This window comes from Populus nigra, chromosome 17 (genome assembly GCF_951802175.1).
Source record: "Populus nigra chromosome 17, ddPopNigr1.1, whole genome shotgun sequence".
Taxonomy (NCBI): Eukaryota; Viridiplantae; Streptophyta; class Magnoliopsida; order Malpighiales; family Salicaceae; genus Populus; species Populus nigra.
The window spans coordinates 7,421,089-7,565,267 of NC_084868.1; the positions used below are offsets into that span (position 1 = coordinate 7,421,089).

The 144,179-nt window shown below is 32.2% G+C and overlaps 10 protein-coding genes and 1 pseudogene across 17 annotated transcripts; 7 read left to right on the forward strand and 4 right to left on the reverse strand.

Moving 5' to 3' along the window:
* Nucleotides 1–21,832: 21,832 nt before the first annotated feature.
* LOC133677548 (uncharacterized) lies at nucleotides 21,833–22,786 on the reverse strand. Its single transcript, XM_062099627.1, has one exon. It carries the CDS (start codon nucleotides 22,784–22,786, stop codon nucleotides 21,833–21,835), a length of 954 nt encoding a protein of 317 aa, XP_061955611.1.
* Nucleotides 22,787–44,278: 21,492 nt separating this feature from the next.
* LOC133676672 (lipid phosphate phosphatase gamma-like) lies at nucleotides 44,279–47,404 on the forward strand. Its single transcript, XM_062098388.1, has 2 exons — nucleotides 44,279–45,096; nucleotides 47,036–47,404. Exon 1 carries the CDS (start codon nucleotides 44,400–44,402, stop codon nucleotides 45,066–45,068), a length of 669 nt encoding a protein of 222 aa, XP_061954372.1. The 5' UTR covers nucleotides 44,279–44,399; the 3' UTR covers nucleotides 45,069–45,096; nucleotides 47,036–47,404.
* A 2,772-nt stretch (nucleotides 47,405–50,176) lies between these two features.
* Nucleotides 50,177–56,954, forward strand: LOC133676503 (importin subunit alpha-9). Its single transcript, XM_062098174.1, has 11 exons — nucleotides 50,177–50,355; nucleotides 50,570–50,792; nucleotides 51,596–51,749; nucleotides 52,097–52,199; nucleotides 52,526–52,710; nucleotides 53,648–53,727; nucleotides 54,709–54,859; nucleotides 55,474–55,555; nucleotides 55,635–55,693; nucleotides 55,772–56,077; nucleotides 56,398–56,954. The coding sequence occupies exons 1-11, from the start codon at nucleotides 50,304–50,306 to the stop codon at nucleotides 56,560–56,562; spliced, it is 1,560 nt and encodes a 519-aa protein (XP_061954158.1). The 5' UTR covers nucleotides 50,177–50,303; the 3' UTR covers nucleotides 56,563–56,954.
* Nucleotides 56,955–58,224: 1,270 nt separating this feature from the next.
* On the forward strand, nucleotides 58,225–61,033 carry LOC133676501 (elongation factor 1-alpha-like; annotated as a pseudogene).
* Nucleotides 61,034–64,105: 3,072 nt separating this feature from the next.
* LOC133677687 (beta-1,4-xylosyltransferase IRX9-like) lies at nucleotides 64,106–66,464 on the forward strand. 2 transcript variants are annotated; one of them, XM_062099810.1, is made up of 3 exons: nucleotides 64,106–65,022; nucleotides 65,616–65,871; nucleotides 66,181–66,464. In XM_062099810.1, exons 1-3 carry the CDS (start codon nucleotides 64,340–64,342, stop codon nucleotides 66,337–66,339), a joined length of 1,098 nt encoding a protein of 365 aa, XP_061955794.1. In that variant the 5' UTR covers nucleotides 64,106–64,339; the 3' UTR covers nucleotides 66,340–66,464. The 2 variants fall into 2 exon arrangements, with proteins under 2 accessions (XP_061955794.1, XP_061955795.1); XM_062099811.1 differs by having other exon boundaries at nucleotides 64,127–65,022; nucleotides 65,643–65,871.
* A 12,983-nt stretch (nucleotides 66,465–79,447) lies between these two features.
* LOC133677263 (protein IQ-DOMAIN 2-like) lies at nucleotides 79,448–83,363 on the forward strand. Of its 3 annotated transcripts, none has more exons than XM_062099186.1 (6): nucleotides 79,448–79,750; nucleotides 80,326–80,424; nucleotides 80,523–80,834; nucleotides 81,074–81,295; nucleotides 81,751–81,870; nucleotides 82,370–83,363. In XM_062099186.1, exons 2-6 carry the CDS (start codon nucleotides 80,350–80,352, stop codon nucleotides 83,075–83,077), a joined length of 1,437 nt encoding a protein of 478 aa, XP_061955170.1. In that variant the 5' UTR covers nucleotides 79,448–79,750; nucleotides 80,326–80,349; the 3' UTR covers nucleotides 83,078–83,363. The 3 variants fall into 3 exon arrangements, with proteins under 3 accessions (XP_061955170.1, XP_061955172.1, XP_061955171.1); XM_062099188.1 differs by having other exon boundaries at nucleotides 80,532–80,834; XM_062099187.1 differs by having other exon boundaries at nucleotides 80,347–80,424.
* Nucleotides 83,364–87,180: 3,817 nt separating this feature from the next.
* LOC133677413 (uncharacterized) lies at nucleotides 87,181–90,948 on the reverse strand. The gene is made up of 6 exons (XM_062099468.1): nucleotides 90,250–90,948; nucleotides 89,858–90,049; nucleotides 89,526–89,765; nucleotides 88,528–88,745; nucleotides 87,941–88,195; nucleotides 87,181–87,545 (listed from the first exon to the last, which is right to left on the reverse strand). The coding sequence occupies exons 1-6, from the start codon at nucleotides 90,659–90,661 to the stop codon at nucleotides 87,288–87,290; spliced, it is 1,575 nt and encodes a 524-aa protein (XP_061955452.1). The 5' UTR covers nucleotides 90,662–90,948; the 3' UTR covers nucleotides 87,181–87,287.
* Nucleotides 90,949–91,745: 797 nt separating this feature from the next.
* Nucleotides 91,746–95,715, reverse strand: LOC133676880 (putative pentatricopeptide repeat-containing protein At1g26500). 2 transcript variants are annotated; one of them, XM_062098660.1, is made up of 3 exons: nucleotides 95,464–95,715; nucleotides 93,714–95,364; nucleotides 91,746–92,349 (listed from the first exon to the last, which is right to left on the reverse strand). In XM_062098660.1, exon 2 carries the CDS (start codon nucleotides 95,281–95,283, stop codon nucleotides 93,751–93,753), a length of 1,533 nt encoding a protein of 510 aa, XP_061954644.1. In that variant the 5' UTR covers nucleotides 95,284–95,364; nucleotides 95,464–95,715; the 3' UTR covers nucleotides 91,746–92,349; nucleotides 93,714–93,750. The 2 variants fall into 2 exon arrangements, with proteins under 2 accessions (XP_061954644.1, XP_061954645.1); XM_062098661.1 differs by lacking the exon at nucleotides 95,464–95,715 and having other exon boundaries at nucleotides 93,714–95,452.
* A 22,402-nt stretch (nucleotides 95,716–118,117) lies between these two features.
* Nucleotides 118,118–123,570, forward strand: LOC133677271 (interactor of constitutive active ROPs 2, chloroplastic-like). Of its 3 annotated transcripts, none has more exons than XM_062099198.1 (6): nucleotides 118,118–118,314; nucleotides 118,587–118,826; nucleotides 119,809–119,916; nucleotides 120,956–121,130; nucleotides 121,395–123,081; nucleotides 123,168–123,570. In XM_062099198.1, exons 3-5 carry the CDS (start codon nucleotides 119,897–119,899, stop codon nucleotides 123,063–123,065), a joined length of 1,866 nt encoding a protein of 621 aa, XP_061955182.1. In that variant the 5' UTR covers nucleotides 118,118–118,314; nucleotides 118,587–118,826; nucleotides 119,809–119,896; the 3' UTR covers nucleotides 123,066–123,081; nucleotides 123,168–123,570. The 3 variants fall into 3 exon arrangements, with proteins under 3 accessions (XP_061955182.1, XP_061955181.1, XP_061955183.1); XM_062099197.1 differs by having other exon boundaries at nucleotides 118,751–118,826; XM_062099199.1 differs by lacking the exon at nucleotides 118,587–118,826.
* Nucleotides 123,571–124,959: 1,389 nt separating this feature from the next.
* Nucleotides 124,960–126,671, forward strand: LOC133676751 (small ribosomal subunit protein uS12). The gene is made up of 4 exons (XM_062098485.1): nucleotides 124,960–125,106; nucleotides 125,900–126,055; nucleotides 126,164–126,290; nucleotides 126,381–126,671. Exons 1-4 carry the CDS (start codon nucleotides 125,102–125,104, stop codon nucleotides 126,519–126,521), a joined length of 429 nt encoding a protein of 142 aa, XP_061954469.1. The 5' UTR covers nucleotides 124,960–125,101; the 3' UTR covers nucleotides 126,522–126,671.
* Nucleotides 126,672–136,174: 9,503 nt separating this feature from the next.
* On the reverse strand, nucleotides 136,175–142,726 carry LOC133676623 (uncharacterized). Of its 2 annotated transcripts, XM_062098334.1 has the most exons (9): nucleotides 142,342–142,726; nucleotides 141,792–141,974; nucleotides 141,460–141,714; nucleotides 140,591–140,625; nucleotides 140,433–140,501; nucleotides 139,225–139,390; nucleotides 138,488–139,143; nucleotides 136,593–138,256; nucleotides 136,175–136,423 (listed from the first exon to the last, which is right to left on the reverse strand). In XM_062098334.1, the coding sequence occupies exons 1-8, from the start codon at nucleotides 142,460–142,462 to the stop codon at nucleotides 136,604–136,606; spliced, it is 3,138 nt and encodes a 1,045-aa protein (XP_061954318.1). In that variant the 5' UTR covers nucleotides 142,463–142,726; the 3' UTR covers nucleotides 136,175–136,423; nucleotides 136,593–136,603. The 2 variants fall into 2 exon arrangements, with proteins under 2 accessions (XP_061954318.1, XP_061954317.1); XM_062098333.1 differs by having other exon boundaries at nucleotides 136,175–138,256.
* Between the last annotated feature and the right edge of the window lie 1,453 nt (nucleotides 142,727–144,179).

The window sequence follows — 144,179 nt, forward strand, 5'->3', positions numbered from 1 at the left end:
GTTTCCAACCACACTTTCATCTGGTGGAGAAAGTGCTCATCTAGTAGATAATTTAACCTCATTTTCTTATGACTAGGAACATAATGTCTACTAATCATCTTAGTACTTGATTTATCCATCTTTCCCATTAAAACATCCATCATCACTTCTAACTTATCATGTCTTTCTATAAGATCCTTCGCCTTTGATTGTGTCATATTTTTTGATGACATTGTGAATAATTGAAATAAAGGTTAGTAGCAAAGAAAGATTTCATCACACACTTCCTCATATGCTTACACTCGATTTAATGTCACTCCATTCGTGTTTCACACAATTCAATTAGGCTTTCACTCTAATAATCTCGCTATGTCCTTTTACCTCACTATTCCTTTACTTAAGTTCTTAAAGGTAACTTAACAACTTATCAAATAATCAATCAAAACAATGTAATGATTTTATAATAATGAAGACTCAAGAATCAAGAAATATATGAAACTAATCAAAATAAAACTTAAGGATAAATTTATAAATAACAATATAAATTCATGCGAAACATAATGACAAAAAGTAGACACAAAATAAAAGTAATGAAGTTTATGTTAAAGATTCAAAGAAAACTAACTAATTCAAGAAGTCAAGATTTAACTTCAAGAATTTCAAGAAAACAATTAAAATAAAGCAAGAAATAACTATACTAACCAAATTTTAATTAAACAAGACAATATAGTCCAAGAAAAAAACAAGTATTCAATTCTACAATACCAAGATTTGGTGTGTACCTATTAGAAAAAATCAAAAAAATATTCAAGAAACTTTTGTCCAACTCTACAATTCAAGGGCTTGTATTGAATTATTCCCTAACTTGTCAATTCAATCAATTCTTGCAATCTTTCCTTTTTTTTATCCATACAATTAAGCAAGAACAAGATTTGTTTTTTTTTTTTACTTTAGGTCATAATCAAGAAAGATAGAAGATAAAGATCAAGAACACAATTTTTCTTTAATATGTTCGAAACAAATCAAAAAACTACGAAAAATGATTTTTTTAATACAGGGTTTAACGCAAACTTTGAAATAATAAGAGAAGAATAAGCTCCTTTTTTAAAAAAAAAAACAAGACCCTAGCTGAAACTAGGAAGAAAGAAAATAAAGAAACAATACAAACTAAAAATTAAAGGGATATAACCTGATAAAAGAAAATCAAGAAACAAACTAAAAGTTAAAGGGACATAACCTGATAATAGAATAAGTTCTGATACCAATTGATGCGAACACCTCCCAAGATACACTAAAATCATATTTAAATGGTTTGCAACTTGACCCAACTAGAACTTAACTTGGAGAACAAAATTTAAACATAATGATCACTCTCACCCATCAATTATATAGAGACATGAATGAGTAGTATAAAATCACAATGAAGTTGATCAATCATTCAAAGAGTTTGTAAGTTCAATCAAGAACTTAATATACAAATTATTCAATAACACAAAAGACAATAAGAACGCCAAATTCTTTATAAAATATAGTCTTCTCTTAAAAAGTCTCTATAAAAAAGTATTTATACTATAAAAAATCATAAGTCTAATAGGATATTCCTAATGAATATGAATAAACCTAATAAATAATAATAATCCAAAGAACCCAAATTTAAAGAAAGGCCTTGATATCTATAAAATACCTAATACTAATTAAAAGATAAATAAAACAATAGCCTAACTAATTTAAATAAGAATAAAGTTATTTTCATAATCTGCTAGTAGAATCAAAGGTCAACTTTAAACGCATGGTTCCATCTCGTCTTAATAAATTAGAAGACTTTCCATATATCACTAGAAAGCTATGGATGTATATTTTTCAATGCAACTAAAATCACATTAAAAGCCATTATTTACCTCTGGTTATGACCAAAATAGTAGGTAAAGGTCAAGATTGACAAATTTGAACATTTTTATTCTAATATTTTTGTAACGTTTAAATGCCCATCTACAAGCCCTTATTGAATATGGATTAAATTAATCAAGGTTGTACTTTATTATTTAATATCTTCTTGAAGTCCATCTTAACCCTTGTATCTTGGAGAAGTCCAATGAAAGCTTCTTTGAACCTCTTAGAATTAAGTCTTGTTACTAGACCAATTAGAATCTCTAACGGATCTCTTAATATTTATTAGATTGCATCAGTTTTCCATCTCTAACTCAAGTCCTTTTTTTTTCAACTTCATTCTCTATTTATAGGAAATAAGGATAGTCCTGGAACTTTTCTAGATATAATGATTGTGTCTCATGATTTAGGTCATTTTTTGCCCTTCACCATTATTGTACATTTTAACCAAACATTTTTGGTTGGTCTCTTTGCACCAAGTTTTCAGTGATTTCACATCTTTTTTAACTTAACATAGAGTACATATATAGGGGAAGAGAATGGTCTATTTCTTGTCATTTTTAGGAGGTTTAGGAGAGAGTGAAAATTGGGCTAAAAGATATGTAAAACAAAGTTTGTAAAGGAAAAACTATTTTGGCATCCACCAAAACAACATCATTTTGATAAATGATACAAATGGGCATTAACCTATCTTAATTTACACCAATAAGAACTTTTCTAATTGGGATAAAGGGAAAAGTCAAACTAGAAGAAGATGCATTAGACCAACCAATCACCATAGTAAAAAGTTACAAATAGTCATTAACCCATCTAAATTGATGCATTGGACCGACCAATCACCATAGTAAAAACTTGTTGATATTTAAAAATGAAACTGACATGATTTTAAAGTGATTAAAAATGAGAGAATAGTGCCATACATGCAAAACCCTAGGGAGGTTATGGCTTATCTTAAGGATAGTTTTAGACGAGTGAATTTTTTTTTTCTCTTTGTATTTAATTTGGTTCTAGATGACCAATCACTATTTTCTTCTTTTTTTCAACAGCATATTTTTTGTAATATGATCTAGGAAATTTCAATTGTGAAACATTTTTCTTATGAAGTTTTTTTTTAGAGGGGAAATTGGGTTAAAAATCCCATTTGAAAATAAAAAGATGAGAGAAAAATATTAAAAGACCCACATTGAACACATGTCCTCCTCCATGTCTCACCCATAAACTAACGGGAAAGGAGAACTCAAAAGCAAGGTTCTTTTGAATGGGTTGAAGAAAAAGATTAAACAAAAGCTAAACAAGAGTAGTTGAACTCTATTTTTGTTGAATAAGGATAAAAATATTCAAGCAGTAATCATTGTAGGTTGATCTATTTAGTGGCGAGATCTAGTGACAATAATGCTTTGGACTTAATTTTGACAATGACCTTTTTAGGATTAATTTGCCATGCGGTATGCTATTTAACAATCACTTTTTTATATTTTAATTTTTGTTGTCTTATTGCACCTCATCAATGTTAACACACATTAGTTTCATGACTCATATATGCAATAATTACTGCTTGAATATTTTTATCCTTATTAAAAAAAAATGGAGTTTAACAAAAATGGAGTTCAACAAGTTAACTACTCATCACATTTTATTATTCTTATTGTTACCTATTATATATCAACATGCATATGTGAAAAGTTATTAAAAAGGCCAATACTCCTGATTATTTGGTGATTATTGAACTAAGGTATTTCTAAGACTTGTTTTATCATTTAAAATCAAAAGGTTAAGCTACTCCTTTTAATATCAAAGGTAATGGTCCATGTTGAATTCATTTACTCTAAATGCCAAGAGTGAATAGAAAAACATTTTATACATGATGTTTTTTGTTAGAAAAATGAATGGGTTTTGAAATATTTAGAATTTCAACCTAATGAGCCTTTTAATAAGAGCCAAATTTCAATGGTTTTTATAAACAAGTTATAAGAACTCAATATGAAAACATGCAATGCGATGCATATTTTTTCTCTTTTTTTTATAAATGAGAACATAGAAATAAAATGTTAATTACAAAACTTACATAAACATGATATGAAGACAACAAGCATAAAAAACCAAAGATAAAAATTTAATCTTAAGTATAAAAGATCTTAAGTCATATTATTCATTCATGTACCATCTAAGAAATAAAAAACACATGTCATCATTTTTTCATTCATAATCAAGGAAGCATGCAACATCAAAGAAACAAAGCACATCTCAAAACCCTAACTTTCATAGTTCCAAGTCTAGATTGCAAGTGAACCTAAAAAAATAAGCATTGATTTTTCTTTCATGCATTTGTTTTTTTATAACCAAAATCAACATATTTATATTTAAAATAAATGGCATGCAACACCTAAATTAAACACAAATAAAACATTAAAAAGACAAACTTTAAATTTTTATCCATGCATTTTTTACATATTTAGCCACTATATATATATATATATATATATTTAATAGTTTTGATAAAATCACACAATATCTATGCCTAAAAACACCATTGTTAATGTTATAACTCATTTTTGGGTTATTCCTCAAATTCATATTTTTTAAAATAAAAATAAAAAATAAAATAAAGACTGAAAATGTGGAGAAAGTAGGCCGAGGAGGATTTCAAAAATAAAAAAAATCAAGCTATAATTTTTGAGGAAATTTGAGCCTAATTGCACCCTATTATGCCCAAAAATGAAGAAGAAAAATGTAAATTTAAGGTCAAATCAAATGATTATGAGATGAATTTGCATAAAAATTAAGTCTAATGACATAATTAAATTTTTAATAGGCCAATTTGATTTAATCATGGGCTAAATTAAATTTTAATTATGTTTAAGAAATAATTTGGGTCCAATTGAAGGATTTAATTAAGTGCAAGGACTTTATTATACTTTAAAAGGGTCAAATTAATTTTATTATGGGCTTAATTTGTGAAAAATTAAGTTTGGGAGCCCAATTTGAGCTTAATTGAGACGATTGGAATTTTAAGAAATCAAAATTAATTTTTTACCAAGTCAATGATTGAAATCAGGGGTAAAATCGTAAGAAAATTAAAGTTTTGAGGTCAATTAATGGTCAAATTGAACACTTTCCCAGCTAAGAATCATTTAGCGAAAGGCGCCGAACTATAGATGCTTAATTGACAAAAACCAGGGATGAATTCAAGAAAATTGAAAGTTTGATGGTCAATTAGGGGTTAAATTGTGTAAATCTGAGACCAAGGACTAAAGTGAAAAAGGCGTCGAAATTCGGGGTTCAAATTGAACTTCGGCAGGGGCTAAATTGCACTAAATCAAAACTTTAAGGTCAAATAGGGGTGCAATTCAACACAATTACAAGCTGGAGGATGACATTAAACTTTGACCAAAAATCCTAATTTAAATCTAAAACGACACCGTTACTATTCATTATCTTCCCCGTTTTACCAAATCACTCTTGTTTGACCAGTTACCATGACCGAATAGCTCATATTCATTTAGAACTAATTGAATGTGAACATTCCATAGAGTTAAATGTTTACATTGGTAAACCCTGAGGGGTGTAGCTCAACTAGTTAGACTTTGAGTTTGCTCCTCAAAGGTCACTAGTTTGAGTGCCACAAACCTCAGGGCCACTGAAATCTTACATGATCGTTAACTTCAGGGCCTCGCAGAATTAGTCGAGGTACGTGTAAACTGACCCGAACATCCATAAAAAACTTGGGTAAATCCATATCATCCCTATGATCAGAGGTTGTATAAATACTCAAGGGTCACCGGATACAAAGCATAACTTTACCAAATCAACAAACATACAAAAAACTTTTCTAAACCTATCCTTCTACATTTTTTATCATTCTCCTCTTATAAACTACTCTCTTCCTTTATTTTACCAATTTAAATATTAAGGGATGAGAGTATGTCATATGCTTTTATACTTGCTTTAACCTTGAAAGTTATACATATTTATGAAGATCCAAAAGGAAATCAATAATAATTTTATGATGATGAGGTAATTTAATTTAGGATATGCAACATAAACCGTAAAAAAATTAGTGATTCTCCTATATATGGAACATGATTTGTTTGTGATCCTAAGGCAAAGATTATGATGCTCATGACTAAATATTTTTGGAATTATAAAATACAAGAAAGCACTAGGGTTTTGAATATCCACCCAAATCCCCTAAAGTGTGGAAAGAAAAATCCAAATAAAAAAGAAACATGAAATGAAATTTAGTAAAATCAAATGTACATATATGTTCTTGATGAAGTCTCAAGAGAACTTCAATGGGTTTGTAGGACTTTTCTACAAATCATAAATGGATTGAGTGGTTCTTTTCGTATAGTTACTTGCAAAACAAAGTCCATTTTATGTTTAGGAGATCATTCGTTGACTAAGTTAATTTTATGGTGGAGTTATTTGGTGCAGAAATGTAAGAACAAATATAGACTTTCTATTGGAGAGAGTTGGATTCTTCTTTATTTGTCTCGTTGGGTATAAAAATATCTCACCCTGAACTTACTTGCAAAGATAGAGGTATAGTTAGTTATCTGATGGCACCACTAGTCTAGCTCGTCTTCATAATAATAACTGCCAGTTTTAGCTTTCTATACGAGCAATTCATCAGGTAAAGAAACCTCATGCCCTTTGGCTGTAAAAAATAATTTTTTAATTAGTGGCAGTATGGAACAGTAAAAAGGAGTAATGCTAGAATATTTTATGAATAATTGTATACAACATTGTATTGATTCATGTGCCAAACCAGAGTGAGAAACTAAAAAGACATAATAAAAATAGTTTAATATGCTTGTAGTCAATTGGTTAGTTACACGTGATATTATTATATTCATATAAATACATGTTTATATTTAATATCCTTTCATCAATAATGTTCTAATTTAACATTAAAACATGAAGTATATCTATCATGTTTGTTCTCTACATTAAAACTCTTTTCAAATCTTATTCTATCTTGGCTAAGGATTTCTCAGTCAATACTATTTGAGAATAAATGAAATATTTTTTTAATTCACCTAGGGTGATGAATCCTCTTTTGATCAATTAAATACCTTTATATAGTTCATGTTATACCTAATGTTTTCCTTTTCATTACCTCGATTAAGATAACATGTAACAGGATCAAAGTATAACATTCTTTATATAAAATAAGTTAGTGATCTCAAGTCTAAGGATCACTTACACAACTATCACATGAACCTTTCTGTAGACATGAATGATCTCTTCATAAAAAAAATTCTCATGTAGGTCAATTTAGTGTACATATCTTATGACAAACACCTACATATTAGTTCTAGGTATCCCTTATACCTCAGCTTATGAGAACAATTACTTCCTTTCATAAAGAAAAGAACATAATATGTACTAGTCTTTACGGCTTTAATAAATATCCAGTATTTAAGAGAGCATCGACTAGGAATATTTTAGGAACAATTCTTTGATGCAATAAGAATCTCATAATTATAACAATTTTATAATTTTCTTTACAAAGAATTTTTATCTCATGGACTTTATCTTTACTCTAGATTCATTAATCTAATATTATATGAATATTAAATATAAATTAAGCCTTTATTTATAATAAATATGTATTTACATGAATATAATAATTCCACGTGTAACCAATTGATTGGCTACAGGGCATTTTAAACAAACAATCTCTCACTTGCACTTAAGCTAATCGTTCATGTATCCAATACCATATTGCTCTATGTAGCATTAATTTTTTTACATGGATAGTGACTTGGTAAGAGGTTTCTCTAGATTCTCTTCGGTGGGTACTCGTTCTATCTTTAAATCTTTTATTTCATTAATTTATAAAATCAAATGAAGTTTCTTAAATACTTGTTTGGATCACTGATGAGACCTTGGTTCCTTTGCTTATACAATGACTTTATTATTATCATAGTACATGGCAACTGGATCAACAATGCTAGGAACCAACATAGTTCATTGATGAATTTCATAATCTATACAACCTTTTCGCTGTGTACTCTTATTCAATTATAGAATAAGTTGTGCTCTCTTGTTTGGAACTCTTCCACCTCAAAGCATTATTATTTAGAGTAAAACATATATTAACTAGTATTTACTATTTTTCTAACATTTCATTGAGAAAATCTTAATCCAAACAATCTTGAACTTCTAGTTTATCTTCTCCATTAATGGATCTTATATCCAATAATAGGATACCATTTCCATCATATCTCTCTCAATTTATGTCTTAGAACACATGTCTTTGGAGGGAGGTGTTCCATGCAAAATAGATAAGAATCCAACCTTAGATTCTTCCATAGCTTAAGCATGGATTGTAACAATTTAAGCAACCTTTTAGATCTATCTCTTTAGATCTCTATATCCAATATATAGGTTGCTTCTCCCAATTTATTTATAGAGAAATTCTTGGACAACCAAAACCTTACTGATTAAAGTAAAGATATGTCGTTTTTTAACAATAATATGTCATCTAAATATAATATTAGAAAATAACACCACTTTCATTAACCTCTTGTAAACAAAAGGTTTATCCATATTTTTTATGAAATCAAATATGATGATTATACCATCAAAATTGAATATTCCTACTCCTTAAAGCTTGCATTGTAGATTTGTACTTTGCCTTTCATTTTAGTCTCTGTCTTAAAGACCCACTTAGATTCATTGGGTTTTATCCCTTCAAGTGGATCAACCAAGTTTCAAACTTGGTTAGTACATGAAGTCTATACCTTTAAGTAATTTCTTGGAATAAATATCATATATTACTTTTAAGTAATTGACAGGCTCATTGATTATGAACAACATGTCATTCATAGCTTTCATGAGAGATCCTTTTCTCATTGATGAATCATATATCCTACTAAATTTATAGAGATTTTGTATTTCTTAAGGTTCAGGCTAAACATCTAATGTTTTAGCCTTGGAAATATATTTCATCTGAATGTAGTGTTCTAACAGGTGTATAGAATCTCATTCTCTTTTAGATAATATTTGAAATATTTGGTAAAATATTAACCACCTTGATCCAATCAAAGTTTCTTAATACTTATTCCAATTTGTATTTCAATTTTTATACAATTTAAATTGAGATGCATAATCATAGTATGGGTATCCATATTCTATTGCCTTTGACGTTCAAGTGAAATACTAGTTAACATCAAACATGCAACCTATTCATCGTTATCAACATGACATTGATGTTCATTTCTTCTTCTTCTTCAACATCCTTAATAGGGGTATTTGGAATTGTTTTTTTAAGAACATACAACCTCTTTTCTCGCTTGAGAACAATTCTCACATTTCGATGCCAATCTAAGAAATTTGGTCCAGTAAATTTGTATTGAGTTAAATGTTGACTTGGTCATGCAGTAATTACCCAAATCTTTGCACAATTCATTATGAATTATCCCATGAACAAGTTGGATAGTACATTGCTAGAATTGCTTAATATGCTTAAGATTGTTGAAGAGGCCTTTAAGAAAGAAAAAAGGCCTAGTTCTTTTAGTTTGGTCTTCTAGAATATCTAAGAAGAATGATAAGAAGAATAATGGTGTTGTCTCTTAAGCAAACAAACCTACTGGGGGTATCAAGAAATCCAAGGGCATTTGTCATTATTGTGGTAAGGAAGGACATTGGAGGAGGAATTGCAAGGAATATTTTGCAATCATGAAGGGAAAAAAGTTTAATGAAACTTATACTTTAGGAATAAAAAAAAGTAGTAGATTAGTTGAAGTTAAAGAGAACCTACGACTCAGTATGAAGCAAGGGTTACTACATTAGCTATAGGAACTAGTTATTTTATTATTATTATCTAATGGGCTGATACTAGAAATTTATAATTTTTTTTAATTCCAATATTTTAAGACATTGTTTCGGATATGCATGCATCCTAATTAAATTTCTATTGTATTTTTTATAATTTAAAATATTAATTTAATTACATGCAAATACTTGTTATACCTTAAGAAAAAATTTAAAAACAAGGTGCATGTTGAGGCTTTGATAAATGAGGCATATATTGTTGAAGAGATCTCAATATTTATATTGTATTATTTTGAGCCTATTATACAGATGGTAGGGAGGTGATTGAATTGTAATATCATAGCGAGCATAAATATCTCTTTCACCAGTACTTGAACAATTTTTCTAGCTCAAAAGGCATTTGATTTAAATCTAAAAACATTCAAGTTTCATTCTTGTTTATTGTGGATGATAAAATATATTGGTGAGGAAGTCCATCAGCTTTTAGTTCCTAAAATTCCCTATACAAAAGGGTTGAAAAAAAGTGTTTAGGGTTGGAGAATTTTACATTATTTTGATAAGATTTGACACTTTTCTTCACCTTATTTTCCAACATTAGTTTTCTAGTTTTAAACATTTGTTTCTTATCAAAACTTTCTTCTAATCGAGAGGTTAGGTTTAATTATTATAGAGGGATAATTTAATATTATTTTATTGGTTCGTTGGACCTTGTTTAAAAGTGCACCTAAACTAAGTGGTATTAAGCTTGATCAATTTTAAAGTGCTTCAACAAATAAGTAATCTTTTGGTTTTGTTTTTTCTTATACATTATTATGTATGCTTGGATTGTACTTCTATAATTTATGCAAGATTATATATTTTTTTAGTAAGTATGCTAGTTTTTTTTGTTATGACTGCAAGTAGTCATATATTTATTAAGTATGCTAGTTTTTTTTTTTTTATGACTGCAAGTAGTCATATATTTATTGTATTGCATGTTTATAAACTAAACATATTTTTCTCACTTGTCTAATTTTATTTTTCAGTTTTGGACAACATTGCAAATGACTTGTAAGTAGTTATTATAAATATAGGATTTATGAAACATTTATTTTTACTTTTTTTAGTTTTTTAAGACTTAACCAAGAGATTAATTAGAGCTTGGTATAAAATTTGATAATTGAATTTGGGTTTCATTCTCAACTTTATATATTACTTTTTAAGATTTTATTTATTCAATATAAAAATATGTTTATTAACACTTCCCCTTAGTTGCATGTCATCTTTTAAGATTTGTTAATTGTTTTGAACTTCAAGATTTTTGTTGGATAATTAAGTTTGAGTTTTATCTAAAAAACTTGTTTTATAGTTTGTAGTTCATTCTCCACTTTATACATTATTCTTCCAAAGTTTATTAATTTAATAAGGGATGTGTTTATTAACACTCAGATCACGCAATGCAAGATTTATAACTCTTTTTTTAAGGGAGTTTTATAGTAACTAAATTGTATATATCTCTTTGTAATATTGAAATAATTTCATGATTTTATGTGATGAGGCTGAAAGAAATTCTCAAGAGAAAGGTTGAGAGCACTTTTCATAGGCTGATAAAACTAGACCTGAAAAACTTAGTGGGACACCTACAAGAAAAATATTTAGAAGCTTAAGTTAGTATAATGTTTGTATAGGTGATAGAGAGAATTAATATTCTCTTGACTTAAATGTTCCTTAAGTCTTGTGTTAGACTTATGTTATGTCAAACTTGAAGTCTAGAGAGATGAATTATGACCCTTTCTCATGCTGCTAGAGAGATGAGTTTATATAGACTTTCTTGAGATAAATATTTTAATAAATATCTAACATATTTAATACAAATATCTAGGATATTTATAAAGATATTTATGGAGATGTGTATATCATATAAAACACCATAGTTTTTTCATGTATCATCAATCATTATGTAAGCATAAGTATTAACTTCTATGATTTTTTTCTTAATCTTAACAACTGTCACTTTTATTATTTTGTAACAAAGTCACAAAATGTTCTGAATTTTGAATTACACACACACACACACACACACACACACACACACATATATATATATATATATATATATATATATAATGTATCATTTAAAATCTTTATCTCTTGAGTGGATTTCTCAAATCTTCACCATATATATTTTTGTGGTAATTGATGTGTGATAAGCCAAGACAATCCTTAGTCCATCTTCATCATGATGAAAATTCACGAAATGAATAGGCAAGATTCTATTATGTATTTGTTGGGACAACACCTCACATTCATTTCTATTTTTTAAACTTAATTTTTATTCTCCTTATCTTTTAATGCTAATTCTATCATAAATCAGGACGATGACATTTGATAGCTTGAATTAAAATGATTTAATTACTAGGTAAAAAAAAAGAAGCCAAGCTAGTCTAAAACTTTACACCATTAGTGTTTATTTTTCTATTCCTACCCTTCATAACTAAGTTGTTTGATAAAGTTTATTCACCATTTTAATATAAAGATTTAAATTCAGATCATAAGAAAAAAAAAAGAGTTTTCATAAATACATTGGTGAGCCTAATCTCAATAAGTGGTATGTGGTTGGAGGATATAATTAAAAAAAATAATAGAGCTTGATGTTTTATTATGGAGGGTCTCACATGATACAAATCAAGTCAAGTCCAAATGTGGCCTTAAAATGTTTGCTAACTAGTTTTGCTAAATCAAACATATATATCAAACCGTACATCAGAACGAGCTGAAATTTTACAGGGTGATACTAGACACATTGAATAATATTTTGGTAAATTTTTAGGTAAAATGAAGTTCAAAAATATATTATTTCAACTTAAAAGGATAACATAGTATCTTTTCAAGGTGGAATTTAAAGCCCTTTTATATATATACTCTATGTTTCCAAGAAAAAAGTTATACTTTTTCAATGTGGGATTTGAAACCCATTAGTATAAATACTCTATGTTCCCAAGAAAAAAAATCATGTTTTTTCAATGTAGGATAAAAAAAAACTTTTTGATTTAAATACTCCAACTTAAAAGGATAACATAATATCTTTTCAATGTGGGATTTGAAGCCCTTACTTATATATACTACATGTTCCCATGAAAGAAGTTATGTTTTTTCAATATGAGATTTGAAACCTATTAGTATATATACTATATGTTCCCATGAAAGAAGTTATGTTTTTTTAATGTGAGACTTGAAACCTATTAGTATATATACTCTATGTTCCAAAGAAAAAATTATGTTTTTTTAATGTGGGATAAAACACTTTTTTTGTTTAAATACTTCGACTTAAAAGTTTAACATAATATCTTTTTAATGTGGGATAAAAAACTTTTTAAAATGTTCTTTTAAAATTCATTGTTTACAATATGTATAACCTATATTTACATGGATTTTTTCATATGAAATATTAAAAATTTAATTTTTTTAATTTTTCAGGTTAATCCGGGTTGACCCGAGTTGACCTATGAAACTCGGACCCGGCCCTTTGGCGGGGTCAACCCCCAGGCTGAGTTTAATAACTATGCCTTTGAGTACTGTTTGGAACATATTTGAAACTATAAGTGTCTTCTACGATTCAAGTGTTTCTAGAAACTAGACATCTCAAGTGTTCCAACCATTTATGGTAGGCTCAATAATTCATCAAGACAAGAAAGAACGATATGTTTGAAGTCAGAATCAAAAATCTATCAAAAATATACAAAAATTAGATATTCAGGTTACATGGAGGAATTTTGGCATGAAAACTTTGTTTTAATTATCTTATTTTTTTTTATTTTTGAATAATTATTTTTAATTTAGGTTTGTTTTGACCCATTAGACATTGTTTAGGGGTTTATTTCATTACTGGACTTATGATAGTTGATTACTAGTTTAGGCTCATTACCTTGCAACCCAAAAGAGTTCCATTAAGGTTAGTTAAAGGATACTATATTCTGGTTTTTTAGCTACAAATTGCAGTAGCTAGTTAGAGAATAAACATGATTTTTTCTTTTATTTGTTTGTGACAAAACAACCTTTCTTTGCAGGGACAAAAATCGTACACTAACTTATCAAAGATTAACTGACTTTGTGTTATCATTCGTATAGAGTTCTTAAAAACAAAGTTATCTCTGGGTCCAAGTCTTTTTTTAATACCTTTTAGTCTTTCCAGTTTTGACCTATCTTCGGTTTTTCTTCCATATGTAGTGTTTGTTAACTCCAATTTAAGTGAGGTCAATTTCATTTGAAAGGGTTATCCATGTCTACAACTTTCATGTAGGATCTTAGCTCACATTCTGTCATCTTAGGGTTCAAATCTTAGTAAAACAATTGAGAGACAACCTGTCCAGTTTTGATTTTTAAGTTCAACAAGTATAAATTTGTTCCCCATGTATTTTTCCAACATTTCCAGCCATTATAAACACAAAATGCCTCCACCTAGCATTATTTAACAAAATTCTTAAACATATACTAAGGTATTCTAAAATATCAATTATTCAAGGAAAATACAAACAAATTCAAGTGACTTAATAAGAGGGCTTGTTACCTTCTATTATAAAGAAAATGAGTTAAGAGATTGAGAACAACCTCTTTTTTTTCTTCCCCTTCCTTCCTTCTTCTAACCCTTCCCTTCCCACTAGTAAATTCTCTAGGTTTTCTCAAAGTTTTATTCCTAAATCTTACTTGAAGCACTCTTAGCTCACTTGCTCTCAATTTTATTTGGATTCAAATGATGAATTTACAAGGTTTCCTCTCAAAACTTTTCTCCTCTTTCTTCCTCTCCTTAGTCGGCCATGACTCTAGGAATTTCTAGAGATTTCTTCTTATTTATAATTATGTTCTTTCCTTGTCTGCATCTTACCCCCTCATATTTACTTCTATTTTCACATTGACCCCACCATTCCTTTTATTAATACATTGACCCCACTACTTCTCTTTCTCTTTACTAAATCCTTATTTTTTTATTATTGTTTTCAATTTCACCCCTCTCATTAAATAATTTCTCTTTTAATCCAATTAATTTGTTCAATTTAATCCTTTCTCCACATACATTGTATTTTATTTTATTTTACTAAATCAAGATGAGATTATTTTATTTGAGGGTTTACATAAATTTTCTTATACCTCAGCCGCCACTCTCCCTCTCTTAGTCGGCCATCAACATACTTTCAGTCTTTTCAAGCTATCACCTTCTTCCTACCATAACTAGTCCTTCCCATCTTCCTCTCTACTAAACCGAGTCTCCCCACTTTCCTTATTTACACAAACCTTCAACTCCTCACCAGACCATCCCTCTCTGCCAAACTAGTCGCCACCTAAACCAACGTCTCCTCTCTCAGCTGACCCACAACTATCCCCATCTTCCCCTTTACTTTCATTTCCCTTCATTTCCTTCCTCCCTTGCAGCAACCTCCCCACATACACCATTTCTCTCTTTCCCCCTTAGCCAATAGATCTTCCCTCATCAGCACATACTGGCCTACACTAAAACCTCACAGCCCATAGACCTTCGTCTCTTCCCTCGTCGTCAACCATGAGCTATCCAACCGCCAGATATGCCACCTGCAAAAGAAGAAAAACAAAACAAATTGAGGAAAAGAGAAGGCAGAGAAACTAAACAGATCTAAGAAAGATTAAAATCAACAGTTGTTTGTGTTTCTTTGTTTTGCAGGTGACGGTGGCCCTCACTGCCAGCAGGGAAGGGAAAAGGGAAAAAAGTCAATCCATATCCCCCTTTGTTTCCTGTTTTTTTCACGGCGATGCGTGAATCCACACACTGCCAATGGCGGTAGGGAGTGGAGCAAACCCGCCGCCACTATTCCTGTGACTCGAAAATTTCCAACACTATTCCCGAGTCCAAGCCACTTTTTTTAGATAATTTTTTACCTTTGAAAGGTCTATTTTGTAATTTTTTGATGTTGAAATGTGTATTTAAATTGTTGTTGGATTACTTTGTAAACATGTAATTCTGAACATGTAATTGGTGTGTGAGTAAACATAGTGAAAAAAGAATGTGTGGGTGTGTGTTTGTTTTTTATGTATGTTTTTAAATGTTAAAACCCAAAAAAACAAAAAGATTAAATGTTTTAATTTGCATATGGCATGCTCTATCAAAACAAAATATAAAAAAATCACATTATATTTCACATGAAAATTTAAGAATATGTTTTTGTATATATTTTGTGATTTAATAATCAGTTTATTAAAACCTTGAGAATTTGACCTATATTTTAAAAAATACCAAAAAAATATTTTATTTTCTTTTAGTATCCAAGACTACGAACTTATACGTAAAACATATTTATGATTATCATATAAGAAGATAGACCGCTGATAAGACAAGCCGTCAAAATCTCAAAAACATTTTAAATCATAAAGTAGCTTACCTCAGGTGGGGTGTGTTAGGGGTCTTAATATCTTTCCTAGCCACAACCAGTCTCTTACTTGTGAATTTCTAACAAAGACCAATACACCCGGGTTCCCTAATAATCTTGAATCAAATACTAGATGACGACTCTCAAATCAACAAACAAAGACGAAATCGTCATCGGCGCCACGCGAGCACATGCGACAATCATGGTAGGGTTCAAATTATGTCTGAGCGAAGAGAATTTAATGTTAGGAGGGATATTATATGAGTTAACACTAATGTGGATAAGTTTGTAGCTGATAATACGAACATAAATGATGTTAATTTTGGAGATATGTCTGTGAGACTTTGGGAATATTTTGGACAACAGTAGAATTGTTAGTTTGTAAGGGAAAGATATGGTGATAATTTTGGTCAAATGGGTAATTATAGGTACCAGGACCATAATGTTAAGTTAAGTGGAGATTTAGATACAATTAAGATGAAAATACTGGCTTTTCAAGGGAAGAATAATCCTGAAGTTTATTTAGAATGAGAGAAGGAGGTAGAGTGGATTTTTTAGTGTTATAATTATTCAGAGCCCAAGAAAGTCAAGTTCATTATGATTGTTTCTACTAATTATACTATTGTGTGGTAGGATCAGTTAGTGACAACCAGTATAAGGAATTATAAGAGGCAAGTTGATACTTGGGATGAGATGAAATTTGTTATGAGAAGGAGATTTGTGCCTAGCTATTATTATAGATAATTATATTAAAGGTTGCAAAGTTTGAGTCAAGGTACAAAGAGTGTTGATAACTACTTTGAAGAGATGAAACTTGTTATGATTTGGGTTAATGTTGAGGAGGATAAGGAGGCTACTATGGCTAAATTCATGAATGGACTTAATCATGATATATCTCATATTGTGGAGTTGTATCATTATATGGAATTAGAGGAGAAGGTGCATATAGCCATGAAGGTGGAGAAACAACTTAAACAAAAGGGTACCATTCGGTATAGCTAACCATTAAGCCCTTCAAAACCTTGGAAACCCAATTGAAGGCTCACACACTAGGGGTGGTCCATCACATAAGAATGAGAAGGGCAAGGTCGAATACCCTAGAGAGAATAAAGACACCTCAGTTGTTGTTAAAGGTAACAATATTACTCCTACTTCTCGTAACCGTGACATTGAATGCTTTTATTGTCTGGGTTTTGGTAATATTGCTTCATAGTGTCTAAAAAAAAGTCATGGTTATGAAAGCTAATACTAAGGTTGAGACCGATGGGGAGGATGAAGAGAAGAAGATGCCACTATTAACGGATGCTAATGATGTTTGTCTTAAGTATTTGGTTGAGGAATAGGCACTTGTGGTGAGGAAAACACTGAATATACATGTCAAGGTGGATGATTTAGAAGGCCAAAAGAAAAACATATTCCACATAAGATTCCATGTTCATAATAAGACATGTAGCTTAATTATAGATGGTGGTAGTTACACTAATGTAGCTAATACTGAATTGGTGAGAAAGTTGAACTTACACATTGTCAAATATCTCACACCTTATAAATTACAGTGGTTAAATGATAATGGTTAAATGAAAGTGAATAAGCAGGTTTTGGTTGCTTTTTCTATTGGTAAATATTATGATTAAGTGTTATGTGATGTTGTGCCAATGCAAGTTAGTCACTTGCTGCTTGGTAGACCATGGCAGTATGATAGAAGAGTTGTGCATGATAAAGTGACAAATAGGTATTCCTGTAAGATGAATGAAAGACCTATAACTCTTGTATCTTTGACACCTAAGCAAATATATGAGGAGCAATTAAAATATAAGAAGAAGATGATGGTTGAAAAGGAGACTTTGTATATCAGTGAGACCTTCTTTGCTAACAAAGTTCTTCTTGGTTTTGATGATGATGTTATTCTTCAGCTTAGAACTGATTTGTTGGCCTTAGAAGATGTTTTCCATGTTACAGATTCGAAGTTGAATCTTTTAAAGAAAGAGAGGATGATGCAAACCAAGTCAGGTCCGAATTTGGCTTTAAAATATCTGCTGACAAGTTTTATGAGATCAAGTATATCTCTCAAACCGTACATCATAACGAGCTGGTATTTTATAGGGAGATACTAAACACATGGAAATATATTTTGGTAACTTTTCAAGTCAAATGAAGTTCAAGAACATATTCTTTCAGAGAGTCAAAGTTACTAGATAAATCTTGTCAAATCTGCAAAATTAGACCTTTATATACTGTTTGAGACATATTGGTAGTTACTAGTGGCATTTTTCTACGATTTAAGTTGTTCTCTAAACTAGGCATTTTAAGCTTTTCAGCCATATATAATAGGCCTAATAATTCATCCAGGCAAGAAAGAATGATGTGTTTTAAGTTAGGACTTAAAATTTGCCAAGAATGTGCGAAAATTAAAGATTCGGACTACATAAAGAAATTTTAGCAAAAACGATAATAATTAATTGATAACATATGTGGATTATATCAACCAATGACATTTAAGGAGATTGTGCATCCTTAAGTAACAACATCCCACCATTGATGTTGATGTTAACATTGATTAATATATGCATATATGCATCATTTTATCACATGTGAATGTGACCATATTTTGGGGCTTTCATGTATGTAGTATGAACTCCATGCATTGTAGTGTAATAAATTGGAATGTATTATTTCTTTTTTCAACATAACATAACATAACATAACATAACACACACACACACACACACACACACACACACACACACACACACACACTAGGTAGTGTTTTCTATATGGTATGGTCGCAAAGTTGTTATTGCGATTCATGATACCACCTATGATGTTGTGCGCTCCATTAAGGACATTTGGTTTGCATCTTGCTATTATAACACTATCTAAATGGTGTGCGGGAATCAGTGTTCCCCCACACCTAAATCACTGTGGATTACAACAGTAATCCACAGTGATTCTTCCCCCTTTTTTCTTTTTTTTTTCTTTTTTTGTTTCAAATTTTTTTCAAATTTTTTTTTCAAAATTACTTTTTTTTTTCAATTTTCCTATTTTTTTTTTTCATTTTTTTCCAAAATTATTTTTGTTGATTTTACTTTTTAAATATTGACCTGGTTAATATTTTTTCTTTGTAATTTTTTTTCTTTAAAATATTATGGATTGCTGCGATATTTTTTTCACATAGTTTTTTTATTTTATTTCTTTATTTTTTAAAATTATATTTGTAGATTTTTTTTAATATTGAGTTGATTGAGAATTTAGTTTTGTAATTTTTTTCTTTAAAACATTGTTGATTACTACAGTGTTTCTCCGAATGTTTTTTTTATGATTTTCTCTGAAATTATCTTTTTTTTATTTTATTTTTTAATATTGAGCTGGTTAAAAATTACAGTTACAATATGTGAGAAAAGCACTATAACTTTCCTTGAAAATTATTGTTGATTGCTACAATGTTTTTTCCCACATGGTTTTTTTCTATTTTTGTTATGTTTTTCCTTAAAATTATCTGTCAATTTTATGTTTTAAATATTAAGCTGGTTAAGAATTGCAATTACAAGTAAATACAAGTTTTTCCTCACAAAACACTATGGATTGATACAGTTTTTCCTCACATGGTTTTTTTCCAGTTTCTTTGTGTTTTCTTTTTTTATGATATTTTTTTCCAAAATTATCTTCGTCGATTTTATTTTTTGTAATATTGAGTTGATTAGAATTTAACTTTGTAATAAAGCTTAATCATGTGGGGAAAGCATTGTAACTATGCTCATAAAACATTGTGGATTGCTACAATGTCTCTCCGCATGGGTTTTTTTTTGTTATAATTTTTTTCAAATTATCTTTTTCAATTTTATTTTTTTAATATTGAGTTGTTTGTGAATTATAATTACAAGTCATTACAAATAAGGCTAAATCATGTGGGGAAGCACTGTAGATTTCATCACAAAACACTGTGAATTGCTACAGTGTTTCTAACATGATTTTTTTTCCCTTTTTTGGTGTTTGTTTTGTTTTTTTTTCTAAAATTTTCTCTATCAATTTTTTTTTTAATATTTAGCTGATTAAGAATTTACTTTGTAATTTTTTTTCTTTAAAACACTGTGAATTGTTGCAGTGTTTTTCCTTCTGATTTTTTTATGATTTTTTTCAAAATTATATTTGTCAATATTTTTTTGAATATTGAGTTGGTTAAGAATTATAATTACAATAAAGCTAAATCATATGAGGAAAGCGTTGTAGTTTTTCTCACAATACACTGTGGATTGCTACAATATTTCTCTAAATGGTTTTTTATTTTATTTTATTGGAAAAAGCGCTATAGTTTTCCTCACAAAACATTGTCAATTGCTACAACGTTTTTTCTCATGGGTTTTTTTCCTTCCAAAATTATCTTTGTTAGTATTTTTTTAATATTAAGTTGGTAGAGAATTTAGCTTTGTAATTTTTTTTCTTTTTATTAACTGAAAAGCTAAATCATGTGGCGAAAGCACTGTACTTTCCTCACAAAACACTGTAGATTGCTACAAATCTTTTTGTTCAGTTTCTAAGTTTTTTTTATCACCAATACAATTTTTTTTTCATCATGAAATATTTTACTCCATCATATCTTTAATTTGTATTATTTATCTAGTACTGATTTATAATTATAATACTATTAAATATATTTATTTTATAAACCCGCGTAGCTCACGCTACTTCATCTCATTTTGAACTATATGTGGTCAGGAGAGGCTTTACATCTTAGATATTGCAGTAGTCGAGGATGAGGTAGCTTTGTGAGGACAAGGATATACATGTTTTCCAAGACACCATTCGGATGATACGGACTCGCCTACAAGTAGCATGCAACAAACAACCATGAACTAATTATTAGATGTAGTTAGATATAATTAGACATAATATAATTGGATTAATGTGATTCTTCATTTATATTTTTCAATGATAAGTTTGTATTTTATTTTATTTTATTTTATTTATATAGGTAAAATTGGTTAAGTTTACACTTGAAAAGTTATAAACACTTAAATTATACCTTAAATAATGACCAAAATTGGTTGTTTGAAATATAAAAATAAGCATTTTCAAGAGCTAGATTTAAAGCAAAGATTATACGCCATGAGAGTAAAAGATCAAAAATAAAACCAATCGAATCTCAATTGATTGCGCTACTTCCATTTACGCAACAAACCAATTGAAATCCTGATTGTGTTGCTAGAACCAACATAATCAATAAATTTTTTTATTAATGTATTACTTTAAGTAATGCAACCATATATTTTAGATTCGGTATGGTTTAAGATTTGGGTTCTGGATTTTAAACGAGTTGTTCGGGTTAATTTTTTTAAAAAAATTAAAACGATGTTATTTTAGTAAAAAAAAGTCAACAGGTTGCAACCAGGTTTTTGACCGGGTCTTGCCCGGTCAAGTGGGTCGTCGGGTCAACCCGCCAAGTCAGTTAGGTCACACCAAGTTTTTTTTTATATGTTTTTTCTTCAACTCAGCCCAGTTGCAGTCTCGGGCCGACCCGCCGGACCAGACCGGGTTTTAAAACTACAAACACAACCAATAAAATTATTCTATATATATATATATAATCATGTTGGGCTAGTTTGCATTTTGCAAGATTATTTTGCCAAATATGATATTTTCCACAGAACTAATGAAGATTCTCCCGTACAGCCCCAGATGTCTGAATTTATAAAAATAACCATAATTATAGTTTACAAGTTTCAAAAAACTATCTTCATTTCATTTTCCAAGATAAAATAAACAAAAAGTAGTAATTAAAATATTTAATGTGGTGGTAACTAACAATTAATTAACTACGTGGAACCCAACCTTCTCTTCTTCCAGATACTCATTTCCGGATCAAGCTTCTCACCAGTTCTCGCCGGTTCAGATTTACTTCTTGTGAGTATCAAAGGTCGTACAGTGGAAACCACCTCTGTATTTGACTCTTTAATGTTTGCAGAATTTGCAATTCCCTCCCTGATTGAAGTGATAGAGCCTTCAAATTCTTTGAGAAAACTAATCTTTACTTCCGTTTCTGGATGCAAACTTGATTCTTTATCAGATTCTTCAGAAACAGGCTCTCTTAACGACGTGGGACTTCCATTTTCTATGTTTTCCTGCGGTGTACTACACTGTTTCTGCTTTGTTTTTCCAATCTCCGATGGTGACCCCCAAGATTTTCCCGCTAAAGAAGAACGGTACGGTGCAGATCTGCATCTAGTCAGTAAAAAAGCATTCCTTGGTGGTGTAATAGCTGTAGAGACATAAATTTTAGCTTCCATTTCTTTTTCTTGTTCGCTTTCTTGCTCAAAATCTTCACTTCTGACACCATAGTTTGGTTCAGCCTTTGAAGAATTACAATCCTCGCTAATTTTGCCTTTTCTCTTAAATCCGACACGAAAGAAATAAGCCCATTTAGGCCAAGAAGGTGTAAAAGACTTACGCTTGAGTTTTCTTCTACTTAAATGGTGATGACAAAGTAGGGTTTTTTGGATCCATTTGCATAGGCGTTTTTTGGGCTTTCCAGACCGGATATTGGCTTGTTTGAACCGCCTGACCCGGACTTGACCCATGCAGGTGACTTTCGGAGAGGAGGGTTCTTGAGTTTCGATTGTTGTAGTTTTCTTTCTAACAAACATTGGACTTGAACGTGACCTTCGTCTATTTCTGCTACCAACATTGCTTCTCAAGAACCTCATCAATGGTGGTGGGTAGTACTTCTCTGTCCGACCCGGACTCGATAATGGTTTTGTAGACAGCTTCATGTTTTTAACTATATTTGTGTGCGTGTGTTTAATTTTGTCTAGTTTGAGTTCTAGGGGTTTGTCTGGTTTGCTATGGCTTTTTGAGGTAGGGAAGAAGAAGATACGTGGAGAGAGTTATTGCTTTGGGCTGGTTGTTGAAGCTGGGAAACGAGGAGGAGAGGAGAAGAGAAGACAGTGGTCACCTTGTTGGAGCTTCCTGCTTCCCTTTGATTTTGTGCTGTTTTTTCTAAATAAAAAAATAATCTCTGCACGGATGGGTGAATCTGGCTGTAAGATTTTTCTATTTCGAGGTTGTAGGGCTTCTGTTCGGTTTTGTCCTTCGAGGTCAGCCAGTTATTTATTGCTAATTGATAAAATTACTTATTAGGAGTAATATCAACACAAACTTGTATATTTTTTCATATTTTATTGTGGGTTAATAATAATTTTTTTAAAATATAAAATTTTTTAAAAATATAAAAAATATATAGTAACTTATCTTGAGTATGGCAACAATCTAATTTTATTGGTCCTGCTGACAGCAAGGCTTAACACGAGTGAATCCTACTAGATTATAAAACTTAACATTATTGAATCAAGGTCCAATGTGTATTGAGTCATACTTGAGGCATGGTTCAATACTATTAGATTCTATTAGGCAGCAGGCCCAACTCCATTGGAAGAAAAATAATTCAATCAAGTTAACTCAAATGAAAAAAAAAATTATCATCACCTAACTTTTGTATAATATAAAAAAATCTAATTAATTTATTTTCTCTTTATCCTATGGAAAAAAATTGCATAAAAAAAAGAAAAAAATTCTAAAGAGATAAAAAAAAAAATTGGACATATCTGGGTCTTGCTGCCAGCCGGACCCAATATTGTTGGGTTGGGCTGCGAGCCAGACTCAATATCGTTGGGTCTGGCTACCAAGTAGCCAGATCCAGCACCTGTTGGAAGCGATTTGGGTTGCAGCCAGACCCACTAGCTTTTAGCACAGAAAAGATAATGTCCCCCAGTAGCATTTTTTAACTAAAAAACAGCAAAGACAACGCCTTTATAGCACTACAGTGTCGTCTACAATGCAAATACTTTATGTTTACAGTGTGGTTCACAATGCAAAAAGTCTATGTCCACAGTAAATATACAGTGTTTTTCACATGTCTGTCAAGTCAAACCCAACACCTGTTGGAAATGACTTGAGTCTTACTTGGCAATCAAACTCAATACCGTTGAATCTGGTTTGACACAGAAAATAGAAAAGATTACGTCCCTAATAGCACCTTTTAACTAAAAATTTATTGGGTTTAACTGTCAAGCCAGATCCACAAACTCTTAACACAAAAAATAAAAAAAAAACAACCTATCCCGCAGCAATTTTTCACTAAAAAATCATTCAGTCTGGATTGTTAAGAGATATATTCCCGTGATGGATCATTAACATATCTCTATACGAAAGCCTTAAATCTTTTTACATAAAAGTTTTCACAAGAGCGTGGAATAGAAGATTTGTAACCAAGAAAGGAATAAAGATAAACCATGAATGACAGTGCTGAGTTCTTCTAGTACAATGTTAATTTTTTTTAGGGTTTTCAAAGTTTTATAACTTTCTAACTCTAATTAACAAACCAGTGGATGAAGTATTTCCACTTCTAGAAAATTCAACTTGAAGCTCCCTTGTGTTCATGAAGAAACTTATATACAAAGAGAAAATGTCCAATAGACTTTTCCTCATGTATCCAAAAAAAAATAGAAACTAAGAAATCATCGAGGAGTGTGGAAGCCTATATTGTGATGAAAAACTATTTGCGGTCATAATCCTAATAATGAGCGTTTTTAAAACCAATACTTATTATTTATGTACAGCCTCATAATTTTTCCAATCAATGATTTTTTTGTTTTGTGAAAAAATATAAAGATCACCTCTAAAATTTTGTTGATCAAGATTTAAAGATTAGAATTTGATAGCAACCTGAGGCTCAAAAACCAAGATAAACCCATTAATCAAGATTATATCTTGATCCTCACCAATTGTATCAAGAAAATAAATTTTAAAGAGTATAAATCAACTAATTAGATCTTAAATTTGTTCCTTAAAGATCATTAATTTGAGTTTCATAAACTTCAGGATTACTGGAGATGTACATATATGATCATTAACTTCAAGACTCGTAAGATTAGTCGAGATACGCGCAAATTAACCCAAATATACATGTTAATAAAAAATAAATAAATAAATTTTAAATTGATGTTTATTAAACAAGAAAAACCCACACAAACCCCACCTCCCCTTTAATCCACCAAGAAAAGACTTTAGAACCCTAACCTCAAATTCAAATTGTTTAAAAAGATCAAAGAAACCTTTTGCATCCTAAAACCTTTAAGTTGTAAACAAATTGAAGGGGTGAGTTTTACCTATCATTTTAGCTTCCAAGTTACCGGTATGAGGAAGCGGAAACAAATGAGGATTTGGTCAATTAAGTGAGCAAATTGCATAAATAAATGGAAAAGAGAGACTATGATTTTTTTTTGGAGAGAGAAAATGGGACAAGAGAGAGTGTGGATGTGTGATATATCATTTCCATACTTTTCTCATAAATTATAAATGAGGGAATTTTTATCTTTTTTATCTTTTTTGAAATTCTTATTTAACCCAAGATGTAAAATGTAATTTCTCAAGGTACAATAGAAAAATTAAAAAACAATCAAACTATTGGAACGTTTTTTTTTTTTTGTAATTATCCCAAGAAAAAAATAGCAAATTATCATGGGTAAAAAATAAATAAAAATAGCACAATTTGGTAAAATTCATGATTAGGAACAATAACATTTTAAAGAAATAGTTAAAATTGACTCAAAGTTAAAATTGACTTAAACAAATTTTAAGGAAGAAAAAGAAGAGAAAAACAAAAGAAAAGAAAAGAAAATGAATGAATGAGCCTAGCATGTTGAAGCTTTAATGATGACCGCCTCGGTATCATTAAAAATATTTTGTGAGATGAATCCAATAATATCAAGAAAAGTTACCAACAGTGACCGAAGTAGGACTTATATAATGTTACATATAAGATGTAACGACATAAATTTCTTAAGTGTGTTTTATCTTTCAATTAATTAGATTATTGCAAAATGGACTATAAATTATTATTTTCTTGAGTTTTAGTTGAGTTTTCCCTATATAGAAGCTCTACCATCAAAACTCAATAATACCAAGGAAGGTTACTAATAGTAACTGGAATTGGACACACATATTGTAACAACCCAAATTTTCTAAGCATGTTTTATCTTTTAATTAATTAGAATATTGCAAAATGAACTGTAAATTATTTTTATTTCTTGAATTTCAACGGAGTTTCTCCTATATAAAAGGCTTATCATTTAAACTCAAATCACAACATGTCATCTCAAAGGTTTCATCATGCTCACCAACCATCAAATTCATCAAAAACATGTGTATATATATGTATATATATATATATATATATATATATATATAACAACCATATCATTTACTTCAAAGCATACAATATCATCAACACATGATAATTCATCATTTCTCTTCTTCTTTTTTAGTTATCATAAAATCCATATGTAATAGATTTATTTATATAACATAATTTAATTTATACAAAAATCTACCTAATAAGAAAAATTATGTTAACCAGAGCTGGGTATCAAGGTTGTTATGATGGACGGGATATACCTTTAAAACGCATGAAAATATAGAATATATTTTAAATATGTAAATAATAATTTCAACTAGTATCTTTATAAATATGAATTAATTTTCCTTTTACAAGCATGTACAAATTATGCTACATTTCTAGTGTAATTCATTCTCTTAATCAAAAGTTAAGCCTCTCCTCCTTCTATTACTTATTATACCACCATTTAAATATATAATTTATGATTACATCAAACATGCATCCATTTAATTATTTCAATAACCATGTCTGTATTTTAAGCCATTTCTTAACTCTCGATATTTCATTTGGTTCATTTTTTTATTAACACCCCCACCATTCCAGCCAGCTTGATTTTCACATATTAGCCCTCGTCATTTATGGCCAATTTAATCTTTTAAAATAACTCTTGTTCATATGGTCAACTTATTTTTCAAAATAGCCCCACACATGCGAGTGGTTTAATTTTTACATATTAGCACTCACCATTATGGCTGGCTTAATCATTCAAAATAGCTGTCATTCAAGTAGCTGACTTAATTTTTACATATTATCCATTGCCATTATATCTAACTTAATCATTCAAAATAGCTCCTGCTCATGCAATCCGCTTTGTTTTTTAAAATAACCCCCGTAGATGCGACCAACTAAATTTTACATAATAACCCTTACCATTATGGTCAGCTTAATCATTGAAAATGATCCCCGCTCATGTGGCCAGCTTAGTTTTTACATATTAGCCATTGTTATTATAACTAGCTTAATCATTCAAAAATCCATTACTCGTATGGTCAGCTTAGTTTTTTTCATTTATTTATATTTTGTGCTTCTAGTTGGCTTCATGATCTATATTTTGCATTGAATCTATGTAAAAATAAATATACAAAACATTTCCTTAACTAGATGAGGCATGGTATTTGATACATATCCGATGCTCTTGCTATATGAGTTTTTTTAGTATCAGGTCTCACTCTAAATGCCCATCCTAATATTCAAAAAGATATTTATGTCAATACCCAATTATTTCTAACTTATTATCACAACTACTCATTCACATCATTTATCCATTTTCATAATAACATTCATGGATATGCTACTTTTGTTTACCAAGTTCATTCTTTCACACTAGCATGCATCATGTCACTCTTGCATGCTAATTCATTTTTTCATACTAAGATTCATTATATCACTCTTGCTTACCAATACATTCATTTCATAATAGCATTCATTCATAATCTTATTTAATGCCTACATTTTTTATCATCTATTTTTGTAATCTGTTTTAATATCCTAACCTTTCATCATCCATTTCCATAACTCATTTTAATGTCTTAACTTTTCTTCAACCAAACTCAATGTCTAACATTTCATTAATCAAGTTCAATGTCTAGCCTTTCATAAAACACGTTGTAATCATTTAATTTAAATAATCTTTTACATAGAAATTAAACTTACCCAACCTTACCAAACACATCAACAATGACCCAAACACATCATAAACTAATTTTACAATGATCATAATCAAATTTAAACCTATAAATCATCATCATATGCAATTTACACAAATTCAAACTCAAAGTTTGGAATTCCCAAAATTTTCCTAGCCATGTTCAACCATTTATGGCTTGGAAATCCATTGATGACCTCCAACATACCTACTTATCTCATCTAACACAATATCAAGAACAATTCACCCCAAAAATCCAATCAAACAAACTTTCCAACTAACCTTAACATACCTTTTTTTTCTTTACAACAACCATAACATTTAAACATCATTTTCTCTTTAATTACAAAGTATAATAATAAATTCAAATGAAAATAAAGCTTTTTACCGCCTTCTAATTAACTTAATTTGGTGGTTTTGAATTATGGAGCTCAAGAACATCACTCTTTCTCCAATAAGAAACCTCCATATCTCTCTTTAAATCTTCTAGTTTATAGTGATATAAAGAATTTAAAACACACTAGTTACACTCATTCCACTAATTTTTCAAGAGAAAACAACAATTTTCTAAGCTTTCTTTCTCTTCCAAAACTATCAGCTTTAATTGTAGGAAAAATGAGATTTTTGCTCTTCAATTTACCTCTTTAACCTTAGGTTCACACCACTCATATTTAATTTCTCCATTTACAAATTTACCCTTTTAGTTTTATACCACACATGTTTAATTTTCAATCGTAATTATTTTTGTATAACTATTTATTATTATTGTTGTTGGTGGTGGTGGTGGTTAAGGTTTTACACTATTAGATATGGGTGTAGCCCACTTGTCTTTAAAGGATGTTTGTAGGCCACTCCAACCACCATTGTTGAATTTTTTTGGTGTTGTTATATTTTTCTCTTCAAAATATTTTTTATGGTACTGGATATATTGTCATCTATATTGTCATCAAAGCTTCAATGTGCCTCCAAGATATTTTTTCTTTCATTCTTTCCTTTCCTTTTCTCTCTCCTCTCTTCTTTTTGAATTAATGTTAGCCCATTTCAACCATTTCTTTAAAATGTTGTTATTCCTAAGACTTTTCAAAATGGAATAATTGTGAATTTTACCAAACTGTGCTACTTTTTAAAAAACTTTGATCAATACTAGTTTGCTAAAAAAATTTCCAAATTGTACTAATTTTGTTTCTTAAAAAAAATCATCTAGAGTTAGAAAGTTGTAGTGGTGATAATATATGTTAGATGTTAGAAAAAAAAAACAACTAAAACAAAGGCAAATTCTTTGTATCCATACAAACATTTTTCTATTCACCGCTATAATAAAATGAAACTTTTACCCTTAGCCAAAAAATAATAATAAGCCTTGGATTTAGGGTTATTTTGGTCTTTTTATACAATACATTGATCATTAATTGTATGGGGGTATTTATGTCTTTTACACAATTTTTAAATAGATAAATTACTTAATTACCCCTAATTTCAAAAAGTTTAAAACGGTTAGCTAAAGATATTTTTGCCTTTTTCTTTTTCTTTGTACAGTTAAAAGTCATCTTTTCCCTTCCACTCAAGGAAAGATTGACCATTGAGCAAAGATTATTTGGGTCTTTTCAAATAGGTGTGATGGTGAATATCATATGCATTGGGAGTAATTTGGTTTTTTTTCTCTTGAGATATTATATTTTTTATTCAATAAAGTTGTTAGCGTGTGGTAGAAAGCGTCATGCCTTTTAGGCGGTGCGTGTAGCACCTTATGATGATCGAACAAGTCCTTCCATCATCTCATTGGATGCACCACCACGTTCTCTTCTTCTTTTCTTTTTTTTTATTTTTTCTCTTTCCTCCCTAAAAAATGCAAATTTGTTCTCTTTTAGTCTGCTTTTAAATTTCAGTTCTTATTCTTTTGATTTTTTATTTTTCTTTTTAACCTTTATATAAAAGTTTTATTTGTCTTCAATTTATTCCTTCAATTCCAATTTGGCATATTTAATTTTTTTCTCATATGGTCCTTATTGTTTTGATTTTTTACTTTTTTCCTTGGCCCTTATGTAAAAAAAAATTCAATTTAGTCTTTAATTCTAATTCATCCTATATAATATTTTTTTGATTTGGTCCTTCTTCTTTTAATTTATTTTTTTTCATTTGCCCCTTTGTCAAGATTTTGGTAGTTTTTAATTTCATCATTCAATCCAAGTTTTTTTTCAAATTTTGTCCTCGTATTTTTAATTCTTTTTTAATTTTGTTATTTTTTTTTGTTTTCAACTTAACCCTTTGATCAAAGAATTGTTTGTGCCTTCTAATTATTATTTTTTTTTAATTTTTACCCTCATTATTTTAATTGTTATATTTTATTTTAAATCCTTTTTGTGTAATTGATTTTTTTCTCATGATTTCACCATTCAATATTTGATTTGTTGAGGGTTTGACTTCTTTGTTTTCTCATTTATAGTGCTTTAGGTGTGATGGCTCATGTCATGAGTTTTGAAAGTTATTTATAGCATAGCTTTCAAACCCGACTCGGGGGTCAACCCGGGGCAAGACATACGTCATGAATTAAGTGAGTTAACCCGAGTTAAGTTGTTTGACCTAAGTCAATTCTTTTTGTTTTATAACCCGAGTTAAGTTGTTTGACCTAAGTCAATCCTTTTTTTATAAACACATAAAAAAAATCATTTAAAAAATAAAATAAAAAGATCAAAGGGTTTTTAGTAAGTTTGTCTAGGGCTAAATAGATTTGGGTTAACCCTTTTTTTTTACTAGATCAGACCAGGTCAATTGTCACCCTATTGTTTTTTGGAACTCGGCACGATCTAATCCTCAAATCACCTGGGTCATGAGTCAAAATATTGAGTTAAGTTTTAAATAAGTTATTTATCAGGTTATCTCAATCTCATTATTAGGATCATAGATTTCAAGTGTTAACTCAAGTTTGCTCACACCTTATTACCCAATTTATATATTTATCACGCAGCCTCAGGTTTGCTCGAGTCAAGAAAAAATTGGCTCTTTTTTACCCAATCACTTGCTTCCTAAGGTTTTTATTCTGAGGTTATCATTGTCATTTTATTTAAAAAACCCATTTACCATTGTTGCCAATTTTATTTATCATCTTATTAAAATAAAGTCGGCTTATTCGACTCGTTCAAGACTATAATTTGGTGCTCATTCTTCTTATTTTTTGTCCTTTTATTAATTTTTTTTTCAATTTAACCCTCTGATCAAAAATTTATTCTCGACCTATAATTTATTTTTTATTTTGATTTTCACCCTTATTCTTTTAATTACTTTTTTATATATAATTTTAAATCTTTTCATGTAATTGATTTTTTTTTCAATTTCATCTTTCGGCATTTGATTTATTGAGAATTGGACTTCTCTGTTTTTCCATATATAGTGCTTTCATTCTAATGAATTATGTAATAGGTTTTAAAAGTTATCTAGCGCACAATTTTTAAGCCAAACCCAAGGATCAACTCGCAGGTCCTGAGTCACAAATTAGGTTAGTGAACTTAGATTAACCCAAATCAACCCTTTTTTAATTTTATAAAATGTAAGAATGACCATTTTTAAAAAATAAAAATTATCAACGAGTTTTGACTAGGTTTTTTCATAGTTAATTAATATTAATATTATAACTCGAGTTATTAAATTTTTGTTATTTTTTAAAAAAAATTGCAACATTTAAATATTTTACAAAAAAAAAAAAAAAATTATACCCGTGACTTACCGCAGGTCCCCCATAAATTAATGTGAGTGGTTTTTGTTAAGTTCTATATTTAGGATTGAAGAGGTGAAGGTCGGTGGAGTAAGTGAGTGAAGGGAAGTCCACTCATTCAGTCACTCCATGATTGGTAGGTGATTAAATTATAGCGAGACGTTAAATTACTTGCTTCATTTATTTATTACTCAAAGTCTCAAACAAACAGGATTCTTTTACTTTAATCAAGTAGCATTCAAGAAAATGGGGTCGTTACAAATGATACTACCGTTGAAGCCTTCAACCTGGATTGTTGATTGATCGATCCTACCAATTCACTCAACAACCATTCTTGCTGAAGCTTAAAACTTGGTGGAGCTCCTGATTTCTTAGGAAACTCTGATCTGTGGCTGTTCCCTTTTGATATTTTATTCCGGGGAATAAAGCCATGCCTGTGTGATTCTCCTGCTGCTTCACACGTCATGGTGATACTTAATATGGTATGGGCCTCACTCAACTCTCATCAAATTCTACATCACTAGATTGTCAAACTTTTCTTAGACTTTACTCCACGCTGATGTTCGATCACGGGTTGTTCGATCAAATGAAACATTCCCTTTTTAAATGCTTTTATATGCACAGGCTGCAACTGTGGAGGGGGGGAAGAAGTTAAAACGGGAATTTGAACCCTAATTTTGCTAGATTAGCACAACAGTTTTTTACACAATATAATAGCAATTCATATATATCGTTCCATTGCTAGTTCTTTCTTGGTGATTAATATCACTGTTAAGCAAAGACATGGTCAGTAATCTTCTCGTCGGTGATGTAAAGAATCTCCTTACTATCTACCGTAAATTTTGTTTCCCAGGCTTTCCTTTTCAAAATGTCTTAAAATCCATTTTTTCTAGGTTTGAGACTTTTTGAAATCTTGGGGCCTTTCAACTTGTCAGTGACAGTGCTCTCCATATTTCAACTTGACAAGATCATTTCAATGAAGAGGGTGGTGGGCACAGTGAAAAGTGAGGTGCTTTTTAATCAAGTAGGGAAGATGAAAATTCACAGGTCACGAATGTGCTGTCCAAAAACATGTAATGGGGTCATCTCCCTATCTTCATAGGACCAGCAAAGGCAAACCCATCATGGCTCCACCAATCTATAATGTCTCTGCACAAGCAACCACCACTGAACCATGAATTGATCTTATCTCATGCTTTTCCAGTCTTATCCTCAAAGTACCCAAATAAGAACAGGAGCTTCAAGTGCAATCAAGTAATTCGGCAATGTGAAACAAACTGTTGAGCAATGAACTTTCCCAAGAAGAGAACAAAAGGCCATCTGAAGTTTCAAGTTTCCTTTCTGGAGGGGGAGAGAGAGAGAGAGAGAGAGAGTTTTAACCAACAAGCTGGCAGTATAGCAAAAGTCAATCAAGAAGCACTCATTTTAGTGAAAGCTAGTTGATTTCTAGGCTCTAGGCAGAAGATTAAAGGTATCATAACAAAAGAAAAATAAATGAATGAACAAACAGAAAGCAAAGTTAACATTAAATTGAATGAAATTTCAATTTAATGAGGGTTGACGCACGAATATTGATTACTGAGTTCTAGTTCACTTGTCCCACTAATTCTTCGGGCTGCTCTCCTTTCTCTTCCTCCCTTGTATCCTGCCTGATTCTTTTCTCTCCTAGTCCTACGTCAGCATACCTGTAACTTTGGCAAGTACTGAGGATCTATTGTCTTTGCATGAATCTGGTTTGCAAACTGTTTACCCCGACTGTTGTTACACATGACTGGGTATGTTTTTTCCAACATGGAAATTTAAGTTGATAATTGAACCTTTCTAATGATAGCAGAACCTAGTGCCTGGTAAGAATGATTTGAAAGCCAAGACGTGATGGAGATTAATAGAACATAGACAAAAGAAGGAGGACTTCCGCTGCAACTTTAATTACCTCACAAATATACAAGTTCCAGGCAAAGGATATCGTAGCTGTAGCAAATGAAACAAACCCTAGCATTTCATAATAAAAAAATGTTAAGGTGAAATACATAAATTTAAAAAAAATAACTTCATGGAAATGGCAAAACGCTAAGTGAAATTTACACAAATCTGTCTCAAGTCTCGAAGGTAGGTTCAGAATGCTAACGAGGAACACAGTCAAGCATTGGGTAAATTTAAGAAAGGATCAAAGTGGTACTTGAATGACTCACCTTGCCCAAATTTAGCCATGTTACTTCATGTCCAGAAGCTTCAGTGCCGGACCAGGGAAGTTTTTGCACAGTTCAGACACGAGCCCTGCTTCCAGTTGATCCATTTCAAGCACTGCTGGCTCTGGCTCTGGCTCTTCAGTGAGAACACTACTCGGGTATTCAACATCATCAGCAATAGGAAACCCACACATTTTCATACCACTGGATTCTCTATCCACCATGTTTGTTCTATTAACCACTAGTTGCATTTTTTCATTACTATTATCTTTCGAGCTTGTAGCAACATGCATGTGCTGATTTTCTTTTATAGAGTTCAGTTCTTAATTCATGAACAACTTTTGATGACATCACCTCCATGGAAGTGCTTAGCTTACTAATCTCAGCTTTCCCAGTAGACATCATGTACATGATTCCAACACCAAGTCCCCAACCAAATAAAGGGCTGTCTGCATATTAAACGATGTAAATTGGCATGTCACCATCATTGTTCCACAACCATGCTGAACATAAACAAACAAAAACTTGTAAAAAAGAAAATTACTTCCATATAATGTAAAACAACAAATTAAATTAGGACAAATCATAATCGTATCAATAGACATTATATCCTCGCAGTAGGTTTGTCAAAAAAACGATGGCCCGATCAATGTCTTTTCATCAACCTATCAATCAATTCTTAATATTTTAACGAGGAACTTCATCATGATTTAACAAATGATTTGAACTTTTTGTTAATAATTAAAAGGCTTGACACATTTCTCTATACATTTAAACTAGTATACCCCCATCATTGTCTTTACAAGACAACCGACCCCATCTGCAATCACATAATTTCCCGTAGCAAAAAGACGCATACCTTATCACCTTTTTATTCTTTAGAAGTCAAGTATCTCTTGTGCTTAAACCACTTCCTTGCAATTTCTATTTAACAAAGCATCACCTAATGCATTGCAAAATTAACGGCAAGTTCCAATTCGAGAAAAAAACTACGAAAAAAATTGAAGTTCATAAGCAAAAACACAACTCGTGTGTCACCAGCGAAGAGTCAAATAAAGCAGTAGCAGCAGGAGTGCATTCTTGGAGGTTTTCCTCATCCTCGCATTTTTCAATTTGTGAATAATGATTGGTAAAAATGTGTTTGGCTATAAAAGCAGTGGATCCTGCGACTAGTGAGGTTAAGAGTATTGCCACATTACTGGATGGAGATCAAAAGTAGAGAACCAGTGAATGTAGTTTAGAGAGAGAGAGAGAGAGAGAGAGAGGTAATTGCTGATTAGAGTGTGCAATTATGAGAGTTTAGAAAGGAGAGGAGAGGCGATGTTAGGCGGTTGACGGAGACTAGTGCTGGTGGCTGCCAAGTTTGGTTTGGTCTCACTGTCACCGCTCGCATCACATGCTTGCTTCCCGCTAGTTTCTTTAACTTTGATTTGGAAGTTAAATAATTGGGCTCTGACGGCTCAAGCCCATTGTAACAAAACCATTTCATTGGCATAATAGAAATATTCATTGCGTGGATAAAGCTGTCATGAGCATTGTTTCTATTTATGCCTCCTTTTTTTTTATAACAAAAGTTAAAATGATACGAAAAAATGTTGTAGATGAAGAGATTTTTTATTATAAATTATAATAGTAGTTTTATTTTTAATTTTTTGTCTTTTTTTGCTAGCAGATAAACATTTCTTTGCATCCTTTCACAAGGGTATTTAGGTTATTTAAAATTTTAAGTACAGTCAAATAACATTTTTAATCTAAGAAAAGATTAAAAAAAAAAAGTTTTGCCTTTGAGAGTATTTTGGTATTTTTACATGGATATTTTTGTGTAATTAAAAGGACCATGGGGGTGTTTTAGTATTTTCATGATGTATTTGTTATTTTTAAATTGAAAAGTTATAGGCACATGTTTCTCACACCCCAACGAGTAGACGGCGTCTGCGCCATTAAGAAGACGCGTATGATGCTTTTTAGTAGCCAAATATGGTCATCCGCAGCCTAACTAAATGCGCAGTCGTGCCCTCTTCCACATGGTGTGGCGCGTGTAAATAGATAATGATTGGATTATCATCGATGATCGATTGTTTGTGTTTTTTTCTTTCTTTTCTTTCTCCTGACAACTAAAGTGCACAATTGCCCTCTTTATTTTTTGTTTGTCAAATCAGGCATGTTTATCATTTTCACGTACCTTGGGTCTGACATGATTGTCAACTCACATACCTTAGTTCTAGACCCAATCATCTGGGCCTAGCAACCATGTAAAACCCATGCGCCTGGGCCTGCTAGACTCGTGCCTAGGTCTGGCAACTATGACAAAACCACACCTAAGTCAAAAAATTTAAAATTTTTCAAAAGCATGATTGGATTTCAAAAACAATCACTGCCTCATTTAAGCATGATTTTTCATTCATATGTAATAGAACTTAACTGTAAACTATTTTTTTTGTTTATGCAACTTATTATATGAATTTGTTATATTCGAAGAGGAAAGAATGAAAAACAATATTGAGTTCTAAGTGATTTATTTCAAGTCTACAAAAATAAATTTTCTTTTTTTTGTATGCATTGTGGATGAAAATATTAATTTTATGTTTTCATCCAAGTGTTGAATAGTTTTTTAAAGGGTTCATGTTTTTTTTAAATCTGTGATTTTGTTGCATGATTTAATTGTAAAAATTTGTTACAATGAGAGTTTATTCTTTATTATAATTATTAGTATATACAAAAATTTAAAATATATGATCACAAGAGAAAATTTTTGAACTTTTGAATTGATACATTATGTTGTAGGAAAAGAAATTATTGTATATGTAAAAGACTTATTGTCCTTTTGACTATCTTAATTTGTGCAATTTTATAGATGATTTCTTCACTAAAATTATAGATTAATAAAAAGCATTGAGTGAATTTTAGGGATACGTGTGGTTAATGTCCCAAAATAGAAGAAAGAAATATAAAAAAGATAAATATATTTTGTTAAAAAGACAAAGATGAAAATACAAAATAAATATGTTTTTAGAACAATTAGTATTTCTATATTTTCAAAAAAAAAAAGGCGCATGAGTCTAGCATGGTTTCCAAGCCAAGGCGTGGAGCTAGCATAGTTATCAAATTCAAGGCGCTTAGGTTTGACATTGATTCTAGACTCAAGGCGCTTGGGTCTAGCATTGATTCCAATCTAATGTACAAGGTTGACCACATAGTTGAAAGATAAAGATATTTGATTTACTAGTTATCTTTGGCTTTGTGTTTGCCATGGCTAACTGATTTACCACAAGTCATCTAGTTTATTATAGGTTTTAGGCTTTATGACTAGTATGGTTATCTAGTTTACTAGTGGTTTTAAATCTTTTTAGTTACAAACACAAAATGTTTTACATTATTTTAAGGTTAACTTTTCAAATGTGTTTTTTTTATATATATAAGGAGTTGTTTTCAAGAGTCAAATTAAATATTAAAAGGACTTGAGTTACAATAACAAATCAACCTAAAACTAATCTTAATCTTGTTAATTTATTCCAAGATTCTCATAACTTTAAAATATATCAAAAATCCTTGAAATAATATGAATGATAATTAAACCCATAATAACATAAACTTAAGGCAATAATTAGTAATCAATTAATGGTTTGATTAATCAAAATCATGAGTAATGGTTACCCTTGGACCAACAAATTCAACAGTAGTGATTCAACAAATAAAAAGGAAGTGGAAAATACAACACTATATATTTGTTTTATATTAACAATATATAATCTTATTAATAAAGAAGTTTGAGATGATAAATTTTAATCACCAACTCAACGGTACAACTAAAGGAGGAAATTGATGATACTAAAAGTGATGTTTAAAATTTATGACAAAATGAAAATATAGCCAATCAAAATTAAAATACAAGATGCTATAGCATATAGCTTGGGTATCAAGAAAGAACTAGATGAAAAATCATGGTTCTATAATATTATAAGGTATATTAAGAATCAAGAATACCAAAAAAACATAACTGAGAAAGTAAAAATAAAAAAATCATTAGAAGATTATCAATTAATTTCTTTTTCATTGAGGAATTCTTTTGTCAATTAAGACATGACATAGTCTTGCTAAGATGTGTTGATAAAGAAGAAGTCAATAAATTTAAAAAAAAAATCCATGAAAGGGCTTATACAATTCATATCAATGATCACATGATTGCTAAATAGATTGTAAGGGTAATGTATTATTGTTCATTTATGCAGGTTGACTATATAAACTATACAAGAATGTGGCATAAATGTCAAATCTATATATATAAGCTCTATACTTCTTCTACACTTTTGAATAACCTAATAGTCTCATGGCCCTTCTTAATGTAGGCATGAATGTTATTAAACCTATCTCTCTAAATACCTCTAATGGGTATCAACTACTTCATTAAATGGGTAAAGGCAACTTCTTACACAAGTATAACAAAGTGAGTTATTCTTAATTTTTTTAAAAAAAGCACATGATGTTAATTATCATATGATGGCTAGACATATTGTAAAGGTTAGACAATATTGTTGAACTATAAAGATTGATTATATAAACTATATAAGAAAGTGTAGTTCATTCTTCTAGTGTATATTATGAAGGTTTTACCGATAGAAGTTGGAATACCATTTTTAGAAGTCTTAATGAAAGAACAACTGTAAAAAGCTAAGTGAATAGAAATCTTTTATGACCCATTCAACTTCATAGAAGAAAAGGACTTGTGTTGTACTATGTTATTGACAATTACATCAATGGATAATGATATAACAAAAAATTTCACCTTTAATTGTTCAAATAAAGAGACTTGTTATTAAAAAAAAGTTTTTTACAAGCCAAAGTGACGAACGAGGAAATGAACCCCTAATTTTAAAGAACATTGTATGATAAAAAAAAATTCTTGGAAGGATGATTTATCGTAACCATTATAAATTGGAAGAAATTGTTAAGCTCCATCAACTCTAATGAAATAAAAAAATATTATGTTTATAAAACATAGATCGACACATAATCATTACAAGAAATTGAGTCATGGGATAATTTTAAAAAATAAGAATATTAAAAAATGATTGTGACTTATAAAAATTGGCATAACATGTTTTTATTTTTCTTGTAAGCACATCATTTAAATATCAATAAAGGCAACTCATTCTTCTTAGTTTATAGTATGAATGTATTTTTACCAATAGCAGCAGTTGACATGTTATTTTTAAGAGTTCTAATGCAACTATAAGAAGTTGAGTGAATACAAATTCATTATTACCAACTCAACTTTATAGAAGAAAAAAGACTTGTTGCATTATACCGTACACAATTATACTAAAGAAGAATGATGCAAGCATAAAACAAAAGGATCCCTCTTGATTATTCAAATATATGAACTTGGCATTCATAAGCTTCTTATAAACCAAAGTGACCAATGAGGAAACTAGGCCTCTAATTATGAAGAACCTTATATGGTTAAAAGATTGTTCTTACAAGGAAAAGTATTGTTGAACTCCGTTAACTTTGATAAAGTGTAAAAATATTATGTTTGAAAAACACAGAACAACATATAATCTTTATGACAAACTGAGTAGATAATAAATTCCTTGATTTATCTACAAAAGATTTGATATTATGCTCATATGCACAATCCTTATCTGGATTTAATGTCAACGAGATAAATTTTACTTGATTGTATATTTTTATTAAAAAAATGTAACTATGAGGATTATTCCATGAATATTGTTTAAAGTAAAAGGACTAATTTGAAGAAAAAATTGATGAAAGCAAGCTTCCTAATCAAGCTTAGCCGACAATAATAATTTTCATGCTCGCACACGAACTAAAGAATCAATGTAGTGCCACCCCTCCTAACCAGTCAATGAACATCAAGCATTTTTCCTGAAACTACAATTAGTTTACAATCAAAATACTTCAATCCAATCACTGCACATACCTCAAATAAAAAATAAATCAAGAATTATAAAAACTCAATGTATAAGATCCTCAATTTTCTTCTTTTCCTTCTCTTCATCTAGTTGTATTTTTTTTTTTTTTGCTTGAATTTTAATGCTACTAGTCACGTGCTTGATGTGGGGTTTAGTTTTTTCTCTTCTATATTTAGGTTAAATAAATGTAAGAAAATAAAAAAATAAAAAAAAAATTGTAAAAGGGCTAAGTTAATGGGCTTATAAAATAAGGCTTATAAGTTAATGGGTTTGGTTGTAAGTTAATGGGTTTGGTTGTGTCTTGAGCATATTTTTTTTTTTTGGTTTATGAATAATTCCCAAGTGTAATAATCTAAATGCTATGATGTAATTAAAAGCTTGCTGGTGTTTTTAAGAGATTCTTCATTAAAAACTTTTCAATTTCTCAATCAATTAAGCATTCTTCTCAACAACATTATTCCTAAATCTAAGCACTTGTCATCAATTGAACAAAAAAAATTAATATTATGATCCAATTATTATCAATAAAATGAGTTGTTAAGCAAACATAATTAATTAATTCTTTTTTTTTTCTTGTAGATCTTCATGTTTCCATGGTGAGACATATATACTCTCTGAGGATTTGTACTCAAGAATCTCTTCATCCTTAATCTTTCATCTAAATAAAATTCATAGCAGTCTACTCTTGAAACCATTAACTGTGATGGAATCTTGAAGCTAGGAGATGTAAAGGACATGAACCTCTTAAATCCATAGTTGTCCACAGATTTGTGAAAGATAAATCCTTTCTAATAGCTCTTTGATCAAACTTTCCTGTGAAAAGAGTGACCTCCCTCCCTCTCTCATCAGTAATTGAATTTGATTGGAGATTCATTTAAATTTGCTCAAGGTTAACATTATAAGGGTTTTTTTGCATAATAATAAAAAATATTATTTTAATACATTTCGGAGTAAAACAACATTTTGAAAAACAACTATAACTACACTCTCTAAACATTAATGGTGCCTTAGGACCATTTTTCCTTAATAAATTAGAATATATTTATGGATATTTGATAGTGTGATAGCAATTGTGGTTCAAAGTGTATTTTACTTATAAATATATCAAAATAATATTTTTTTAAAAAATTATTTTTAACATCAGTATATCAAAATAATCTAAATATATAAAAAAAATAATTTTAATTAAAAAAATTAAATTTTAAAAAAATATAATTTCAACGGATTAAATATCAATGTATGTTTATATTAAAACTGAGGACTGGGCTTGCCTCTGTCCATGTCCTAAATTACTAATTTTTAAGAGGGATTAATTCTCTGAAATTATTCTTGATAGTTATAATAATTTTACATAATTAGTTAACTTGTAAAATAATAAGATGAATTTTCACGATATAATAAGTACAAATTATATTATTACCAGATGAATAAAGTGTTCTTTTCCTTTTCAAGAATAATAATAATAATTGAACTGCAATTATATAGTTTGCAATTAACCATAATGTAATTATAAGTTAAGTTAAGAAGCCATGAAATAAATTCTACAATATAATAATTATATTTATTAATCAGTAATTGACATAAAAGAGTTAAGTTATTATTTAAGATAAGAAAGAAATAATATTTATTTTAAAAAAACAAAGTCCTAAATAAATATGGATTAATAAATATTTTTTTGTTAAGTATAAACTTTAAAATATTATTTGGTCATTTAGAAGTAGTCATGATCAGCGATTACACAATTGCACTCAGTTTTTGTATCTAAATCCACTTGCAATTGAATCTAATTTGCAATGAGAAATTTTATAGTGTTCAAAGTATAACATTTATGTCATAAAAAAGAGAGATAAAAGTAGAAAAGAGAAATAATATTTGGTTATGGTCTTAAGGATATAAAAAACGAAGATTAGACTTGTTTATAGATATAGTTAAATTGGGTTTGAATCTATAATTATATCCACTCTAACTTATGATATTTTATAAATTATAAATCTGATTTATTCATTTTTTTTTTGGACTAGAATGGGTTGGATATATCAAGTTGAGTTAATTTTTTTATGGATATTATAAATATCCACATGCAAGGCTTGTATTGTTAATTTTCATGGATTAAGTTTAATTAAAACTAAGATTTGAGCTCAATAAATTAGGTCAAAACCTATTATAAATTGTAACAAACAATGTAGGCTTAATACATTAATGGATCAATTGACTAAAATAAAAGAATTAATTGCAAACAAAGAGAACATACAACAACAAATTAAGCTCTGAATAACAAAAAAACTCAATAAGATATATATGGTATGCGAGTTGAGTCAAGTTAACCGGGTTTCAAAAACCCCAACCCTTGACATCTATTTTGTAGATTTTTTGGCGTACTATTATATATAATATTCATATTATTTGACTTTGACAGATAAAATCAGGTCAAATAATAAAAATATTGCAAATAAATTAATTCTTCTTCACACCTCTCTTAACAAAGACAATGAAAATTAAAAGAATATAATCTATTAGTATTTTCTATTTTAAACAATAAGTTCAAAACTATTAGAGAGATAAATTTATCTATATAATCAAATATATTTTTGTTTTTTTTTCCCCTTTCTTTTTTCTCTAGACACTTACTAGCCATTTGATTCACGCTTTGTCACAAGTCAGATGTTTCTTTCTCTAACAAAAAATTATACATATAGACTTTTTCAACGCAATTTTGTCTATATTTGTTTTTAAGTGTAAACTAAAAAGCTCATGCATGCTTATAATCAAATAACTCGAGAACCATGTGTGTCAATAAACAAAAAAAATATTAACAAAAATCAAAAATAAAACTTAAAAAATCAAAAAACAAGTATAAATTAAAATATTTAATCTTACAAGATAAAACATTTATCTGGTTGTGTATATTGAATTTGTTTATTAAAATTATTTTTTTATTCAATCAAATGATATTAAAAATAGAAACACATATTAAATTAATTGAATAAAATAAAAGTAAAAAATATCATGTAGGACTACAATATTAAAAATATTATCTGAAAATAAATATTTTTTATTTTAAAAAATAAAGTTCTTATGAAAGGTAAAAAACAAAATATAGATGAATTAGTATAATCTTTTTTAAAAAATTAAATACACAACATTATAAAAAAAATCTCTATCCAAAAAATGTAAAATAAGAAAAAGAAAATCATGAAACACAAATTTAAAAATTAATTAAAGAAACGTTATATCAATAAAAGATATCAATAAAAAACAATACAAAAAAAAAATAACCCAGTTGTTGTGACTTAATTCGTCAAACTTGTGATCCGGATCATGAAATCAACCGGGCTCAATATTTTTTTCTCTTAAATTTATATTTAACCTAAAAATAAAGGCCAAAAAAAGCCTAGTGTGCCTGAGCCACTAAAATGAAGAGACCAGGAGTGTTGGCGGACCATCAAGCCCTGATCCATGAGCTTGAGCTTTTTTTTATTTTTTATTTTTTAAAAAGGAAGGATGACTTGTCGTCTACCTCTATTTTTTCAAAAAAAACAATTAGTCGATGACACGTCACCCGCCAAGGTAGATCTTGTCGAAAAATCGAGCAACTAGTCTTTTGGCTAAAAAACCCAATTTTCAAGCTATTTCAACCCAAAAACACATTTACAACACCCACAAACCATTTCATCAACTCCTAATACCCAAAAAAAGGGTCCAAAAACCCAAAATCAAACCGGTTTAGTTTCGTCTTTTTCGGTTCAGATCTAGTTTTTCATGCAATATCAAAACTCTAAACAACCACCATAAAGCTCCTCTCATCTCATGGAACCCATGGATGGAAATTCATTTTGGTGGGCGGAAATGGTGTGGATGATGACTTTCTCTTACATTGTCAGATTCCAGCAATCCTCCTCTCTTCTCTTTCTAATAAGGGATTAAAAAATAACACAAATAAACTCGTGGATCATAATTGATTGTTTAAAATTTAAGGGGACTTAAATTGTATATATTGTGTTATTTTTAAAGATTGAAGACCTAAGCGTATTTTTCATGCAATCTCTAGCACGTTATCCATGTTTGACTTTTTTTTTTATTTGAATTCTCTTTCTTTCAATTTCATATTTGACTAAGAATTCAGATACAATTGGCCTTTAATTATGATCAAATCACACAAAATAAAAATTCAAGGACCAAAATGAATTATTGAAAAATACATAATGTCATCCATAGTATTTTATGAGTATGTGAACAATGCCGGCTCAACAATAAACACCCCACTAATTTTAATTTTTTTTATATATATATAATTTCTAAAAGAAAGGAAAACAAAGACATTATTCTCTTCAACATCATATAATTTTTGGATTTAGATATATCTTTACGAGTTTATTTGATATTATGATAACAATTGTTTTTCAAATAATTTTTTATTTGAAAATCAATTAAAATAATATTTTTTTATTTTTTAAAATTTATTTTTAATATTAGCATATTAAAACAATTTAAAAATACAAACCAATAATTAGAAGGAAAAATACAGTATATAAAGAGTGCAGCTAGACTGTTATCCAACTTGTGTTTCGTGGTTCCTCCGTTGATTTATCCTTCCTCTTAAAAACTCTCTTTGCCCTCCCCTCCGTACTTTCCCCAAAAAAAATAAATCTAGATCTCTCTTTTAACTCTCAAAAATGTCTAATACGCCACTAAAAGCCGTGACCCTCACTCTCGTTCGCTACCAAAAAGGAGACCAAATAGGCCATTTCTTAGCATGGGTATCACTGATCCCTGTCTTCGTAAGTCTAGGCGGTTTCCTCACTCACTTCATATTCCGTCGTGAACTCCATGGCATGTTTTTCGCTCTTGGTCTTCTTATTTCTCAATTCATCAACGGAATCATTAAAACATTCGTCAAACAAGCCCGACCTGAAACATGTGCTCTTCTTGACATGTGTGATTCTCTTGGCTGGCCTTCTAGCCATTCGCAGTACATGTTCTTTTTCGCTGTTTATTTCACTTTGTTGACCCTTGATGGAATTGGGTTTTCGGAGATTAAGAATAATTGGGCTGTTAATTTTTTTCCGTGGTCATTAGCTGTGTTGACCATGTATTCTAGGGTTTATTTAGGGTATCATACGTTAGCCCAGGTTTTTGCTGGGGCTGTTTTAGGGTTTTTTCTTGGGGCCGGGTGGTATGGGGTCGTGACTAATGTGATTTCTGAGTATTTTCCGATGATTGAGGAGAGTATGTTTGGAAGGATGTTTTATGTGAAGGATACTTCCCATATTAGGAATGTTTTGAAGTTTGAGTATGAAAATGCAAGAGCTGCTAGAAAGAATATGGATGGCAAAGCTGATTGATTTGGCTAGTTTTGAATATATTTTCTGGGTAAGTGAAATCTGATCTTTATTAATTTGGCTTTTTGCTGGTTGTTTAAATTCTGATTTTTTTCCTTTTAGTGCCATGCGTGCTTATTGTTAATGTTTAGTTCAGATCACTGACTTTTGTGAATTTTATTGAGATTGAGATTTTTTGTTAGGTTAGAAACAGCAGCTTTATATTTTTGCTGCTATCTCAATTTCACTGTTTTACAGTGAACCATTGTACCACGAGAAGATTTATTAACTTGGCGTGAAAGAAAGAAAGAAACAGCTGTTGATAGTTTCTCTATAGGAACAACACACAGCGCTAGGGAAACTCTAGAGAGTAAAATACAGTCTGACTGTGTGAGATACTTGTCCCTGCAGTATGGTCCATCCATCTAGCTGCGCTGTGTTGTTGATGACACTTCTAACTATTGAGAATTGAACTTGTTAGCATTTATGTGTCAATTTTTCACGAGTGTAAATTCCACACCCGATCGCCATTTTGTGTGATGCTAGAAGATGTAATCCCTTGATTATCTGTCTTGAAAAACTGACATTGTTGATGACACTTCTAACCTTCACGAGTGTAAATTGAACTATTTCTACTTGTTGGCTTAATTGATTCATTAGTTAATCCCTTTCCAGAAGCCCTTCCATTCTAATACATTTATCCCTCAACACTTTTATTCTTTTCAGTGTAAGGGATCAGTTCTCCTAGGATAGTCCCATATGCTTGATCACTCAATGAAAAGCTTGGGATTTGGAAGCCATGCAATAGGAAAATCTATTCTCTTCTCTTGGAAGAAGAAAATGCTAGAAAAATTTATATGACTTTTAACCTTTCTATAGTTTTCACTGAAGGATTCTTTATCTCCCTTTCTTCCTTTGCTGATGTCTTGCTCCCCCACCCCCCCGCTTCAACTGTAAGCTTTTCTTGTGGCCTCAGATGACATTAAGTTTCTCCAGTGTCAAATGTAGCCCTTTTTGTAAGTATTTGTAATGTTGAAGTGCCCTTTAGAAGAAAATGTAGTTCCAGACTGTATCTAAGCAGGGCATGAAGCCATCGTTGTATATTTTGAGTGATAGTTGAGATTGTTGAGTTGAGCAAATCTGGATTTATTATATTAGAATGCTAGCACCTGCTTTTTAATCTCTTGATAGTCGGAAGCTGTTCTGAAGAAATAATACTCAAAGGTTAAATCAATAAAGGATTAAATTTGAGCAAGACAGAATATCTATAAGCTAATATTTCGGAACTCATTCCACTTATCTCAAATTGGGAGAACATAGTTTACTTTGCAAAAAGACTTACATGGCCTGCCACATTTGATAGAATTTCAACTAAATATATGTATAAAAATACATCTTCACGTTGATTAGGAAAAGGTCTACCATGTTCATTGAATTGGATATGCTGGGAAATCTTGGTGTCAAATAATTAAAGTAGTAGCGGTTCATGGGGTAGTGACATGGCTGTCAGGCCAACTATGAGATTACAAGATAGGAACTGTTAAAATGAATTCAATGTTTGAATGATTAACTAGCATATTCATAGGTTATTGAAACAAGAGTGTCAAGCGTAATGTTGGATAACAAGACAGGAAGAATAAATGAGGACTTCACAGGGTTGAATCATTAAGAAGTAGCATGCTTATCAGATAGTTGAAACAAGGATGCAAACCTGAATGTGTGATAAAGGACAGGAACATTAAAAATGTCTGCGTGTGTGGTGTACTATGATGATTACTAAACCTTTCACTTATAATTGAGTTCATGTGGTGCTGTGAAGAGTGCATATCTGTGCCAAGCTACCATGAGTACCAAATCAATGCAAGAAGTGTGCTTCTGAGGTGCTGTATGTGTTTGTCTTGCATGTAACTGCACAAAAGAAAATCTACTATCTACTTATTCACCTCTTATGGCAATATCTGATTTTCTTGCTCCATTTTGCTGGTTGACAGCTCCAAAGATGCATTCAGGAGTGCCATTCCTTGTATGAATGACACGATTGAGCAACTGGAATTCTTCTTTGAATCGTTCTATCCGGGAGCTCACAAGGGAAGCCGCCAACTGGAAGAGCTGGTGCTCAGTTTAGATTGCTTTATATTGGCAAGGATGGGCGTCTTTGTCATACTAGAGCTCGGCTGTGCTGAAAGGAAACCACAGAAAGCATAAATATTTTATACTTGATTTTTTGAAGTTTACTGTTTTGTGATGTTTCTAAGTAGTTTTATTACATGATAGTACTTTTCGTCCTCTTATATGATGCTTTATGATACGTACTGAACATCTGGATCGTTTGGACAAATATTATAGTAGTTTTCACATTATCTTTGGATCAAAATCTGAGTGGAGAAAAAAACTCAACCTCTCTCGAAGGGTTTTTTTTTTTTGGTTAAATGGTCTGGTTAATGTTACCCTTTTATTTCATGATTGTGTGATGTGAACCTTCCTTCCAAGTCAAGCCGCTGAGTCCGATAAAAACTATCAAAATGTCCCAAATTAGATTGGTGAAGTGCTTCGCTCTATCTGGGATGTCCTAGAACAAAGATATGCTAACATGATGAGGCAGCTTGTAAAGAAAGTGCTTGGTGTTGATAGAATGGTTTTATATTTACGATTACACAAGAAATTAAGACAGAAAGGTGTTTTAATGTAGTGGTTATCTCACTTTTTTCAATTTATCGTTGATCCTTTTGTGGTGTTTTCTTGAGTTGGTTATCTCTAATATCTGCATGTGATTAAAAATTAAAGGTTTTGATTATATTTCCCAACTTTATTCGAGGCTAATTCACATTAGTGGTATAAATATACAATTAAAAGAAAAGAAACCGAGCTGAAAACCAAAACAAAATAACATGGCTTTTTTGGAATTCTTGTAAAAAACTTCACTTTTGTCGACGTATTCTCTATTCACTTCTCTTATGTCTAGGAGTGAGCAAAAAAACCGATAAATCGAATAAACTGAAAAAACCGAAAAAACCGAACAAAAAAAAAAACCGAATTAACCGATTAAAAAATCATAAAAACATTCCGGTTCGGTTCGGTTTTGGTTTTCAAAGTCTGAAACCGATTGAACCGAATCGGTTCAATTATTCCAGCATTTAAAAAAAAACCAAGTATAAATAGAAAAAACCCTAAACCTAAAGTGCAGTTGACGCCCCCCCTCTCTGCCTCTCATCATCTTCTCACACAGCCCCTCTCCATTTTCCCTTTTTTTTCTCCCTGCCTCTCATCATCTTTTGATTCTTTTCACAGCCCCCCTCCCTTTTCCTTTTTTCTCCATGCCTCTCATCTCCCTGTAGCCCCTCTTCCTTTTCTCTCTATCTCTCATCTCTCATCTCATCTCTTTAAGTTCACCCCTACATCAACATTTACTTTAATCAAACTACATGGGCTGGGCAGATAAAAAAAGAGACGACTTTTTTATGATTAAAATTCTAACTCCATTTCAAGTTCATCTCTGCAGTCTGCATCTTGTGGGTTTTTGTTTTTTTTTTTTTTATTATTACTAAGTTATAATTTGCTTGTAATTTATGGGTAGATCTGTGTTCTTGAACAATAGAAACCGAGATTTGCTTGTAATTTATGGGCACTGGACATCGAGATTTGCTTGTAGTTTGTGGGTACTGGGCAGATCTGTTTTCGTGAACAACAGAAACTAAGATTTGCTTGTAGATTTGCTTGGAGTTTGTGGACACTAGGCACCGAGATTTTCTTTTCGGTTTTACCGGTTTTTGAACAACAAAAACCGAACCGAACCGAACCGAAACCAATCGGTTTGAACCGGTTTCGGTTTTAAAATTTTAAAATTAATAATGTCGGTTTGGTTCATTTTTTTATGTAAAAATCGAATCGAACCGAAAATGATCACCCCTATTTATGCCCCTTTATTCTTAGTATTTTAAGTTTTGAGACAAAATTTTATTTTTTCATGTTTTAATTTCTGATTTTAAAAGAGTATAGAGAAAATTATCGAAAAACAAGATAAGAAAAGAAAAAAGTGGTTGGTTGATGCAACAAAAAAAACTTTCTTATTTAATGAGAGAAATTTCGTTGAGTTGTTCTTTGTCCTTTATGTTGTTAGAAACCGAAGATCGGGGCTAAGAATTGTATTTTTGAATTGGGCTGATTTTTTTGGTTTTTTAAGTAATTTAAAGTTGGTTTGAAGTAATATATGTTTTTTATATTTTTCTAAATAAAAAAAATTTGAAAACAAGGTTTTTAGGTTTACAAAAATTGAGATCGACTTTTTAGTCTTCTAAAATGACTAAAATCATACTAACAGAGCGCACATTATCTTTCATAGTAGATGAATCGAGTCTAGTAACATTAGCAAGATATTTAACGTGTTGATGCGCAAGTTGAGCATTATTCTTATAGTTTTTAATATATTTACATCAAGATTATCATAACATCATTTTAAGAATTTTAAACAACATGATGTATATTAAAGGTATTTTTTTTCTTTTATCCTTTTTTTATTTTTAATTAGAGATATGTCTTTTTTTTCTTTATTTCAATCCTTCAAAATGTTTTGATGGTTGTTCTCATTGTTTTTTATTTTTATTTTTATTGAATAAAGAACAAATAACAAAAAAGTCATATTATTTTTATGAAAAAAATACTGAATAAAAAAGAAAGAAATTATACTATAAAATTATTTTATTTCAATAGAATTAAAATTTTTCTTTCCTTACAAAGTTATTGACATATAATTAAATAAAAAATATTAATTTTTTTTTAATATTTTATATAATCGATTTATTTTGTTAAATAAATATATACAATTCTTGACTTCAGAGTTTAAAATTTTCTTTATATATAAAAAAATATTGACAAAGCTTTAATATTCTTTTCGTTGAAAATTAAATTTTAATCCGAACACGGATAGGCGAGTTAAAAAAAAAAAAACAATAACAGAACCAAAGTACAAGTAGAGTTCATATAATTTTTTATAAAAGAGAAAAAAAATCCATCCAAGGTTTCTCAAATAAATTGAAAAAAAGAAGAAGAAGAGAGAAGTAGGGGCTCGAGAAACATATCCAACTTTTACGGGTGCTCCGCGTTAAATTAAGGAAGGAGCAGGAGCCATTTTGCAATTTGCTAAGAAATAAATAGAAATCAATCGAAGGCGCGTGAAGTTTAGAAAATCCCTGCAATTTCTACGCGCTCTTCTCTCTTTTTCTTCAAATTCAAAAACCTCACTGAAAAAAGCAATACAAAAAAATGGCTGAAGATGGATTGAATCCTCACCGAAGAGACCCTATCAAGTCTTCAGGTTTGTCTCTCTCTATCTCTCTCTTCTTTTCTTCCCTCATAACTAGTTTTTTTTTTAAGCTAATCGTTCTACTGTTCTGTTTGGTTGCCGAGAAAAAAAATCGAACTTTTGTAGAATCACTTCTACCGAACAGACTTGTTAATTTGATTCAGCACAAGGATTTATATATAAATACATATATTGCTGGATGCGTATTTAATTTTGCTGTGGGTAGTTGGTAATGTTGCGGCGCATAGGAGGAGGCAAAATGCGGTGGCGGTGGGGAAGGAAAGGAGAGAATCGTTGGTGCGTGCGAAGCGTCTTTGTAGAGTGGGTCCTAGTTGTGATGATAGTGACATATGTATTGAAAATGACATGATAATTGATGAAGAGCAATCAATTTTGGAGGCTCAAACTTCGTCGGCAGTTGAAGAGTTGAAGTCTGCTGTTTCTTTTCAGTATGTTAAACTTTATACCTTCTTTGTTTTCAGTTAGAGAAGAACCTCTTTTTTTTTTTGGGTATGCAGATGCTCATTCTTGTTATGCTCCTGTATCATAACTCTGTTGGTTAAGATGAGTATAAAAAATTGGGGATTTTAGGGGAATGTTAGTGAAATGAAAACAAATGCCCTGCATGTGTTCTTGGATTCGTGGGGGTAATCTTTGATAGATTTTTCGCAGCTTACACCCTCCCAAAACCTATACCTATTTTCATACTCTTGTTATCAATGATATGCTAATCAGGACTATGCTATCAGCAAGGTTTTCTTGAGTAATGCATATCAATTTCCTTCGGGGAATAATTTAATAAACTGACTACTAAGTTTCATGCCTGTATATAATTCATGGTTGCTCAAAATAAAGTAGAAGCTAGCTTTCCATTTTAAGAGGATATGAGAGATTGGGTATAGAAGTACGAACTATAAAACTTTGAGATATACTGATCAGTGATGAATGATAACCATGTTTGATTAAACTTTGGGAAGCTCAATGCCATAAACTGTTGCTACTGGGAACTGAATTTCATATGGAAATGTATCATAAAGATCAGGAAAATGTTTGAAGAACATTTGCTTAATGTTATTGCTAATGAATATATACGTATAGCTTCCTAACTGTTCTGGCATTGAGAGACATGAATCCAAGCTCTGTTTTCTTCTTCTGTTTTCAGCCCATACCTCTCCTTTTCATAAACATGTTGTGTCATCGAATCTCTAAGTCCTTTTGGAATTTGTTTTTATTTCTATGCTTGAACCTTCAGGGGAAAAGGTGCAATGCAGAAGCTAGTTGGTGCCCTCCGGGAGATGAGACGTTTGCTGTCAAAATCTGAATTCCCTCCCGTTGAAGCTGCTATTAAAGCTGGAGCAATCCCCTTGCTTGTGCAGTGTCTCTCATTTGGCTCTCCAGATGAACAGGTCCAATGATGGTGTTTTTCTTTTTCTTTTTCTTTTTCCATATCAGTTATTTGATACATGAAACTGTTCAGCTTTATTAAATTATGAAAAAGAATCGTTCTCCTTAGTTAAAAGGTGTCTGTGTGGGGTGTGGGTGGGATTTCTATCTATATTAGGTTCTAATAGTCTACTAGTTGTTTCTTTTATTCTTTCTTAAATTGCAATGCATGTTGAATGAATGCTCAGTGCTTGTCAGAGAAATACATTGATTCTTATCCACCTACCTTGTCTCGGAACAAAATTTAAAACGTACAGCTTCTTATGAGGAGTAATGTAAATTCGAACACTGATTCTTGTCTTATCTGCAGTTACTTGAGGCAGCATGGTGCCTTACAAATATTGCAGCAGGAAAACCAGAAGAAACAAAAGCATTATTGCCTGCTTTACCACTGCTTATTGCACATCTTGGAGGTTTGTGACAGCTGGTGCATCCTTTTCAGTGTCAATAATGTTTTTTTGCTTCCTTGCCTTGATACTTTATGATACATGTATGTTGGTTGTGGTGATTTGAGCCCATACTGGGACAACAATATGAGGTAACTCTGAGTTATAATAAAATGCCACTTCAACTTAGAGAATTGTAACATTCATTTCCCCGAACTTATTAATTCTGAAATCTGTAGCCTAGTAATTCATGGGCATATGTTTAGTTTTTCTTTTCCTTGTTTTTTGTTTGAAACTTTAGTGGATCGATATGCTACTTTTGGTTTGGCATTTATAGTTGCATTTCTGTGTAGAAAAGAGTTCCTTACCTGTGGCTGAACAGTGCGCATGGGCATTGGGAAATGTTGCTGGTGAAGGAGAAGAGTTGAGAAGTGTTTTGCTATGTCAAGGTGCCTTACCACCTCTTGCAAGAATGATGCTGCCAAACAAGGGTTCAACTGTGAGAACAGCTGCTTGGGCATTGTCAAACCTAATCAAGGTTTTGAACGTTATCACTATGAACAACTTGTGCATGTGTTTGCCACTTTTGGCTTATGATGCTATTGAAAAATTAGAAACATGTCCCAAAGAGAACGTCATCCCCTAGAGATGTTAGTTCTTTTGTCAACAACTCAGAGGCTCCTTCCCAAGTAGCGTACTTTGAGAGGCTGCATGCAGGGATCTCTTTTTTATTGGAAAATAAGTTTGAACCAACTTTGAGAGGCTATATGCAGGGATCTCATTTTTAAATGGAAAATAAGTTCCAAGCTAGAATGTTGCTAGGATTTAGCGTTTTATGTGGTGAGATGCCTTCAATAGTTGGTGCGTCATGCAATATTTTCTTAGATGTGATGCCAGAGAATTCATAGGTGCAGTTTGTAGAAACCCCAGTGTGATGCTAAATGTTCATGTATTTTTTAATAGGTTATCATGTTGTTTTCAAAATCTGTTAGTAGTACAAAGTTATCAATTGGTTTTCAGCAAATAGAACACCTACAGCCCCACTCATATGCCTTCATTCATTTATTCTAGTATCATATTGGCTTTTTCAAAGATACTTAAAATTCTTTGTTTACCTACAAACCTGGTGTTGAATTTGCGTATAGCATGCACCACAATTTTGTGACAACTTCTGCTTCATCAGTTGCTGAGTTCTAGGCTTTCCTAAACAAGCTTTAAATTTCTCTGCCTCAATCAATTGCATTGCTGATCTCTTCAATTGAAGGAATAGGTCCTGAGCCACTCTTGTGATTAAGGTACCCTTCCACTATTAGGGTGATAGGCGCCTATTGTACCTATTCCACTCTTGTGATTAAAGCACCTGTTGACTTGGTAATAAACATAATAAGTTCATTGTCTGATATATTTGTATCCACATCATTATGCTTGTGTGCTAAATTTCATTTACAGCATAGCTTCAGTGTGTTTGAATGCAGGGACCAGATCATAAAGCTGCCACAGAACTCATTAGAGTTGATGGGGTTCTAGATGCAATTCTTCGGCACTTAAGAAAAGCGTAAGTGGTGTCAATCAATCATTGTCATTAGAAAACTTTTGGACTGCCTTTTCTGAATTTTCTGTTATGCCCTTTTCTTTAAGCCTTGTGGTGACCAAGGTGGCTGTCCATGTTTACAATCTGATCAATATTTTAGTATCTTTCTGTTTTTTTCAACTTTATTCCCTTTCTAATGCATTTTAAATCTATATAGAGGCTTACCCTCATGACCAGGAACCATTTAAAATAATTCCTTATGAGGAAAACACATTTTAGGTGATAGTCGTTCTTAAGCCATTTGAAAAAATGGCAATTAGTTGAAATTAGTCACTTGATAAGAATTTGTGATTTGGTTCTTAAGCCATTTGAAAAATGGCTCTCAATGATTACCTTCTATCCCGTTAATCATTCAAAGCTCAGTTTTTGGTACACAAGGTGCTGTTCATCAACAAGCAGCTCACACAAATTTCACTTTTGCTTCATGGCATATACCCATGGTTGGCCTAGAAAAGTTTCTACATCATGTATGCCACTCTTGTTCCAATATCTGCGATTGCTTGTTTATTTTAGATTTGCTTCATATCATTTTCCTTTCCTTTTCTCTTACAAGTTTCAATTTATACTCTGTTGAAGAATCCCATGTAAAAGTTACCTAACAATCAGTTTTGCTTTTTGTTGGTTAGCTTATTAGACTATACTTTAGAACGCAAGAATCGTGATGGTAATGTTCTTGCTGCAATCAGTTGTAGTTAAGTTACTAAAAAATGGCAATCTGTTTCTAAGGTTCTGCTAGTTTTTTTTTCCTTCTTTTATTGGGTAGAATTCCCTTGCAAGTTGTTGTCTTATAGCTCCATCCTTATATCTTGTATGGGACAATATAACCATCTCTCATCTCTCTTCTCTTTGATCTGGGGAATAATTCTCATTTCTTGAAATAATTTTATTCAGTTTTTTAGAAAATCTATACCCAAGTTTAAAGTAGTATTTACTTGTTGAATTCAGGGATGAGGAATTGGCAACTGAAGTAGCATGGGTGGTTGTGTATCTCTCAGCCCTTTCGAATGTTGCTACCAGTATGCTGGTTAAAAGTGATGCCCTTCAGCTGCTTGTACAAAGATTAGCATCATCAAATAGCTTGCAATTGCTTATTCCGGTACATTCAATATGAGATTTTACATAGCTTTTGTTGATCAATGTTGTTGTCATAAATCTTTATTTTGTCATTTTGAATATAATGTCATGAAGTGGCACATTATAATGTGTAGAAAATATGTGAAATATTTTTTTATGGGGTTCTAAATTTTAAGCCATTTGCTGGTAATGCTTTTGTCTTGAAAAACCCAGTCCAGTGAGTTCCTCAGTTTGATCTTTTTATATATATATAAAAAAAAATGATGGTGTGAACTTTGATTTATTCTTGTAGTTCAAAAGGAAAATGAATTCTTTCAAAAGACTAGAAGAAAAAGAAAAAAAAAATGAGCTCTTTAAAACTAAACCTAACTTAACACTATTGTTTTACTATTTTGTTGTTTACAATATGGAAATTAGCATTTGTATACTTAAACCAAACAGTTGATTTGGAAACTTTACAAATTTGCATTTTCTTGCTATTTCAATAATTTCAAAAGATACTAATGAAATAATTAGCTGGCTAAAGCAACCATGTCTTAATCAAGTTATGTGATGCTTTGCCAAATGGATTTGGGATGTATATAAATTTAATATTTCCTTGTCTTTGAATAATTTGACAAGTAATTTCCTATCCAGGTCTTACGAAGTTTAGGTAATGTAATAGCCGGTGATTCATACACAATAGTTGCTGTTCTTCTTCCTGGGTGTGAAATCACAGGTCAGTGGAATACCTCTCTTGCTTAAATTGGGAAAGTTTAGTCTTCCATTTCTAAAATATGAACTTCCCTGAAACTCAGATAATGTCATTGAGGTCCTTGTAAAATGTTTGAAGAGTGAGCACCGAGTCTTGAAGAAGGTGAGTTAGCATGTCTTAATCACTTTGACATTAACCTTTATAACTTGTTCTTACTGGAATTTTTTACCGTTGTTCTAGGAAGCTACTTGGGTATTATCTAACATTGCAGCTGGTTCGATTGAGCACAAGCAGTTGATATATTCTAGCGAGGCTGCGCCTTTATTACTGCGTTTACTTTCAACTGCACCTTTTGATATAAGAAAGGAAGTAGCATACGTTTTGGGTAATCTCTGTGTTGCCCCAACAGAAGGTGATGGAAAGCCAAATTTAATCTCAGAGCACCTGGTTTCCCTTGTTGGTAGAGGATGCCTTCCTGGTTTTATTGACTTGGTTAGATCTGCCGACACTGAGGCTGCAAGACTAGGTCTTCAATTTATGGAGCTGGTAAGGAAACAGTTCCTTGTAAATGTATCTTTTTGTATGTGACTTTACATCAAGAAAGGTTGCGTTGTTTCTTGCTTTATGGTTTGCTTCTAGTTACTGAAAAAAATTAAGCTATTTTTCCCATTGCTAAGATATGAACCTAGGATTGGTTTGGTGACTCGTGAGATTTCCTTTCTTGTCCATAAAACTACATGCGAGCAACAAATTCGATTTAATTATTTTTTTTAAAGTCTAAGGTGGGTTTTTTTATTCAACATTTATCACTTGATGACCCACCCAAACCTTTTTGATCATCATTCATCTATACATTGTCAATGCAGGTCTTGAGGGGGATGCCAAATGGCGAGGGGCCGAAGCTTGTTGAGCGAGAGGATGGTATTGATGCCATGGAAAGATTTCAGTTTCACGAGAATGAAGACCTGAGAAATTTGGCAAATGCTTTAGTTGATAGATACTTTGGCGAGGACTATGGGCTTGACGAGTAGGCTGAGTGATGCAGGCATTGCGAAAAGGGAACTTCACTGCTCGTACAATAGACCTCTTTGATTTTTGCTTGGCCATCTTTTATGCAGTGTACTGCACATCAATGAATCTATGGTTTCATTGCCTCCAGCAATCTAGAGCCTGATCCATGGCTTGCGCCGGTCACAACATGTTGTATATTGAAGGTTTTAGTGCCTCTGCTTAGGAAATTGTTGTCTTGTTTATCCTAAATGATGCAAAGTTTGACAACAAAAAAATTTCAAAATTTGTTTATCATGTGTAACATTGATAGCATGCAGCATACATAACACCCAACTAAAGAAATTGGATTTGGCTTGGTGGTGTAGTCTTAATTTATTTTTATTTTTTTGATTACCGTGGTTGTTTGATTTAACTTGCTTTCATCTCGATTAATCTTACGGATCTTGAAGTTAATGATTATACAAGTCTTTAATGTCTTTTAAGATTTTGTGATCTTCAAGGAGTATATCCAAGGCTATACTTTTTAAGAATAGTTTTATTTTTTACACAAGCAAAGATGAAGTTCTGGCTGAGGGCACGAGGTTGGATAGAAATTGATCATCGAGCAGTGTCTGTGGGCTGCTTCTGACAGATCGTGTCTTGAATTTTTAGGGTTCCGCATGTGCATAGGATTTTACAGCATATTGAATAGGATAGAAAGAAGATGGAAGTAGTTGAGACAAGAGAGAGGCCAAAAAAACTAATTTATTTTATGTTTTTCTCTATATCCAAGCATATCAAAGAACTATTACAAATAATGAAGAGATAATAGAAATCAACATAAAATAAATTAGATTTGATACCCACAAGCTACTGCCTTTTCTTCTGCTTCTAGAAAATCAAAAGGTAACCTCTGTACATGAATCAGGGCTGCAATTACAAGATTATTATTGTTATTTTTACTATCGTGTTGGGTAAAACAGGAATCTTACGTGCGAATAAAAAAAATCAAATCCGATGTTCCCTATAATCGTGATATGCACGAACAACACTAAGGTAATGCATATACCGGCGGATACGTAGTTATTTTGGACCATTAGATTGATAACAATCCAACGGTAGATGGAGAATCCCTAAACTACACCGAAGAGGTAAAAATGTGTTTGAAATTAAAATAATAATTATAATTTAAAATGTTTTTTTATTTAAAAATATATTAAAATAATATTTTTTTATTTTAAAAAAATTATTTTAAATATAAGTACAATCTGAAAAAAAAATTTAATAAAATATAAATTCAAAAATTTAAAAAAACACAGTTTACATATATATATATATATATAATTAATTAATTAATTTTTTAAAATTACAATTCTTTTAAAATACAAATTACATCTCATGAATCAAAAAAATATACTTTTTATATATTGATACATAAAAAAAAATAAAAATCAACCACACTCGTATCTAAATACTCTCTTAAAATTTATTTGGCAGTATGATTACGGATATTTTTTTAAATAATTTTTTATATTAAAATATATGTTAATAATTTTTTTTATTTTTTAAAAATTATTTTTGATATTAATACATTAAAATAATTTAAAATATATAAATTATATTAAATTTTTTAAAATACAAAATTTAAATTTTTAAAAACACGAGTTTTGCTGTTAGTCTCAGTATATATGGCAGCAAAAGCCTTAAAACTCCCCCTCTTTCGCTTGCTCTCAACGTTGCTCCCTGTAGCTGCGAGAGAGCTCCTTCGTTTTTCAATTCCCTTCTTTAAGGTTTGATCCCTACTCTCTCTTTCTCTACATTTAGTATTCTGTTATGCTTACTTGTCTGATGTGATTCCTGTTTTGATTGATAGAAACCTTTGATTTGTTGTGTTAGAAGTTTTGGTTCTTATGCTTTGCTTCAACTGATGTTTACTGATGGTCGTGTCACATTTCAGATCTGATGATTCAGTTTTTGTTATTTTTAATTGATGGAAAAACTGTTTGTTTTGATTGAATTCTGACTCTGAATTCGTTTTCTTTTGTTCCTGTGTTATGTTTATATCGTTTAATGTTTTGTTTCATCACCAATCAGTTGTCGTTGCTCTTTTCATTTAAGGATCTTGATTTGATTATTTTTTTATCATGTAGTTTATGTTTGTATCCTTTTCCATCGGAAACAAGGCAGAAACAAACTGAACCTTGATATCAGTTTATGTTCTTTTTGACCTGATCTAAAGTGCCTGCATCTAATGGGAAAGTGGTTTTCTTGACTTGTTCAGTGGCTGTACTTTAATGGTAAATTCCATGCTTATGTGGCGTGGAGACCTGGGCTCGAATCCCAGCAGCCACACTGAAAAGGGTATCGTTATATTTGTTGAACTTGAATTTACTTTTTTTTTTCAAGGGTTATCATTTTTTAGTTATGTTTGTAAGCTGTGATTATTTGTGAATACTTTTTATGCTAGTTTGGTTCTCTTATTGCACCAGTAGTGTTGACTTGTTGTGTTGCCTTATGTCACGGTAATTGTTTGAATGTGGTATTTGTTTTGCTATTGTTGAATTATGATTTGTTGCATTTTAAGAATTAGACTGTTTAAATTACATTATTGGTAATGTTTCTTTTGTATGTTATTGCTTCCATTCAATATGTTTTTATGTATTTAGTAAGCCTTTCTTTTTATCAATTTCAGCTTCTCTCCCAAATTTTATCATGGGTAAGGAGAAGACACACATTAACAGTGTGGTCATCGGCCATGTTGACTCTGGCAAGTCAACCACCACTGTTCATTTGACCTTCAAGCTTGGAGGTATTGACAAACGTGTCATTGAGAGGTTTGAGAAGGAAGCTGCTGGGATGAACAAAAGGTCATTTAAGTATGCCTGGGTTTTGGACAAGCTTAAGGCTGAGCGTGAGCGCGGTATCACCATTGATATTGCTCTCTGGAAGTTCGAGACCACCAAGTACTACTGCACTGTCATTGACGCTCCTGGTCATCGTGACTTTATTAAGAATATGATCACTGGTACCTCACAGGCTGACTGTGCTGTCCTCAATATTGATTCCACCACTGGTGGTTTTGAACTGGTATCTCCAAGGATGGCCAGACCCGTGAGCATGCCCTACTTACTTTTACCCTTGGTGTCAAGCAGATGATTTGCTGTTGCAACAAGGTAAAAAAAATTTCTATTAATTTGTTCAGCTTTTTCTTTGATGTTCAGCTTTTTCTTTGATGCTTCATGTATACTTGAACTTCAGTTGTTTAAAATTTTAAACTCCTGACCGGTGCTTGCATTGCTTTTGTTGGCTGTTTATAGATGGATGCTACCACCCCCAAGTACTCCAAGGCCAGGTACGAAGAAATTGTGAAGGAAGTTTCCTCTTACTTGAAGAAGGTTGGTTACAGCCCTGAGAAGATCCCCTTTGTCCCTTTTTTTGGGTTTTGAGGGTGATAACATGATTGAGAGGTCTACCAACCTTGACTGGTACAAGGGCCCTACCCTCCTTGAATCTCTTGACCAGATCAATGAGCCCAAGAGACCGTCAGACAAGCCCCTCCCTCCGTCTTCCACTTCAGGATGTCTACAAGATTGGAGTTATTGGAACTGTACCTGTTGGACGAGTTGAGACTGGTATCCTGAAGCCTGGAATGGTTGTGACCTTTGGCTCCTCTGGACTGACCACTGAAGTTAAATCTGTTGAGATGCACCATGAAGCTCTCCAGGAGGTCCTTCCAGGTGACAATGTTGGTTTCAATGTTAAAAATGTTGCTGTCAAGGATCTCAAGCGTGGTTTTGTTGCTTCTAACTCTAATGATGATCCTGCCAAGGAGGCTGCTAACTTCACCTCTCAGATCATCATCATGAACCACCCAGGTCAGATTGGAAACGGATATGCTCCTGTCTTTGATTGTCACACCTCACACATTGCTGTCAAGTTTTCAGAGATTTTGACCAAGATTGACAGGCGATCTGGGAAAGAGCTTGAGAAGGAGCCAAAGTTCTTGAAGAATGGTGATGCTGGGTTTGTGAAGATGATTCCCACCAAGCCTATGGTTGTTGAGACCTTTTCTACCTATCCTCCTCTTGGTCGTTTTGCTGTGAGGGAGATGCGCCAGACCGTGGCTGTTGGTGTCATCAAGAGTGCTGAGAAGAAAGATGCATCTGGTGCCAAGGTCACAAAGTCTGCAGTAAAGAAAGGTGGAAAGTGAAGTGTGTTTATGTCTCTGTTTCAGCTGTTTTGATTCTCCAAGTTTTGAGGACGGATTACCATTTTGGTTTCACGTTATCTCTACCCAAACGAGCATGTAGTTTTTCTTTTATTAATTAATTGAATATTTAGAGTCATCTAGGACTTCCATACATTCCCATCTTTCTACGAGATCCCAAGGAATGGACTTTTTTCGTTCCAGTTGTCTGACGTGAACCATGCTTGAACTACACTCTTAGCTTCGTCTGTTTAGCTTGGAAATCAGAAAACCTAATGGGCCCTACCCTGGGCATTCAAAGATTATTCGTGTGTAGAGTGTTCCTACTTCTCATCTCCCTTCTCATTTATATTAAAATCAACTCTCAATCTTTTTTATACTCATCTCTGTCGAACACGGATCTTCATTGGAGGTCCACGTAATTTCTCTTCATGATCAATAATCAATTTTCGTTAAGTATATAGGTTGGGAAAATAAATTTATATTTTACATTTAACAAAAAAAAGTTAATTATAGTTAGTTGGAAAAAAATAAACAAATTTTCCCAGATACATATAAAAAAAATTATAAATATAATAAATTATTCATATATATAAATTTGGGGACTATGTTTAAATAAATCAAATATTTTTATGTCCTCATTTGCAACTTCATGAAGATAAAAATCCGTCTATACCCTTTTTATTTTAGAAGATGGAGTAAAAGCAAATATAAATAGATAAGTGGTTTGCAACCCGAAAAAATTAATGTCATGACATTGCTAGCCTGTTTTTCGAAGGAACATTTTTTTTCTCAATCATCAACCATCAACACAAAATCTAATGTAAACATTTGATAAAATAGTTTGAAGATTATGTGTAAAAAAGTATAAAAACATATTCTAACGCAAACTAAAAATTAACTTATGAAATTAAAAAATAAATATAAATAAAAATACTTGATTCAAAATCGAGCTAGATAACAGATCAAAATTGGATTTGATCTAAAATAAAATTTGAAGATTCTATATTTGTTTTTTCAATATTGAGACAATGATATCTCTGATCGACACATATCAACTTGAGTTAACATGCCAAGCTTGGAAGAGGGATTGCTATACCTTAAAGTGCTAATTTTTTTATTTTGTGTTTTAGGTGTTTCTGTGTTGTATTTTACTTCACATCAAACCTCACACAGGAAATAAAAGACATAACATTTTATTTATAGAAAAACTTAAAAACCCTATAAATAACAAAATATGAATTTACCCCTTAAATAATAAACACATTATTTTAAGCTAATTTTAGAAATTTATTCAATTAAGTCCGTACTTGATTTTTCTAGGTCTAGAATTGTAATTTCATGTATAAATTACACTCTAGTCATCAATTTCTAAAACTTATTTACAATCAAGCCACACTTGATTAATCATCTCATTTTGATTTATGACAAATGATTTTTATGTGTGTAACCCATTAGGTTCTCTAATAAGTTGACCTAAATATAAATCACAATCCTAAATAAAATAGAATTAATTAAACAAAATAAATTAATTTATTATCAATTCAACAATTGATAGATTTATATTTGAAGATCAAATACAATGTCTATCACCCTGTTATAATTTCTCAAATATTAAAAAAGTCATATGAGTTTAACTTAACTATTTAGTTTTCAGTTTCTCAGTATAATTATTATCCCTTCATCAACAATGTTTTGATTTAGATAGTATAGCAATGAGTGTATCTACTTCATCAAATGATGTATATTCTCAACACCATAGTCATTGATTATTTGAATAAGATTTTAAAATTTTTTCAAATCTCATTGCACCTTATGTAAGGATTTATAATTAATACCATTTGAGAATATATGAAACATTTTCTCTAATTGACCAAAGATGATGAATCCTCTTTTGATTACTTAAATATCTTCATATAATTCATATTATACTCAATATTTGTCTATTTGTTATTCTTGATTAGAACAATGTATAGCAAGATCAAAATATAACACTCCTTATATAAGATATCTTAGTGATTTTAAATTTAAAGATCACTTACATAACCGTTACGCGAGCCTTTTCATAAATACATGTAATGCCCTTACATGGAATTCTCATATATGTGAATTTAGTGTACATGTCTTCTGAATAGCACCTATATATTTGTTCCGAGTACCTCTCATTTCTCAGTTTATAAGAATAACTGTTTCTTTTCATAAAGAAAATAATATAATATATATTAGTTTCAACAACTGTAATTAATGTCAAGTCTTACTAGGAACATTTATGAACAATATTTTAATGCAATATGAATTTTATAATTATAAAAACTTTATAATTTTATTTACCTAACATTTTTCTCTCATGAATTTTATTTTTATTCTATATTCATTAATCAAATATTAGATTCATTAATAAAATATTAAAGATAAACAAGTTTTTATTAATAATATATATATATATATATATATATATATATATATTAACAAAATCAATAACACATATAATTAATTAATTAGCTACATGAAACATACATATACAGTAACAATATAAAACAACTTCACCCAGTACATTCAACTTCAAGCCTTTTGAACCACTGGTCAATTTCAGCTTGTTAAATCCTAGAGGAACCATGATACAGTGCTACACTCTTAACTGCAACCGCTAGATTGTTATATTTTTCTATTTTAGATTGTTGACTTTTTATGATAATTTCATCTTAGTCCTTGCTGTTGATTCCAGAATACATATTGATCCTTAAGTATTTTTCATTTTATCAATGTAAGCAAAAAAAAAAAGGTTTAATATAATAGATTTTTAATCATAATCAATTCTAAATAATTTTAAAAAAATAAAAAAAATTATTTTAATGTATTTCTAAACTAAAAACACTTTGAAAAGCAATTATTACTACAATTTCAAACATTCTAAGTCAACACATTAAGACAGCAAGGTCAAATTAAAGGGTAATAAAAGGAGAGTTTTTTTTTTTTTTTGCCGGTTTTGGACCTAATCACACAATCATAAAAAAAATCATGGATGAAAATGTACGTAATTCAATCATGGTGTGTAATAGATTTTTTATATGATCATGTGTCACCAGCTAGGTCTTTTTCCAAAATTCTAACAAGAGGTTGGTATATGTAATAAAATTATCTTTAAACAGACACAACTCACACCCTCTATGATTAATCTTAACAACAAGTTAATATAAAACAAGTTTTTTTTTTTTTCTAAATATATTTTGCTGATGGGTAGCATCCCACCAACTATCTGGTGCAGATAGCAACTCAAGTCCTTCCCAATGAACATATTTTTCCATGATTTCTTCCACTTCAAGTGACAACTAAACGAAGCAAAGCCTCGTCAAATTAAAAAAAAAAAAAAGGGTTCCGAATAATCATAATGTGGCTTTTGAGTTTGCCAGTACCTGTCATCGACCAGTTAGCTTCAACCTCCACAAAAAAACACACAACTTCGCTATAAAACGACTCCTTGTATATTAATTGTTGTCTTCCACATCTCTCAATCTCTCTCGAAGAATCCCTTTCTTTTTCCCCAAAACTCAGCGGTCAGTATCTGAGCCAACAGCTTGGATTTTGATCACGTTTTTGAGGGGTTTAGCTTGATGGGCTCTGTGGAAAGATCAAAGAGGAGAGTTCAGTTATGGAAGAAAGCTATAGTTCATTTTGGTTTGTGTTTTGTTATGGGGTTTTTTACAGGTTTCGCTCCAGCAGGCAAGGCTTCAATTTTTACTAGTCATGTTGCTGCATCAAATAAATCGCAATCCTTGCCGCAACCTGTTGAAATGTTGCACCAGCAGGCAGCAAGTACACCACATGCTAGTAATGTCAACAGAAGTTTGATAGCTGAAACTGCAGTACCAGCTCCACCAAGCTCTAAGGAATCTGAACATGCAACATTCTTGGAAAAAGAAGAAACAGAATCCAAGTTAGCGCCAAGACGACTGGCAATAATCGTTACGCCAACAAGCACTAAAGATCCGTATCAAGGGGTTTTTTTGAGGAGGTTAGCTAATACGATCAGGCTGGTTCCCCCACCATTATTGTGGATTGTTGTGGAAGGGCAATCAGATTCAGATGAAGTATCGGAGGTCCTTAGGAAAACAGGTATTATGTATAGGCATTTGGTGTTCAAGGAGAATTTTACAGATCCCGAAGCAGAGTTGGATCATCAAAGGAATGTTGCATTAAGGCACATTGAAAAACACAGGCTGAGCGGGATTGTTCATTTTGCCAGGCTTTCCAATGTTTACGATCTAGGCTTCTTTGACGAGATTAGACAAATTGAGTATGTTAATTTTTCTTACCTCCTTCTTCTTTGGTGCTTCGCAAGTTGAGCTTTAAAATTGTCAATGCTATGCTTTAGGTTGGGGTCACTAAGAAATTCAAGAAAGAACATGAAATAGATATAAAAATAAAACAAGAAATGTCTGGCTGGTGGGTGGAATTCTCAAAGTTTAAGAACTTGTTAAACAAAATCCAATGGGAGACTTGAAGCGTGATTGCTTAGGTGTACCAAATCTATATATTTTAAAGTTTATAAACAGATTTTTCTACCAGAAAATGTATGATTGGGCAGGGGAAATTAAACAATACCATTCTAAAGAGTCCCACATTTTTATTTGATTTTTGACTCTTTCAATGGGTGGTTAGGCTAGGTGATTTGTCTATCAAGCAAGGGGGGCAGCTTGTGCTTTATATTCGTAGTTATGTAGCTTTCATTTGTAGAAAAATGAGGTCTACGTTAACTAATCGCCCTGCAAAAGCTTAAAAAAAGATGAATGATGGAATGGAATCAATAGCTGTGCCAGATATTCAAGTGCCAGAATTCTTCTAATAGCACCAACAGATTCATAATAATTGCTCATTGATTATCGACAGAACTTCCTTTCGATGGATAATATGCAGGGTGTTTGGAACATGGCCAATGGCATTACTTTCAGCGAACGAGAAGAAAGTGATAATTGAAGGACCTGTATGTGATTCCTCGCAGGTTATCGGATGGCATCTAAGGAAAATGAACAACGAAACGGATAAAAGGCCTCCAATTCACATTTCAAGTTTTGGATTCAACAGCTCAATCCTCTGGGATCCTGAGAGATGGGGTCGCCCTTCATCGGTCCAGCAAACATCACAGGTACTTGTGCCTATCTAACTTAAACCAACCTCTGAAATCATGACTAGGTAGGCCCCTTCAAACACATTAAAAGTAACTAACCTTCATGTTGCAAATGAACTTGTCGTAGTAGCTAGAATATAAATCTTCGATGAATCCTGTACAGGTTTTTTGCGAATTCCTTGAAATAACTTGTAGGATTAGTGCATAACAAACCTGGAAATCATTGTGATATTTAAAGGATAAAGAAAACGTCCCAAGATGTCAAGACTTTGGGCCTTTTTTACTTCCTCCTCCCATTCATTTTTGTTTTTTTTCTTTTTCTTACAGAACTCAATCAAATTCGTCAAACAAGTAGCTCTTGAAGACGAGACAAAGTTAAAGGGAATCCCACCAGAGGACTGCTCAAAAATCATGCTTTGGCGTCTTAATCTTCCTACTTCAAAATCACCAAGTTATCAGGAAAATCAAGAAGACAAAATCGTGTAGAGAGATTCAAATATATTGATCCTATGATGAGCAGATTACAATTCTTTACATGTATAAATCCTCTCTTTTCCTCCTTTATCTAGTCTGTTTATAGCATAAATCAATGACCTTTGGATTACACAGAATCATTGTTATTCAGCAACAAAAACTAGATTTCTGAAGAAGTAAATCTTAGAATGAGTGTCCATGTCTGGATTCCCTCACTTAAAAAGAAAAATTGAGGGAGTGATTTATCTCAAGGAGTAGGTAATCCATAACTTGACTTCCTACTGCACAATCAATTTCCTGACACCAGAGACTAATTAGAGCATAATAACTTGGAAAGCTATGTATTTGGATTGAAAGAAATGGTCACATCCATGATGGAGACACCGTAACCAATTGACCTCTACACAAAAACCACTTGTGCCTTCTTTAATCCCAATAAAAAAAAAATGAAGAGGTCAATTCTATTTTTATTTAGACAAATTCCAGTCGTCGGTGAGTGGGTTTTCCCCTGCGTTCATAAAAATAATTTAATTTCAAGTATTTAAATTCACTTGAATCTCAATCCAGACCTTTAGTAAAATAAAAGGAGGTGGTGTGATGGTAGCAGGTAGCTTGAAACTGTTAACAGCATGACAGTCAATTGTTAGGTTCTTTCAGGCAACTTTACTCACCAAACATGAGTCAATGTCTTTATCATTCATATTAAACATGGGATAGCTCACCAGGTAAAGTAACTGACCGATCCGGTACCTTGTACAGATTAAGTTTCATGTTAAATTACCTTTCGTTAATCAAACTCAATTAATATGATAGATTAACTTGTAATATGGTAAGAACTGAACAAGTTATGATTTGACTTTTTAAAATTGTTTTTCCAAAAATACATCATTCCGATCTTAAATAAAGGATAATTTCAAAACAAATGATTTTAACATGATTTCATAGTTATGATTTTTATTCGAGTCGATTGACCTTATTGGTTTTAAAAACACAACCACTAATATTATATATTTTAGGATGCTTTACCTGGCTTTAGGCCACGCTTTGTTATAGGCTGAATCAAAATTCAATCATTGTATTTTTTTTTTTAAAAAGCAAGCATTATATATATATATATATATATATATATATATATATATATATATATATATAATAAAATATTTGAAATGAGAATTAAAAACCTAACCAATATATTAGATCAAATTAATCAATCACCATATATGTTAATAAATGAAAAACAAAGTTGGAGTGCCTAGTTCAACTTAACATGCAAAAAAGTGAATTGGTCGCCCTAACCAAATAGCGATCTAGTTAAAAAAGATTAATGTCGCCGCTATTTTAATCTTTGCCTAACTTTAGCTCAAATGCAAAATAACAAAATATCAAAGAATTAAATCTTAAAAAAATCCAAGAAGTGAAATGAAAAGATGGAAACTCTTTGTTTTGACATGTATTAACTCGTGAAATTGACGATCCAAGTAATAGATATTACCATAATAACTTAACCCGATTAGAAAACTCATCCTCTTTCCAGTTAGGCCTTGATTGAGTACTAATTGACCTAGTGTCTATTAAAGAATAGAGATGATATCTAATAAGTAAATAAATCTGAATGGAAACTAAAAAAACACTAGCTCAAAAAAGAAAAGAGAAAAAACCAAACAAACAAGGGTGAATCCCTAAATATGAGTTAATTTTCCAAACCTATATTTTGTGGAATTTTAGATCTGAGTTCAATCAAAAAACTCGATTCTCAACCAATTTAATATTGGAGGATAAAATCTAAAAATTATTTAAATTAAAAAAAGTTATCTAAACCAAAAGGAACTACAATAAAAAGAATGAGGATTAAATAATATAGGGAAAAAATTAAAGGAAGATGAAATTATAAAAAAAATTCAATTCTAAAAATCATATAAAAAATAGCAATTAAAGGAATGAAGATCAAATTTTTAAAAAAAAATATATGAAGAAAGATGAAATTGAGAAAAAAATAAATGATGAAGGATGAAACTAAAAAACATTAGTTTTAAAAAATACAAATAAAAACAAGCAAATTCAGACAAATCTTTTAAACTTGGATTAATCTTCCATACCTGTAACTCATGGAATACTAGACCCAGATTTAACGATGAAACTCAATTTCCAACCAATTTAGTGTTAGGGGATGAAATCAAAATATAAAAAATAAAAAGTTTTCAAACCAAAAGGAATTTAATGAGATCAAATCACATGGGAATGAAATTAAAGGAAGTTGAAATTGTGATAAAAAATTCAATTCTAAAAATTATCTAAAACAAAACGAACAATAATAATACAAAATAAGAACCAAATCGAATAGATAAAAAAAATTAAATGATAATGAAATTGAAAAAATAAATAAATATTGAGGGATAAAACTAAAATATAAATCGCTTAAAAAAAACAAATAAACTCGAACGAATCCCCTAAACTTAGATTAATTTTCCAAACCTAAAGGTGACAGAGTTTCCTATGCACTGACGTGTGCAATGCAAATATCATCCAATTTCTTTTTTATCAATTTTTGCTTTGAATAATAGTTTTTGTAATTTCATTGTGATAGCCATAAGGAAAAGAATAAAATGAACTTGGAAAATTTTTTATTAACTTTTGCTTTTAAATAGTAATTTAGTAATTATATTGAGGTGAAAAAAGGCTAAAAGATTGAGTTGCCAAATAAAATTCATAATGATCAATAAACCATGTAAAAAAACTAAATTACCTCTCCAAAAAAAAATTTATTGATTTTTTTAGTAAGAATAAAAAAACAATTACACTGTTATAGTACTAGTAAAATATGCCTATTAATTACCATAATATTGTTATCTTCTAGTTTAACTTTTTTGTTATTAGGATATTGGAGCCTTTTCACTTGAAATGACCTCCCTGAACATGTTGTACAACCATATTAAACGAGGCCGTTCTACGTGTGCTTATTTATGGCTGAGCTTTTTCTTGTTCATCCTGACTTTTTATTCCTAATAAAATATTATTTGAAAAGTCATTCAACACACATATCCTTTCTTGATTTGAAAGTTCTACCCTATATCTATTTTAGTCATTTAATAACGAAGGATTATCATTTTAACTCAACCAAAAATATTTAGAATTTTAATTTATTTTATATTTAAATTATTTAATTCTTTTATGACAAATTTATTGTTTTTTCCGCATTGTAAACTAACACTAAGAATTGTTTTATACTAAAACATCGAAAATAAACAAAATCAACCTCAACTTTATTTTTATTTTATTTGAATCTTTTTATTATAAAATAAACATATTAGTAATAAAAATAATTTAATATTAATATTATTTCTTAAAGAAAAAATTACATTGAACACTTTATAATTTAGCTATTTATTCTTTACTTTACCTCTATTTTTTAAAAAAATTATGGTTTATATTTTAAATTTTATCTGATTATTTGAAACTATTGGAGTTCAATTTAATTTCTAGGATTAAATCAATTTATTTGTTTGGAATTTTTGAAGGGTATTGATTCGAGTTTCAAATAAAATTCAAATCATAAAAAATAAACAAAAGCAAATTAGATTAAAAAAACCCTTTGATTTCCAATTATAATTTCAAATAAAAAATATTATTCTAAAAATACTTGTATTTCTTTTTTCTAAAAAACCCTACAACTTTTCTTTGAGAGTATAGTAACGGTTAATTTTCCAAGTGTTTTTTACTTGGAAAAATATTAAAATAATGTTTATTTTTTTATTTTTTTAAATTTATTTTTGATATCAGCACATTAAAATAAACCAAAAATATTTAAAAAAATTAATTTAAAATAAAAAATTCAAATTTTAACAAAAAAAAAAAAAGGTTAAAATTTAGTTTCAACAATGTCTTTGTCGTCTCTCTAGCATTCCTTCTGCCTCTCTTTAGTTCATCTTTTTTTTGCAAACCTTGCGCTTGGAACAAAGTTGATTGGAGAAAATTGATGTTCCTTGGTGCGGTAATGACAATAGTTGGAATTTTGGTTTCCACCTTTGCATATCCTTGAACGGTAGTATGTATTCAAGAGAGGCTCTTACTGAAGCAAGAGCTCAACAATTTCCTCTCCTGTTTTTTCCTGCTGCAGTTCTTTCTTTGAACACTGTAGCCTAAAACTTTTCTTTGGAAATTATGAGAAAAGGAGGCTCTTGTCATTGATGATGTTTAAAACTGTCTTTGAATGGAAGAACAAGATGATGCTGTAGCTTGCTTGCCTGCATGTGCATGCCATGTAGTTATGCCATTCGATCGATCTGATCATATTTCTAATTCCAGGGGAAACATCTTGGCAACATAATCCGAGACACTTGCACTTATTATCACAGCCAAGAATATTCCTAATCATTGAAAGGGAACATTTTTAATTCATGTTTGACCTCTCTTGGCATTAAAATCTCAGCGGTGGCCAGTGCTCTTGTTTCCTCGAAAATGCAGCTGGTAGGGGCGACAGCATTAAAAAAAACAAAAAATAAATAAATAAAAGTGGCAGTCCATTCAATTTATACCCAATTAGTTCTAGGTTGCATCTCCTCAATCATATTTGATGTTTTATTTTTTAATTTTAGTTTGCCAGCATAATGTACAAGTCATTCCTGTAATATTTATTCTCTTTGAAGATATACCATGTAATTTCAAATTAAAAATAAAATAGTTAAGCTTCTCAATTCAATTAAATTCTACAGATATTCCAAACAGCATAACTAAATAGTTAGATTAAACGAAGGAAATCAAGAAATCTTGAAAAACATTGGCATATAAATACATCTTTTCTCAGGAAGGAAATTTAATGGAGATGTGATATTTGAATTCATTTGCCAAGTTGTTCGTATTTGAGGGGGAATCCCAAAAAAAGACCGCTATGATCTGATTTCTTTGGGTGTTTATGGGTTTAAGAGGAGGAGATCGATTTATTGGTGGGTGGTTCAAGTTACTGGCATGAGGAGATCGGGTCGATGGCTAAGTGGCTGGGTTGGATTTGTGATTGGAACAAAGTGGTTGGGCGATGGTGCTTTGGGGGGCTGCTGGGTCATGCTATGATAGCGATTAGGGATTGTTACAGTAAGAGACTATTAAGGGGAACGTCGGGTGCTGCGTTGGCGGCAGCGCTAGGCTTGTGGCAGTGGCTAGTGGTTATGAGAGGAAGGAACGACAACTAGTCTTGATGGTTAGAAAAGTGGGCGTCGATGGTGATCGGGCGAAGATGAGGCCGCGATTATAGTTCTGTGATCGAAGAGGCAATATAGTTATTATGGTTTGGCCAGAATCCGGTGAGAAAAGGCAAAGGGAGAGACTGATGGGTTTTTGGCAGCGGGGAAGGATGAAGGGGGCTAGGTTTTTTTTATTTTTTTTATGGTATTTCAGTCCTGTCTCTTCTGGGATCCCTTTTGTGAAGAGGGTAGATTTTAAACAAAAAATATTAAAAACTAATTTTTTAAAAAAGATTGGAGGCAAACGACTAATGAACAAACGACTAAATTATCTGATATTCAGGGTAATTTGTTTTCTTGAATAATTGACCCCGCTTAAAAAGTTATCGGTAATATTAGTGTTGGGCTGAAAACTAAAGCTGTCCAGGCTGGAATTTTGGGCTGCAATTTCAGCCAATTAGGCTGGCATGTACAAGCTTCTGGAAAATTAATGATTTTTTTTATATATAAAAAAAGAAAAAAAAAGGAAAACACCGTGCACCATCACGAACGAAGCTGTCCCGAGTAATTTCAGAAGCAAGCTCCAAGATGGACATGAAAGCTGAGCTGCATTTCCTCCGAATTTTGTTTGTTTTGCACGATTAGATTACCAATAATTGCTCCTGCTAATTATCTTTTGCCGATTCTAGTTGTTTCCTTCTCTTTATTTTCTTAATCAGATAACTAGAAATGGATTGATAACCAAACACTTTACTTTACTTTACTTTACTTGGTTTGCATTTCTCATCTCATCACTGTAAAGCCCATTGGAGGAGGAACCATAGCTGTTAGGTTGCTAACAGCCATGGCCCTACACCAAGTCAAGATTAGCATCAAAAGGCTCCACACCAGCTACAATTATTGGATGAGTTGTTGAATCAACAAGGCATGAAGGCTACTCATTAGGATTTGATTATGCCTTCGAAGTTGGTTTATTTGAGTTTTCCCCTGCCCCACCCCACCTTTAGGGTTTATACGACTCAATCATACAAAACCAGGCCTTCTTTCATAATCAAGCAACCAAAAATGAAGAGAAAACAGAGCGGAAAAAAACAAAAAACCAGCACAAATTAACGTTGCAGTCACAGGTGGCAACGGCTAGCGAGAGCGCACACAGATTTATGTCATTTTCGGGTGATTGCTGAGAGACATAAAGAAGGCTGAGAAAGTTGGAATTTGGATACAGATACATAGTAGAATCGCCCTTAAGTCGCAGTGCTATTTATTATTCTTCAAAAAAGCAAAAAAATAATAAAATAAATATGGATCACCTATGCATATTATTTATTTAATACAAGGTATTTTTTGAGTTTATCAGAATATGAAATTTTAATGAAATGAACGTCTCGTATTTAAAGAGTCCTTGTCCTTGAGATATTGAGATATGTATCTGTATGTATTTACAACAGGAACGAAAAACAGGAATGTTCTAGTTTAAAATGTAGATATACAATTCAATTGAAAAAAACTTTATTTTTTGTTTGTGAAATAGTCAGAGAATATATATTTATTATTAAAAAAGTTTTTTAAGAAAGATACAAAAAAAAAGGGAAGGAAAAGGACAACTTTTTTAGAAATTATAGAAGTTCCTTTAATGAAAAAAAAATATTGTAGTGTGAAGGAAAATAAAGAGGAAATAATACACTTTTTTAGAATGACCCATTTAAGTTGTTTTTCCTTGGAAGGAATAAAAAAATAAAATTGAAATTTAAAGTTATGAATATTTTGTAATTATTTTCTACGGTCCATCATAATCTTTTTATTATGATTGTGGATAACAATTTCTAAGAATATGATTAACAAAGTCTGGTGCAAACTTTAGGAAATTTTTTGGTATTTTCATGGCAAGTTAGTGGGCTTGATTGATAATGAGCTATGCTGGTAGTCCAATATCTAAATTTAGCATGAAAATAAGAGAAATGTTGTCTTAGAAGCTGTGTATTATTTTTGTGTGTTTATAGCTATTTGCAACAAATAGCAAAGAATGTGAATGTTAGAATACTAAAATGTTAAGAAAATGTTTTTCTTCCCTCGTGGTTCGTGGACATATGAACAATACCTACTTTCAGGGTAATAAAAAAAAGAAAGAGAGGGAAAATACTATGACCCCTAGAAAAATAACAATAATTTGGATTTATAGATCTTAATCGATGGCAATGTTCTATTCATGGAAAGAAGAATCTAATTGTGTGGATTGCTAACTAAGTTTAAAGGAGTATAAGGTGAGACAACCACCACTTAATGAATGTAGTTGTAACAGAATGATATAGATGCGCCAGAGGCAAGTGGTTGTATTTAATGCATGTCCATTTCATCTTCATAATTGGATTCAAGGGTTTAAGCCTTATCTAGAAGAGTACATGGTCGGTTGCCAAGAAGAAAGGCACAAGGTTGGTCCTTTAAAAAGAGGTGATGTCCATCTGATTAAATCCCGTGGAAAGCTAAAGTCAAGTATACCTATATTAGGCATTTTTAGCTCAAGGGAGATGTAATATCTCAAATCGATGTGTGGGGACTTGGGGGAGGGCCTTATATGAAGAATGCTTATCCGTGAGGCCCATGGGCCAAAGCGGACAATCTTGCTAGTGGGGTGAGGTGTTACATAAGACATCTCTCATCACCTACTTAAGTTAATCTGGCTGACTTGGTTTGAGAAATAAAGTAAGAGCAGTTCAAGCATTATTATCCTAGAAGAACACATCCTTTTTCAGTTGCCTCATCTTTTAAAGTAAGGTTCACTTAGTTTGAGATAAGATGGTTTTATTGTACATGTGATTTTAGCAGACCCTACCTTTTATATACGAGTCATCAAGTTTTGACTAACTGGTCATCTTGTTTGATTAGCCAACATGCCTTCTGAAATGGCTAAGGCTCTACTATGATGTTTTTAAAATTTTATTGTGATATTGAACTTGGACTTGGTGTAACCCCACGTCTATAGAAAAATGTTGTCTTTATACTTGGGGAAAATGGGTGCCTATATACTCGATTAAGGTGGCTCATTGACTTTTTATTTTGTTCGGGATTAGTATAACCTTAGCCTGGATGATTGTGTCTTCTTTATCTTGTTCAGACTAGGTTATCCCTTCATGATTGTTTTGGAGACCATCGTATGCAGGTTAGATATTGCCCTAGCCTGAATGAAGAATGGAAAGCACGTTGTACTCGGGTAAAGGTGCTCTCTCACCTTGATTAGAGTCAGATGGAGAAAATATTTCTTTATTATTATATTTTATGGAGATCATCTTTGGCAAGTCATATTAAAGTTTTTCATGAAGACTTCTCATGAAGAATCTCTCATGAAGACTTTCATGGATATTTATCATAGAGATCCCCATGGAGACTCGGTATGATGATATCCCATGAAGATTTTTTATAGAGATTATCATAGATATTAGTCACAGAGAATCAATCTTGTATCCGAGACAAAAAAAGTCTTTAAACTTGGACAAAGTTGTTCCTTGTATGTAGGAGTTGATAATGCTTTGAGTTTGGACTAGGTTGTCTCTATACCTGAATGAAGATACAAATTGAGACATATTATACCAAGGCATAAAGGAAAAGCTCTCAACCATGGTGGAACATCTTATGGAGAAAATTCCATTATGAATATTCTACAGAGAAAATGACATGGCAAATATTTTATGGAGACTATTGTATTAAGACTATTTCCTATATATTATACTTGGTGATTCACCATAGAGATCATCATATAGGGACTATTTCATAGAGACTATACATGGTTATTCATTAGGGGATCTTCGAGGAGATCACTTATGAAGATACGTTTTCATGGAGATATGAAGATTTTTAATTTGTGATCCTTCTGTCAGATGGAGAATTTTGTGTACTCGGCTAAGATTGTGTCTAGGTAACCCTATGTTTTACCCGAGGATAGGGAATCGAATGGAGACATGAAGATGTTTTTATAAAGATATTTTTATGAAGGCATTTCTTGTTGAAAGTATTGGGGGCAATTATATGGAGATATATTTTATGAAGACATTACAAAGTTATTCAACGATGAATACCATAAAGATTGTGGTTCACCCAGAGCACATGTGTTCTCTCACCTAGGTTGGAGAGTACCCTATTCAAATAATTCATAAAGAACAACATATAAAGATGATATCATGGAGACAATTTTATCATTTTCTTCTACCCGAATATGTTTTTTCATGATCTATTTTACCTTCAAGAGGGTCTTCCTATTAAGAAGAGCATGCAACTCTCTCTACAAGGTTGGGTCATTTACGCCATTTGCCAAGGCCTTAGTAACGACTAGTTATATAAAGCCCTCTAGCCTTAACATCTCTTTATTAAATCTTTTTTAAATATATTATAATGCTTTCAATATTTTATTTTATGATAGTAAAAGGGCTTAATTGAGCTATTTTTAACTTGAATACTTGTGCTAAAATGAACAATAAGCTTTCCACAAAGATAATATAAATCAAGTATAGAAGCCGACTCTAAGTTCTGATACCATGCTCGAGTAAATCAGATAAACGTGGCGAACAAGGATATTGCATCTGGCATCACTATCTTGTATGATGAGCTTTAAGCTATGATGTATATTTTGTATGTGTTCTCTTAAGTTTGCGAGCTCATTATGGTTGTCTAAATTCATTTTTTGATAATGAAGTCCATAGAGTGACGAATATCCACTCTAGTTTAGACAATGAAGAACTTATCACCTTGAAAGGGTTGTAATATTTTTTATAGGCTCACATGGTTGTGACTTTTAACCCTCTTCATGGATTTTATTTTTGTATAAAATTGCGTAAGAAAGACTCTAATGAGGAGTAATGGTGATGTTAACGGCTATAAGTGCTTAATGATTTTTTTTAGACTTATAGAGATTGTGCCTGGAGTATTAGATCTTACATGCTCTTTTTTATGGTGAGAAAGACTTTGAGATGGATTCTAAAAGTGATGACACTCTTATCTACTTTCTTGCACATCATTTTAAGCTGTCTTTTCTAGAAAATGAAGACATCTACATGTATTTAGTGATGCCAGTGGTGGACCTAAAGGCTATACTACTTGTTAAGGAGAAGACAATACCCTAAGTTGCTCTTTCATAGCCAAGAGAGCCTTAGTAAGAATTCACACTTGTTGGGTAAGTTGTTATAGATTTAGAGACGTTAATCAAATGCTTGTAATAAGGAGCTCTTATCCCTTATGTGTCTTAAAGTTGGATTATTTGTAGTGAAAAAAGATAAAGAGTTAGCAAAAAGTAAAGGAGAATGAAACGACCTTTGATTGATGTTCCCACCGACTTTGCCATTAACATAGTCTAGAGCAAACTTTTGGAAATATTGGGCTCGAAGAGTTGTTGATGATGGGCTGGGTTGGGGTGGTAGTTCATGAATTCATGTAAAACAAGTCTCTTATATGGTATAAAGGACCTTTGATACTTAAGTTAACATAAATCTAGGAAAAGTTTTGTTAAAGGCTATGTAGTGTTTGTGTGTTTATAATTGTTTATAGGAAATAATGAAGAAAATGAAGGTCAAAACACCAAAATGCAAAAGAAAAATGTTTTCCTTCCCTTGTGGTTCATCGACGTAAATTTATATCCATGAACCACACCCACTTGATAGGTGATAAAGGAAAAAAAAGAAGGAAAATGACTACAACCCCGTGGCAAATAAAAATCATTTGGATTTATAAATCCTAATGGGTTGAGGTGTTTTATTCAAGAGAAAAAAAAATTGTCATATAGATTACTAATTGAGTTTAAACAAAGCTCAACATGACAACCATTATTAAGTGGGCACAATTATGATTGAATGACGTAAATGTACTAAAGACAAGTGATTATATTTAATACACGTATATTTTATCTTCGTAGCTAAACTCATATATATAAATTCTATCTAAGAAAACACATAATCAATTCACCAAAAAAAGGTGAGGTAGATTCAAGTAGGTCCCATAAAGAGATGAGGTTATGTATTCTCAGTTCGAGCATCTTAAGATCATAAACATATCCCTCATCACCTGTTTAAGTCAACTTGACCAACTTACTTGATGAGAGAAATGTGTTAAAAGTAGTTTAGGCTAATAATTGCTGGGGGACACATCCATCATCAATGATTAAACCTCATTTCCATTTGTCAAAATATCAGTGTAGATTAACTAATTATTTAGAATTTCTAAATTGTAAAAAATCTCTTAAATATTTATTCTCTAATAAGCCTAATACTTTTCCTTTTATGAATGATTTGATGTGGTTGGATGACTTGATATTTATTTTTACTTTGGTTTAACAATTCAGTAAATTTTTTTATAACTATAGTTAACAAATTTTTGAGCTGCTTTATGCTAATCAAATAAGGCATCGTTTGTTTGTGTGACCTAGCTGTACTTTTCAAATTTGTTTTACTTTAAATTAATTTTTTTGGTTTTTTTTTTAATTTTTTAATGTGTTTATGTTAAAAATAAATTTTAACAAAATAAAAAATATATTTTCAAGTAAAAAACACTTTGAAAAATAATTTCTACCACAATATCAAACACTACCCATATCATCTTGGTTAATGTAGAGTAAACACATGACTAAAAAATGAATCTTCAATAATAGTAACATAGAAGAATGTAGAAATCAAACAATAAGTGAATTATCACTCAATACTTTTTATTTTTAATAAATATTAGCTAATTTATTTCACATTAAAAGGTTAGAGCTTAGTTCATTGACTAGCATTTCACTAAAAATAATGATCTAATTTTTTTATCACATATCAAAAAATATCTTGAAGATGGACAAATACAAAAATTCTTAGATTAGGTAAAAATATCTTGAAGATGGACAAATACAAAAATTCTTAGATTAGGTTATATATCTAAGCTTAATACTTATTTTCCCTTCTAAATTATAGTTATCAAGCTTGAAAATAGAAGAAAACCAGGGTTGCAAATATCTATTTATTGAGAGGTGGAACAGATTCTCCTTGGTGATTGTTTCCAAAAACAAAGTAAATAATTTACAAATGCACTAACATATTCATCTATAACAGGAACATTTTTTTTTGGTGGGGGCTCCCTAAACAAACTAATATTTTTGCCTGCTAAGCCAAAACATCAATGCACAAACACTTAACCTTACATTTTTTTTTTTCTAGGTGGGTGCTCCCCAAAACAAGGCATCTAAAATAATAGTTTTATTTTAATGGTAAAAAACAAATTACTATGAAAGCTAAAAAGGTGTGTGTGTGTATATATATATATATTATATTTATAAAAAAAAATTATGTTTTTTTAGTATGGGATAAATTTTTTTTATTAATTTAAATATTTCGAAATAAAAAATAAAGGTAATATTTTTACAATATGAGATAAAAAAAATTTAAAACAATCTTTTAAACTTTATTATTTATAATATATATAGTTTATATTCATATAAATTAGTTTTTAATTTTTTTATGTTAAATATTAAAATTTTAAATATTATTTTTAAAATTTTTTTAAGATAATTCAGGTCAACTCTTATAATCAAAAACTGGATCTCTTAACCAGGTCAACCAATTCAAAACGGGTTTAATAACTTTTGCTTCTGGTTTAAATGAAAGGGATTACAAGTTTAGTTTTTAATGGGTTAAAGAGCATATTAGTCATTTTAAAAAGATAGTTGTTGTGTATTAATAGTGAGAGTGGTAATAGCCTCAAAAGATTAAAAAAAAAAAGGAAAAAGATAATACAAGTTGGTTCTGTTGAGTAAGAGGGAGTTGTTTTTACAGACTTGGTAATGCTTGCACATGTTGGGTTAGATCTCAAGTGTTAGTTACTACTGTACTTTAGTGTTTACAGACAGTAGAATTTTGTTCCCTGAAAAACTGGAAAGCTTTTAAGAATGAAAGAAATGTATCAAAATTACCATCGTTGCACCGAAAGAAACGGAGCGAGACATCAATGAAAGTGGGTCCCATTTTACCAATTCAGAGATGAGAGTAGTGGGGCCACACTTAGCTGCTGCTATACCATTCCCAGCTGTGTCTTCTTCACTTCCTCTTTCCTCTCCTTTACACTCTTTCTTCATCATTGAATGAAACCAAAGAAAGAAAAGATCTTTCTTGTCAAATAAAGCTTTTCATTTTCTTCTCCTTAATAATCCCTTTTGTTTTCTACTCTGAAGAAGAAGAAGAAGAAGAAGAAGAAGAAGATAGAGACCCATCTGTGATTTCAACAAAGAAATCTGCCCACCGGTACTTTGCTTGAAACTGAGTTTTTGTAGTTGGGCTTAAAATTTTTGGATCTTGGTCTCGGAGAAATTGTTGAAAAAGGAGACAAATTTTCTGCATTGGATGTTTGTCGGTGGTCTTAAAAATATATTTTCTTAAATTTATCTCTCTCTTTTGTTGATGAGAAAATGTGGGAAAAACAGCAAAATCTAAGTTCTTTTTCTTTTTGCTATCTATTTTAGTTTCGATACTTGGTAATAGTAAAATAGTTGCTTAATTGTGCTAGTTTCTTGGCTGACTTGACAAATATTGTGGGACAGAGAGAAACTGGATTAAGTCAACAATCCAGCTATTTTCTTTTGTCATGAAAAAGTAAAGTTGTATGCATTGTACACATGATATTCTTAAATTTCTTCCTTTTTTTACCATCATTAGTCTTGCCAACGTAGTTTTTCATCTCTGCTTATGGCAAAGGTTTTTTGGTTATTAATCACACTTGTAACTTAACTTTCCTCCGTTTAAAACATGTGTGATCTGGTAATGCATAAGATGCACAATTTATGTTTCCAACTTGATCTTTTGATTTGATTCTGAAAAAGGTTGTTTTGGGGAATGATCAGAAGATGGGGAGGAAAGGAAAATGGTTTTCTAGTGTAAAGAAAGCTCTTAGCCCTGATCCCAAGGAGAAGACAGACCAGGTATTTAGAAGGATATGGTTTTTGATTTTGAATCGTCGGTGGTTTTAGAAAATCTCTAGTGGTTCTTTCTCTAATACTTTTGGTTCTATTATTTTTAGACATCAAATAAATCAAAGAAGAAATGGTTTGGAAAGCAACAACTGGATTCGGATTCCACTTCTTTAGAAAATGTTACAATGCTGTCTCCTCCTCCTCAACCAGAAGAAGTGAAATTAATTGAGACAACAGATGAAGTGAACCAGCATACTTTCCCTGTTCCAGTTGCCACTGCTGCAGTACCTGAGCCTGCTCCGACTACTGTCCAAACCAATATTGAGGTTGTTCAACTGACCAAGGTAAACAAATATGCTGGCAAATCAATGGAAGAAGAGGCGGCAATTAAGATTCAAACAACATTCAGAGGATACATGGTATGTGTTTTGCTGCATTGCCCTTGTTATTGATGTTGGAGCAAAAGGATAATTAACAATTCATATAAACTAGGTATTCATATGTTTTCTTGTAATTAGAGAAGAATATTTTTTGCTTTTTTCACTCTTTTTTTTAAAAAAATTTTTCGTGGGGGTGGGGGGTTGAAAGTTCAAACTTCAGTGGTCTTGTCAATTTCAATTGATAAGCTATATTTTCATTTCTTCTGATTTTATTTTAGGCCAGAAGAGCATTGCGGGCTCTGAGAGGGTTGGTGAGGCTCAAATCTCTGATGGAAGGGCCTAGAATAAAAAGGCAAGCAACACATACCCTCCGCTGCATGCAGACTCTAGCTCGGGTGCAGTCACAGATTCACACAAGGAGGATCAGAATGTCAGAAGAGAACCAGGCCCTACAGAGACAACTCCTACAGAAGCATGCCAAAGAGCTTGAAAACTTGCGGGTCTGTTCTATGTGTTTATTCGTAATATTAGCTGTTCAAATTTCCCCACTCAATTCCTGACTTATTTTTTGGTTTAGTCATCATGGATTTGCTTGGCTATGTTACCATGGATAAGAAACTCGTAGAGGTTGTTTGGGAATTTGTAAGCCTTGTTGCCTTGTTGAATACAGATTGATATTCATAAAGTGCTGTGAACAGAACTAGTGGTACTGGATAGAAATTTTTTTCTTTAAATGGTAAACGAACGCCAAATTGTTGGAACCCTATGCATTCTAAATTTTAGATTTCCAAATGACTACATATCTGGACATTTAGCAGGGCATGCAATGTTTTCATGTAAGTGCCTGGTTTAGGATCCCTGCCACATTTTTCTTATCTGATGAACTAACATAGAAACTCTGGTGCTTCAGTCCCTGTCCCTTGTGCTGAGAATGAGTGTACTGATGTTGTAACAGATTGGAGAGGAATGGGATGACAGTCTACAGTCGAAGGAACAGATTGAAGCTAGCCTGCTAAACAAGTTTGAGGCCGCTACGAGAAGGGAAAGAGCACTGGCTTATGCTTTCTCTCATCAGGTGATCAATTTCTCTAATTCTTTTACTTTGCTGGAAGGTGTGCAGGCTCACATAGATGAATAATGAAGTATGAAAGGACAGCTGACCTGGCTACTTCAACATCTGAAAAGTTACAATTTTATGTAAAATAGTTTTTTAAATAGCTTGGTAGAGTTCATATAGATAAATAACGAAGTATGCAATGACAGCTGACCGAGTTTTCTTGAAAGTTAAAATACATTGAACAGGTCTGTTAAATAACTTGGTTATTCGTGCATGAATTTAATCATTTGCTTGGTCAAGCTAAAAAAATTAAGTAGATAGTAGTTTGCAAAATGGTGTGGTGTAGTTTTCATGATAGGAACACAATGATGCACTACTATATATGCCATGACTTAACAGATGATCTGTGCGTACCTTACGCCAGATTGAAAGATGTTCAGCCTTTAGTTAATTTCATAAAACTTCAATGACCATGTGTTTCAAGAACGAAGTCTAACTCCCATAGAATCCTTTACAGCAAACTTTAAAGAATTCTTCACGGTCTGCAAACCCCATGTTCATGAATGGGAATCCTTCCTGGGGTTGGAGCTGGTTGGAACGATGGATGGCAGCCCATCCATGGGAGAGCCGGAGCTTGATGGAGAAAGAACACAATAACGACCACTCATCTGTAAAGAGTGCCAGCCGCAGCATTACTGGAGGAGAAATAAGCAAATCTTATGCTCGCTACCAGCTCAATTCTGATAAATTAACTCCAAGAGAAAGTGAAAGGCCAACCAAAACCACGAACCTACAGTCCCCATCAACTCCTAAAAAGCCAGCTGCTTCTACAGTTGCTAGAAAATTGAAGTCAGCAAGCCCAAGGAGTAACATTGGGGGCATTGAAGATGACTCTAGAAGCATGGTCAGTGTTCAGTCAGATCGTAGTAGAAGGCATAGCATTGCAGGTTCATTTGTGCGAGATGATGAGAGCCTCGGAAGCTCTCCAGCGCTTCCAAGTTACATGGTACCTACACAATCTGCAAGAGCAAAGTCCAGAATACATAGCCTATTGGGAGCAGAAAAGGACGGGACACCGGAAAAGGAAAAGGGTTCCTCGGGGCCTACAAAGAAACGGCTTTCATACCCTCCATCACCAGCCAAAGGAAGGAGGTATTCTGGTCCCCCAAAGTTGGAAAGCAGCTTAAATGCAAGAAATAGCGTGGCTGCTGGCGAGGGAATTTAATTTAAGTGTTGATGAAGTTGGGCGGAGCAATCGTCTGTTTTAAGAAGTGGAGAAAAGGAGAGGACGCAAGGATCATTTGATTCCTGAATCATCTGCTTCTACTTCTTCTGTTAACTATTTATTCATTGGTCAGAGAAAGATCTGCAGTCTTATTCTTCGTTCTTTTCTGTTTGTTTATATTTACTCTTATTTCCATTGTTTGAGGTCTTCATATTTGTACTGAAAAATAATGTTCAATATTGACTTTGAGACAATGATTTTCTCTCTTTTAAGAACGTTCTTTTAATCTTGTTGATTTAGAGTGTGATTCGGAGTCCGGTAATAATTATTTTTTTAAATAATTTTTGTTTGGAAATATACTAAAATAATACATATTTTTATTTTAAAAAAAATTATTTTGATATAGTATATCCAAATAATTTAAAAATATAAAAAAATATTAAGAACATAATTATAATTATATGTTTAATTTTTTGGAAATACAATTTAAAAGGCAATTACAAATGTAAGTTCAAAATGTCTCTTTACTTTATTTCATTGATCAGTCTTGTAATAATAGATAAATGTGCTTATGGCCATTCTTGAACTGATACGTTGATAAATGGCAATCCGGATCACGTTGAGTCAGCTCACATTTCCTGGCGCTGTGGGATTATTAGTTTATGAGCGTTAATGTCTTCTATAATTATTGTGGCATGTGGACACGTGGTGTCGGGGTTAAAAAATTTATCACCTAGATATTTGATTTAATATCATTAAGAAACTTATGCATATTGAATTTATCAGATATTCTAATACTAAGAAATTGATTGTGGTTAGGAAATATATTAGTATCTAAAACATATTTTATCTCAGATAAATTACATTGTATGATCTGAATATGATTTAAAGATTTTGATAAGTTCCTAACCGGTAGTCTGTATATGTCTTGGGTTGAAGATTTATTTGTATGAATAAATCTAGCTTTTCAAATTTATTATGAGCTGGTGTGTTCAAATTAATTCTTACGAAGAGAATATATGTAAGTACCCTGAGCGAATTCATCTATCCTGGAAGGTGAAAGAGTTTTTCACAACTCGTGTGTTTAAGTACCAGACTACTTGTAGGTCCAACTTTATACTAAAATATGAACCAATAACTCATGAATTAAAATTTTATAAGATATTGAAATATTGACTAAATTTTCATGGATTCAGTAAACTTAAACCGGTTATTAAATTTTCTAAAAAAAATATATATATACCATGTATTTTATTTTTTCGATGAGATATAATTTTTTTTATATGTTTTTAGAGACTTTGTCGTATGCAATTAAAATTTTCTATCACAAAATAAAAATAAGTAATAAAAAAAAACAACACGCACACACATTCTTCTTCTTTTTTACTTTATTTTACCCCCCCCCCCCCCCCCCCCGAACATTTGTATGTTTACAAACCACAAAAATCAATAATTTAAACCACACATTAAACATCTAAAAATTACAAAATAGACCTTCCGAAGATCAAAAACACTTGTATGAACTTTTAGGCTTCTCGTAAAATCTTTCTTATATTTAGCATCAGTGGTGGAGCCACATGGGTGCAAGAGGGGACAATTGCCTCCTTAAAGTTTTTTTCAAAATATTTTTATATTAAAATATTAATATAATAACTTTACATTATTAATTTTCTTTGTTAGCTTCTTTTTCTATATTAATTAGTTATTGAAAATATTAGAGTTTATAATAATTTCTGGGTTTGTTGAATTAATATATGTATGAGTAATATTATATGCAAATGGATATGAATTGAAATGAGTTTTGATGAATTGATAAGTATTTTGCTAGGAATTTCATATGAAAAATGAAATTCCTAGCAGTGATTAAAAGTGAAGTGCATGATAGCTCAAAAAATTAGGGACATAATAGATAAATTAAAAAGAAAACATTTAATATTTATGTTTAATCCACTTGTACAAAACAACAAGTCAGCAAGAACAACATCAATTTGTGACAATCCTTTTATGCTATGATTTTAGATGCTATGTATTATATGTCGGCATAAAATTATTGTCAAGAATTTTTGTAGTCTTTGGAAGATTTAGAAATAGATAAATAAAAGTTTGTTGTATATATTAAGAAAGATATTTTTAATGAGATTAAAAATAAAATCATTATGAAGCAGTTTTAAAATATAAAATTTTAAAGAGAACAATTATAATGTAAGTTTTTTCATTTTAAAAATTCTTAAATTAATTTTGCTTAACTTGAGTTAGTACATATATTTCAAATTAATTTCTTTATATAACACATGTCTGTATAATATATAACATCAAATATTTATTAATAATTTGCTCCCTCATTTAAAAAATTCTGGTTCCACCATTGTTTAGCATGCAATGTTATAATAAACTAAACATCATTGCTTGCGTAAATGTGATCTTCGTGATATTAAAATGGATGAATTAAGAAATATATAGTAGCTCCAATAACAAGAACAATGATTTCAAGTTATGGGTTATAACAATCTTCCTCTTGATATTTGGTGTGAGGTGTTAGATGAAGATTAAGACATTAATCCATTCCAAGATGATCATTCTAATGCGTTCATGGAGAGGTTCCTAATAGATATGTTCGCCAAGTTTTAAATGGACAATGTGATTGGGGAATCAAAATGGAAGTATTTGAATTTGAAAAGGGTTACAACCATAAACTTTATTGATTAGGTTAATTTTGGCAATTAAGTTGAAGAAACATGTCTCCATTTGGTGGGATAATTTGAAGAAACATAAAGAGCGTGAAGGGAAGAAGAAATGAATTGTGACATGGAAAAAAATAAATGAGCTGACAAAGAAATTTTTGCCAAAGGCTTATAAGAATAAATGCTTTTCATAAATTTCATAATTTCAGACAAGAAGGGAAGCTCGAGCGTTTGATGTTATTGCCAAAGGCTTATAAGAATAAATGCTTTTCATAAATTTCATAATTTCAGACAAGAAGGGAAGCTCGAGCGTTTGATGTTATGGTGTGATATCATTGAACAAGTGGAACAAATCATAGCTTGCTATTTTGGAGGGATTCCTGTAGAAATTTCTAATATTTTCCAATTATAGCCATATTAGATCTTCAATGATGTCTTTAAACTTGCATCCAAGGTATAAAAGTAGGAGAAAAGAGAGTAATTGCCGATTTATAAGCAAAGAAAATTCTTCAAAAGGGAATACCATCACTAAAACTATACCAGCCCTAAAGATGTCTCCTTCTAAAGTAGCTCTCAGATATGATGACATTTCTCAATCTAACCATCTGGTTAGTTTAATTGTCAATTCAAAATATTATTTTAAGTGTTGTGGATATGATCACATAGTTGTTGATTTTCCAAACTAAAAAATGTGCTAAGATAACAACATTTGTATGCCAAACTTGAAGAAATGCCACTCTTATATTGACAGCCTCGTGTATTTGTTGCTATGTTGTCTCCAAAAATGGTATTAAAGTTGATCCAAGCAACTTGGAATCTATTACCATCTAGCCTGTGCCGAATTCCATTATTTTATCAAAGATCCATCAAGAGATTCAGCACTGTATACACTTTTTAAGTGGGATGAAAACGGCACAACAAAGTTTTTCTCAAACCATTCAAATCCTCACTAAAATATGCAAATGGCTTTTCTTCTTAGCATATGACAACTTTGATTCCAATATTAGGATCATCACAACTTACTTCGAACACTTTGTCCAAGTATGGTAAGGCAAGAACAAGCAAAAGATGCCATGCTTGGAAAGACTAAGGGTGGCGGATCTGCATTTTAGTCAGAACGCGGCTTCTTTTACAGTCATCTCTATATTCGTTAATAATATTCACACACAAAGAGCCTTCAACATTTGGGGCAACTGTTTCTTATGCCATTTTGTGTTTTTGTCGTTCACGATCATCATGCATCAAAATCAATTATAAGAAGGTTTTTGATCCGTAGTGCTCGCTACTCCCTCCTATATAAAATCCAAGTGTACCTTAATTTCCTTCGTTATTGAAAGAGGTTGTTTGCTTCGTCCGTCGATGTTTCTCATGCTGTCTTGCACGCATCTATCGTAAAATTGCAGGTGCTGGGAAGAAACAAAATTGACAACTGGAAACAAATCTATTTTATATTATTAGAACCTCTCCACTGACCTCTGGTATTTACATTGATTTCCTTCATGCTAAAAGAGTATAGCTGTACTGATGTATCATTTCCTGGCAGAACCAGTAATGGATGATGCTTCTTCCGCCACCGCTTCAAATGAAGTCTCATCGATTTCCGCCATCTTGTTGAGAGGACCCAGGGCATCTCCAAAAAGAGTAGAGAATATCTGCCTATGGCATTCTTCACAGAAAAAGTAGTAGGAGAAGTGGCCTTCATTTGGGAGTTTATGCAAGATGGCCCGAGGTAGAACCCGAGTTATGTAATCAGTCATTGAGGACGGCACTGCTTGATCATCCATCCCCTGTTCAGCATCAATCAACACATAAAATGAAAACAACCTAGGTTGCACTCTGCAATGTCAACTGTATAATTAAATCAGTGGAGTATTGTGTGCTTTAATGCTTGAAAATTCAAGAAGTTTGACTACGCTGCCACTAAGGTGTATTCCATTACCAAAATAGCGATGGTGATCTCAGAAAAAAACTCAGGCATGGTACCTTTTCGTAAGAAAAGGGGCAGGAATTTTTCAAATTATAAAACAGTATGCTAATGCTGGCTTTACTAAAACAACAGAGTCTAACTTAACTTCGAAACAAAACAAAGTATGCTATTCACTTGGAAATCTTATACTGTGAGCTATGAATCAGGATGGTGAAGCAGCCACTATCATGAAAGAAGATTTCACATTTCACAAACCTGCCATATGTGTATTGGACCAAGGAATCCTGCCCATTCACATTCTTCCTGACTGTACATGGACCTGAGCCAAAGAAGAATGCCATTCCTCAGGCACTTTCTCTGCACGTGAAGATCTGCTAGGCTGAAACCCCAGTTTGACACCTGCAGCACAGCTTCCTCAATGAATGGTTTTGCAATCCCCAGGCGTACCGACTCCTCCACGTCCCTATGCCAAAACTCCTCAAACATTGGCCCCTCGATCAGAATTTCATCCTGGACGTGTAAAGCATATGTTATACAAATAATTAACAAAATAAAATCCATCACAACAAGTTCTAATTTATGAAGGCTATCCAGACAAGTAAATTGTCAGATGCATCTGAATCAGAAACTGCTATTTATTTCAAGTACACAATAATACAAGAAGGAAGTCATATGTTTCCACTCATAATAGTGGTTGTCGTGTACTAGATGAAATCCTCATAGGGGAACCCATCTTGTAGTAACAACAGAAAAAGGTTGAAGATTACAAACAGGTGATGCAACTGGAGAAGTCTGGCAAGGCTTATATACTGAGGAAGTAACTCAAGCTAATAAAAACTAACCTTCTTTCCAAGTGATTGAGACATCCACTTATCAATTCGACCATGATTTCCAGACAGGAAGCTTCGGTGATAAAAATAAGGGAGGAACTTCGGGAATTTCCGAGCCAAGAAGTACAATAGCTTCCTTCTTGATGACCACTGATCCCATGTTCTTTTCATCTCTTCCTTGGTCATGCTTGGCTCATATGGATTAATCATTGGAGCAAACATGGCAGCACCTGCAAATTCAGTAAAGAAGATTACGATAAGTTACATCATATATGTGACATTTATCCCATGAAATACTGACTCCTGGTTGAAATACTAAGAAATACCGATTATGAAAGATATGTTTCATCAAATTTTTATATTTATCAATATATAGGTGATCTGAGAACTTGAAACCTCTGCTCATGAGGCAGGTGGGCGTGGGGAGATGAGATGAGGGGTACAGAAATGCTATGCTCGCAGTAGCCAGAGTGTCCAAGAAGTTCAAAGCTTCCTTCATTATAAATTCAAATTATCGCATATTGTACAACAATAGTACCATCCCCTACCGAGGGAACTGCCTAGTGCACATGCACGGTACCATTGCTGCTGATCCCAGACCAAAATCATTACATTGATCCTGGCTTTTTATTTTTCTAATGTAAAATTAATCAATGCGATGAAGTCTAGTGAATGACATTTTCTTAAGCTCCGAATTCATCTAACTATAGCTAGCCATGTACGAAACATTCAGCTAGATACGATGTTGCTGCAAGGCTTTAGTCACTGCTAGGCAGATTTCCATTCTCATTCTCAAAACTCAACGTTATCCTTGCATATGCTGCCAAATCCAAACCACTTCCCAACTTGAATTTGGTAACCCATTGCCAACTACCTATAACTCAATTGAAAATATACTTACCTTTGTTGACATTATCAGGCCAGAAAACAAGAGAATATCATAAAATTCCTATGAAAATAGAGGCCAAGTACCTAATCATACATTTATAAAAATAAAAGAGTTGGCGTACCAGCAATTCTGTCAGGAATGTATCTAAGTGCAGCCCAAGAATGCATGCTCCCACTGGAGTAACCCAGGACCCAAAACTTTCCAAGAATACCGACAGAATCAGCTAGGTAGAGCATATCCATTGCCGATGAGTTTAGATTTCTTCTGGTATGAGGATCACTCTCTCCAAAACCAGGAAGGTCATATGAGACCAAGCGCACACCAAACTCTTCAAGCAGTGATGTTTTAACTCCAGGTATACCTTTCAAAGCACAAGGCATTAAAGACATCAAATTAATAAGCCAGCTGGTAGAGTCTAGTAATTCCCAGTTCCTCATCCATAGCATACCATACCTGCAAGTCGAGAGGAAAGAAAAGAATGGGGGGCAATAACGGAAAACCTTGCCCTGTCAGCTGGAACGCCTTGCTCCAGATAAGCCATGTGTCGACCATCAGGGAGCAGTATGCGAGCAGCACTAGGTGGATGTACACGCATTTTCTTTACAGACGGAACCAAGCTATTATTTGTGCTATTTCCACTTATGGCTGCACATTGTTTGCAAACAACACAACAAATTTTGTATGTATGATCAGTCCAATCACGAAGCATATTAAATGAATGAATAAATAAATAAAATAGCAAAGAATTTGTTCACATTCTCAACACATACGCAGATCCAAGTAAAAATAACAAGCTGCATAAGAAGATGGAGAAATATACGTGTATCGATAGCTGTGACGATTACCTGCAAGAGCAAGGAGAAGGACGAAGAAAATGACAGGCCAAGCAATTGCAGGGTCACGATCCTCAGGCAAAAACTCATTCAAATACTTTAATCTACCCGACGCTTTAGCCATTGGCTTTCCTAATTTTTGCACAATGAACGAATCTTCGCTCACCAAATTACTCTGCGTCACTATATCTTTACATCCCTTCCCTAAATCCACCAACATCTCTCCCCATGACTTCAGAAACCCCGTCACTTGCTCCTTCAAACTCTCCGTTTCCGTCTCCGACTCCATCATTCTTGTTGAAGCGAGTATCGGCGGTGAAGCCGCCATTATACCGATAGGTTCTCCAGTGTATTGGATACCACTGTTCTCCACTAAACTCGCTAGCTCGTCTTGCCACGTGTTCACTCCTCTCATATCCACCATTTTCACTGAAACAAAGGAACAGCACTAGTACCGCTCTCTCAGTCTCTCTCACACACACATTATAAAACGACAGAGAGTTCGCTTTACTAGCGTGAGTTTCAAGCCTTCATCGAAACCAGCTAACCGACCATTATTAAAGAAGAAAAAAAAAAAGAATCAAATCTTCTTCTATGAATAGAAAAGAAGGAAGGCAAAGAAATATAAGGGGAAAAAAGAAGAAGAGTCAGTCTGTCAGTCTCTCCCTGGTGTTGCTGCTCTCATCTTACTTTTGACACATTCTCCCTCTCTCTTCCTTTATTTAATAGTAATTATCAACTTTTTTGCAACTTTGTTTTTTTTTTTTTTAATGGATTGACCAATCCTCTCGCTCGCCCTCGCTTATCACTCCTCCTTTCTCCCTGCTTGTAATTGTGTTGAACCTTTTGTGGAGAGAGACGTGATGGTATGTTTGGGCCGTTGGATGCCATGGAAGGTGACGCTTTTGCCACGTAACTCACTGCCAATACTCGCACGCCGCGCGGTTAAGGCCTTCGTAAAACCGGCTGTGCCGGTGCGTGTCTGGCGGCTCGGGGAGTTAGTTAGTGTGGGGACGAGCATGATGATATTTCACTGGTGGTAGTTGCGTACGGCGCTGATGTTTCAGTGAGAAATATGCGGTGGATGCATGTGCACGGGAATGTTTTTGCAATTTTTATTTTTTTTAAGCCGTCTTCCTTAAATTTTAAGCCCATTAACGGTTGCATTGCGTTTGCTTGTTTCTCAAAGAAATATTAAATTAATATTTTGTAAAAAAATATTATTTTGTTATAACTTTAACATGTTCATATAAAAATAAAAAAAATATTATTTTAATAAATTTTTAATTAAAAAATACTTTTAAAAAAAAAATCATACACCACATTATTGATAACATACAGTAACTAAGTAGTTTTTGGTGGCGACGACGCCGTATATGATATCCCATGTGCTGCTCAGGCACTGGGATATGAGCTGCTCTCTTCCATTATTGGAATGAAGGGAGCATCTTTTATTAGCGGTACCAAACTCAATTATTGAAGACTGATTGAAAGAGCCAGCTATCAAATTAACGAACAGTCCCCTTTCTGGCGGATGATGATTTCTTTGTTAATAATCATAATTAAATCAAGAGATGCACAGATTAGTGCATGAACATTTTATATCCTCCCATGATTAGCTAATGGTGGGATGAAAATCTTTTCAAGTCATTTCCACGCCAGTTTTCTGCAAGCCATGATTTGCTGTCATGCGAGCAAATTGCAATTCCTCTTTACGTCGCACAGAAATATTGGTTTCTTGGGCCGACGAAAGCGCATTGTGCTTCCACACCAACTGGTCTTGGTCTATCCGCCTACCTGTACATCATGAACAGTCTGTCTCCCCTGCCTGCCTGCCAACCAGCGAGCTCCATGCCTTCAAAAATGTCATGGCATGTGCTGCCTTTCCACTGCTGACAGTACAGCTACACCACTCGAAACTTTTAGGTGCTTGCTACAAAAGGCCACAATTTCATGTCAAGAATGAATCCCTAATCCACCCCTGCTGGTACTCTTCTTCCAAGATTGCCACAAAATCGCGTTTCATTTTGATTCTCCACCGAGCCTGTCGTCCTTGATCGCTGGTGGCGACGCTCCCCCACGGGCTTCAATCTCAGAACCGAACAACTTGACCTGCATAACACAAGACAATTCAGCGTCTTTGCTGGTGGAAGTATTTCAGCCATTGCAAAACAAACACAAGCCAAGACCATGTGAAACAAAGTATCATCATAGATTAAACAAGTCATATTTAAATAACAGTATATTATTCAATATAATGAAATATAATATGACCGAGACGTGATATGATCACTATCCCAGAGCCAAATTTCCGTCCACTTGGTGCAAATAGTAGAGAATTGAAGCCTCCGCGTACACTTTTCTAACCTCCCACTTGTACTTGTGAAGCAAGTATCTTGTATAGCCATGCAACTTATAACCATTTGTGAGTCATAAAGTGATACGATGCCTCTTCATTACCATTTGACAAAGATGATCTTACTATGATTTTAAAGATAGCATTCAAGTTAAAGAAATACAAAATAATGAAGAGAGAAAAGCATTCTTCTTTTATCAGTAATAGCAGATGATTAAAAAGAAAACCTTGCGACAGAAAAGCAATTCAAGTATTTCAATTCAATCAACTACTGAATTAAAATCCCACAGTTGCTACACAATTATCTTAGTATCATACAAACTTCCAAGTTAAGAATGAAAGAAATTTTCAACCAGATTCTCTAAAATCGAGGCCTGGTACTTCATTCATAATATGTTTCTATTTCTCACAAACTCAGTATAGTAAAATACGTTCTCATGGCTTTGAGCAGTAGAATAGGAGTGGAATGATGATACATATAATCAATAGCACTACTTTGAGTTGCTGTCTAGAATAGCAGAGCTAAGCATATGGAAAATGTGATATCAAGAGATTAAGTAATTAATCTAATACATCTTCAACCAATTGATGATAAGTCTGAACAACAGTAATGGAATGGGATTTACAAACAAAATAATGTAACAACCAAGAAAATAACTTTGATCCATATAATCATGTGATGGAGAAGCAAAAGTCATGAATGACGTGTAGTACTCTACAATTTCAAGTGGCAGTGATCAAGTGAAGGAAAATAACATTTTACTATAACAGGCATGAAATTAACGTGGATATGCCAAATATAACGATGCTGAAAGGGAGTATAGAACTTTAATTTGACAAGCGACGCTTTCATATTTCTAAATTTCTTCTCATTCAATCCTTTCATCAGCTTTAAAGTATATCATATTTTGGCAAAGGGGGGTTAGAGGGTCAACGACAGAGCATCCTTTTTATCAGGAAGAACAAACCAGTTAGGATTAGTGTTTCTACCACAGCATTCCATGAGCTAAAAAGGTTGAAAGGCCCAGCAAGCAGTGGATGAAACACACTTAAAAATTAACATAAGAAAATAGCAAAACAGACAAAAGAACCCGTTAAAAACATTACCATATTACTTTACCTGCACATTTGAAAATGTAGCCAATGCAATTCCCAGCTTATTCGGAGCCATTAACTAACTCAGAACGTCTTCTCCTCCTCTCTCTAGTAGCCATTTTCTCCCCATACCTCTGCAGTATATCCGCCAAATCAACAAACCCTGCCTCCCTCAATTTCTTCCCCACCTCCTTAAACATAACCACACCTTCCTCACTTGAATAATAATGCAAAAACTTATTGTAATCAAACCTAGGCACCTCAAGTGATCCTTTCATTGTCCTCTCTACGTATTTGGTGGCTTCTAATGACTTCCCAGCCTTAATCAAACCTCCAACAAAAATAGACTCAAAATTCACAAGTGGGTCTGGCCCCTTCCTCCCTCTCTTCCCTAAATGCCCTTGCAATAGCATAATATATGTGTGCATTGTAGGCTCACAGCCTCTATTAATCATCTCTCTGAACACCTGTGTTGCTTCACTCGCCCTCCTTGACCTTACGAGCCCCTTAATCAGTCCATGATACACGCTAATGTCTGGTTTTTCAATCCTTTCGACAACTTTATGAGCCTCTGCATGCCGGCCTCTTGTTAAAAGGCCATAAACTAGGGACCCCAATGTTGAATTATCTGCTTGAATTCCTCTCTGGCGCATTTCATCAAACACCATCTGCGCTTGCACAACTTTACCTTTTCTACACATCCAATCAATCACAAGCTTGTAAGTGGAGAGCGCTAAATCATCCATTCTATTCACCCTCATCGTCTGAAACACCTTCAAAGCCTCATCATACTCATTCCTCTTGAAAAGTGTCTCCATCATTTTCTCAAACACCTCAATCTCCGGCTCGATGCTCTCGTCCACCATCAAATTCCAGATCTTTGAAGCCTCGATCAACTCACCAACATCACAGAACCCCTTAACCAACCACCCATAGGTAACCCCGTCAGGCCTAATCCAATCCTTCAACTTCAAAACCACAAACTTTGCCTCCTCAACAAGCTTATCCTTGCACAAATTCTCCACCACCTTGTTTAACCTCTCAACTCTATACTCGCATCCATGCTCATTCATAAAATGAAAGAATTCAGCACATTTTTTCAACTCCCTTGCTGAAGCTAGTGCTTTCAAAACAATTATAAAAGTCTTATCATTAACCAAACCACGTTTTGCCATTTCCTGGACAGCATCCCACAAGAGATCAAGGTTTCTTGATCTTCCAAAGATATCAAGCATCTTGTTGAAAGACACGGAAGTGTGAGTGAAACGTGAGCAAGGCATCTGTTGTGTGTATTGAAAGAAGCGATGCACGGGGCGCCAAGAGGCTGGGAATTTGTTGCAAACTTGGAGGAAGAACTCATGGGTAAGGTTGAAATCAATGGAGGAAAGTTTGTTACGGAGTTTGAAGTCTGAAGAGTCTTGTTGTTGGAAGAGGACGGTGCAAACCCGGAGAAGGTGATCTTCATTGACTGGGGATGGTGAAGATGGGTACGTTTGGCTTGATTCAGTAGTTAAGAGGCAAAGACAACGGTGGTGCTGGCGGTGAGAGAAGGAGTTAAGAAGGGGTTTCATGAACAAAAAACGCATCGTGATCATTTCAATTTTTGAATGAGAGAGTGCTGTAACTCAGTTCAAAGGACAGCTACTTCTGCAGTGGCTTGCAACACCTGACGCCAACTTATATAAAAAAAAAAAATTCAAGTCAATTATAGCAAGTGTTGATTCGGATAATAACTATATCTGAAGAACAAAACGGACTTTAAGAGCCATAGATACCTTCATAGAAATGATTCATTCATCAATAAAAGTCTCCTCAACGGCAGGCAATTCATCAAACACCTTAGATTCTGTTTGAAAACCCATACCGGAACTCATACAAAAGAAAGAGAGCATCTTTTAAAAAGTAATTAAGAATAGCACAAGGAATATCTCTACAGAAATTGCAATAGTATTCGGGTTCTCTTCCTGCCTGGTATCTTTTTTTTTGTTCAGACACGGAGCTCTGATTTGTTCACTCTGTTCTCCCTCCCTCCCCTCTCCCATCCGTCCATCTTTAGCGCTTTTCTATTTATGGATAGAGTTCATTTTACCACATTGTCCTTACTTCAGTATCGAATGCTGGTTTAAATATTGGAGAATTTGGTATTTACACTTTAAAGAGACTGAAAAACCGTTGCCTACTTGCTTTCAAGGTCACAGAAATTAACAAAAACTTAAAAAAAAGATCAAACATTCGACACCGAATCGGTGTGTTGTGGATTCAAATAATACAAAGGGGTAATATAGTCCTTTTATAAGATTCATCGGTGAAATGATCGACTACAAAACGATTTTTTAATATTTTTTCTAGTACGATGAAATAATTAAATTATTTTTAAAAATAAAAAACTTTAAACTAATATCTTGAAATTTTTTTGTTTTTTTACTTTTTAAAATATAATAAAATAAATAAATTATATTTAAAATCAAAATTTCTTAAAATGACATCAAGGATTATTTTTTATTTTCATCTTACTTTTTTAATTATAATCAAGTTGAGTAACGAACAACTAGGTATTTTTATTAATATAAAACATTACTTTAAAAATAAAAATGATTGGCACGTAGCAAAACACACGTCAAACAAATGAGATACGTTTATGCGATGTTGTCTCGTAGCCAAATGATGTCTTTCATGGTGGCATTGATAGTAGCACATCGAGCTCTTTCAAGTGATGGGGTACTCGAGCTAACTCTTTTTATTCTCCTTTTTATTTTTGTCTCATCATCTTGAATTTCACGTCTATCCTTTTAAAAATTAAATATGTCATGTTAGTTTTTATTTGTATCAATATTGGTCATCATTATTTGGATTGTTAGTTATTTTATTTTTAATGTTTTTCTAAGTTCATTTTGTTCTTCAATTTTATCCTCCGATACTTGATTTCATTTAATCTTTTTATCTAAGAAACAAAACTTTTATAAAAAAAATTAAAAAAAATAAAATAACAATGACTGGAATTGAAATATTAAAAATAAAAAGAATAAATATTTACTTTTTTTAATAGAAAAAAAAATCATTACCAACTAACCATCCATCAATTATCGTCATGTTTTACACCAAGAGAAAGCAAGTGCGAAAGAACTTCTAACAACACGATGATGAGAGGATAGGTTTTACTACCGAGAAACGTTCAATGCGCTATCTAAAAAGCACGAATGCTTTCCATGCACTGACGCATTTTAAGCACCAAAGGCTACTTGTATAGCAAGCATTGCGTTGTTTCCCGTCTACACAATTAAGCCCACTACTTTTTGCAAGCATTTTCCAGCAAAACCTTCACACAGTGAGCAGCTTGTCGTGGATATCAAAATAGAACGAAAGATATACTGAAAAAATAAATTGGACCGTAAATAACCCCTTCAATAGATAATGATTCTCCATCATAAAAGGATTGTAATTACCAGTTGCGACATTTATAAGTTCCTGCAGAATATGAGGCGACGTGTCAGGATGAGCAACATAACATCAGAACGGGCGTCCACATGTCCAGGAAACTATTGATTTTAATCTATCACTTTGAGTCTCCCCTTCTTTACACGAACATGCTGGGCTTTGAATCAGCTAAAGGGCTTTGGACGAGAAAGCTACAATCTTGATAGAATGAGGAGCATCCTGTGTCCAAGTCTTGGGATCAGCTAGCCTACTGGTAGCATGTGCTACGACATTACTTTCCCTTTTAACATGTGAAAAGGAGAGAGAGAAGCAAAGCTATGGGACAACATCTGAATATCCTCAAGGTTGGGCAGGCTCATAAATCCCTGAACCAATGATAAGAAGTTGGTCTCTACCGTGAGCCATCTGCTGGAGGCGTCCATGGTCCTGTAATACTTGTCCTGCGAATCATGCGTTGGAATGGAATTCTCTTTTTGCGTAACCAGAGATAAGAGAAATTTCCATGGTCTTGTTGATATCATCACTATCCAGCTCCTTCAGTACTTGGAAAACAGCAAGTTCCTTGAGTTCCATAATGCCCATAAAAACCCAAGAAAATGCATATTTCACCGACAATATATCAGGTGACTCTTCACCGCTGTAAACCAGCCCAAAAACTAGTGTATTAACGTACACTGGTGGGATTTGCAACGAAACTAGAGGACCAGACTGCCTTGGCAACAGGGCATTTAATATGTAGTGTCTTCATGAGAAGCTCCACATCTAGAACTGGGAGTTCCAGCCAATATTCAGTCCCTAGTAGAAAGGTTCAGCGGGATGCATGGGTAAAGCTTCGTGCAAGAGATGGCATGCATGATGTTTTGCTTTAGGTGGAAGAAGGAGAGTAGTCCACAGTTTAGACCACCAGCCAGTCAAATCAGAAACATGATTTGACTGAGATCCACCTGTCCTTCCAAACCCTAACCACCAAAGAGTTGTTCCCAAGAGACCATCTTCAGACCTACTTCGCCCATTTATAGTGTTAGGCTTCAACCTTAACAAGTTACTACTAGAAAGGAATAAGAGAAAAGAAGAAGTAGAACAAGACGACTAAGAAGAAGAAGAGAAGAGTTGATACAAAAATTGTTACTTCATTCATTATCTGCCCTCACTAATCTCATACAGTCTTATTTATAGCTTCAACCCTCACCAATTTTTGCAAAGAACAAGGTGGTTCTCGGAAAATATCGAGAACTCATGCACGGAATCTGGTGAAAAGATCACCCGCCAAACTTTGACTGTATGAAATATGATTTAATTTGTCATGCCCTGAAGCCAAAAATCATGAAAATTCTCCATTTGCGTAACTCCTCCAAATGTTTTATAAGCATGCAAGGCATTTTAACTCTAATTCAAAAAAATTTACTTAATACCCCATTAAAAGAAAAAAAAAATACATTGAATTATAAATTAACTAAACTCAATATAAATAATCTCACATCAAATAATCTAACTTCAAAAATAAATGAGATTAAATGTACTACAAATCTAAGATCATAAATTTATCAATTATTAAAATATTTTAATCTAAAATCAATTAGCTTTCAAAGCAACCACTTGATATTCTAAACATCTTCCAAATCATCTGAAAATAAATAAATAAATAGATAGAGAGGGAGTGTCACATGCTCAATAAATATCTCTCTAATTGAATCAAGCATGTCAAAACTTACTGATACATATGAATTACAATCAATTCATTTATTATACCAAAATTTTAGTATTTTCAAAAATTTAAAAGACTAAAAGCATATTTATAAATCATACACAAAGAACTCATTGCATACAATAACTAGGTGTCATTCTCATCATAACACTATTAAAAGGCCACATCACGGTGACCTAAAGTTACCACCTCATCATTTTTTTTTAATTTCTTAATTTTACTATTAATTAAAAATAATTTACCAAAAACATATAAAATCACATTCAATGGCTTTTTATCATTCTAAAACTCCATTAGTATAGCAATCACTCCTTAAAAGTGATTAAAAATAAAATATCATAAAAACCCTAATTTCTAAACTTTTCTTCATAACATACAAAAACTCACTTAAAAGGTATATAGAACACACACCTTAAATTCATAGAGAAAAAAAATTTCATCATAGATAAATCCTCCTCTTTGATCTCCCTCTCCCTCTCTATATTAATGTAGGTTTTGATTGTCTAACAAAATAAAATGTAAATTACTCTAAGGTGTTATTTTTTTTTATTCTCTAAAGTATTATGTAATTATTAATATAACTACTATTACTTATAATACCCTTAATTAATAAAAAGGACATAATAGAAAACTAAATCAATTATAATATATTTATTATTATTATTATAATATATTAGTTATAACTCAATGTTTGACAACACATATTGGTGAAAGAAAACAAAGAGAAAATAAATCTGAAATTTGTGTCAAGACCACACAAATTAGAAATTTGAGGACCTACAAGGATGATATTATAAAATTTGGAGTCATTTTGATAAAAAAAATTGAAAGAATTGATAAGTTTGAGGACTTAATTAAACTTTGAATTAGTTTAATTAATAAAATTAGGAGCTTAATTAAAGAACTGATAAGTTTGGGAACTTAATTAAGCTTTGAGTTAGTTTAATTAATGAAATCAGGAGCTTGATTGCAAAATGTTAAAACTTCAGTGACCAAACTGAAAGATGGCCATTGCTATCCCAAAACCACGCCGTTTCAAAAACACTGTGCATATTCTTCTTCGTCTGAAACAGAGGAAAGCCCGCCTGCAAAAACCATAACCTCTGGTCAGGTCTCACTGCCCTCAGACCAGACTTGGACGTATACCGAATGGTCTACTATCTGACCCCTTTCCAGCCGACTTTCCTCCACCGCCACAAGGTGCCAGCAGGCCGAGGAAACCGCCACCAACAGTCCAGCACTGGCAGGACTGTTGGTGTCCCAATCCAACCAAAATACAAAGTCCCAGACCTTATCATTATCCTGGGAAGATAAGGTGCAAAAACCAACAAGAAAGAGAGAGAGAGAGACCAGGATCCAAATACAAAAAAAAAACAAAAACAAAAAAAAAACAGAGCAGGAGAAAAGACAGAGAGAACAGGAGAGGGAGCCAGAGAGGAAACACAGAGAGTAAAAAAGGAGAACACAAGAAACCAGAAAGAGAACTTTGCTCTCCCTCACAGCAAACCACTGGTCCAACCTAGAGGGCATAAAACCAGAAAGACGAAAAACAGAGAAAAAAAAAGCCAGAAGAGACGGGAGAGAATTAACCTGAAAAAACAGAACAAAAAAGAACAAAAAAAAGAAAAGACGAAAGAGCAGAAAGGAAGCCGAAAAAACAGAGGTTGGAATCCCATCTTCTTCCCAGAATCCCAGCAACGAGCACCTGCAAGGTCTTCGTCCAGAACGTCCTACCCCCAGGTAACTCTTTTTCTTTCCCTGCTTTTGAATTATAATTACCTTGGTACTGTTGCAAGGAATAATTCACGCTGCCTGCAACAGTGCCCAGCCGGGTTGCTGGAGCCACTAACCAGGCTGGGCCGACTGTATCCAGCATAGTTGATACAGCTGAGCTAAATCCAGTCCTAAAAAAACAGTTAAGACTGGGTTTTAAGCTCAACCAGTCAAATTTTATTTTGAGTTAAGGATGTGTTTAGAAAAGCATATTTTTTCTTTTAGATATCAAAAAATTCCAGAAAAATTTGGATTTTTATTTATTTATTTATGGATTCTTGTATTTTTTTTGGTTGACTTTGCTATATATTTTTATTGTGAAATATTAACATGTAATATATATTTTTTATATATATATTTTTAAATAAAAATATTTTAAAAAACAAGTACAACTCATACAAATCTTTACGTAAACAACGTCCCACAGGTTTGAATTTTGAAACTCGAATCAAAGAATGTTTGAAATAAATTATCTATAATTGCGAAAATAACTAACAGTGTCAGTGATCCATAGCAGTTAATTCTTCTTGTCGGTATATATTTGAATAAGATACCCTCATCTAGAGGTCTTGGGTCCACGCAATTTTGGTTTGATGCAGATTGCTTCGATCGCACCTAACTCCTTAGAAAAAGTTGGGACGGATCTCTCTCTCTCTCTCTCTCTCTCTCTCTCTCTCTCCCCGTATATTTCTAGCTTCGTGCTGGTAAGGTTTTTTTTTAAAAAAAAAAACCTTAAAGAAAACAAAAGATACTAGAACATCAAAATTTTAATACATAATTATCAAAATATTTTAATAGTGATATATTAAATAATATATTTTTTTAAAAGAAATATTGAGACGATAACACATTAGATCTACTCAGGACAACAATGATTTATCTCTGAAACTCGCAATCTAAGGCATGAGATTGTGATAAAACTATAAAACCTATATCAAAATAAATTAAAAAACTCAATTATAATGAATCAAATATCAAAGGCTAAAAGCGAGAAAAAAATTAATTTTTTTTTAAAAATGATCCAAGTAAACTTATATCGATAGTTAGCGCAACGTTGTAAGTCAATTCAATTTTTTTTAGAAGTAAGAAGAACAAAGTTTAGAAGACGCTAGGATTTCTATTAAAAAAAAAGAAATTTAGTCAATTAGATTTAATAAGTTCAATTAATTTAATAAAATAGAAAAAGCAACTCTAATTTAATATTTCAAAATCGTAACCCGTGAAATCTTAAACTCAGACTCAATCAAGAAATTCAATTCCTAGCTCAAAAAAAAAAGGAAAAAAAAACAATATCAACTCATGTTAACCTATTAAGTCTATGATCCAAATCATTTGACTAGAAGCATCAAATTTAAAAAACCTCAAAGCTCAAATTTTAATTAATTAAATGTTGGAGGATAAAATAAAAAAATAATAATAGATCATATAAAAGGATTAAAAAAAATAGCAATAATAAGCCAAAAAAAGGTTTCAGCCCACTCGCGCGTCAACACACCAAATACATAGATCAAGTTATGAGATTAGATAACCTGATAGAAAGTAAAAGGAAGAAAATCATGAAATCAAAATTTTTAAAAAATCATCTTTAGCATACAAAACTCATGATGGAAGCCATTTGAACGAAGGTATCAAATATAAAAAAAAAATCACGAAACTCAATTCTCAACAAACTAAATATTAAAGAATTAAATTAAAAAAATCTAACCACACATAAGGATCTAATAGAAGAAAGAGTAATTAAAAGCCAAAAAAAAAGTGTGAGTCCAATCGGATTAACCTGTCAAACCCACGAGTCAGGTTATCTGATCAGGATAACCTAATAGAAAGGAAAACAAAGAAAACCATAAAGCCTTTTTTGTAAGAAAACCAATGTCGAGTAATGAGATCAAAAGAGAAATTAAGTCCAAATATGATGTCAGCATGTGGTAGCGTATAAAACTCGTGATTCAGACCATTTGATTAGAAGTGCCAAGCATAAAAAAAAAACACGAAGTCTAATTTTTAATAATTCAAGTTTCAAATCATGAAATTAAAAAGAATATATACAAAAGGATAAAAAAATAATAGCAATTAAAAAAAATGATGATCAATTTAAAAAAATAAAATGATAGGATGAATAATTTTGGATTGAAGGGTTAAATTGGAAAGGAAATTAAATCATAAAATAATTAAAAGAATCAATCACTGAAACAACGAGGACTAAATTAAAAAATAACAAATTAAAAATATTTTATCAAATAATAAAATTGAAAACTTGAAAATTCATAAAAAGAGAAAGAAAAGGATTAAGAAATATAAAAAATCATTATCAAAATTGAAGAAATAAAAAATAATAAATTTAGAATGAAGGGTGAAATTGAAAATCTATATAAAAAAATAAAGATAAAAATTATAAATAAAAAAAAATAAAGACTGATATTCAAATACGTGCAACTAAAATATTACATGAAATTTTAAGGATTTAAAATTTGAATCCCTCCTCTTAAACCCTAAAAACTCTCTTAACCACTTTAATTGAACTCATATTTGGTATTTTTATTAAGGATTTAAAGGAAAAAAAAATCAAAAACCCTTATCCCTTTCTCTACTCTTGCTGCCGGCCACAAGGAGAAGAAAAATGCATGTATTTATAAGTTGGATTTTTTTTATTTACCAAAATGCTCTTACGCCCAATTCAGTATTTTTATATGCCCAATTAATCTCGATCCACTTTCAAATTATCTAACATAAACATCTAACTCTTTAAAATTTTATTTCTAATTACTTAGCAATATTCCATTATATTTTCAATTAATCCATATCATTTCTCGGTTAATTTACAAAAAAAAAAAGGATTTAAACCGAGGGTTCACACAAGATCAAAGCAATCAAGTTAAAAATGTTTTTCCAGGTGTAGGAATGGCACCAGAATCAAACTTTCACTCGCCTGGAAGCATACACACATGGGAAGTTTTCAGCTTCATAGTGCACCTGAGACTGGAATGGGAAGGGAGCAGGTGGTTCAAGAGCGTGAAAGGAATACTCGTGACAACTTATCTTTGTTGGTGAAGGATTATGGTATTGATGTCAGCAAGACCACAGGAGGCGGCTCTCCTGAGAGGGTTGCAGATAACGAAGATGAGCCTAGAGGAAATTCAGTGCGTCAACCCCATTCTTCATTAGTGAACAATGCTGTTATAATCATGAATGATGGGGTGAACATGACTACAGCACCTGAGCAGCCTGTTGTAAGAGGCAGTTCTCATGAGATGCTACAGTTATTCAAGATGAACCTAGAAGAGATTCATCCCAACCAGCAAATCTAATGCGTCTTGGCCTTGGAAGATATGATGATCAACTCTGTACTACATCTTTGAACAATAACGTCATAATGAATGATGTAGAGAACTTGGTTAGAAAGCCTGGGCATCCTGTTGCGAGAAATAGCTCTCTTGAAGGGCTTCTGCATGTGTTATGGTGATGAGAGCAGCGGAGATGCATTTCCAACTAAAAAACTAGTGGCTGAAGAGTTCGAAAAACATACGAAAGCTATCTGGTCTTGGTTAATGAGTGATGAAGCCTCTTCAAGTCTTGCTGTACTTTACGGGATTTGGGGGTGTGGGAAAAATAACATTGCTCACACATATCTTCAATTTTCTTCTAAAACCACCGAAACCTTTCCCTCATGTTTCCTTGATCACTGTATCTCAGGATTTTAGCATTTCTAAATTGCAGAATCTCATTGCCAAAAATTTCATTTAGATCTTTCAAGTAAAGATAATGAAATGAATGGAGCTGTGAAGCTGTCAACAAAATTAAATGAAATGAAACAATGGGTTCTTTTCTTAGATGATTTGTGGAACTATTTTGATTTTGATGATGCTGGAATTCCTATCCAGGTAAGGGGATGCAAGGTCATTCTTAATACTCGATTGCTTGGAGTTTGTCAACGGATGCTCTGTCTAAGGATGATCGAAGTTGAGCCTCTTTCAAGCGAAGTGGCTCGGAGTTTGTTCATGGAGAATCTTGGATGTGACACAACACTTCCTCCATGAGTGGAACAAATTGCAAAATCTATCACAAGGGCATGTGCTGGTTTGCCTTTAGGAATTAAAACAATGGCTGGAGCCATGAGGGGAGTGGTTGACGTACGCGAGTGGAGGAATGTTGTTGGCGGAATTGAAAGAATCAAAGGATAGGCAAGATGATGACATGGAACCTGAGGTATTTCTAATATTGAGATTTAGCTATACACACCTAAAGGATTCAGCACTGCAACAAGATTTTGAGGTTGATAGGAATGACTTGATAGGTTATTTGATCGAGGCAGGCAGAATTTGACAAGAGACATGCGATGCTTAATAACCTACCTTCTAAATGTCTGCTTACTGGAGAGGGGTAGAAACTCAAGTGATGGATATGTCAGGATGCATGATATGATTAGGGACGTGGCCCTCCAAATACTGCAAGAGAGCTCTTCAATCATTGTTAAGGCAGGAGCACAATTAAGAGAATTGTGGAAGGACAGAGAATCTTGTCAGAGTTTCATTAATGAAAAACCAAATTGAAGACATTCATTCTAGCCCTTCACCAAAGTGTCCTTCCCTTTTAACTCTATTGCTACGTTATAATGGAAAGTTGCAATTTATTGCAGATTCTTGATATGTCTTATACCAATATTGAAATATTGCTTCATTATTGCTCATTGATTGTGAAAAGTGACAGCATCTACCATCGCTAGAAAAGCAAAGGGCACTCAAGAGTCCAGTTCTCAGCTGATCAACTTCACTTGAAAACATGCCTCAATGCGTGGAATGTCTAACCAATCTCAAGTATCTTGGACTGAATGGATGTGGCCAAAAGAAGTTTCCTTGTGAGATATTACCTGAACTCTCGGCAAGACTTGATAATTGAGGAGTACTGGGATGGAATGTTTGCTCCAATTACAGTCAAAGAAAAAGTAGAATGCTTGAGGAAGTTGGAAACTTCGGAATGTCATTTTGAAGTTCACTCTGACTCTGTGGAGTTTCGTGACAGGACCCAAGAACTAAGCACGTACAAATTCTTTGTAGGACAATGGAAAGACAATGATTATCACAACTCCCGAATAACATTGAAGAACTGGCTATTTATAATTGTAATGATGTGATGAGTTTATGCGATGTTTCATCATCAATAAGGTATGCAGCTGAACTAGAGCGCATCGACATGTCCCATTGCAATAACATGGAGAGCTTGGTTTCATCTTCCTGGTTATGCTCTTCTCCACTGCCATTTCCATCTTGTTTTTACCTTGTGGAAGCTCAGGTGAGACTTTTGTGATGTTACTGGGAGTCCATAACCAGTGGACCTGAAGCTGGTCTTATGATAGAATTGCCCCGAGTGTTCCACTTAATTCTGCTGTTTTGCGTGTAAAATTCTTGCTAATGTGTAGTAGTTCAATTCCATTATGTTATCAGCTCAATTGGAGAAACAAAGACCACTTTTCCATTGCTAGCTAGGTTGATCGCTAGGTGAAGTAGACTGTTTTTTACCTCTAAAAAACACAAAGGCCTGGTAATGCCTCGGCTAGTTTGCTTGCGCAGCTGCTTCGTCTGGAGGCACAGTTGCATTCTCTTTAGCAACTTGTCTGCTTGCATACACGTAAATACTTTAATTAATAACATGAAAAATAATTATGCATATTCTTGTTATAAAAAGAATATAAAAGTTGATAATTGGATTCGTAAATAAAAAAAATATTAATATTTTTTCACAAGTGTAATAGGAAAATATTTTTTGAAGAGGAATCAATGACACGTTCATATGGTAAAATATATCGTAATGCTAATTAAGTCAAAACCATAGCCATATATATCCAATTTTAAAAAAAAATCCACTTTTATAATCTTAGAATTCAAACAGGTTAGACTTTTATACAAAGCAACATTAGAAAAACTAGTATAGAGAGAATATTTGAATTGAATATTAATTGTTTCTATTATTATATTCAAATTTTTATAATGCCCATCAACAAAACAATAAATATGTGCAAAATTAGAAGCGATTTATTTTCTTTTATAACATTGAAATTAGAGGTGAGAAAAAAACCAAATAATCAATTAAACCTAGAAAATCGGAAAAAAAAAACCAAAAAAGCTAAACCATGAAAAAAAACTGATTAAACTGATTAAAATTTAAAAAAACCAACTGGTTCGGTTCGATTTTGATTTTATAAGCTTGAAATCGAAAAAACCGAGCCACACCGAACCCAAACTGAAACAAATCGAGCCAAACCGGTTTAAACCATTTTTTGTCCTAAAAAACCAAACCTAAACTGGTCAGTTTGAACAAGTTTCGGTTCAGTTTTGGTTTTTTTAAAAAAATTCAATTTAATTATTTTTTGATAAAAACTAAACCGAACCAAAAATAACCATATCTATTAAAGTCTTGAGATGCTTAAAAAGGAAGCCATACTTTGAATTTAAAAAAAAAATTAAAAAAATTTGCCTGATGGGTGATCATGTCCTGTCTTAAAATTGAATGTGCCCTGTTGCTTTGCTGTTCAAGGAGAATTATCAACATTAAAAAAGCAGTCCTATCATAGCTTGTTGCGTTCATTCTAAACAAAGCAAAGGCCGTAAACACTTGGCATCCTCCCTTTAGTTTGGATTTAACCTCCAAAAATCTTAAAGGTATAATAATTGTGAAAAACGCAATTGATTCTTTTTTTTTTTTTCAATTATTAGACTCGATATTATTTATTTGACTAATTCTATGGAAACTCGCGGATCTCCGTTTGTTATGGCGTTTGTTATCGCGGTGGAATATAGTAGATTATGCAAACTTTCTCTTACATCTTTTGGAGAGCAGACCGAAACTTTTGTACTGTTTTTTTTTTTCACCGCTCAACAATATCAAACGCCATCCACTCTCAATAGAGTTATATAAAAAAAAAACATGGGGAGAAAATATTGTTCATGTAAATAGTGAAATCACCCCAAGTTTTTTTTTTAATTTGATTCTTTTATATTGAATTAATTTAGGGTTGTGCTTGGTGATTTGTTATGATTGACTTGATATAAAGTCTTTGCAGTGTCGAAAAATTAATAAAATGTTCAGTTGATACTTGTTTTGAAAAATTAAAATCAATTTTTCAATTGAATCTTTCCATGTTATTTTTTTTATCATTTGATTTTATTTTTAATTTGACCATTTTATAGTAGGTTGATTTAGTGTTGTACTTTGTGATTTGTTTTGGGTGGCTTGGTGGTATGAGGTCCTTGCAATATCAAAAAACAAATATGATGCTCAAATAATACTTGACTTGGTAAAATCTTTTTTTTTCAATTAAGTTTTTTTATGATCAATTTAATGAGTTATTAGTGAGATTTGTAATACAAAAACAAAACTCAAATAAAAAGGGCAAAAAAGGGCAAGGAAACCACATAAAATTTACCTAAATAATCATTTTAGTTCAAAGATTTTATTTTTTTTATCTTCCCGTCTCTAAGTTGAGAGAAAAGAGCAAATTTCACTAGACAACAACAAAAAAAAAAATGTTATTGATTGATCATATTTTAGCAATCAAAACAAACGGTATTAGTGTCGATGATCTATTTATATTCTAATTGTTTTCTTTTTATTTTATAAATGAAGAACCCATAACAAAATATATATATATATATATATATATGTTTTTTAAATGGATTTTAAATTATTTCTTTTTTTAATAAAAAAATAAATTTATTATTGCATGATTAAATAAAAAAAATATTTGAAGACCTCGCCGCAATACAAGGTTAGATAATATTTTTATCTTAACTTATCGACTTAATTTTTTATTCAATAAATTTATTATTATTTATTAGCCATGCTCCAATTTTGAATGGTCCCCTTGTTTAATTAGGTTACTGGTTACCCCAAGAAGAAGGGCGACGGCGACCACTTTTTTCTATCCCTCAATGCCCCAAATAGGAAGGCAGAGCATCCGCGCATGCGTGGTTGAAAGCAGGAGCACCGCCCCCATTATTGCGAATGCTTGCTAATTAATGAAAGAAAATGACACCTCAAAGCAAATGTACCCAATGAGAAATCTATTGGAGACTTTTTTGTGAAATTAAAATACCCAATTTCGTCTCTCAATACTCAATCGCCTCGAAATCTTACGTTAAGATTTAGCAATTGCTTATTCTTTAGGCTTTTATGGACCTACATTTTATTTGGGAATGATAAAATAATAATACTTCATTTTAAAAAAAAAAGTCCAAGTTAGAAAAAGAAATGTATGGATTTTCTATTCAAAACTTTAAATGTGATTTTTTATAATAGAAAATTTTTAAATTTGTATTAAGTTTGGAAACATGTTTTCGTGTTTTCATAGTTTTCTTTTACAAATTTTATACTGTTTTCAAATTAAAACAAATAAAGGACTTAACTATACAATATTCTATATTTATGCAACATAAAACATTAAAATTGTTTTTCATTGTATTTTCATATTTTGTCAATGTCACAAAATTTATTTTTATATTATATGGCTAATATAAAATACTATTTTTTTTATTTAACAAGTACAGCTTTGTCATTGGAGGCATTTAAGGAGGGAAATATAAAGAGATAAAGGAGTCTTCATCTAATTTGAAAGTAAATATTTAAAACTAGTCTTACATATATTTTAAGATAAGAGGTTGATTATATTAAATGAAAAATAAAAATAACTTTAGTGTTTCCTATATGAAATAAGTTGTTTTGTGTTTCTAGCTTAAAGAACCATTTTAAGAGTTAAGTTTTTGTGCTAAGTTAACTAAAATGTTATGTGTGTTTATTTTAAAGACAAAAATTAATCAATTCTAATAAATTAATTTAAATCTCGCCCTTAGAAATATAGCAACCTCATAACTCAACTCAAGTGAAAAATAATAACAAAAAAAAAAACACAAAAAATAAAAAAGAAACACACATCATAGCATCAAACATGCAAAGCTTTAATTATCAAAGCAGAATCGAATTCACATCACGAGTTGCACTACTCATATTTTGAACCTAATATAGTTGAATTAAAAATGATGGACACACATTTAAACTCTCATCATCGGCCACCATCAATTAGGGATTTTATTTACCATATTACACACACACACACACATGAGTCTCCACATAATATATTAGTTTGCATGCATACGCTATATTGCAAATTAGATCAAAAAAATTTTAACATAAAACAATATCCAGATAGTAAGGAATTATTTGACATTGTTATTAACTCAGGCCAGCGGTTTAATCTTAAAACTTCCTGATCCAACTCCTTACTTAGCCTTAATTTAAAATTAAATTATATCAGAGTTGTCCCGATGTAACCCAATCGACTTGATAGGTCTAAAAACAACCTAAATGACAGGTAAAAAGTATGGTTTGATTTTTAAAAAGAAATTAAGATGAGTTTTTTTTTAATATTAAGATGATAGCATATTGAATCGACTCGGGTAAACAACAATAATCATGTGCGCGCGTGCACATGTGTGTGTACATTAAAAATATTTATTGTTAATTAAAAACACTTCATACTAGGCACTATGAAACACATTTAAACAAAAAAACCAAAAGAATTTGAAGATAAATAAAAACAAGTAGAATATAAACAAACAAATACAAACTACAATAATCATGTGTATTGTTAAATGAAGTAAATTTAGATAAGAATTTTGAAAAGAAAAGTTTGCATTGAAAAGATAAATTAATTGATTCAAATATGAAAATAAAAACCAACCATGTGCAAACCCCAATCTTTAAGTTTCAAATCAAAGTTGTGATTTTGTATTGACTGATTTTTATGCTAAAATAGATTATTTCAAATTCAAAACTCATATATAAAAATTGATTTTTATGAATTTTAAAAATAAATCCATAATAAATTGATAATTTTGGAATTGAAATCATGAACCTGGAACTATGATTTTTATATAAAAAAACTAAAGCTAACACCACATCGCATAGGATATGAGTTTGAATATGAATTTAAAAATAAAAAATATGGTGTTTTTATAAAAACCAAAACTAGCACAACAATAAATATACTAACAATTTCATATTCAATTAGTTTAACATAAAAACTTACCTTTTGAAATGAATTCAACATGAGAAACATTTGAATAGAAAAACAAACACGCAATGAATTTACGAACACCACAACATATAAATTTTTAAGAATTGGAGTGAAAATAGTTTTTTTTTGTAAAAAACAAAATTGATGCAACAATAAACATGTCAATAGGTTCAAATCAAACAAAATTATCATAACATTTTAAATACCCCTTAAATTCACAAGTTACTAACAAACAAATAAAATATAACATAAAAACTCATAATGAAATCACACCAAGACCAATCGTTATGTCTTGGATAATATGATATTGCACAAATACAAGCCTTTCAGCCTCATCACAAAGCATTGATCACTATCATATTTGTTTTCAGAATCCCTAATTGGTCTCCAGCCTCTAGGGCGCATGAACCAAACACAATAAAAGCTCTTTAACATGTACAAATGAATCTAATTAATAATAATCAAATGGTAAATGAGTAAAAATATGAGAAAAAGATAGAAACTCACCTTATAAGTTGCTGAAAATATGTTGGAGAGCATACAGATTAGCATATCTGGCGATGCGTTGTGGTACACATGTCAATGCCTCTAGGCTTAGTTATTAAGCATATCCATATTTTCTTGGTCTCCTCTACTCCTTGATAATGGTGTTGTTATTCACTACCAAACAATAAGGGAGATGAGTGCTCTCTTTAACTTGGTTTCTCTTGTTTTTTTTTTCTTTCACTCTGACTATCAGAGATGAGGGTGTTTGGTTGTCATTGTTGGTGGTGTTCAAACTAATCATGATGGTTTGGTTGTGTTCTAGTTTGATGGAGCAAGGACGTGGTTTAAGTTATGGAGCTAAATGTAGTGGTTTTAAATGAAGAGAGTTGTAGTTTACATATTGATGGGTTTTTTTAGTGGTTTAGGGAGCTAATAGTGGTTATTATGGCAAGCATAATGTCGGATGACAGATCTGACTCCTAAATCGAGGGGGGTTTTAAAAGTATTGGGAAATAATTATAAAATTATGATTAATACAGTTCAGAAGTCGTCACCTAGTATTATGGTCACTAGAAAATCTAATGGTTTGCGAGAGTCTGGGTAAGGGAATTAGTTGAGGAAGACGTATCACCCCCTGTGTACCCTACCTATGGTAAGTTGCACTGTTGATTGATTTTTTTCTATAATCATGTTTCTATTCGTTGGTCTGTCTAAGGTTCAATAAAAATCATTTTTAGTAAGGAGGTCTTTATCTTATCAAGCTAAAACTTAACCACTCTAAAGCCTAAAAAATATGTAAACTACATATCCCAAATTTAAACAAAATGATTTTTGTGGTGTTTTTGATATTTTAGTCAAATCCTAATGGATAATCACTAACTTGTTGTGATACCTATTAATTAATTTTTTTTATTTTTAAATGTATGATAAAAATAAAATTTTTATTTTTTTGTATAAAATATTCATAAAATTTTTAGAATTTGGTTGTATGCTCACAAATAAAAATATATTTTTTGTATTTTTTCAAATAATTTTTTTTTCTAGAATTTTAAAAGAAAACAAGTATATTTAATATTGAGTCAGTATCTTACATGTATGTTTATAGCCCAAATATTAAATAAAATTATTGGAAAAAAATACAGGGAACCCACAAATAATTTTAAAATGGCCCCTGCTTTTTTTTTTAGGATTCTTGGAAATTATTTGGGATCTATTTGATAAAAGTACAAAAAATAAGAAAATAAACATTGCTTTAAAATTAATACGGTGTGTTTGTCAAACACATCATTAACAAAAAATTTGAGGCTCAAAAAATAACTTAAGGTCATGTTTAACAAACACACCTTAAGAACAAAATATTACATTTTTTCTTTGATGAAAATTGGACATGCAAAACACTATCTTATTGAAAATGGACTTAGCCCAGCCACGTAGGTTGGGCTTCCTAGCCTAAAGGTCTAAGACCATAAACACGACCCAAAATAAAAAAAAAAAGAACGAAGGTCAAGTAGGAAAAAATATTTGAATTCACTCAAGAACACCAAGAACTCATAAAGAAACCTAGAAACTAAGATCCAATATAAGACAATATTTTGTCAAATTAAAAGCACATAAACATGTATAATCAACATTCAAGCAAGATTTTGAGGCTGGATTAATAATCGATCTAAGATCACGATTATTAATTTTTTTGCAACATATAAAATGAAAAAAGCAAAAATCAAATGTCAAGATATTAATGTATTTAAATTATTAAGACCCTAGATTAATGATCAACAAACTTATATCTATGTGCAAGAACCAACGATTGATAGAAAAGACAAGCAAATCATGGACCCAAGACAAATCTTCAACGGATGAACATGAAACCTAGAAACCTGGAATCTTTTAAAATGCAAAAAATGCAACAAAACCCTTAATGAAAGGCCAAAAACATATTCAAACAAGTAACATACACTCATGTATGCATGCTTAAACCTTTAGAAACAACAATAAACATGTAAACATTAAAATGCATATAACTCAAAGCATATAACTTACTGTTATTATACAAACATGAACGTATGTTGTTCTTATTAATTCAAAAGCTCATTTAACATCAAAATATCCTTTATGAACTTCCAAAATTTGAACAAAAACACTAGAATAGGCAAGCATTTCTATATGTCTCATTTTTTCATATAATCATCAAACTACAACATATGTTTTCATGCATAAAAAACAAGTTTTCAAGCATCAAAAGCATATCAGTAATCATTTATTAAACATTATAAAATGTCAAATTAACAACTAAAACTAACAAACATATTGTTACTTGTATTCCAAGAAACTTGAACATATATCCAAAAACAAATTAAAACATGGTCGAATCAAATCAAAAACATCATGAACAACACTTGAATGAAAGGTTTATAGCTTAAAATGTAGAGGGAAGAGGTATTTTAAATGAATTTTACCCCTTCATCAAGTTGAATAACTTACCTTCAAGAGATGGTTTCAACTGGTTTCTACCTCTTTTGTTTGATTTGAGCAGATTTCAATAACCTCTTTCAAATAACTTTTCTTTTTTCTTCACGGTATTTTCTTCCTTATTAACACACAATGTTTGTCACCTTTGTTTCAATTCTATTCTAATTATTTTATTTATTTATATGTATTTTCGTTTTACTTTCTCTATGATATTTCTCTCTAGAATCCCCCTTTCTTTTCTCTATGATTTCCTTTTCTTTTATAGCCTTAAAAAAGCAAGTGGTTGTAAAACCATTTGTGGGTTTAAAGGTAGTTTTCTAAAATTAGATCATAAGTGATTCTATCTTCTAATATATTAGAAGACATTCTTTTTTCTTTTTTTTCCTCTCTCGAGGTGTCTAACAAACTCTGGGAACTTCTAGAAAAGGTTAGGAACTTCATAGCTGAAAGATAGCTAAAAATGGTTGATTAGGGGTGCACATTCCATGAATTAATCATGGTAAGTAAATGGTCATTAAATCTAGCCAAGATATAAAGCCTATAGAAGGGATGCTATTCTTCAACCACGACCAAATCATTATTGATTTGGTATCCTATAACTTTCCTACTATCGATTCAAAGTTGAGTGTAACGTTGTCAAATTCTACTGAACTAGACAAGGTTGCCTTGGGATAAGAAGTTAAGAGCGTCCATGTGGAAGATAGAGCATAAACATTAAAAAAAAAAAGGTGGCATAAACTTGTAAAGGGGAATCTCCTCTATTAAATGGTGTTGGTTGGAGTTCTTGAGATGGTCGGAGATGCAACATTCATTTATTTAAATGTGGCAATTCGATTAGCCTTCTCAGTTGAAAAAGATAATAAAACAATGACAAATAATATGTCACATTATCACTCAATTTTTTTTTAATTAAAAACAAATGGCATATCCTCTACTTAAACCCTAAAAATTAGGGTTTAAGAATCGATATTTTGTAAATTTCAAGTTGGTCCTTGTTGTTTCAATTGCAGCGCATATATCCTTAATTAACCTTAAAACTTTTTATTTTTTACAATTGCACCTCTGAAAACTTTGATTGAACTCCTCTAATTTGAGAGACTTTTGTTAAATTAGTCATTGGTTTTCAATTTTTCAATTTGACCCTATCAACCATCAAACTTTCAATTTCTTTCAAATTGACCTCTAATATGGATTATTTCAGTCCTTCAACATGCATGCTTGTTGCACTTTGGATCTTGGTTCTGAATTTCTTCAATTGAGCCCTTAATTAAAATCTAAACTTTGACTTTCTTGCAATTTCACCATTAATTTCATCCAATTATGCTTATAAAAAGTAATACTGGTTCTCTAAAATTTCAATCTTCTTAATTAAGCTCAAATTAAGCTTCCAAACTTAAATTTCCATCAACTAGGTCCTTAATAACATTAATTTGACCCGTTAAAAATCTAATTAAGTCTTTACACTTAGTTAATTATTTTGTTTTGTCCAATTATATAATGATATACTAGGTCATTTACCAATAAAATTTTATTATGATAACAAGTTGTCATTTGTGTCCATTATATAAAACATATATCAAGTCAATTACGGATATCATGACAAAAATATTATGTCAATTATATGTTTACAATATTCAACTCTCCAACATGTCCTTCTATCAAGTTTTTTTAATCCAAATTAACAGAATTATATTTTCATTCAAAAGAATATACTTGAGTTATATAAGAATACAATACAAGAATTAATGAAAATTACCCAAATTGTTTTAAGAAGATACAAGAATCAGAATTAGTTAATAATTACAATTTTATTAAAATTAACATATTTTTAAGAATAAAATCACATTCTTATGTAATTTAAAGACATTTTTTAAAATGAAAAATATAATTATATCAATTTGGAAGAGGTTTTTTTTTACAGGATTGCTTATTGAAGAATTGAATATTATATAAATATATAATATATCAATTAAAAACATAAAAACATATTGAAAACTCATTCATTATATAAGAATAAATTGCTTTATTTATCAATAAGTTTTTATTATGATAACAAATCAGCATTTTGTGTCCACTATATAAGGATACATTGATGATCCATTCGATAAAAATATTGTGTCCATTATATCCTTATAATATTCAACTCTCCAATAAGTCCTTCTGTTAATTTTTTGATATAAATTGATATAATTATATTTTTCATTTAAAAATACCTTTTATTTATATAAGGATACAATTAAAGAAATGATTACAAATACTCAAGATATTTTAAGAAATAATAAAAATCAAAATTATTTAACCATTAAAATTTTAACAATAAATAATTTAATTTTTTTGAAAACTTAGAATTACATTTGTATAATCATTTTTAAAATAATATATATAATTTTATTAATTTAGATGAAAAAATTAAACAAAATTAAATATCGATGAATTAAATATTATACAAATGTATCTTAGACATAATTAAAAATATAAAAATACATAAAAAAAACTCATCGAATTATTTAATATGTAGTTCGTACAATTACTGAATTCTCCAAATCGTGATAGCAAAATAACAAGATAAACCTTGACCACATGTCCAGCAATTATTCGTTCTTTGTGTTTTTTATTCACTAAGGCAGGGAGGGAAGTTGGAAGTCAAACCATTCTGTTGAGTTGTCGCATTATTTTTTCTCCAGTTAGAAATCACAGTTTCAAAATCTGATGGACACCCATTATATTATATTATATTATATTATATTATTAAAAAAATTAAAAGAGAAGAAGAATACATTGTTCACCTAGACACCATTTGTGGATGAGAATAGTGTTTTTTCTTCTTAGCCTTAAAAATAAAATAAAAAAGCTCCTTATCATGTATTTAAGAGTAAAATAATATTTTTCTTGAGATAATTTTGGTGTTATAAAATTGATTAGGGGTAGGATGAGTAATTTGTGTTTAGATTGTATAGTAAATTTACAACACTACCTTTAAAATAAATCAATTTTTGAACTTCAACTGGGGTTAATTTTGTATTTTATGTTAAAGGGTATTTATGTTATTTTATTGTTGAGTTTTTTTTTTTGTAATTAATTTGTTGGGGTGGGGTCATTTAAGTATTTTAATAATTAAAAAAAAATAAAATAAAAAATTATTAGATTACCTGTCTTATTTGGTCTACTTGAGTTAATAACTTGAATATCAAGGTTTTTTTACTTTTTCACAAATATTGTCATTGTCTCGGCATCTCTTTTGTGTGCTAAGAAATTTTTGATTGGCCTATAGTGAAACACGAGTTACCATTTTAATAATATACTGAAACTCCTTGTCATTTTCATTATAGTAGTGAACAGTGAAATGCCAAGGTATTTCACACTTTAGTCCTCAAAAAAAATTAAGATTTTTTTTTTTGGTTTTCAACTTATATTCTCTTTCAATTTTATCTTCCAACATTAAGTCTATTGGGTTTTAAACTTTATAATTTACTTTGATTTTTTTTATGGAATTATCTCGGTTTTATGACCTTAGTCGTGAGTCTTGTGGGTTAGTCGTGTCAACTTAGGTTTTTATTTATTTATTGGGTTAATTGAGAATTAGGCTTCATAATCATAATTATTTTTTGATTTGCTTTCTAAGAAGTTATCATGATCTCATTACCTAAGTCACAAGTTTTACAGGTTAGTCATGTTGACTCGAGTTTTTTTTTCCTTTCTTCTCATTGATTTTTTCCATTTTATCTTTCAACATTGGGTTAATTGAGAATTGAACTTTATATTTTTTTTTGTTTCCTTTCTATGGAGTTATCCCAGTCTCTTCATTTGGGTTTGACAGGTTAACCCAGGTTAATTCAAGTCATTGATTTTGTCTTTTTTATTTGATTTTACTTTTAATGTAACCTACGACATTGAGTTGATTGAGAATTGAATTTATAATTTGTTTTTTTTTTTATATGAGATTATCATAGTTTTATAACCCGAAGCATAAATTAAACTGACTAACTTGGGTTTTTTTTTCCTATTTTTTTTCAATCTTATTATTCAACATTAAAAAAAAAAATTCCTAATGGTTTGAAAAATAATAACAAGGAACAACCAGCAAAGGTAGTCGTGGCAAAGAGGACGAGAGAGGCCAAAACCATTGAAGCTTTTCATGACTGTAGATTTAAGAAACTAAGCTTAGCATTTTTACATATTAAGGGCTCAAGTAAAAAAATAAAATTAATAATTATGTTTTTATTATCCTTTTTCTTGAGATTATGTTTCTCCAGAGTAATTTTATTAATTTGCTCTCACAACGTTCCTAATCTTATAATGGCAACTTGTACAACGGAAGGGAAGGGATTGGGATTCCAAATCCCATGGCCAATAAATAAATATGATTTCTTTGTTTTTCCTCCGAGTAAAAACAATGAGAGGATCTTTGAAAATAGGAGAGCGTGGGGGAGCGCGTAAAAAATAATAACGTGGTCCACCCTAAATAGTACCTCTCCATATATTTGCTCTGTAAGCTCTTGCCTCCCACTGACAAAATATAGTAAAGACTGACAAATTACACGCAGAGAGAGTCTCGAGAACTGAGCGCACAAGCAACTAGCTACTCTTTTACTTCACTGTCTCCACCTCCTTGTTTGGTTTATCTACACTAGGGTTTTGTTCCCTTTTTTTTTTTCGTTAAAAAAAGCCTCCTACAAGGCAGAGAGACATCTTCTGGTAAGCTCCGAATGTGAATTTGTTCTGGTTTTGTTTTGTTACACATTGTTTAGTTATGAGTTATTTGTCATATCTTGAGGTTATTTGGTTTTTTAGAGTTTTAATGTTTGGTTTTTTTGCGAGTAAAAGTTCAAATTTTTTCTTTTGTCGGTTCAAAGAACTTCTTCGGGTTTAGGTGCTGTCGATTTTTAAGTTGGGTTTGCTTTTTTTTTTTTTTGTTCTCCCTCTTTTCTTCTTAGTAATAATGCTTCTTTTGTGTTTCTTTTTTAAAGATATCTCATTATCTAGTAAAGTTCTGCTTCCACTTGAAAAATGCGGGTGGGGTTTCTGTGGTTGGCCTTAAGTTCAGAGCCTGAAGTGTTTGCAGACTTTTGAGTTTTGAAAGTTTCTTCAAAGAAGAACCGAAGCCCTGAGTGGTTTTTTTGTCATGTGACAGAGTACCCTTGGGGAAACAGTTCTTTGCTTGACGTAGATCTCTGTTTCAACACTCTCTGTGTTTGGGTTATTTTGAGGTAAGCTTGTTTTAGATCATTGTTTTGTAGATCTAAGCGTTTAAAACTCAAAAAGAGAGAATTTACCATGGTTTAGAGTGCTTCATATGCTGTTGATAATTTGTTTTCAGTTTCCTTACTAATTTACTATTCTTCTTTTTCTTCATCCTTTTCTTTTGGGGAGAGGGTAGTGTTTGGGGTGTACAAGGTAGTTTCTCGTTTGTCAAAACTATAATTTCGTCAAGGATTTGAAGGTTCCGAAAATGCTACAGGATTTAAGGAATTTTTCCTTTTCAAATTTCCCTCCGGCAGTCGATTTTCTGGACAATGCCATGTTTATTTACCATTATTGTTACATTATACTGCAAGTTTTGATTAAAAAAAAAACAGAGATGGTGTCTGGATATGGAGATAGAAGGTCTCTAATACGTTTTCTTTTCTTACCTTTTGTAGCTGTGTTATAAAATATCCGTGACTGTCATCAAATGGAAAATTTTTATGGTGCGTAGGGAGTGGGTTTGTCACACCAAATACACAAGTAGAAAGGCAAAAGGATTTTAATGAAGAATGGAACTTTATTTTTTATACTAAAAAAAATGACGCAGCAGTTTCCAAATGAACAGAGAATTTATGCCACCAACATCATTAATCTGGCTCTGGCCCATTGTTCTTTTTTTTGGAGCACAACATAAAGTGCTTGAGTGAAAAGAAAGGGATAAAAAAGGAAAGAGAAAAGAAAGTTGCAAAGATGGATTATGTAATCATGCGTGATGAGGTCTTCTGAGTACACCCTTTTCTTTGTTTTTAATTTTGTCTTGTGGTTCTGGTTGGTGGTAGTGGGGGTAGTTTCTGAGGAGTTTCTTTGAAGGCATTGTATTGCTTGTTTGTTTGTTAGGTTTTTGCATGCTTATTTGAGGTGGCTGTCATCGTTTTGAACACCACACTATCCTTCTTCTTGCATACAATTTTATATATTAGATTCTCTTTTGAATTTCTTTCTCAGCCAAAGATTTCCTCAGAAGAACTGCAAGTGGTGTGGGCCAGGTGGGATTTCAAGAAGAGTACTTCTTGTGAAGAGGATAGAAGGCATAATGCAGACACCAAAAGCAAAGTAAGATTGTCATTTCCTTGTTACAATGTTTTTACCTGCTCTTGGTGTTTGTTTGTTTCCAGATAATCTGTTTTCTCATGTCATTAACTGAATGTGACCTCAATATTCTGTTCATGTAATGTAGACTTGCTCATCTCTGCACTGTTTTTCTGATCTACTTTCAGAAAACTGCTTTCATTCAAGTCCATTTAATTCTATGATTATGATTACTTCTCTTCTGCAATTGATGTATTGATGATTTTAAAGTGGATCCAACTGATCATTCAATTGAATGGACTTTGGACTGGAAAAAAAAAATTGTTACAAGGAACAGGATGATTTTTAGTACCATAACAGGAAAAGAAAGATCAAGTTCTGATACCGAGCTAACTGAATCCAATTACAAATTATTGGTTCTACTCTGCATTATAATGGAAAGTGGAAGAAAGAGTACAATTAATGTGGTTTGTGACTAGGGGACTCTTGTTAAGAATTGAACATTATACTCTCTTTCACATTTTGCTTTAAGGTTACCTGTAAGCCTTGTTTTTCCTTGTAATTTCGTTTTCTTTTGATTTTGGGTAAGAAACCTATTTTTTCTACCTCAACTGTCAACAAAGTTTGGCTACTATCTCAAAGGCAAATAAATTATAATAGTGAATCAGGTGGGGCATCAAGATCCATTTGGTTGGTGAATGTTGAATCCTAGCATGGTTAATCCATTCAATAGGTGGCAGGTGTTGAAATTTATCACCTAACAACACACTGATATACCCTGAATCCTAAGCATTGTTACTTAACCCATTCACGAGGTGGCAGGTATTGAAATTGTTTCACCTAATAACACTGATGTACCATGAATTCTCGCATGGTTAATCTACTCAAGATTCTGTAAATTTACGGCCCAGCTACTAACTTATATAGCATCCTTCTTTCTTTTCTTCTTTTCTCCATGTTTTGACAGTTATCTAGCATCAGTTGCTGGAACTTGGAAGTAGGTCCTTTGATTTTCATGCATATCTAACTATACTTGTTGTCATTCACCCAACTTTGAGTGCAGAACCAGCTCTTTGGAAGTGCCTCAGAAGAAATCTCCCGCAACACCTCGAACTCGGCAACTCAAAACACCTGGATCAGAAAACAACTCTGTCTCCCCAAATCCAGCAAGTAGGACTCCGAAAGACAGAAGTCCTAAAGTCACTGAACGCAGATTATCTCAAAGTCCGGCAACTGAGGTACTCAGCTACAGCTAGTTCATGTTTAAATGGAACTGCATGGGGGAGTTTTTTTACAGTTGGCCATGTCATAGTCACAGATGCTTTTTTATATTACTCTGTTACAAATGCCTGTCTCCCACCATTCAGGTGTTTTTAGACACAATTCTTTACTTTTAAATTATCACAATTGATTTTTCTTAGGAAGAAACTTTTCGTACTGATAATATTTTCATAAATTACTGTTGTTTACTCGCTTTGCTATCCTCTGTCTTGCGAGCCCAGAAGAAGCGCCCAAGCAGAATATCTGAATTGGAAACACAGCTTGCACAACTCCAGGAGGATCTGAAGAAGGCAAAAGATCAACTGAACGCATCAGAGTCATGGAAGAGACGAGCCCATCAGGAAGCTGAAGACACCAAGAAGCAGCTTTTAACCATGTCAGAGAAATTTGAGGAATCACAACAGCAATTGATGGAGCTTTCTAGTTCTGAAGATGTCCGTGTTCAAGAGCTCCGTAAAGTCTCCCATGATCGTGATAAAGCTTGGCAGTCTGAACTGGAGGCCATGCAGAAGCAGCACTCAATTGATTCTGCAGCCCTGGCTTCTGCCATGAATGAAATCCAGAGGCTCAAAAATCAGCTGGAAATGGTAGTGGAATCTGAAGCTTCCCAAACAAAACATGCAGAATCAGCATATGCTGAATTACAAGGGCTGAGACTGGAACTAACTGAAACTCTCTCCCTTGTTGAAAAAATGAAAACTGAGCTCAGTGATACCAGGGAGTCTGAAGCTCAAGCCCTGGAACTTGTTAGTAAAACTCAAAAGCAATTGGAAGAAGCAAATGCAACTGCTGAAATGCTGCAGGCAGATGACGTCAAAGCCATGGAGGCTTACAGGTCCTTATCATTGGAGCTGGAACAATCAAGAGCTCAAGTAAAACCCTTGGAGGAACTTGTGAGTAAACTGCAAGCTGATCCAGCGAACATTTGTGGGAAAACAGTCATGAATCCTACAGGGGATGTTGAAGTTTTGCAGGAAAGTGTAGAAAATGAGGAAACAAAACAGCTCAAAGCAGAAATGAACCTCTTGAAACATGAAGTAGGTCAGTTGAAATCCGCACTAGAAGCATCCGAGACCAGGTACCAGGAAGAATATATTCAAAGCACATTGCAGATTAGAAGCGCCTATGAGCAAGTTGAACGTACAAAGTTGGAATCAGGCCACAGAGAGGCTGAATTGGAAGCTGAATTGAAGAAAGCCAAAAACAATATTGAAGAATTGAGGGCTAACCTGATGGATAAGGAAACTGAATTGCAGGGCATTTCTGAGGAGAATGAAGGACTGGCTTTAAAGATTGAGAAAAATCAGCCAAGTGAGAGGGAATCTGAACTTGCATTGGAGCTGAAAAAGTTAGAGCATGATCTGGCAGAGTTGAAGGCAAGCTTGTTGGATAAGGAAGCAAAGTTGCAGAGTGTAGCAGAGGAAAATGAAACACTCTGGAAAGAAATCAAGAAGGGGGAAATGGAGAAAAGTAAGGTCAATGATGAAGCTGTTGCATTGGCAGAAACTGCAAGGGCTGCAGAACACGAGGCTCTGATGAAACTTGGTTATCTGACAGAGGAAGCAGATAAAAGTAGCAGAAGAGCAGCAAGGGTGACTGAGCAGCTGGATGCAGCTCAGGCAGCAAACACAGAAATGGAGGCTGAATTGCGGAGGTTAAAGGTGCAGTCAGACCAATGGAGGAAAGCTGCAGAGGCAGCCGCTGCTATGCTTTCAACTGGGAACAATGGCAAATTTGTAGAGAGAACAGGTTCTCTAGACAACAACTATAATCCTATTCCTGGAAATATGGGTTCGCCCTTCTCTGAAGATATGGATGACGACTCTCCAAAGAAGAAAAACGGGAACATGTTGAAGAAAATTGGGGTCTTGTGGAAGAGGGGTCAGAAGTAGCCAGGCTCTCTGTCAGGTTACAATGCATTTTATGGTTGTTATATTGCTTTGACTGCTTTATTTTCGCACATCTTTTAATGTCCTTGTTCTTATTTATTGCAGGGACTGGTTGGTGGCAGCTAAGTTTAATATGATGATAAATTTGTTTCAAAGACTTGAGTTCTTTTGAGGACTACTGTATAGTTTTGTGGAAAATGATGAACTGAGGGGTTCCATTTTGTTTCATCTGATGGTTGCAGTGGCTTTGATTTTCTCCACCATATCTAGTTCACTGTGTGAAGCAGTTGATCTGTGCTAGTATGCCATCAGCATGGATTATGTATTAATCTGTAACAAGTAATCTGAAAAATAGGAACACTTGTATTGTAGTATCGGAGACGATATGTTGCGGGAACTCCATTCCAAGTTTACTTTGGCTCATGAATTTGTGTTTCTTGTATTGTCCGAGACCAAGCTAGTTGTCTCGTCATTCCTTCATTGTTGTTATATATTTTTGCTTGCTCGATGCCTCTGCTTGTTTTATTTCCCACAGCTATCCAATCCACCCCGCTGTATATCTCCAATAACAGCAAATTATGCCATTGATCCTAAGAAACCCCCAGAGTGTTACCGCAGACAGTATCCATGAGCATGTGCCCATGCAATCATTCTTCTTCGTACAGTGCCGCCATTTCTTAGCTGCCTACGATGCGTTCAATAGAAGGTAGTTTACGCTCTGAAACACATCGACATCTATTACAAGTGTGAAGTGAGGAATCATGAATGTTTTCATTTTAGGCAACCAATCGGGCACCTGATGTGTGCTTTACAAGGCCAAGCTTTTTGAAGACGAAGATATGGCTTCTTGATCCAAACCTTAAACTGCGGCCAAATTTGACACTTTGATCTTAGGCTTTTGAACTCGTATTTCTATCCCTTTTGTCTGGTTTTATCTTATCAAGTAATATGGGCGTGCATACAGGCTTGCCATGCATCCCACATGCCACATCGCATCATATATCTATGAGGAACTCGATGAATTTACATTTATGCTCGGGTCAAAGACTAGAAAACTTATAAAATCATAGCAATTGAATTTAAATATGTCAATTCATAATACCAAGCAAAGTTATAACGACCAGATTCAAGACTCGACTTGAATGGGTTAATTCAAGTCAATTTAAAAAGTGTTTTTTTTTAAATATCAAAAAAAGATTTAACCTTGCAACTTGTTAGATGAATATGATCGATTTCAATTTATTTATCTTTTTCTTTTAAAAAATAATGGATTTATGTGTCACCGAATTAATTATAATAGATGCATCATCATATATGACAATAACTTGAATTAGAAAAAGAAAGAAAAGGAAAGTGAAATTTCTTTCCTAAACTATGGCCAAATTAATACCTAAGGAATGCTCATCTTTGTTACTTCATAGCATTATAAGAGATAAATGGTCTTCTAACTCATGCTATGCATGTATTACTTAAATTATTTAAATATAAAAATTTGTTTAAAATTATTTTCAAAAAATAAATTATTCTCTCTATCGAAATAATATTTTTTCAAATTTAAAATCTGAATGGTTTTCTTTATTGAAATTAGACTAATTATAATCAACTTAAGTGTGTGTGTGTATATATATATATTTTAATTTAGTTGTTATAATTATAATTATAAAGATTTGTTTTAAAATATTTTAAAAGAATTTATTAATTATAATCAATTTATTTGTTCTAATTCTAAAAAAAGAAGATTATTTTCTGTCGTAAAGGGATAAGGAAACGCTCTTTCCCTGTTTTTATTTCTGCTGGAAAACAAATTAACTTTTATGGGCCGATAAACAAAATGAAAAACTACAAGGCCGAAGATAAGCCCAACAAGTGCTCATAAGAGAAATAAACCTTGCAGAAACAGCCCACTGCTATCTTTCATATATATACACAGCATACACTTCTTTCGTAGGGTTAGGGTTTTATTCAGCAGCAGCTCCAGCTCCTCCCCCTCCTTAGCTTTCAAAACCCTCCTCGCCGTCGAACAACTTATCTCAGCAACCATGGGGTACGCTTCCTCTCCTCGATTCTCACTCTCCTTCAGCATCACTCTGCTACTTTACTGTTCTTGACTCTGGGATGTTTAGAGCTCCTTCTATTTGTTTTGCATCTTGTATTTTTTGGTATCTTAATTAATGTTTTCTCATAATAACGGCATGCTTGGTAGCTGAGAAAGTTGAAGATGGGAAAGAGTTGAAAATCTTTTTAAGTTTTAAACCTTAAGCCATGCTATCGGCTTATGAAAATATTGCCACTTGATGTTTAGTGTATTTCATTGTATGTTGAAACGAGTTTTAGTCATGGTGGATGCCATCTCCTTGTTTTGTTTCTGAGAATTAAATCTGGTATTTGTAAATTGGATTGTGAGTAGGCTTTGCAGTGATTAAACAGTAATTTTGGTTGAATTAGAAATTTCTTAGGCTGTTCAATGTTTTGGTATTTGAATCTAGTTTAATTAATCTCTTTGACCTGTTAAATTTGAATCCATTTCTATCAACTAGAAAATGCATTGGTGGGATCTTTCCTGCCCTCCCAAAAGGGCGCGTCCTTTTGTTTATTTATTTTTTTGAATAGAAACGAAATTCGCAACCTTGCTGGTTAGGGATGGTGAGGTTTCATGCCAAATCAAATTTAATGACCATAAGTCATCTAGAACTAGCATTACTTGTATTGTGTATTGTTTCCTGGTGAGATTACTGATATGGAAAGTTCCCTGCCTCTGTGCATAACTTGTTAGTTTTTAGGACAGTGTTTGGGTGTTCTCCATTTAAATTTGATGGGGTTTTTTTTCTGAATTACAGTAAGACACGTGGTATGGGAGCTGGTCGCAAGCTTAAGTCCCACCGCCGAAGGCAGAGGTGGGCTGACAAATCTTACAAGAAGTCTAACCTTGGCAATGAGTGGAAAAAACCGTTTGCTGGATCATCTCATGCCAAAGGCATTGTTCTTGAGAAGATGTAGGGCTGCCTTATGGTATTTTGTATGCTTTCATTTTGTTTTTTTCTACTCCAAAGTTTAAATGCTAATCTGTTTCAATCTGTACCATTGGATGTCTATATATGCAGAGGTATTGAGGCCAAGCAGCCTAACTCTGCTATTAGAAAGTGTGCTAGGGTTCAACTAATCAAAAATGGGAAGAAGATTGCTGCTTTTGTTCCAAATGATGGTTGCTTAAACTATATTGAAGAAAATGTGAGTACTCTTTGTGCGCTTTAACTGATTTGGATCATTCATGCTCCTTTTGTGCTTGCTGATAACCTAGAACATAATTTGTACTTGTAGGATGAGGTGTTGATTGCTGGATTTGGACGTAAAGGTCATGCTGTTGGTGATATTCCTGGTGTTAGATTCAAGGTTGTGAAGGTTTCTGGAGTCTCACTTCTTGCACTTTTCAAAGAGAAGAAGGAGAAGCCAAGGTCTTAAGTTGTCAGTGGAGAGATTGCCGTTTTGTAATGCTTATTGTTAGTCTTATTAAAAAATGGGAATGGCTCTAGTTTGTTATTGAGTGGATTTCGCGAACACTGTTTAATCTGCCTTTCAGTTATTGTATTCAATTTCTGGTTTCAGTTTTCAGTCTAAGATTATCTCTGCAGATGCACGCAATATTTATTGGACTTGTGTAGTAATGAAATATGATGGCTTTTTTAAATGGAAAGCTAGTTTTTCTCTTAAAAAAAAAAGATATATATATATATATATATATATATATTTATCTTTTTATTTTTGACGTCTTTATTTAGGATTAATTATAAAAAATCTTTTTAAATTTACTCGCTTTTTTCATTTCTCTCCGTTAAAAAGTTTTTTTAATATTTTTATTTTGTTTCTGCTCTTGTGAAAATTTATATTAGGTTATTTCTAAAATTGCTATTAAATTTTATTTAATTACTAAAAAGCTCTTGTATTTAATACTACATGTGGATACACCTTTGAAGAATCCGGTTCTCCAGAGCAAGTCCGGCTAGAAGACCCAACAAGAGTGAGACTTGAATCAATTTTGATAAAGATTGAATGTGCAGTGCATCGCTTTGGTTTTTGACAGAAAATCTAGGGACTTAGGGTTAGGACTCGAATTTAGAAATTGGAGATATCTGGGACTTAGGGCTAACTAGAATTTAGAAATTGGAGATAGCAGTGCAGTGCACAGCAGATTAGGAGAGCACTGGAAAAAATGAATTCTTGTAGCCAAAACGAGAAAAGGGAGAGATCAATTAGCAACTTGATTTGGTTCAGATCTCCCCGAGAAGAGAGAGAACAAGAAGAGAGAGATATTGAGATGGAAGAGAAAGAAATCGTGTCTAAAGAGTAAGAATTTCTAATATATTTTTATGAGGTTAGTTTGGTTTTTTTATCTTTCATATGAGTGAATAATATAATTTAAAATTTTAATATTTTTATATCTTATAAGATAGTATTTATAGAATTTAAAGGAATTTAAGTGTAGTGAGAATGAGATTAAACATTCATGTGCTAGAATATAAAAATTTAATAATATTAATTAGAGTATAATCAATGATTAATGAATTTGTAGCCTTTTTTCATTTAGAATAGATTGTATATTATATAGATTTAGATTCTCTCGTAGATTTTCCAATTAGAGAAGCTATTTTTATGTTTTTAACAAAAACCAATCGTTTATAGCTATTATAGTCCTACTAATGACTGAAACAGTCGATCGTTTAAAATTAGCTAAGTCAACCAGTTGACTAGTTCCTGCAAATTCCTCAAGTGTTGATCACAAATGAACAACTGGTCGACCACCTTATTTGTTTAAGTCAACCAATCAACTAGTTCATGTAAAATTCTAAATTTATTAGTTTTAACCTAGGTAAATTCTTAGAACGATCTATTAGGTTTTTAATCAATCCTTTTAAGTGTGCATAGTGAATGTGTGTACATTTATTTTAATTTGTTCTATCAACATGAGATACATAGATTTACTTAAAGCACTAAACTAGAAATTTAAATGTAAGTCTTCAATATGCTTCTTTTTTAGACTTGTTGATTTCTTTATGAAATCCTTCATGTTTGTTGATATGATGTTTGTTTAAACATATCTAAAACTTATTCTCAACCAATGCATATTATTAATCCAATTTCCATATTATTGCTATTATTAATATATAAGAATATAAATGTATGACTTAAAGGTCAACAATTTCTTTTTTTTTTTTATGATGACAATTAATATGTAACTTAGATATAAAAAAAATGTCTTCCTCTATCTTTTGCAATGCTGTAAAATTAACGATTTAGCATAATCCAAGTAAATATGAAAAGATTGTATTTTCAATAATAGCTTATACATTAAAAAAAATTGAATATCTCCTCTTAAATGTATGCATATTATTGAAATACATTTCTTCCCCTTTTGCATTTTACATACCATTTATACCCCCTTTGTCATTAACAAAAATATTTTATAGAGAGATAAATATAAGCAAATATATAATAGAGATCATAATAAATAAAAAGTTCATTATATAATCTTCAAAACACAAATATCCATTACAAATAAAAATAAATAAAAACATGAAAAAAGACATGAAAAACAATAGAATGCAAGTACGCTTGGTACAAATTCTAGGGTGGTGGATAACGAGAGAAGAGATTAGTCATTGTCGTTTTTATCTTCATCACATTGCCGGCTACATTCTCTTATGTCTCTCGAATGTAATATATATTTGTTTTAAGCTATGTTAGATGGGTTTCTATCCTAGATCTCCAAGAATTAGTTGAAGCCTTTTCTGTTGAGGAAGCATGCAGTTGTGTTTCAAACATCACCTCAAACTCACAATCACTACCAACATGTTATTCCTCCTCCTTATCATGCTATTCCTTAGCATGAACCTTAATTTGATCTCTAGATGCCCAAGCACAATCTTTATTTAACATAAATTTCATCTTAATGAGGGTTTTATTATCTATCTTATTAATGTCGAATACGATGTTTTATCTGTACCTGTTAACAATATGTCCAAATGTTCAAAAATTGTGGTTAGACATTGACCATAGGAAAGATATTCTTGCTTTTGATCATGTGCCACGATCAAATTTCTCATCATTATGTAAGGTAGATTAATCGAATGACCTCTAATCATGCAATTGATTAAGCACAAATCCATAAAAATCACTTCATCAAAATATCTTTTTTAAGGCAAAATACTTTGTGCTATTATCCTAGGCAAAATATTTTATGCTATTATCCTAACTAAAATTCTAGGTCTTAAGAGAAGGTATTGGCTTTTAATTTTTTCTCTAAGAGAGAAATCATATCTACCTGTATGCAATACAATAACATCATCATAGATAAATCCCTCAATTGTACGTATTATTTTAACTTTAAACACTCTAGGATCTTCATTACTTATACCTAATATTTCACTTAGAGCATCACAATCAAATACAGTTGGTTTGTCTTGCAAACTACTAAATACTAGGCTCAATATTAATTCTCATGTTTGTAAAAAACATCTTAATCAATTTTAGATATGCGGGTTTTTTCATATAGAAACCCGTAGTTTTAAATATATCATCAATAACAAAAGCACATAGGTCATTTCTTAATCCTCTTTCAATAGCAATAGACCTACATGTGCACCCGACATCGCGGCGACCCTAAAAAGTGATCCTTGATTGTGGAAAAAGAACAGATATCTGGCATTTTGTTCTTTTAGGAAAAAAGTTTTGTTCAAGGAGTCGCCACCTAGTATTATGGTCACTAGGAACCCTAACTGGTCAACAGAAATTCTATAACTCGGGATTGGTTACGTAAAAAGAAAGATATTATCACCCCTTAAACGTTCTGCCTGAGGCAGATTGCATTGCTGGTTTTGTCTTAAATTGCTAAACATTTATTCGCTTATGCTATGATGATTTGTTTATAATATTCCTGACTCTAGCGCCAGTGAATATTCGAGCTCGAATAATTTAAACTCTGGCGTTGGTAAAAATTCGTAGCTACGAAAAAAAAAATTAGATCAATATTTTTTATTCCCTACTCTAACGCCTAGTGAATAAAAATAAATTTATTTTTTACGCATGCACATATTTTTTTATTTTTCTAGCGAAATAAAATAAAATACAATGAATAAAAATAATATAAATTTAAACCAATATTTTTATTCCTGACTCTGGCGTCAGTGAATAAACCAATAAATTTACATTATTTTTATTCATGCATACATATTTTTTATTTTTTCTACTTTTTTTTATTTTTCTGTTTTTCTATTTTTCTATTTTTTTTTATTTTTTTGGGCTGGGTCCAACTTAGCCCACATGGGCTGGGCTGAACCCAGCCAGCCCAGCCCGGTCACTGGCCCAAGCCAGTGACCTGGCTGGGCAAAAATCAAAGAAAGCACGCGTGAAGTGATTTCACGCGTGCATGAGCAGAATAAAGGAAATGAGTTAGAATGTGTGAATTAAAATTCAAAGTAAACAGTAGCCGGTGAATTAAAATGAAAAGCAGGGAAAGAGAAGTTTACTTACCTGGTCTGCTGCTTCTGAAGATGAAGACAAAGCCGGTTCTCTCGGGTGGTTCTTCTTTTTCTGGTCACTGTTCGTCCTTCATTTTTTTGTGGTTCTTGGTCTGTTCCTCCATTTTTTCAGTTCTTCCTCTGTTTCTGTTTTCCCCGTTTTTTAGTCTCCCCTGCCCTTCGTGGCCTTTTCTTCTCCACGGTTCTGGGTCTCCTCTTCTCTCAGTTTTCCCCAGGTTTTTTCAGTCTATCGGTTCTGTTTTTCTCTCCGTCTCTCTCTGCCCAGCCTCTGGCTTTTTTTTTTCTGTTCCTCCTCTCCCCGGTTCTGTTATTCCTCCTCTGTCTTCTTCATTTTTCTTTTCGCGTGCCCGGCCTTTTCTCTCGGTTCACTCTTCCCAGTTTTTCTTCAGTCTTTCCTCTTCTCTCGTTCTTGGCTTTTCTTTTCCTTTTTCTTCGTTCTAGGCTTTTTCTCCCTGTCTTCCCCCCATTTTTTCCTCTTTTTTTTTTTCTCCTCTCCCCTCCCTGCGCTCTCTCATCTTCTCTGGCTTTATAGCCAGAGAATGCCAATCATCTCTACAATTGAAACGGCTTCAAAGCCATTACTGCAGAAACCGTTCCTGTGGAAGGAGACAGAAGGCGACGACTGATTTCTAGAAACGGCGCCGTTTGTGTGACGGGAATGGCCATTTGCAATCTAGTCACTGAAGTTCTGAAATTGTATAATCAAGCCCCTGGATAAATTCTAATTGGACCCTTGTTTTTCAGCGCTTTTTACAAACTAATCCTCAGACTTTAATCTGTTTTGCAATCATGCCCCCAATTAACCCCAAACTTTGCTATTTCTTCAATTAAGTCCCTGATTTCATTAATTTAATTAAATCCAAAATCCAATTAAGTCTAAAACTTATCGATTCTCCAATTAAATCCTTGATTGGATTAATTAGATTAATTCCAAAGTTTAATTAAACCCCAAAACTTCCAATCATGTTGCCTTTAACCCAAATTTTAACTCATTCTTCATTTATTTCATTTTACTTGCTTTTCATCATTTTGTTTTTCATCATCATTTTTTATATCCTTTTCAGTAAATAAAATAATAATAATTAAAATAGAAAGGTCAAAAATTGAGTTATGACACTACATATAAAAGAATTTAGAAATCTTTGGACAAACCAATTGTATTTGATGGTGATACTTTCTTTTGGTTCAATCGGTCGATCAATTAACACAAAAATCAAAGTTTTCTGAATTTTATTTTTCAATGGTGTTTCATAAGTCAAAATATACTTATATGTCCAACTTCTAGACTAAAAACCTAACTCCAAAATATACATGCTGAAAGGGTATACACTTCATCACTTAAATATGTCCAATTTATTTCCAATAATGTATATTTACAAAAACAAAACCTTAAACATCTTTAGCATGAATAAAGCCTAAATTCCTTCTTATTTCACAAAAGCAATCTTTACTTAAAGACTTTGTGAAAATATTTGTTAATTGTTGTTATGTGCTCACAAACTGAAATACAATATCTCCTTCAGTCATGTGATCCTTTAGAAAGTGATGTCTCACTTTTATGTATTTTGTACATTAGTGTTGTATAGGATTCTTAGAAATGGTTATTACAATAGTGTTATCACACTTAATAGGTACATGATCAAACTTAAATCCATAGTTTTTTCAAGATTTATTTCATCCATAATTTTTTAGCACAACAACTACCCACTGCAATATATTATGCTTCAATTATTAATAAAGCTATAGAGTTCTGTTTCTTATTAGTCCAAGATACTAGTGATAATTCTAGAAAGTGACATGCTCCACTATTATTTTTGTTACTAACTTTACACGATAAAATCAGCATCCAAATAGATAATTAAACTCAAATTGCTTCATTTTGGATACTACAACCCTAAATCAATTGAATCATACAAGTAACAGAAAATGAATGGATTCCTTAAGACAAATTGTTATATTATTATAAACTCTATGTGCTTTGCTTGAGGAGGAATAAAAAAAAAATTCCTACATCGAATTTTGAATCAAATTTGTTCAAATTATCTTTGGTGTTGAGAATAAAACATTTTGAATCAAAATATTTGAAATATAAGATGATGGGTTTCCTCCCTCTTTAAAGCTCACAAGTCCTTTTCAACTCTAGTCTCAAGGTAACACGATTTAAAATATAGCAAGAGGTGTTTATAGCTTCCACCCCAAAACATTTTGGTGTGTCAAATTCATTTAACATTGTTCTTGGCATTTCTTGAAGAGACTGATTTTTCCTTTCGACAACCTTATTTTGTTGAGAAATTCTACATGTTGAAAAGTTATGGTGATATTATTTTTTTTCATAAAAAAATTCAAACAAATAACTTATAAATTCACCATCATGATCATTTCTTATGTTTATGATGGGAAAACCTTTTTTCAATTTCATCTTTAGATTTTAAAAACAAATCTCATATATATCTAGTAAAATCATCAACAATCACAAATACATATCTATTGTCACTTAAGCTTCTAATTCTAATTAGTCCAAATAGATCATTGTACAACAATTCTAGAGGTCTTTCAATTAATATGATTTTTGCTTTTAAAATAGGTTTTCACTTGTTTGCCCATTTGACAAATATCACATAACTTTTTTTTCTTGAATGCAATATGTAGAAGACCTTTAACTAGTTAATTCTTAACTAGTTTAGAAAGAATTTTCATGCTTATATGACCTAGTTTTCTATGCCAAAGAAAACTATCATTAATGCTAACAACAAGACAACTTCTTATCCTTATACATGCATCAATTTTAATTTTGTAGGCATTACCTTTTCTATTTCCTACATAGATTACTATCATTCTCAATCATCAAACAACATGCATGATCAAATATAATCTTATAGTCTTTAGCACATAATTAACTAGTACTAAGAAAATTATGTTTTAAGCTATTAATAAGAAATACCTTTTCAATTGAAGGTGAATATTTACCTCTAATATTGCCAACTCCAATCATTTTACCTTTTGAGTTGTCTTCGAAAGTGACTTTTCCTTCATTGATTTTGGTAATGCTTGAAAATAATTAATCATCTCTCGTTATATACCTTAAGCAAACACTATCCAAAAATCATTCCCTATACTCCTTTGATTCCTACACATAAAAATCAAGATGAGGTTTTTAGTACCTAAGCCTTATTGGTTTCTTTTGGAACCCAAGTCATATTACAAGCTTTGTCCTTCTTAATAGGACATGCATAAATCAAATAACCTATTGCTCCATAGTAATTGCACTTATGGTTAGGATCATATGATTGCTTGGCTTTAACAAAATAGTTTTTCAAATAGTTTTGATTCTTTTTAGGTTGGTAACCTAAACATCTTTTGTTGAAAACACATATTTGGCGAGAAAACATGATTTCTAGAATCTTAGAGCCTTGTGTGAATTTAGCTAAGGTAGTGTTAACTTGTCTAAATTTTCTTTCAGGGATTTATTCACTTTCTAGTTGATTCACCTTATCATTATTAACAATGACAATACAAGTTTTCTTTTCCAAAGTTTCTTTGTTAACAAGTAAACATGCATAATTCTTTTTCATTTTACTATATTTGGAACCTAACTTTTCATATTTATCATATAAAGATTCAAAAACATCAATCAACTCATTATACGTAAGGTCAGATTCATTTCCTAAAGTTGTACCTCATTATTGCTTTTAATTGCCATGAAACTTATGTTTACAATATGCTTTTCTTCATCACTTGAACTAGAGTCTGAGTCATCACTTCATGTTGTTTTCATTGCCTGTTTGTGATGACAATTCTACTTCTTCTTTCAAAAAAGTAGACAATCAACCTTGATGTGTCATGTTTTGTTGTATTTATAGCATCCAAGTGTTTCCTTGCTAGATTCTTTCTTATTTTCATCTTTCTTAAAGTTTAAGAATCTTCTATTCACTTACTTGTTCCTTAGAAAATTTCATAATTGCTTTGTAATTAGTGCAATGTCCTCAATTTTTTCATCATCTTCATCAAAATGAACGATTTTAAATGAAAAATCTTTCTTTGGCTTCTTTTTTTGTTCTCTCTTTTCCATGGTAATCTCATATGTTATCAAAGAACCAATGAGCTCCTTCAATAGAAGTTTGATGAGGTATGACTTCTCAGATTGCCGTCACTTTTGCTTCCTAAATCTTTGGTAAGGACTTAAGAATTTTGGTCACGATATCAACATTAGTAGAAGTAATACCAAGAGCATCCAAACTATTAGTTTTAGTGGTTATTCTAGTAAACATACTAGTTACAGATTTATTTGGAAGCAATTTGAATAATTCATAGTGATAAACTAACATATCTATTTTAGATTCTTTAACTTAGTTAGTTCCTTCAAGTGTTATTTCTAAAGCATGTCATATGTCTCTAACTTTTTTTTTTCCACTTGAAGATATGCCTTCTTCAAGATTTTTTCTTTATAAAATTATCTCATAAATATCAAGAGTTTATACCTAACTCTCAAAAGTTTACGAATATGATTATTGTTATCACAAATAACTCTCTCGATAAAGTGGATAATACAACTCAAAGTTCTAATAACTTTATATCTCACAAAATAGTACTTAAAGGATTTGAAGTATAGTGAGAATGAGATTAAATACTATTATATTAGAATATCAAGGTTTAATAGCACCAACTAGAATACAATCAAAGATTAAAGAATTTGTAGTGTTTTTACACTTAAAATAGCTTTATATTATATAGGTTTGGATTCTCTTATAAATTTTACAATTAGAGAAGCTATTTATATATTTCTAACAAAAACTAACCATTTATAGCCATTACAGTCTAGTTGACAGCTAAAACGATCAACCAGTTCAAATTGATCAAGTTAATCAATTAACTGGTTCTTGTAGAATTCTAAGATGTTCATTACAAATGAACAAGCGGTTAACTAGTTCATAAGAACAATACCACCCCAATCATTTTAGTATATTATGTAGAATATTTATATATAAAATAGAACATTAACATAATAAAAATAATAGACAAGTAGAAAAAAAAAGATAATAAGACATCTAAGCTCAAGATATGAAATGATGTTAAGAAATATAAATGTTATTTATTTTATTATTCTTTAAAATGTAAATGATAAATGAGATTTAAATACAAAAACAAATAAGACCATAATCAAGATCATAAATAAGTTGAGATCTATTTGAGATTACTCTAATACGTTGAGGACTTTCTTGAGATTTCTTAAAATGACTATTAAGAACAAACAAAATTATTTAAAATATATCATAATTTATTAACTATTTTACGTATTAAATTAGTTTGATTCTTAAAAGTAATATATGCATAAACTATTAAAAAATATTATTATTTTTTAATGTGAATATTTCAAATGTATAAAATAGGCATATGTTAAATGCATAAAATATTAAAATTACTATTTTTTATTGTGAATAATTGAAATATATAAATGTGGCCTTTATAAAAAAAAATTATTATTATTTTATTAATTGTGAATAATTGAAATGCATAAATGAGGTACCACTAGATGTCAATAAAATCATTTTTAAAGCATTCAAAACATTTACATCCCACAGAAAATCCAATGAAGCATCAATGATATAAACATGGATATGTAGGCATAAAATGTACATTCGAACTACAACTCTGTCCTCCCGTTATCACATCCTACATGTCTGATTTGCACACCCTTACACAATTTACACCCCACAAAATCCTAACAAGAAACGTGGGGTGAAGCTCTCATATCCTTCCACTCATTCTCTTGTTGGTAGGAAACAGAAACTCAGATAGTAGTTTAAACATTTTCTCCATGTAAACACCTATCTGCAATCCATTATGAGGCAAGATCAATCTAGCATGAAGCAGAACTCCAGGAAACTTAAAGAATGACTTCATTAATACTTACTGATGACCTAAGATTAAATACTTTCATCAAGTTGCAAGAGTATGACACAATACAATGGTATTTGATGATCACTTTATGCAATTATACCTTCGAGAAATTTACTGCTGGGATGTTTCACCATCTTTAGGTTTTCCATTGGTGGTTGTTGGATGTAGTAAGATGGCCGCCTCTGCCATCTGTGCTTCCACCGTTGTTGATGCCCTGGCAGGAGTGGCAGAGCAAGCAGGCTTTGACAACTCAGTGTATTCCTCCTGAATGCCACAATCAACTTTGCTGGCATCATCTTGAGAATGGGAAAGAGAATCACTGACAAGTTCTTTGTGCACGTCGACATGAATATCTAAAGCTCCGATTTGTTTGGTCAAACTATCAACCAGGTCTTTAACAGAAACTTTCTCAAGTCCTGCCTCTGCCTTCTCGTCTTCCACCATTGTTGATGCTATAGCAGGATACGGAGAGGAAGTATGATTTGACAACTCTTTGAATTGCTCACCAATATGAGAATGAACTCTGCTAACATCATCTTGAGAAAAGGAAAGAGAATCACCCACCGCTTCTTTATGCACCTTGACATGAATACCAAAAGCTCCTATTTGTTTGGTCAAACCATCAACTTGGTCTTCAGCAGAAGCTTTATGAAGACCTGCCACTGCTTTCCCTGTTTCCACCATTGATGATGCAATATCAGGAACAGAAGAGCACGCAGGATTTGACAATTCTTTGCATTCCTCCTGAATACCAGAATCAACTCTGATGACATCGTGTCGAGAAAGGGAAAGAGAATCACCACCCCCTTCTTTGTGCATATCAAGATGAAAATCTACAGCTCCAACTTGTTTGGTCAAGTCACCAACTTGGTCTTCAACAAAATCTTTCTCAATTACTGCCTCTGCTTCCATGATTGTTGATGCCATAGTAGGATTCAAGGAGGTGGTAGGCTTTGATGAGTGTTTGAATTCCTCCTGAATACCAGAATCAACTCTACTGACATCATCTTTAGAAAGGGAAAGAGAATCACCTACAGTTTCTTTGTGCATCTCGATGTAAAAATCCACAGCTCCAATTTGTTTGGTCAAACCATCAACTCGATCTTCAATAGAAGCCTTTTCCTTCTCATTGGTGCTGTAAGGATAAGGCAAACTATCCTTGATATAATTTTGGCTACAGATCACATCTCCACTTACTTTCTCTAATGAGGTTATATTTTCAATAGAACTCGAGTCAGTTGTGATATAAGGCAATCCATTGCAGAGAGTAACCTCTGTATCTTTTTCAGGAGCATCACCCTTGCACTCTGTTTCCTTTTTATCCTTCAAGAAACAGGCATCCCCATTCCTTTCAGTAAAACCACTATCTGAATTGTTCAGAGACTTATTACATTCTTCCAATCCAACTTTCTTATCCTTCAAATTGCTTTTTCTTTCACCTTGAAAAGACATTCTACTCTGGGCTTTCAGAGATGTGCTAGCATTGCGTTTCTCATTTTTCACAGCACTGGAGACCCTTGGTGCTGCGATAGAGGATTCCTGCAGTAGCAAGGGAGATTTAGATTTCATGCCCGAGGCAGTTACCTGATCCATGATTCTGGTTCCCCGAACTGCTGTTCTAGCAGGCTGAAGCTTTCCAACCTTCGCCTCATTTGATCCTCCACTTGGACTAACAACACTTCCTGCCCCAAATCCAGGCAAGCCACTGGGCAGAGCTTCATGAGATTGCTTATTTCTATTGGGAGTTCGCACAGCTGATCTTACCTGCATAATTGGCAAATTACATGTGTATATTAATTGCCTGAAAAAGAACAAAATGGAAGAAAAATGATCAAGAACATGGAGATTGTTTTGCAAGCTTAAATTTTAAGAAAACTACATTTTGTTAGATAGTTATCCTAAGCATCATAAATAACGTCTTTTTTATCCCCTTTCCCTCGGCAAAACCACTTCCCAACAAGTCTAAACGCTTATGAAAGGAAACTCAGAACTGACCCCATCAAAGAAACCAATTTTGGGTGACGGCAACCGAAGGCCTGAGGGTTTAGCCGAATCTGGATGGAGAACTGAACTGCTTGCTGTAGTAGCTTTCTTTACACATTCACCCGACAATCCTACTTGGGTACCATGCCCAACAGAGTGTTCATCATTGAAATAGTTTTGAGAATCCATAACTTGGGAGGCATCACTGTCTCCAGAAGCATCTTTGCAAGAGCTAATGTCAAAGCTAGATCTTGAACTGTTAGACGTTTTATTAAGTGTAGAAGTTGGTGATAATGATGCTGAAGACCATTCACTGATAGAGCTAGCAGGTGATATGTTGGAAGAGAGTTTGGTCACGGATTTCAAATAAGGAGAGAGATGTGAACTAGTTGACTGGTTTTTGTTTCTTGATGGCAATTTTAACGCGGTTTTGACATTTGAAGTAGAGGAAGAATGATTGCCAGTTCTGGAGTCATCCTTTCTCAAAAAATTCAATGAAGATTTACTGCTACTATCTGATGACAAACGTCCTGAACTATCAACACAGGAAGAAGTTTTTAGCTGAGTTTTCAATGCTGATGAAGATCGCAATGAAGATTTAATAGGCACTGTGGGCCTAGGCACAACATTTCGGGGACCACCCAAAGCAGGTACTTTTGCACCCCTACCTGCACAATGCATTTACATCAGCAGTTGCACATTTTCTGGATTGCAAGGAATAAATCATAAAAAATGAGAGATGAATATACCAGTCAATCTTTTTTCATTTTCTGGACTATCCTTATACTTTTCCACTTTGACACGGTTGGCACCTAAGGAAGCTCTCTTAGTTGCTGGTGTTAAGAGGGGGCCAACTCTGCTCGCTATCTTGGGCGGCCTACATAGAGATTTTGAATCTCCATTTACAGGATTAGACTGTATTGACAAAATAATGTTAGTTAAACCATATCCACAATCAGGTCCATTTCGTCATATGCTTATTTTTTGCCTCAAGTAACCAAACAGCATGCCCAATATTATCTAGACAATACATCGAGATCAAATGACCAATGACCAATATCTGCTTCCATTTAAACTAGTGTTGTCAAAAGGCACTCAGGCAGGCACTCACTTAAGCGCTACAAGCAAGGCAAGCCCACATCACCTTCATTAGCCTCAAGCGATGAATTTCAATGATGCACTCGCCCGGTAGTGAGTGCTGGGCATTAAAGCTAATGCCGGCTTGAAATACATCTTTTTCTGTTGTTGGAGTTTTCTTTTTTTAAAAATGATTTATGTTGACATATTTGTCTATTATTTTAATCTACCACAAGAAATAATTTAAGGGTATTTTTTGTAAAACACAAGGATTAGAGTAAAAAGTTTTTTTTTAAAATCATTAAAGTGAGAGACAAACACACAAGAAATGACATGTTAAAAGAAACACCAACCACACTTTCATTTTTCAACCATGGTGTTGAACAGAGTTAGAGAAGAACAAGCAATACTTTAATTTTTATAGTTGAGAAGAAGTGTAGGAACATCAAAGTGCTAGAACTACACATGAAAAGGGATCAAGTTTTAATTCTAAATAAGTGCATTATGGTTTGAGAGATGAGGATTTGAGTTATAATCATAAAATTGAGTATATGGTGGACTCAAGTGAAGAAGTGGAAAGCATGGGTGAAGATGTGATTAATGAATAATGATGATGAAATTTAAGTTTTGCTTTTTAATCTATTTAACTACTTACTACTTTAAAAAGAGTGAAAAATATAACTTTATATGACTGTTATAATATTGTGGTAGTGTTTCTGTAATAACAATTGCTTTTCAAAGTGCTTTTCGCATGGAAATGTATCAAAATAATATATTTTTAAATTTTTTTAAATTTATTTTTGACATTAAAACAATAAAAAAAACACTAATATCAAAGTAAATGCAAGCTATGAACTATGAAGTTTCTGGACAAACAGACCTGCTTTGCAGTCTTCTCTGTTCCTTGCATGACTGCATTTGGTTTGTTGGGAGCAGTTTTGGCTTTTAACTGAAATTTACAATAATAAAGTATCAAGTACAATAGTTCTTATAAATAGCGACAACTAAGTGATTTACAGTTCTAGCTGTTGAAGTTACCTTATTTTGAGAAGCAACATCCGTTTTCTCCAAAGCTGAAAGGAATAGTTCTTTTAGTTGAAGATAAACTAACAAAAAATATAAGATCATAATGGATTTATTGAAATCTTCCAGCCAAAATCCACAAGTTAACTGGGGAACGTAATAGTCTAATCAACCTGAACTTAGACGAAAGTTGGTCACATCAAATAAACAAAGGAAACCATCCTGCAAGATCCAAACATGTGCACACATGCAAGAGGGAAAATGATGGCAGGTTGACATCACACATGGAATACCCAACACAACTGCACCATCGTTTGTGCATGAAAATGAGTCCAGCAATCGTAACTAAAGTTATGAAATGCATGTTTACTTTAGACTATCCTGCAAGACCCAAACCTGTGCACAAATACAAGAGAATGACAGCTCAAAGTTCTACAGGGTAAATCCAACAAAATCACACCATCTTTTCCGCAATGGAATTAATCCAGCAGGTATAACTAGATGGATGAAATGCATGTTTACTTTTCACCTTGTCCCCTGGGCAAACACGAGCATTGTGCCCATCTTAGCTAGGAATCAAGATGACCTACGGATTTTAGATTTTGCGACATCGGAAAAGATTATTTTAGACTGTTAGAGCTGAAAACCAGCTGAATGGTAGTGGCAATGCTGGAAAATGTGATGGAACTCAGGACAGTTTGACAGTATTAGAGGAGGTAAATGAATGGAACCCAATTGGCTATGTGGTTGTATCACCAATGGACTTAAGTAATAGCTTACTAGACTTAGAACAATCAATTATATTGGTGATAGTGGACTGGCTGCAAAGATGCAGTATTTTAGTTGGTCTGAGACCAAGTGTACAAATAAACTCATATACTTACATGGGATACTTGCATTTTCTGTTTCCGGAGAAACCACTTTACTAGTTGAATTTGCCACATCAGATCCTTTAGTGGATCGCTGGATTGAAGCTCTTATATCTCCAAACAAGTCAGCCTCAAGATTCTCCAACGTCAAATTATCACTCGCTAATGTGGATATTGAATCAGTAGATTTATGAATATCCTCTTCAATTCCAGGTAACATATGTTTCCCACTTCCAATCATGGTAGACAACTCCTCCGGTTCTAAAACACCTGCTTGCACCAAAAAGGCATACGATCACACCATACCGGACAATGATAAGACGGAAGTACAGGAAATGAAAGCAAACCTGCGCTTGTGAAGAAAGCACTGTCCCAAGCTATACTTTTGCGCAAGTTATACTTGTTCTTCTTTTTCACCCTTTCTGCTTCCACTGATTCAACTGGTTCAGCTCCTACTTCTCCCCCGTCGAATTGCGTGAAGTTGGCATCTGTAAAACCCAAATTACTCTTGGCCTCTGTCTTAGCAGCATCTGCATTTTTAGTGCTAACAGATTATTTATGCCACACATAATCAAACAAATTTGTTCACAATCTGCAATCTTTTGGGCACTTTAAAGCTTATATCAATCACCGCTAATGCTCAATTTCTGAAACTATTTTCTTGGATTAAAGAAAATACTGAGATTAAGCAAGTAGGAAAAATAAAAAGGGGTAATTAAAGTTCCCAATTTAAAAATAAAAACAATTAGCAACAAGATCACCCACCTACATGTCGCAACAAACAAATAAATCACTAGTTATATTTTTAAGCTCATTTTGCAGCACTAAAAACAGCTTAATCAATGTTTTTTTTTTTAAAAAAAAAAGAAATAAGTACATGAGTGTTAAAAAGAGGACCTGAAAACCGGACATGAAAGCCGTGAGAAGGAGAGCTATAGAGGCAATCGTCTTCGAAGGAGACATCAATGAGGCTCAACCTTCTATCTTCGAAACAGAAATTTTGCTCTGATTCATTCATTGCGAAGAGGATCTATAATCTATGTCGAAAATAAAAAATCGAGGCCTTAAAAGCTATTTATTTATTGATTTTGAATTTAGGGCTTGGAGTGAGAGAGTTTAGAGCCAGGTCGAAAAGGAGGCCGTTGCCGATAGTCTAATTTCTAAAGAGAGGGAGATAAAATTTTGAATTTTTGGAGAAGCGGTGGTTTAAAAAAATAATTAAAAGATAAAAAACACGGTAGGATGGGATGTAGGTGTCTATCTGGTGTATGTTCCGCTTTGACGGAGATCAAAATTTCCTGTCATCTAGGCGACTGACAGGGCCGATTTAAGAGATCCAGTGCTGAGCTATGCGCAAACCACTACCGTTTGATCACGTCAGAGAAAGGCCCACAGCTATAAAGAATGGCTGTGATCAAATTCTTGCCAGACGAAAGAAATTCAGGAGTTTCATTTTCTTAAATAATAAACAATGGAGGGTAAAAAAATTGATTTTTAACTTTTGTTTCTAATCTCTCTTCGAAATCATGATCCAATGACCGGTAATCTTTTTAGGTGAGTTTGTTTTGCACTTGTTTTTGTGTTTGCAGTGCAAAAAATACAGTAAAATATTTGATAATTGTAAAAATTATATTTTATATTGTGAGATCTATTAAAAAATTGAGTTTAAAACACAGTTTTTATAAAGTATTTTTTACATGTTTTTATAATCGAGTTTCGTAAAATACTGTTTGGTTTTGTGTTTCAAAAGCGCTTTTGAAAAAATTGACATTTTTTTATTTTTTTTCTTTGCTTTAAATTAATATTTTTTAATGTTTTTAGATCATTTTGATGCACTGCTATTAAAAATAATTTTTAAAAAATAAAAATATATTATTTTAATGCATTTCCAAGTAAAAAACACTTTGAAAAGCAACCGCAACCACGCAACTACCAAACATTTTATACATGTTTTTTGCTGTACATAAATCTCAACCATGATTTTTACCAAAAACGTATCTAAATCCAACTAATCAAACCTAACCACACTTTTTTTAAAAACTTATTTTTTTAAACCACGACCACAAAAGTTATCTAAAAAACAAACACACTCGAGAGCGTTTGGAAACGCGGATCAACCCGTGTTTCCAAAAATTTTAAAAAAAAGTTTTTGCAAAAAATTATTTTTTTTATATGTTTTGGATTATTTTGATGCGTTGATCTCAAAAATAATTTTTAAAAAATAAAAAAAATTATTTTGATGCATTTCGCCTTGAAAAATATTTTGAAAAACAATCGCAACCACATTCCTGACTGACCCAAAGTGACCAAATGGCATTAAAAATTATTATTTTTATTGCTTGCAAATTTAGACGGACACGTAATGCTAAAAGGATAGGTGTTTTTCATTTGCATGTTTTTTATTGTAAATTTTTTTTATATAAACTAATATATTTGAGAAGAACATTGGAAAACAGCATAGGTTAGGAAGTTGTCATTGAAACTAGCTCAACTCAATAGGTTGTGTTTTTCCTAGTAATGCAATCTATATACCTAACTAGGAATATTACATTTACTTGTATTATGTAATTCTAATAACATAATTTGTCAAAGAATCAATTCAACCTAAAAGGTTAAGCTGTTAAGTGATGTCCCAATATATGATTTATATTATTCTCTAATATACTTTCTCAAGTGAAAGCCTATTGGGCTTGGAACTTATACTGGTTTACACTACCTTGTACTTAATTATTATA

What these genes read in the sequence shown, in the direction of transcription:
- LOC133676880 (XM_062098660.1), bottom strand. Translation starts at nt 95,283, where the DNA reads ATGATCACGATGCGTTTTTTGTTCATGAAACCCCTTCTTAACTCCTTC.
- LOC133676751 (XM_062098485.1), top strand. An exon ending in GGCATTGTTCTTGAGAAGAT is followed by an intron (nt 126,056 to 126,163) that starts GTAGGGCTGCCT and finishes CTATATATGCAG; the next exon opens with AGGTATTGAGGCCAAGCAGC. An exon ending in TAAACTATATTGAAGAAAAT is followed by an intron (nt 126,291 to 126,380) that starts GTGAGTACTCTT and finishes TTGTACTTGTAG; the next exon opens with GATGAGGTGTTGATTGCTGG.
- LOC133677687 (XM_062099810.1), top strand. Translation starts at nt 64,340, where the DNA reads ATGGGCTCTGTGGAAAGATCAAAGAGGAGAGTTCAGTTATGGAAGAAA. An exon ending in GACGAGATTAGACAAATTGA is followed by an intron (nt 65,023 to 65,615) that starts GTATGTTAATTT and finishes GATTATCGACAG; the next exon opens with AACTTCCTTTCGATGGATAA. An exon ending in CGGTCCAGCAAACATCACAG is followed by an intron (nt 65,872 to 66,180) that starts GTACTTGTGCCT and finishes TTTTTCTTACAG; the next exon opens with AACTCAATCAAATTCGTCAA.
- LOC133676672 (XM_062098388.1), top strand. Translation starts at nt 44,400, where the DNA reads ATGTCTAATACGCCACTAAAAGCCGTGACCCTCACTCTCGTTCGCTAC.
- LOC133677263 (XM_062099186.1), top strand. Translation starts at nt 80,350, where the DNA reads ATGGGGAGGAAAGGAAAATGGTTTTCTAGTGTAAAGAAAGCTCTTAGC. An exon ending in CAACATTCAGAGGATACATG is followed by an intron (nt 80,835 to 81,073) that starts GTATGTGTTTTG and finishes ATTTTATTTTAG; the next exon opens with GCCAGAAGAGCATTGCGGGC. An exon ending in CTTATGCTTTCTCTCATCAG is followed by an intron (nt 81,871 to 82,369) that starts GTGATCAATTTC and finishes AATCCTTTACAG; the next exon opens with CAAACTTTAAAGAATTCTTC.
- LOC133677548 (XM_062099627.1), bottom strand. Translation starts at nt 22,786, where the DNA reads ATGAAGCTGTCTACAAAACCATTATCGAGTCCGGGTCGGACAGAGAAG.
- LOC133677413 (XM_062099468.1), bottom strand. Translation starts at nt 90,661, where the DNA reads ATGGTGGATATGAGAGGAGTGAACACGTGGCAAGACGAGCTAGCGAGT. An exon ending in CCTTCTCCTTGCTCTTGCAG is followed by an intron (nt 90,050 to 90,249) that starts GTAATCGTCACA and finishes AACAATGTGCAG; the next exon opens with CCATAAGTGGAAATAGCACA. An exon ending in GTCCAATACACATATGGCAG is followed by an intron (nt 87,546 to 87,940) that starts GTTTGTGAAATG and finishes GATGCTGAACAG; the next exon opens with GGGATGGATGATCAAGCAGT.
- LOC133676623 (XM_062098334.1), bottom strand. Translation starts at nt 142,462, where the DNA reads ATGAATGAATCAGAGCAAAATTTCTGTTTCGAAGATAGAAGGTTGAGC. An exon ending in TGCTTTCTTCACAAGCGCAG is followed by an intron (nt 141,715 to 141,791) that starts GTTTGCTTTCAT and finishes TGGTGCAAGCAG; the next exon opens with GTGTTTTAGAACCGGAGGAG. An exon ending in CAGAGAAGACTGCAAAGCAG is followed by an intron (nt 139,391 to 140,432) that starts GTCTGTTTGTCC and finishes TTGTCAATACAG; the next exon opens with TCTAATCCTGTAAATGGAGA.
- LOC133677271 (XM_062099198.1), top strand. Translation starts at nt 119,897, where the DNA reads ATGCAGACACCAAAAGCAAA. An exon ending in ATGCAGACACCAAAAGCAAA is followed by an intron (nt 119,917 to 120,955) that starts GTAAGATTGTCA and finishes CTTTGAGTGCAG; the next exon opens with AACCAGCTCTTTGGAAGTGC. An exon ending in CTCAAAGTCCGGCAACTGAG is followed by an intron (nt 121,131 to 121,394) that starts GTACTCAGCTAC and finishes TTGCGAGCCCAG; the next exon opens with AAGAAGCGCCCAAGCAGAAT.
- LOC133676503 (XM_062098174.1), top strand. Translation starts at nt 50,304, where the DNA reads ATGGCTGAAGATGGATTGAATCCTCACCGAAGAGACCCTATCAAGTCT. An exon ending in AAGTCTGCTGTTTCTTTTCA is followed by an intron (nt 50,793 to 51,595) that starts GTATGTTAAACT and finishes TTGAACCTTCAG; the next exon opens with GGGAAAAGGTGCAATGCAGA. An exon ending in TTGGCTCTCCAGATGAACAG is followed by an intron (nt 51,750 to 52,096) that starts GTCCAATGATGG and finishes TCTTATCTGCAG; the next exon opens with TTACTTGAGGCAGCATGGTG.